A 121516-nucleotide genomic window follows, 5' to 3' on the forward strand; every position below is an offset into this window, starting at 1 on the left:
CTGAGAGGGGATTCGTTGGGTACAATTTCCGCACCAGAAAAAGGAGAGGATGGTAGTAGTGACCGCGGGACCTCTTCGCCGTATGGACTGCACCTCGCTCGGCTCACCCACCCTGTACTCGTCCGGTGGGGCCGGTTGCTCGGTCAAGGAAACCTCCAAAACCTAATTTAGACACACCAGCTGGCAGCAAACATACTCCATACAACTGGTGACAGTGGTACTCACGTGAAAGCGGAGGCGAACTCCGGGCAGAGATCTCCCACTTGCCTAGAAGTTAGTTCCCGGCTCACCTACGTTTTCTCTCCCCGTAGGGCCGCTATAAAGCACCACGCTCACAACCCACTTCAGGTACACCTCATTGCAAACACTAGCAGAGTTGTATGCGGTACTCACGTGCCCAGCTCTTCACAGATACTCTGTAACTCCCTCACTGTTGACTCGATCCGTTCACGTCAATATAATCATCACACTTCGCCCAGTCACCTCTCTTCTCTTTCCTTCCAGTTACACCATCAACGGCTCCCGCTTCCTTTCCTAAGGGAACAGTGTAAAGCACGTACACAGCTCTGCACAGCGGTAACCAAACGCACCAAAAAGCACACTCCGGTGTAGTACTCCTTTAACTTCCACCGCTCCGTCCTTTCGCCTTTCTTGGCTGCCGCACTCTTTCCTTGCGCTATAAGCGCTTCCGTGGATCAACGGCGCCCTCCGGCTCCTCTAAGGACGGAGCGTGTGATCAGGTCTGCCCTAGGCAATAAAGGAGCTCGTGCCCGAAACAACTCTCCCCCTGTGTGTTGCTACAGCTCTATTTATGTTGCCCGTCCTCATTTCCTCTTCCAATCGTGGATCGCCACATTAATCCTGCGCACCTGTTTCTAATAAGCCCCGATTGTGTTGTTAGGGAAACCAGGAAGTACAAATGATTAAAAATCGGGTCCGGGCGGAAACCATACTCAAGCGGAACCCTTCTCCGCCACTTTTGGTTCCGCCCTACCATAGTCACCCGGTGACATCAGCTTGGTGAGACAATGACTTTCCTTCATGGAGGTAAACGTTTCCCCCCTGATGCCAGACGTACGTCTAGCAGTGACAAAAGTATCTGTCTAGTATTACCATGTCAGTGTATTGATTCATTGTCCCTTCATAGTTTGCAAGAGACATTTTATAAATTTATAATAAACATTAAATAAACTAAGAATATTTAATAAACTAAGACGTAGGCTATATAATAAACTAAGCGTATTCATCTGTCAATATGAAACGCGTCTTGGCCATTCAAAGTAATGATCGGAAGAACGCGTCTCGACCACAGTTATAAATGATGCATGTATGTCCATTTAAACTCAATTTTGGTCAAATGTGGATTATATCATTACACTGGCAAGAATATGGTTATATGTAAAGATGCCGTACCAAGTATGACAACGCTACATTCAACTGCTTTTGAAATATGGTGTTTTTTTTCACTTCCTGAAAAGTAACCGTTTTGGACATACGTGAGTTTCATCGGGCAGCGACTAAACAAATATGTGTTGATTTAATAAAAATGCTGCATATTTTTTACAGTGTATGTGAATAAACATACAGGTCATATTTTAATAAAACATGGCAGATGTAGTGCATATGTGTAACGCACTCACACATACTTAATCCACTACATACTTTCACAGTACATGCATGAGTGTTATATAAGGCACAGTGGAAAGTCACACCAAACAATCACATGATCTTTCATCAACAGAGCAGGTGGGTTTACGATGATGTCATGAAATGATAATCCATTACTGCCCCTCACTGTGCCATTTACAAGTTTCAGCCATGCCAGCCTACAGGGCAGCTGTAATTCATTCTGACACTTTGGAGTTCCTCGCCCAGTAGGTGGTTGTTTAGGGCAGCAGGGCAGTGCCCTTTATCTCTTTTTTCCAATCGCATCTCTCACCAAGAGCTTTCCACAACCACTGATTAAATCTTACACATCGGCCAAAGCACTAGGATTTAGGAACGCAGCCTGACTGAAACATTTGTGGCTCTAAACTATTCTAGACACACAGTGTTACTGGCTCACTCTTTAAAATTCAACCACTGTGACACAAGACACTCTTAACACTGGCCTGAATACGGCAGTGTCTATTATAATTGAACAAGTTTAAGCCTAATTGTATTTTATGTTCTATTAAACGTGTAGTGTGTTTTAAATGCAACTCTTTGGCTATTTAACTGCTGTTCCTGCTGGGAAAAAATGAGGCTGTCGAATAAATTAGACATTGAGGAGGGTGTTGTAGCAGGGGAGAAAGGAAAGAAGGGAAAAAGAAAGGACAGACCAAAAGGAGAAAAGGAACGAAAGACAACCGTGTTACGTCTTATTATCACTAAGGTTCATGAAATTGCATTTATTTTGTCTATGTCTTTAAATTTAAAGGCACACTTGGTCTGGCTGTACACTTTTAGCATAGCTTAGCACAATCCATTGAATCTGATTAGACCATTTGCAATGCTCTAATAAATGACCAAAGAGTTTCAATATTTTTCCTATTTAAAACTTGACTCTTAAAAGTTGCGATTTTCTAGATCGATATGGCTAGGAACTATACTCTCATTCTGGCGTAATAATCAAGTACTTTGCTGCCATAACATGGCTTCAGGAGGCGCATTGATATTACGCAGTGGCCGAAAATAGTCCCCTGCTATTGAAAGTTACTAAGGGGACTATATAACTGCTGCGTAATATCATTGCGCCTCCTGAAGCTATGTTACGGCAGCAAAGTCCTTAATTATTACACCAGAATGAGAGTATAGTTCCTAGACATATCTGCCTAGAAAATCATAACGTTTAATTTTCTGTCTGTCTTAGCACACGATGTAACTACAGAAGAGTCAAGTTTTAAATAGGAAAAATATCAAAACTCACGATGCTTATGGTCTAATATGATTCAATGGATTATGCTAAGCTATGCTAAAAGTGGTAGCGCCAGACCCGGAGATTGGCTGAATGGATTGCAAAATGGTAAAAATCAAATGTTTAACTCTAGGGGAGCTGGATAATGAGTTTATTTTCAAAAAAGTGGAGTGTCCCTTTAATATGTAATTCAATGCACACAAATAATAGGTGATTTAAAAAAAGCTTGTATGTAAATGTAGCTCCAAGTAGTTTGGATTAATTTTCCATTACCATCTCTTAATAAAAGAAGCAATAAAGCTATTTTGTTTTAAAAGATAATTCACAGATTAAAAAACAGTTACAAAATCTTTATCCACAAACATGCAAGTATCCATTGTCTTGTTATTAAGGCATAATAACACTTGAGACTTACAGTCCCATAAGGGTGCAATGAAGTTTATTAAAGGTGTCAAAAGGATGACCTAATTTTGAGATATGCCTCATTATGTGAGTACATTATGCAACTACATTTACATTAATCTTGGAACTCTTTGCTTGCATGGATGAGTTTGATCCGAATGGGAAGCCACATTAATAGATCCATTAAGAAATGAAATTGGTCCTGGATTATCCAACATGACGTGATGGAGTTTCACTAGAAAAGGCTTGTGCTTGAACAGCACATATCTACTAGTCACAAAAACTAATGTAACAACACAACTGAGACAGGACAGTCAATGTCAAGTTCTACTGCAGGGGAGATGCACAGCCAAATATCTCCCCTATTCCCAATCACCTGATCACCAGCTCACTTTCACACCTTTCTGTGAGAATATGAGCGTCTACAGAGACACACTGTAGATAAATGCTGTGTATATACAGTATAAAAATGTTTGCTTCTCAGTTGATGTAACGAAAGGTCATTTTACCATCCGAGAGGTGCTGCTGCCGCGTGCGATGTTTGTTTTCATCTTATTTACTTTATTTGAATAAAGATGAGCTGTCTCTCTCTCTCTGCTGTGTGTCATTGCAGTGGGATGTGTAGACAGGCCCGATGGGGCAGAACACGTCCGCTTCCATTTGTCATAGGAAAGCACTGTCAAAGAACAAGGTGTGTGTGTTGAAACAGTTGTATATTGGGATGTGTATTTTAACCCTGGGACGGCCTCGCTGTCTATTTTCTGCTTTCTGGAAAGGTACAACGGTTTGCAGATATACACCAAACGCATTATTCTACATCATGTCAATGCGACGAGCACAACTAGATGTAGAAATGTAACATTTTGTTCAGTCACATATTCATACATGACTCATTTCATGCATATTTCCCATTCTGGATTTATTTGGCTCAGACTCCTTCCTCCCTGACGTGGCCATGCATGTGCACGCACACATACACAAACACACACACAGTCTTGTGTGCTGTAACCACAGTCAAAAAGGGCTGTGAGAGTCGGCTAAGCCCCGCCGGCCAGATCCTCCTTTCCACATGAGTGTGTCCAGTCGCCAGACTCCCCCCACCCCCCTTCTCCTTTCCTCTCCTTTTGGGCCACAGGCTTCAACATGGCTCAAAATGCTTCTGAGACATAAAATCAAAACCTCATCAGAAGCTGTGCATTTTATTACAGTTGTGTAAGTGTGTTGTGCATACCAGATAAAAAGGAGATGTTCCTGTGTTTCAGTATCATGGTTGGGGGTTGCTAGGAACAAAGTAATGTTTTAAATGTACAATTTGAATGCACTGTTAAATAAAAATGTTCTATGTCTGTACTGTACTAGTCTCTAGCAATCTACAAATCGTTGCTTTATTGTCTGGACATGTTGTGAAACAGCTCTGACCTTCACTAAAAATAATACAACTCTGATGGCTAAGTCGATTTTAGATGATGAGGCTCAATCTTATTTTGTCTTCTTGATGTAGGATTCTGTAGCTTAAAGACCCTGAGGTGCTGTCACAAATATCTGATGTAATTTGGAGGCCAGATGTGCAGGGGAACAACAATTGGAGGCTCAGTAGCTCTGCTCCTGCGCTTTCACAGACAATAACACACAACAGTCATTGGTCGATTGTTTTGTTAGATACTGTAGCAATGCAATTTTACGCATATATCAGTACTGTACTCAGATTTAAATAATTTACAAATCTTTTTGTATGTGTTGACCCACATGTGCACAGTGCGCTTTAAGACTCTCGTCTAATAATAGTAGCTTATGTATCATGTTGTACCATAAATACACTGCAAAAAATGACTTTCTTACTTAGTATTTTTGTCTTGTTTTCAGTAGAAATATCTAAAAATTGATGAGCAAAATGACCTAAGAATAAGTCTAGCTTTTGGACAAAAATTATACAATTTAAGCAAATGTGTGCTTAAAACAAGATATAAAAAAATCTGTCAATGGGTTGAGAAAAATAATCTTGAAATAAGTTTTCTTTTTTCCTAAACACTTAATTCAAGCTAAATTTTCTCACACCATTGGCAGATATTTTTGCTTGTTTTAAGCTCAAATTCACTTAAATTGTATATTTTTTGTCTATAAACTAGACTTATTTTCTTAGGTCATTTTGCTCATTAAGAAAATAAATCTTGATTTAAGAACTTTCAGATATTTCTACTTAAAACAAGACAAAAATACTAAGTAAGAAAGTCCTTTTTTGCAGTGTATTCTCTAACTGTAAAACCTGATAAGTTAATACAAATCAAACCTTTAAAGGAAACCGATTGCCTCAAACCATTTAAGTTTTAAAACACATACTGGTGTTTCTCGCGAAATTAGACTTATGAGGTGTCATGAAATATTTTCATAAAAAGTAAATGCCAAGTAAGATAATAAAAATAAGAAGCATAGTTACAAACATCTCTTCATGTACTATTTTGCACATAATTTCAAATGACATCATACATTACAAACCAGTTTTGTTTTTTTTCCACATTTAAGGGGAAAGTTTTTCATTACTGCAACGTTTCCATTACTGGATTTGGGTTCTTTGACGTGGAAATATTTATAATAATAAAAAAAAAGCTTCAGTGTAAGTTATACTATAAACATTTACAGTAAAGAAACATGTGGTATTTGGTGATCACTGGTAAAAGTAGAGACAATAATAAGGATTATAAATGTGTCCAAGACCAATTTTCTCATCCTCCGCAACAATTTTCAATTTCAATCATTGTTCAAGCCCTCAAGGAACAAACATTTTCAAAAAAAAAAAAATTGTTGAAAAGGACATAATTGACTGTGACACTCAAGATGGCTACCAGGTAAACAGTTCTTATTTTTTCTCTCCAGATAAAAGTTAAAATATTGTTTGTCATAGTACCCAGACAACTTTTTAGTTTTCATTACTAAAACATGAGTTTGTAAATGCATATAATTAATAATATCATGTTGCGGTAATGATACTTTTTGAAAATGATAATCTAAAAAATGTAAATAATTCTATAGGAAATATTTTTTTAATCCTCTAAAAATGTTGGTTATAGTAAATTCAGACCTTAATCTTATATATGTAAAAAAAGGGCTTCAAGTTTTTTTTTTTTAAATCTGATGCTGGACCCCTTCTAAATCTGGATTTTGTGAGAATCACCCATACATATGAATACTGTGTACGTAAATATATTGAGTCATATGCACATATGCACTTATATTTAAGTTCACAGTACTCAAATGTATGTGTTATAAAACGGATCTGGTTTAAGGCAATCGGTTTCCTCAAATGGTTTGAGTTAAACTTTTCGGTTTTACAGTTAAAAAATCTTCAGTATAATCAAATATAGACAATACAATCATTTAAGATTGATGTTTAATATTTTGATCAGTGGTAAGTTGTTTTAACTTAAAAATAAGTTGAAATTGCTTAATGTATTTTGATGATATAATATAAACATAAAAAATTGTAAAATGATAAGTTAAAAACATTTTGCATTTTTGTTAGTCTACTTACTGTATAGTATACTTCTTTGTTCGCAATATTTTTGCTCAGTAACAATTAATGTGTCTAAGGCTATAAATGGAAGGTGATTTAGTGACTTACAAGAGTTTGCATCATGGCAGTAACTCACCCAGACATCCGTGAAGCCCCAGCCCAGTGTGATGTGCAACAATGTGGGGTTACATCTGAGGTTATGTATTAACTATACAATGGAGACCATTAAATCAAACAGCTTCGCCATTCCATCATTTCTACAGAAAAGCCTTCACATTTGCCTGTGTATGGAAGAATATTGTGTTATCAACTGTGGATATACCGTACATGCACTTATTGGTGTTTGTACACGGGTTCGAACGTAAGCCCGTACTGAGTGAGTGTCCTGTCACAAGGGACTGCGCCTGATGAAAAAGTGGACTAGCAAACGCGTGACTATAGCTCTACACTTTTCCATGCACTGTTGCATCATCTACCTCCAGGACATCTCATAGCAAATGGGTCTCTCGAACTGAAATCTCTCCACGTGACTGTTCCACACACCTCCAACAACTCACCCTTATTATCATTACTGCTCTTGATATTCACATCTACACACGCTAAGAGGCAAATGTTCGATTATTTTGTGCTACTGTGCTGTTGGTCATTTGCTTGCTGAAATGATGATTGTGAGTAAATGAAGAGCAGTGAAATGAACTGATGCTAAAGCTGTATTTTTTCCATCTGACGCTGATTAATTGTCAATCCGTCATCTTTTCATTTCAAAGCATTTTAGTGGAACACACAGTTACAGTAGATACTGCTAAGACCATCCATGATCCAAAGCCACTGAATCTTTCTATCCAAACATCAATGGAATTAAATATATTTTGATGGAATTAAAAATGGAATTCATACAGTGTCCTTGAACATCTATTTGCTGTATTTTATACAAAATGTGTTTGTTTGATGTTCTGGAAGTCAGAATGTTGGCTTGGTCTTGCTGTTAAAACTTTGTAAAATCCAATGTAGTTGCCGGGAATCTGTGGTGACCAAAGCAATGCAAGGTTGAGGCGAAGACATAACTTCGCCACATTTATCTTATGTTGGGGCATATTATGAATGTCACTGTTCGGATGAGGATGAGGAAAGGCTGGTTTGTGACCAACTCTGTCAGACTCCATTATGTCAAAGAAGCTTATGGTCTCTGTTTGTCGCCTGAATACACCAATGACATCATCTGCATTCAGAGTATGTTAAATGAGTCAGGGGAGCAGCGCTCTTTGAGGTGATCATGCAGAGATTTACAGATGGATGCAGGCTAGAACATCAATTAGTTTGGCTTTTTGTTAATTTAATATTATCATCTCTTTCTTTGTCTCTCTCTCTCTCTATTTCTCCCCCTCTCTCTCTCCCCCCCTCTCAAAACCTTTTTGTTATTCTCTCTCCAGTCCGTGGATGGCATGCTTGTGATGACTCAGTTCTTTAACAGATTGTTTGCTCTGTTAAGTGTGTGTGTTTGTGTGTGTCTGTCTGTCTGTCTGTCCCTAAAGGTAGAAAGAAAAGAAAACAAAGGGTCTATAAAACGCGTGCCATTTATGCTCCTTATATTTGTGTCAAAAATACATGTAACAATGAATTGCTGATGCAAGTTTCCTGTAGATATATAATTAAAAAAATCAACAAGTCAATAACTTATCAAAATATGCACATTTCTTCAAAAAAAAATTTATTTATTTAAATGATCATTTATTATTATAATTATTATAATTATAATAATAATTATTATTGTTATTATTAGTACTATTATTATTGTTGATACTATTGTTATATGAGAATATAATTATCATAGAGATATTGAATATTAAGATGATATGGAAGGGATGATATTTCATTTTGTGTATGGGCAGTTACGATTTAATGAATATTATAACACTAAATAAATAAATAACTACATAATTAAAATACATAAATATAACTAAATCTATAGCCAACATATACCACACTTGATTTTAATGCACCACATGCTAATTTCAATGCATCACATCTTTCTTTTAATGCACCACCTTAACCACATATTTACATATACAATTACTAATATTACCATGAATCAAAGAAAGGGGAAAAAAACATAAGAAAAGAAACACAAAAGTTTGGATTGGTGTGGTATGTGTGGAGTATGTGTTATATTAGTGTTATTATTATTATTGTTATTATTATTGATATTATATCATCATCATTATTATTACAGTTGTTATTATTATTCAGATTACTGTTGATGTCATCATAAAATATTTCTATAATTACCATCTTTCAGTATAATAGCATAGTTGCTGTTATTTGTATTAATATTAAGTTATTATTATGGACATTACTATTGTTATCATCATCATATGTAGCATTACTTATAGCATTTTAATTATTACTGTTGTTGTTATTATTATTGCTGTCATTACAAAACATTCCTGTAATCATAACCATCTTTAGAATTATTATTGTTGTTATTATCATTATTATACATACTATTATTACATAACATACATATTATTATTATGTTATACCTATATTATTATTAGTTTATCATTTTGTTTATCATTGCTTTATAATATAGTTATCATAATTGCTGTTTTTCTATTTTTTGTTTTAATTTTTTTGTTTTATGTTCAGTTTAATCCTATGTAATACATTTTTGTCCTTATCTCTATATCTTTGTATTTAAATTAAACTCCAATTTTCTTTTTTACAAATATTTTACATGGAAATATATATGAGAAGTCATCAGTTTGTGTGTCAACTCAATATTTAATATTTAAGATCTATCATAATAGTTGTACTTAAATCATCAAGGACAATGAAATATGAGCTTTTTCTTATCAATTCATAACATTGAATGTTTAGGACAAAACTAAAAAGTGTATTTGGGCAAAGTCCTTACCTATAGAAAATAAATAACTTGGTACAAAACGCAAAATTTCCTGTCTTAATCTGCATGCAGTCAAATCATATACCGAATGAACTTGTCTGAGTACTGACATTTTAATCCTTATAGATCAGTCCAAATACCCCCCCAAAAGTATTATAACATATATATTTTTTATTATTCTACAGTAAGACCAGTGTGAAGATGCACACTCATAGAGGACCCATGCAATGAAGTGAAGGAAAACCCTTCTGTTCAATGGAGATGTTTAGGAGTCTAGCCTTAACCCTAACTCTTTTATACTCTCCTGGAGAAACAAGCTCTGGGGGGATTTGCACTGGCCCATAATTTTGTTTCCAGTCCACCGAGGGAAGCTGTCTATTTCTGGCATCACATGATAGACTACCACATCATGCCAAAGAAGCAAAACGCGCAAAATGTCCTCCAGACATACATCCAGGTGATATACAGACCCACCTTCATGTGAACCAACATCAGATCTGCAGTCCTCAAATGTATAACTCATTGATTTAGGAAACAACACAGAGAATCCGATGTTATTATTCCACGTCTGTTTCAAGACACCCACAGCAGGCCTCTTTCATGTCATGTGTAGCTGTTTAGGGAGCCCTGCTTAAGAGCCAGACTTTAGAGATGAAAGAATTAAAGATGAGAGAAAGGCACAGAGTTCATTTTGATGAGCTTATAGCTAAGTCTGTGAACCGACACTGAGATTCAACCTGAGATTTAAACAGCATTTCTGTTCTAAACCACTTATCAGCAGAATCTAAGACTGATGGATTCTGAAAGTGACTGCATTCATTCAAATCTGTTTGAGTCAAGAATCACTTTCTTCAATCAAGGGAAAATGAGCCGGAAGATAAAATCAGGTCGCTCTTCTTGGGAAAAGCATGACCATTTTACTTTTTTAAATAAATTATATACATTGACAGAGACTAGCAAAATGGCATATGTTTATGTGATCAAATAAAAGCATACTATACTTATAATAACTCACCTTCTTTATGCTCTAAGGACGGATTGTAATTTTCCTGTAATTGCCTGTGAACGCAAGCTTTATTTCTTGGCGTTTACTGCACACAGAGGCTGACTCAAACAACTTGGAGAAACCAGCTAGGATATGGCAGCTAGGGTAACACTAACCAACTGCCAGGAAACATTTACAAAGTTCCTGCACCTCACTACATTCAAGCAATCTAGCATGCTCTTCAGTCATCGTGCTCTCCTAAACACACACACAACTAGGAAAAGACAGCACATCTGTTCCTTATTAAATCCAGAGAAGGTCCAAGCCAAACTAATTAATTAACATATGTTTAATGATTTACTTGCGTCATTGTAAGGTTACATGTGAAACTGCCCCAAAAATGAACTTGGAAAATGTTTATTTCTGTTCTCAACAAGTGTAAACACTAAAGTACAAAGTAAAAACAAAGTAAATTTCTACATTTAGATTTCTACATTTTACTGTAGGCTAAGGTTAATTTAGTTAGTGAACAAATCGGTAACACTTTACAATAAGATTGTATTAGTAAACATTAGTAAATGCATTAGTTAACATGAACTAACAATGAACAATGTAGTTTATAAGCATTTATTCATCTTAACGTTAGCTATTGTAAATACAATTGTTCATGTTAGTTCATGGTGCATTAACTGATGTTAACAGTTTCAACATTCAATTTTAAAGATGTATTAAATGCTAAAATTAACATGAACTAAGATTAATAAATGCTGTATAAGTATATTGTTCATTGATAGTTCATGTTAGATAATGCATTAACTAATTGTTAACAAATACAACCTTTTTGTAAAGTGTTACTAACCTACCTTATTGTTATAATGTTGTTATAATAGTGTGATATAATATAAATTAAAACTAAAGGGTTGTGGCAATGCCAGTTGTTCTCCAATAAAAAAGTTACACACATATGTGACCCTCTCTATGAAATTCATGTTAAAGTCTCATAAACTTTGACATGGTCTTACACAGTCAATATTAAAGAAATCACAGAATGTTCTTTACATTATACTGTATTAATTATAAACAGAGATAAGACATATATTTTAATGAAAACTAAAATGCACATTAACAGCTTTGCTAAAGAAGAAAATTAAATGACAGGATTTAAAAAAAAAGTGCTGAAAGTGCTTTTTATTTTCATCAGAACAATTGTGGATAAATGTATTCAGCACACTTAGGAGGGCTGTATGAAAACTGCTATGTCATGCCACATATTGGCCGGGTAATGATGACTCATATGTGTGTGTGTGGCTCAGTGAAGAGTGGTTGAAGCGACTCAGTGGCTTTTTACTGTGTTTCACTGGCAGATTACAAAGCCTGTTGCCGCAGAGCGAGAGACAAGAGAAATTAGTAACAGAGATGGGAGGCTGTAAAATAGAAAATGTGCATTGGCTATAACCGAGCTAATTTGCAATGATCCGAATAAACCTACTCTTTAAACAAGATCAAAGTGTTACCCTTTGAAATCTCTGCATTTATTCAATCTCTGCATTTATCCAATGTGACCAACAGAGCCGAGTCATTCCTATCAGAGAAGCAGGGATAAAAAGAGAGGTCTGTGTGGTGGGCGTCTGACTGCTCTTGAGGAGCCAACATTGTAGGAGGGATCCCAAAGAGCTCACACACTTCTCCAACTCCATTTGCAGATTAAAATACATTATGCTGGCTAAATTGTTAGATAAAAAATTAAATAAACCACACTCCTAATTAGTCTTATGCATTTGGGAGATGCATTTAGTCAAAGCAACTTACAATACATTCAAGTTAACAATCCCAGGGCATCAATCAACTTTTGAGCTGCTAACACAATGCTCTCTGTTATACCCAGTATAAGCATAGCCCTTTCTGGCTCTGAACCACTAGAATATAAGCTTAGACATTAATATAACCACACTAAGTACTGCCTAAGGCTTAACCTAACCTGTCACAGACTACTGGGAACTCAACAGAGGAGAAGAGAGATCTGGTCATTTACACAAAGTGTAGTGGACCGGTTAGAGAAAGAGTATTACACTAGAGGTCCATTGTACTACAGAAAACCTTACTCTGGAGATTTGTTTATGGCTTTTATCAACAAATACAAATAACCACGAGAAGATATATTTTTTTAACAAAAGTTGTTTTGTTACCTCAAAATGAAAACTCTTTATCATTTAGTACAAATAATTGCATTGTCTGTGTGTAACACAAGAGTAGATATTCATAATAATATTGATGCTTGTTTTTCCATACAAAAATATGCATACAGTATATTTTATGTGGAGCTCAGACCCCAAAGAGTATAGTCACGTAATTTTTTTGTTATTTTTTGTGATATTAACACGAATTTCCACGTTTTTTCGTGATCGTATAACGAATTTCTGTTTTTGTGTGATTATTGGTTACTCAACTGTTTTGTCCTATTTTCTTACCGTTGTTGCTTCGGTTTAGGGTTAGATTTACATAAAATTACATACTTACCCAATCCCAACTCTAACCCTAACGCCAAGAAACATATAAAAAATAAATCAGAAAAAATTGTATAAACCAATACACAAAGTGACATTCTAATGCAATCACCAAATCTAACCCTAAACCGAAGCGACAATGGTTTAAAAATAGGAAAAAGCAGTTGAGTAACCAATACTTGATAATCACACGAAAACAGAAATGCGTTATATGATCACAAAAAACACGAAAAAAAGAATCAAACATTTACGTGGCTATATCACAAACCATTACAGGTGTAATCCTCTTTGATACAAGTGAAGGTCAGAATACACCTCTGCTTTATGACATTACTTACAGTCAGCCAAAAAAGTTCATCGCCCACAACTAATCCACATCTCACTGATGACTGTGTGGTTATGAAACCGTTGCTGTGGCATTCATGTGCTTTGGCAGGTGGCTGCGGGGAGTTGAGGATTTCTGGCTTTGAAAATCCGTACAAAACAACAAGCCAAAATTTCAGCAATGAAGAACAACAACATGGCAAAAATATTAATGCATCCATTCAAATATTACAGCATCCAACTTGACACGTGAGGTGGCATATTTAAACAGATGCAGATTGCGAAAGGTAGGAGTTCAATTTTAAATCCAAATAGGGTGGCAGAAATGTACAAACATTTACAAAGCAAACCAAAGTCCATAACCCAAGCAATTTAAGCCACAGAACTGAATTAAATAAGAAAAGAGAAGATAAGAGAAGTAGTCCACCAAACCATCACGGCACAGATACTGAATAATAAAACCAAATTCACAAAGAAATGAAAGTAAATAACTGGCTTGTCATAAGTTACATCATGGATGTAAGTTAAATCTAAAAAGCTATCATCTATAGATCTATTCTAGAATGTACAGTTCTCAACTATTTTTGATAAAATTCAGGTTTAATTTAGTGTTCAGGGTCATATATAATAGGTGAAAGGGCAAGATAAATACATGTCACTCACAATACTGACATACTGAAGTAGATTTTTACTTGGATGCTGATTTATATTAGGACTTTGTTTTGGCCTATATTTGGATGTTAATTGAAATGACCAATGGGAATTTAGCACAAAGATCATGAACTGCTTTTTGTAACTGGCAAGCAAGACATGATGTAGAATCTGAACTCTGTATTACATTTGCAAAAAAGCTATTATAAACTGGTTTATTACTGCAGCGGAGAAACAAAATGCCAATGATTTTGTATTACAATGAAGGCAGATCATTCATGTTTGCCAAGCTTTTGATTGAGCCAGGATGGCTAAAGTGAAGCCAACTCATGTAGAGAATTGAAAGCAATATATCTGAATGCCAAGACAGCGGTGTTGTTCGGCATTAAGTCACTCTCTACAGTGTAGTTAGACCTTTATTGACTCTCACATCACAGGTTATGATTCACTGGAGGAAGAGCAGATTAATTTCACCCTGATGTCAGTCAATGACAAGGTTACATTGTATGGAGACACCTGCTTTAGACAATGTGCTAGACTCATAGACACCCTATTTAAACAGAGACATCATGGAGTAGGCGCTGTTTAGACAATAAATTGTTAATTTGGGTTAATGATAAAAATGTGAGAACCGTCTCTAAGGACAAATGTGCCATCTGTTTGCAACATGTGCGAATTTGCCCTTTGCCAACCCAGCGCAAAGTCAGGACACCATTTCGAAACCTCCTAAAACTCTCTGGATTGTACAACTCTGCCTCTTTTCTCTTTATTCTATGAGAAAAAAAATAAAAGTCATTTTTGCTGATAAAAGACTCATTGGTCTTGAAAAATCTGATGTGGAGATCATAAAATAGCTGATTATCCCTCCCCACTTTATCCCAGTAACCGCCTTATTTTGAGACACTGTTGAAAAACAGCTTTAAATACTGTATATGTTTTGTCTATAAAACATTAGAAAGTGCATAGTACAACCCTAAAACTAAAGAGCTATTAATATACATGTGACTTATTTGAAAACAGAATGCACACACCTCTATGTTTTCAGGTGATTATATTTGGGAAACCTCAGTTGCAGTGTCTGTCATAGAGTGATTGGCATCTTTTTGTTTTCCTGGCAGCGTCCTGATGGAAGACCAAATTGTACACGAGGTCTCTTTATCTGCCTCTTGTGCTAAGCTTGCAGAGTCTATCACACTGTCTTGTTTCGCCCTCATGAGTTTACAGTTTTGGTGACTGTTTTGCCACAGTCACACGCTGCTACTGAATCACCAAACCATTCCACATTGAAGACAAATGTGTAAAGCAAGAACGATTGTTCAAGGACACTGAGGCCAGATTGAATGATTATACCCATTTACAGACATGCTGGTTCCTGACCTGTGTCCTGTGAAACACTTAGTCTTAAGAGAGATTGCTGTATCTTCTCAGGTAGGAGATCTTACGTTCTTCATTTTTTATTGAGAAATTAAATTAGAAAGATAAGATAACTATCTTAAAAAAGGTTTTGGGTTTCGTTTATAATGTCATTTAAAAAAAAAAATTATTATGTAAAGAGAGGTCTGAAATGATTTCAAAAAGAGATAATAAGATAAATGCAATGACAGAATTGATAAATACCATTTAGTAAAAATATCCAATGTAGGGGAGAGTGGGGTAAGTTGTCACACTTTTCACACTGTCCAACATTTACTGAGCACCATACATCACTATGATACAAATCTTATAACAAATGAAAGAAGGAAGTCTTGGGCACATATGTTGTATTCATTACATATTTTATGTCATTATGTAGTTGTAGACTATTGAATAGAGAATGTTCACTTGTGACAATTTGCCCCATCAACGAGTATGTTGCCACACTAGATTATCTTAAAAGAAGAACATAACTTAATTGTGATTATTGATTTTAATTTTTAAATTCAAACCAGAACTGGAAATATTACTTCTACTGCATTTCACACTGCGCTTAACCCTGGGTTATCTTCGTTTTAAACCCTGCTTTTAACCATAGGTTAAGGATGATTTCACACTTGTAGCTCTGCTTGTTATCAAAGTGTTCAGGGTTGCTTGATAATTACAGACAGGTGTATGAGCATGGTTTTAGACACCTCAACTAGGGTTTAAAAATGCACTATGTGAAACGTCCGATTATGAATACCCAGGGTTATCTCTATGAACAGTACAAACAGAGTGAAACGTGAAACAGATAACCAAGGATTCCATTAACGCGAGGTTTTAGAATAACCAGGGGTTAATTATTTCCAGTGTGAAAAGAATATTTGCCCCAAAGTCATTGAGACAACTTGCCCCAAACTGACATGTGTGCTAATGTTGGCTAAATTCCAGGGTTAGCTCAGCATAGCACGTCAGCTAAAGTTTCAAAAGACACGTTATTGTCTCCTCTATTTTGTGCAAAATAATAGTTTTTAACATTCATCCTTAACAAAGTTGTACTGCATAGAAATAAAGTGCATATTTTTTACTTTTTATGCCAAAAATTAGAAAATTGTGATTAACGTCAGATTAGAGCGAACTTGACCACATGTCAACTCAAAGTTGACTATAGAAGAACTCCCCACATAAAGTGGCTATTTGATTTTTGAGATAGTGCCTCTAGTGTTGGAGTTATGAACAGTCTGACAACTTACCCTGCTCTCCCCTACTGTATGTATTAGTTTTTTCATCTAATTATGGCCTTTTCATTCTGCTGTTGGTCTGCTTTAAAGGAAAACATTTCGTAGTTATAATCTAAAACTAATCCTTATTGGCTATCCATGCAGCACCCCCATATGTCAGTAGTATACAGTATTTGCTGAATTTATTTTGGTTTTATCTGCTTTTTCCTTCTTGTCAGTTGAACATTGACTTTTGTCCTCTGGAAAAGAAAAACATGATGGAAAAATACTCTTACTATAAAACGATTTAAACCACAGGGAAATAGCAAATGCTATTTCTGAACAAGGTTGTCGTACTTGGAAACTAAAAAGTCTGTTGGGTCAACCCAACCCAGTTGGGTTACATGAACCCAGGAAGTGTTTGTTTTCCCAACCACGGGTTAAAACAACCCAGAATTTTAGGTTAAAACAACAAAGAATATAGGTCAAATTATGATGCAGCAGGCCAAGTTTGTCCCTTTTTAACTCAATACTGGGTTCCGCCTACAGGAGAATGTAGTATGTAGCCCAAGACATGCATTGCATTTTGCCGCAATGTGCATGTGTCAAACATCTGTTTAAATGAGTCAAATAAATTATACTTCGCAAGGCTGTGCTTTCGACCGTGTGCGTACATTCGTGTACACATAAAAAACAGACTATATTCATATTTTACGTAATTTAAATGTAGAGGCGCGACAAGCAAGCTGAAATAGATCCAGGTGCAATATACTTTAACTTTTCAGAATGTCACGTCAGAAAGCGTGCTGGAAAGGAGGAGAAAAGCGTCATGGTCAAAGTTTTTATGCGATTTTAGATGTGAAATGTGACTTGCTCATTTCTGCAGGAGCTCACAAGTATGTTTATATATATATATATATATATATATATATATATATATATACAATTTTTGGTCAATCAGTGTGAGTTTTTGGTGATTTGCAAATTTCACATGCAATAGGTATTATGAATGGGAAGTGAGGGGTTGTGGGTGGAGAATTTATTTAAAGGGCTTTTTAGTAGTCAACAAAGATGTACAGTAGATTACCTGACACAAACCTTTTAGAGCTCTCAGTGAGATCTCATTTGTGGACCTGTTTTTACCCGGCACTTTAAGTTAACATTACAAACACATTAAATGGCAAACATTTCTACAAACGTAATTAACCTGCTGTTGGACAAATAGCACAATGTAAGTCCTGCTAGTTTATGCTATCTAAACACAATTTAATAATTGCAGAGTTAAGATCACACATAAAACTTGAAATATTTCTCAAGTTTGCCCTGCGACGTTATACTTCACACATTGATTGTAATGTTGGGCAACTTTTAGCAAACTTTAATGACTAAAACTTAGTTTTCCTCGGCTATATTGAACTGAAGAGCATCCCTGTGGAAAGTTAAGCGTGCAAAAAACTCAAATGTTGCTTTTTATAAACAATTGCATTATGTTTGTCAGGACATAACAATTAGGCAACATCCGAACTTATGTTCATTTAGTTCAACTTGTATTAAGACTTTGATTTATTTGCTTATACACCACTGTAGTGAGCTCATATATACATTCATCAAGATGTTTGTAAGTACCAGAAGACAGCTTCACACTACTAATGCAGTTTATTCCCCTATGCTTTTTAACGCATTAAAACAGGGCTGCTGTACAATATATGAGCCTACATTTATTATTCCTCTGCATAGGCTCAATTTATCATCAGAAGTCAGCTGTTCCTGAATTTTAGTTACATGTGCCACTACAGGAGATTGCAAATATGACAGAAATCGTGAAGACCACGTTAAGATCAGATATTATGTTCCAGGACGTAATGGCAGCAGAGGCTGAGTTATGTACACACTTCTTGTACACATTCATAAGATAAGTGGACCCCAGGGCAACTCTGGGTGAGTAGCCACAAGATTGATATTTTAGAAGGATTTATAACACTGATGGCCTGTAAACTTTTTTGGGCACGAGGCCAAATAATGATGTACCTGCTGTGAAGAAATGGAGAGATTTTAACACACCTCGAATCACCCGAAAAATCCCTGCTGTCAGAATGTTTCTATTCAGCCATTACCTAGAATTAGGATGTTAGCAAGCTGGTTTACATATCTCAGCAGATGATTTCTTCGCAAAGGCATTAAAGTTCAGGCAGTGTTTCAGTGTGAGCTTGCACCGAATCACTTTCACACCCAAGCACTCCAAAAGGAGAAAAACATGTCTTGCAAAAAAAGCGAATGCAGATCTAAAAGCAGCATGGAAAATCTTATAAATATACATCTTTTTATTTATATCCTGGAATGTTCCACAACCGAGCAGACCCTCTGCAGGTACTTCTGTTCATCACAAAACCAGCATGTGGATGAGAGCTTAGCCAAGTCCAATCCCAGCCCCTTCTCTGCTTGTCACTTAGCTAGCACAGTTTGACACATCCAAAGCTTCTCTACTATTCATTAGCATAGACGCTGTGCAGAATGAAATAAATATCTTCCTCTGCCTCATCAGTTCGAATTTGAAGAAGGAATGGTTACGTAAGTCTGCTAAATTTATCAATGCTCATTTCATGCAAAGCCCAAGCTTACAGGCTGCGCGCTCTGTGCTGTGCACCAACCGGAGGATGCCGTTGCTTTCCCTCCAAGCCATTTCATGCTATTCCTGTCCATGAAAAAGCCAAAAAGACACTAGATAAAAAGGTCAGGATATTTTTAGACAGAGATTCTCCGTTTGGGGGCAAAAATAAGCTCCGTCACAAGAGTTTTCAATCACTTTGTGGATTTGCACAGGGATTTTTACGATTTTGCATGTGGGGCATCTGTGACTCGCCTCAGTGTGGAGGGGTGGGAGGTGGATGAAAAAAGACTCAAAGAGAAAGAACAGAAAACTATATAGTCTATGCCATTAAAATAGCTTTGTACATGAGATACTTTGTGTGTGTAGTTTGAGCCTTTGGTGAATGAATTGGTATTCTAGTGTGAGGCTGAAAGAGAACTGCTCTGCTCCCACAGGAAACTGTTAGTGTCCCTCTTTTTTTTCTCTCTCTCGCTGTAAGGCTGAATGATATGCCCCATGACTGTGAGCTGCTCAGCTGTACGGGTCTGAGTGACAGCTCCCTCAGAGCGGCTTAAGCTTAAACGGCACAGCGTAACACAGTTCAACACAGCTCAACACAGCTCAGCTGAACACTACACTGCATACCACTTACCTGCACAGTCTAAAGTTAGATAGCACACCAAACACTCCAATGTCAACAAGCACTTAAGCATTACAGCTTTAAGTATAATTTAAAATGACACTTAAATTCAGAACTTGGATGCACTAGAATTGCATAACAAGGAATTGTAAAAATGTGCACCACAGCATGGGGGAAATCTGAACAAAGCTCCCTTTCAATAGGAAAGTATGACACTTATTCAGATAATCTTTAAACCTCCCTGCCAATCACACCGCATGCCTGCAAAAACCTTCACGTCGTATTTGAAACCTCTCCAGAAGATGTTCTCTGCATGCTGTCCCTGCTGCTCCATTTCTATTTTACCTAAATGGTCACACACGCTGTTGTCCCCAAATGAAATCAGATCATTCTAGGTCCTTTCAACTTCAGAACCAGAATATTCAGGGCCCTATTTTAACAATCTGAAACGCAAGTGCGAAGCGCAACGCGCAAGTGAGTTTGTGGGCGGATCTTGGGCGCTCTTGCTATTTTCCCGGCGTGAGAAATAACTCTTGCGCCGGGCGCAAATCAATAAGGGGTTGGTCTGAAGTAGGTTCATTATTTATAGGTGTGGTTTGGGCGTAACGTCAAATAAACCAATCGGAACGCTATCCAACATTCCCTTTAAACGCAAGGGCACAAGTTCCACGGCGGGTTGCTATTATTTTGACGGATTTACAAGGCGCACGCCAGGAGCGGTTCACAGCCGAGGAGACCCCCGTTCTTGTAAGAGCAGTCAAAGACAGAGAAGTTGTTTTGTATGGGGATAGGAGAAACCCGCCCAAATCAGCATATGTTAAACATAGTGATAGGTTAAACATTGAAATAGCCACAGTCTCATTAGCTGGCATCCCCAGGACGTTGCGCCAAGCGCTACAATGATGTCAGGAGACGGGGGAATCCCAAGCTTGCCAGCATAAATCGGGCACGCCGTGTAACGGGAGTTGGATCTGCCTCTACACAGACGCCAGCAGAGGACATCGCTGCGTCCACCCTCACCGCTGAAAGGGTTTGGGGGCTTTGAAATCGGACCCAAGAAACGCAAGCAAGGTCCAACCCCAAAGTACTCTTACAAATCAAGTTCATATACATTAAGGTTTCTTATGAAAACATTTTAATTATTATTTACATAAAATAAACGTAATACAGCCACATAACAAACTTATGAAAATATTTTAATCGTTATTTGCATGAGAATTTTTTAACGCAGCCGCACAATAAATAAAAGCTATCACCACAATGCTCACCACTATGATTCCCCTTATCTCGTGTATTAATATTTTTTAGTGTAACAATTTATGATTTGCAAAAATAACTGTTGCATCTGTGTAGATGTAGATGCAAAGTGTATGCGCGTTGTGCACGCTATACATTATGGTCAAGCATGCGCACTTAAAATAGCATAATGAACAACGCGCAACACGCCACTGACTTAAAACTTTTTTTTCTGGTCAGTGGCGCAATTGTTTTTTGAAACTGCAAAATAGCATCAGGGATGGTTTGCGCCGGAACACGCCTCTTTTTTTGCGCTGAACCGCCCAGGGAGCGCAAGTTCATTATAGTTTGCTGACGTGCGTCTGTTGAGGGAACAGCTGTGCGCCGGTGCAAAATACGAATGATACATGCGTCACTGACAAAGTCAATTGCGCTGGGTGCAAGATAAGGCCCTCAGTGTTAAAATCCATGCAGTCCAAACCTGACCCCGCACAAAAATATTTACCCTGCAGCTCTCATAAATGTCAGTTCATTGTATACATGAGGGTAAATTTACAGCTTGTTTGTGTTTGTGCTAGCAACTAATTGTAAAGATGGACATAAAATGTTATGCATGTTGCATTTATGTGTTATGTATGTGAATATAAATTGAAGGTAAGCTTTGAGAAGAATTCAAGGATGCTTTGCATTAATTTACCCACAATGCACGTGCAAAGACAATGACAACAAAATATATATTAAAGGGGTCATGACATGAGCAATCAAACTTTTCGACATATAAGGGATCTTGGTATCATAAATGCATTCTGCAAGTTTCATATCCTACTCATCAATATGGAAAGCATTTATGTAATTGTTCTCCGAAAAAAATGTGTGGATATGTGACTTCACAAGGTAGATTTATTTTCATATGACCTGCCCCTGCAGTGCAAGATACTACCTATTTTTACATTGTTCCATCGTTCAGGCACAGAAAAACGGAAATAGTTTGCGCCTGACAGAACAACACCACAGCAACATCCTCTTTGTTTGAGATTAATCAACTACGACACCACACAACATCTAGCAAGTGGATCCGAATAACCTGTTTACACTCACAATGAAATTGTAATAGCAGTAAAATGTCAGTCAAACGCTGTGCTGTTTCTGGCTGTGGAAAATGGTTCCAAAGAATCCTGACATAAGGAGCAACGATTCAGATTATTTTAACAGATTATCCTAGACACGCTGATCTTGAAATTTGTGTTTGTTCAGCGCATTTAACATTGATTGTTTAAAGACCATGGACAATACGATGCTGGCTTTGCTAGCATTTGGGTCTTCCAAAAGGTGTTTTGAACCCATCCGCAATCCCACGAACTGTAAGTAACATTTTCATTTACTATTACATAACTGCTTTTAACTGGTAATGACAGTAAAAGTTTAAAATAGTAAACTTTACTTTTGTTTACTTGCATATGTTTTCAGAGTCCGCCATGTTTCACCCATAGGTTCTTAAAGTAAAAACTCTCAAATCTGACTTTTTTTAATCACAAGACTAAAATAACAGAGTGGAAAAGGTATAAATTACTTTATTTTGAATATTTATTTGGCATTATTAATATAATTTAGTGTAATTATAATTAACCTCTTCATTACATCATGACCCCTTTAAAAAAAGATACAATTATAGTAAATATTTGCTTTATTACCTGCGTTTTTGTTTTCTATACATTTTTATATATTCAAATTAAACCCAGATTCCCTAATATGCTGTGATTTGCCTTTTGCCAAAAAAATGTATAATACATTAAAATTATTAGTAGCTTAAAAGTAGTGTTTTGTCTTTTTTGTGCCATATAGCTTATATTTTAAAGTTTTAAAGGGATAGTTTACCCGAAAATAAAAATGTGTTGTTTATTTACTCACCCTCAGGCCATCCAATATGTTGGTGACATATTTTCTTTAGTAGAACAATAAAGAAGATATTTTGCAGAAACTCCTGTGCTTTGTGATTCATGTAATGAAAAGTAAAGTCATGTAAATCAATGGTTTCCACCACTTTGAGAGTTATCTTGTGAAGCCAATGGATCTTTTTTTTTCAAGAAATTGAACGTTACTTACAGCAATATTAGCATTAATGGAGAGCCTCTGCCAAACATGAACACAATCTTCTTCATGTGATGTTTGGTAGCAGTTGGCCAACCAGCCTCTCAGTGCCACCTATAGAGCTGGAGGGTAAACCGCACTTCCTGTATTTCCTTCATGTGTATGGCCCTCTCCCAAATGGTGCACTTCATGTGGAATTTCGGTTCCTTGGCCTTAAATTGCGCATGCTCGCTTAGTCTACGAGTCCGTAGGGTGTCCCATCTGTCCCTTTTTACGCTTTGAAGTCTGCTCATCAGTGCCCCCTTTACACCCTTGATGCGGTCTCCAGCAAAGCCCGCACTGCAGCAGGCTTCGCGTACTTTACCAACCCAGAAGTCATTGCGAAAGAGCAATCAGACCAATCGGACGACGGAAGGGAGGAGTTCACACTAACGGGCGAATTCTCTTCCTATTTTCGGCGTGATGCTAGAGTCTGTCCCAAAATACGACTCCGGTCCACCCGCGTGGGCTCGCATCAAGGGTCCCTAAAGTCTGCACTCTATGATGTCATCAAAGTGTGGAGGAGGACCACAAGTCCGGAGTGTGCCATTTGGGACAGGGCCTATGTTTAGAGGGTGTGCATTGACGTCACTTTTCCATGTGACCACGGCAGAGCACATCCTGGTGAGTGGCAAACGTTCAACAAAATGGCTGGTTTTCATAGCGGCTGCTGCGAAAATGCCAGTAAAACTGACTATTATCAGCTTAAATTGAATTTAGTTGGACTTCATAGCAGATGTGGACAATACTTATCTACATTAGTTACATTTTCTGTGTGCTTAAGGTTGTTTGTCTTGGGAAAAATTTTACTTCACTACAGTCTAATGCATAGAATCATACTGTGTATTCTTTAATATTGCATATTAAAATTTATTTAATACCTAATTACATTAAAATTGTGTACTTTAACTTGAATAAAAGTATGTTAATGTACTAAAATATTAAATGTAAAACAAAAACTTGTATTTATGAAATATAATAGAGTAAAATTTATGACAATATGCTTTGGAATGTATGTTTTCCAAAGAAAAACACTGATTAAATACAAATACTTGAAAAAATATTTTTAAGTAGAAAGTAAAATATCTGCTTGATAGTGACCCCTGTCAAAAAAATGATTCAAGCCCTTCTTAGAAATGACACATTAAAATTGTGTTCAATTAATTTAAAATACCTCATTAAGAGCAATAAGAATATATATTAAATTAGTCTAACACAAAATGAATATGTACTATAATTTATTGATTTCTTTTTAATTGTGTTAACACAATTAGTTTGAGTTTGGGTTCTGGAAAAAGAATACAATTTTTTTTTATCTCAACCTTTTATCATGTTCAGTCCACTTAATCATTTTATGTTGGGACAACATGAATGATTTTTGTTGCTATTACTAACTGGGCCATGGATCTGTATTTCCCAGCATGCTTTGCATGCAACTACTTTTGGAGAGTAATTTTTTAATTAAGTGTTATTTTATGCATTTTAAGGGAAAGAGAAAGACTTACTAGTTTTTAATGTTTGTTTATCTTATTGATTTAGAAGCGTTTGTGTTATATTTTTTCAAATTGTTTGGTTACCATCGTGCAGAAGAGTGGCGCTTGTGGTTAAGTTGAGGATGTGACGTATGTCTCTCAATGAGCACTCACTGTGTTAATGCCTGTTTGGAGATCAGTCTCTTCTCACATGCTCATCCAAAGTATCATATGTTATTATTATTAGCATGCTAACATGTGCTCATGCTAATTATTATGATATATAAACGTTTTTATATAAATTAACTGCTTGAGTTTTTCAGACTACACTACGTTGAGTTATTGAAACTACAATAAATTGAGTTATTCAAACTACACTAAACTGAGTTATATAGACCAGTGGTTTTCAATCTTGTCCTAGGGGACCCACTGCCCTGCACATTTTGCATGTCTCCCTTATCTAACACACCTGATTCAGATCCTCAGCTCATTAAGGGACAGATCCATGAACAGAACTGAGTGTGTCAGTTAAGGGAGACATAAGGTGTGTTCGACTTCATGCGGCGCTGCGCAGACCGATCGGCGGCTGACTTGAAGCAGTGCATTCCGGTTAGTAACTTTGTCCGACTTCAGCTGGCGCTGCAGGCACGTGACTGTGTCATATGGTTTTTAAGTACCGCGAGAGCGTTTCGAGAGTAGCCGGCTAGCTCAGCAGGTGCAGCTTCTCCAGAGCGGCTGCACGGAGTTGTGATGACAACACAGTTTTACGTGATTGGTCGCCTCACTGATGACAACGATCACGTGCGTTTCAAGTTTAATCCAACCTTTAGTTCCACTAATAAACATTATAAATTCATGTTTAAAACAGGAAAAAACACTTTAATATGCTAAAATATGTTATATTGTGTTGTGTAATAAAATAAAAATGACAATAACAAACTCTATTGGTATTTTAATAATATAGGCTTGTTTCCCGTTATTTTCGGGTATACAGTATAAGCAGCAATTAAAATATTTGATATAAAATGTTTCTGGTTGCAACTTTTTATTAAAAGGTTTGTTTTATCAAATTCAGCATCTAATTCACTTCATTTGCGATTAAAAACAAGGAAACACGGCGCACACGTCACTACGGCAAACAGCAGGTGTCCGGCTTGTCGGCTCCGTCTTCAGTTCTTCCCTCGACTGCAAGCGGCAAACCTCGCCGATCGGTCTGCGCAGCGCCGGATGATCTCGAACACACCTATACAAAATATGCAGCGCTGTGGGTCCCCTAGGACAGTGGTTCACAAACTTTTTCAGCGTGTGGCCCCCCTTTTGTACGGTGCATTCCTTCGCGGCCCCCCAAAGAAAATTTGTGACAAAAAAACTGTTCTAAAACTAAATTATATAAAAAAGTAGTGTTTTGGTTAGTAGCCTTATTTTTTAGGTTTAATTACACAAAACTCATGATAAATTAATGTATTTCATAAAATGTCATAAAACTGGGGCCACCCTGGCACCATCTCGCGGCCCCCAGTTTTAAAACCACAGCCCTAGGACAAGATTGAAAACCACTGATATAGACTACACTAAATTGAGTTGAGGCAACTACATTTAATTGAGTACTGCCATCTACTTTAAATTGAGTTGGACAAACTCAATATATTTTAATTGTGTAAAGCAGTTTTTTATGAGTTAGGGGTATACATTCATATTGGATGGAAATCCTGCCCACAATTTAATTAATCCAATGAATTATTTTTTTTTGAGTGTAGCAACTTGTCAACCCACCTGTGTGGTCGGTGGACGTTGGCATGAACGATCAATTTACTTCTCCTTTTGGTGTTTTTTGGCAGTCTGTAAAACAATAGCTCCGAATTCTTGTACAGTCTCAACAGGTTTTTCCCATTTAGATGCTTTTCCTCGTGTTTCCCCTGATTTTACACTGTACACAAATTCTGCCACTCTGTCTCTTGTTGCTCAGTGGGCATAACCGCATTTACTTTCGTCGAAGGTAACGTCACGTCGCTTCTATATCTAAGAAGTGCACTTTATCCTTCAGCTCTATATGTGGCACTGAGAGGTTGGTTTGCCAGTCGCCACCAAACACCACAAGAAGAAGATCAGAAATTGTTGACTTTATACATTATATGAATCACAAAGTACTGTGGTTTCTGCAAAATGTCACCAACATATTGGATGGCCTGAGGGTGAGTAAATAAACAGCAAAATTTCATTTTTGGGTGAAATATCCCTTTAATCTAACATGAGTGGGCATTAATGCAAATTAGACATGACTTTTGGCTACTACTGTTTGCTGATCTCACAGCTATTGTCTGTTATGTCCAACAAACTTGCTTTTGGGAATTTTGTGACTTTGTCAGACAGAAACGTGCATAATTATGGAGCCTATATATAGTGTTTTTTTTCCTTTAAAACCTAATTTGATACCTTAATCCCTAGCCTGGCAAATCCCCACACTGCCACCTAGGATGATGAGGGCACAGTCAGGTCAGGGGTGTCAAAGCTGAAAATATCAGACTGACTCCTGCTGCTCAGGTTCAGCCCGGGCCCCGGATGAGTGGCAGAAGCCTTTGAGAGTGTGTGTGTGCATGTGTCTATGATGCGTTTGTGTGTCAGTCAGAGGCCTTTCCAAAAAGATCCAGTGCATTGTGTGCACTAAAAGGGTAAACTAGCGAATGGAAATATCTATTGTGGATGATTGACAGGTCCTGACACCCTTATATATCACTTTGTTGAACACTCATGGAAAATATACAATATGTTCATCCCCCAGGTCTAAACGGTCTACGATTGAACCGCTTAAGGGCAGCGCTTCTGCACGACTGTGTCCGCGCACTATTCGGAGGCATGAATGCCCCGTTCAGTCTCTCGTAATCAGAATAAATGCAACACGACACTCGTTCCACTATGAGAACAACTCCTCTGAATATACAGACTAGATGAATGTCTGCAGTTAGACATGACTAATAGTTCATTTTAACTTCATAAACTGAACAAATCCAATTATTCATGTTTGTAATGCTTTACCTAGAAGCGCTTTCTTTTTAATACAGTAACAGCGTGATTTTTCCAATAAAGCATTTGTATTTGATAGTGAATGAGTTTACCCTAGCCCATGGGTGCTCGCGTTTCTAAAATAAATATGTCTAAATCGACTTTGCATAAGAAGAAAGGGTTTCATGTGAATAGAACTTCTCTCCTCTTTTCTCTCCTCCACTTGTATTTTTGCTCTAGACAATTCACACTGGCAGTTTCCATGACAACAAATAGAAATTTCCCTTCACACCTCATGCGGGTGCATTTCACCGCCAGTGCATCGAAGACAGCGCCCGCCTCTCGCGTCACAAACTGTCTGTGCCATGCTCTTGTGCTCCAATTCTCCTCCTCCCCAGCCCCCTCCAACCCATGTCACTAAGCCTTAGCTCCGAGCCTCAGCCCGCTAGCTTTTTCAAGGCCTCACGCTGACTGCGAGGGCATACGTGTCATATAGAATCACAATCTCTGATATCTCAGAAGCTGCTTTGCTATTACAGGTTGGTTAAGATGTATCCCATGTATGGAGTTATTAGGGTTGAGAATGATGTCTGTAATTGCACAAAGTGACTGAGGATGTACTGTGTGCCCATGGCAGTGCATGCGTGCGTGTTACGGATGGCTGAGTACATGCAGTCTTACGTGTTCTGTGCTCTTACAATTCAATCGTTTCTGCATCAACAGTTCTCTTTCTCTCTGCCGGAGCATTAGGTCCATTCACTCTTTCATGCTCCTATTCTTGTTGATTCATTTTTTGTCTTCTGCACTTTTTCACAATTTTATCTCTTCCTCTCATTCCCATGGAACTGCCCCTTCTGCTCCATCATCCATTGTCCTGCTCATTTATTTTGGTCTCTTTTTTCCACTCTCTGCACCTCTCTCTCGTTCCTCTTATCTTGTTCTCTTTGTTTCGCATAGTCCTGAGGAGCCACCGTGCTGATCTAACATACATTCAGTGCTGCCGAAGGGACCCATTTCAAATGAAAGGCTTCTGTTGCCAAGACAGCAGATTTCCTCTCAGCAAATATTACTGGACGTAGTTATAACACATTTAAGTGTGAAGTGATGTTGTCAGCCCTTATTGTAAAGGAACCCAGGTTGATTCCATTTATAAACACACGTCAACACGTTATTGAACCTTGAGCTTTGACACATAAAAAGGCCATTGTAAAGCCATGACCCCCTGAACTCAACTTTTCATACAGATAGATGGGAATTTTGTGTTAATATTCACTTTGAGATTAGGCTTATTATTCCTTACTTGGAGAACGCGCAAAATATTATAAGAGCTACGGTATATTTTTTTGGATTTTTTTGAAGTTTTGTGTAGTTTTCTAACTTTGTAATTGTAATATAACAATAAACGTTAAATAAATGTTCTTAAAAACAAAGATTAAATCAAAGGATTATTTATTGTCTTCCTGCTATCTGCTTAGGGTCCTAGTTTTAAAGAATGTTTAATGTTTTATTACAGAAAAAACATCCACTGTAAAAATATCGTTGCCACCATACATTTTTTGTTGAGTCAACTCATATTTACAAGTCATGTCAACTTACTATAATTTATCTTAACAAGAGATGAGTTGCTACAACTTATAAAATTAAGTTGACTTTTTTTCAACTATATTTTATAAGTTATAACAACTCATCTGTAGTTATAACTAATCTCTAGTCAAGATAAATAATTGAAAAGAAAAATTTAAGGTAGCAAACTATTTTTTACATTGTAGTAGCTTTGAAAGCGAAATAACCGGTTGATAAAGTCCAAATAAAGCTGTTGTTAATTCTTGGAAACAGTCAGGAAGGCCAAACCCCTGAGGTGGGATAGGCAATATTCTTGGAATCAAAAACTTAACAGTCAACCAGGGCTCTGAACCGGTTCAAGGAACGAAAACGAAAACCGGAAACGAACGAAATTTTAACAGGAACAAAAACGAAAACTAAATCGAAATCAATTTTAATCGTTCTGAACAGAAACGTTTATTTAAAATGACCATTAACCGGTTAATAACGTTATTTTATCGTTTTCTTTAATATTGTACTTATCAGTGACCAATCATGATTTGAACAGTACAACATGTGACTTTGACGCATCAAGCGTGAGTGACTTTGACAGACACATAGCGTGAGTGAAATGCCTGCGCAGCAGTCATCAGCCGTTTCTCAATATGCGTTCTTGTCTGTACTTGTGTTCTTGTGGACTTGTGAAACGTCATCAGTCGCGGCCCAAGTACTGTTCCAATTCAAAGTTCGCATCAAGCCCAAGTTCACATAAAATCCCCGGATGTGTTCTTGATCCGCCCATTTTATCGAGGATGCATCAGAGGAGACTTGTGTGGACTTATGACAGCGAAGTTTCCCAGAATGCATTTCGCGTCAGGAGTTCGTTCTTCCGAGTCTGAACTTGCAAGTTCGAACTACGAAGGACACAAGTCCGAGTTTGGCGTACTTGGTTTTGAGAAACGGCTAGTCTCCGGCCCGATAGCATTTGTCTTAAACAACCACAAAGCTACCCATCAAATGTTCAGAGGTATGTTTAAGTTAAAACTTGCTTGGAAATATGAAGATGCAAACTGTAACTCAAAAAACCCAGGGGACTTATACCACTGTCAATTACTTTTTAGATGGGTTGCCACCAAGAAATTCCTTTTCGTTATTATTCGTTAGTCTTAACAAGTCTGTCTGCAATATTGAAGGATGTGGGGGAGAAGTACAGTAGCCGGGAATCACTGAGGTAACTTACAGAGGCACATTTAACACAAACATCCAGCAGAGTATGCTGCGGTTTCAACCAGTAAAAGACATGGTTGAAAACGGGTCGTTTTTTTCAGCTGTTTATACTTAAAATGAATGCAGGTATTTCTTTTGTGGTTTTAACAATTAATGAAATGTTGAAGTTTAGTTATATCATGTGTTATGTTATTATTTTTGTGTGAAAATTAGTCTGTATGCATGTATTTGTTAAAGTATAGCCTGAATTAAAATAACGTTATTAACCGGTATTTTTTCTAAGTAAACCGTTTTCGGAACGTAAATGTTCAATGAGGAACGTAAAAACGGAAACGTTAAAATATCGATTCTGCTCGGAGTGAAACGATTGATAATTTTTTTCGTTTTTAAGCCCTGCAGTCAACTAGTTATTTTCATTGTTAAATTAGCTGTAAATCATAAAATTAATATGTGACTGGGATCGCCTGAAGAAATTGGGTTCGGCTGGATTAGGACATTTAGAGGTGTGTTAGTTTCATACTTTATATATATAAACCAACCCAGAGTGTTAAAATAACACTGAATCAGTGAAATCTGTTGTATTCTTCTAGACACTGCTGTGTTATGGGGTGCAAAATTAAGTGCAAAAATGAAGAGTGCAAAATTAAGTCTAAAAATGACCAAACACACCTGTAATCTAAGGGCTGCTGTTGGTGATGTGACAATAAAGTCATTTGATTTGATGATAACATCATGGTTATCAGCATCAACAAGCAAACAATATAATTTTGGCTTCCTTGGCTGTAAAAAAAACTAGCTAAAGGAAAAACTAATCACTATTAGGGTGACTATGTTTGTTAACAGCAGGTGTTCATTATTAACATTTGCCCTACAGTATCATATCATGTTATTTGGGTAACATTTTATTTTGAAGGTTCTGTTGAGGAAGACTGCACGGTACATGTCAACAAGCTCTCATTAGAGTATTATTGAACTGTTTGCTTAATATCTGCTAACACTTTATTGTGATGATTCTCCACAGGATATTCTACTTTCAACATTTAAGTAAGTGCCAACTTTTAACCCCTCAGAGTCGAATACTAAACTAAAGTGCGATTTATAGTTCTGTGTAGGACCTACACCTACACTGTAAAAAATGCATAGTATTTTTGTCAAATCATCATATATTTCTTAAATTACTTTAACTTTAAAAATTAAGTTAAACAATTTCAACTTGATTTTAAAAGTCATGTCAACTTTTCACAACCCAAAATTTAAAATAGTACACTTTTAGAACTGATGTGTTAAAAACAACACACTACATGCATTGTCCCATAATCACTGTTACTTTTAACACAACTTGTATTTTATTTTAACACAAAATGACACATAATGTGTTAAAATCATAAAAAATTAACATATCCTATCTTAAAGTGTAGGTTGAATTGACTTGCAAAACCAAGTTGTTTTAAGTTGTTTACCTACATGCAACTCTCCAAAAATGTAACAATTGGTCAGTTCTATGCAGACCGCAAGCACTGTGATTGGTTCACGAGCAATATTTAACTAAAGCTGCAAAAAAGTCACTGTCTACCTCAATCACTGCTGATGCTAATATGCTCCAACAGCGTATAAAAAGCTTTTTCTTCTTTTGCTTTACCTTAATATTGGGTACACTCAAGAAATGTTTGCTAAATAGCACTAAAAGCCCACCCATCATTATAGGGTCACCGTGATTTCACAAAGTAAGATGTGATCATGGATTAACATTTTTTGTTGGTCTTGGATGAATATTTTAATCAAAGAAAACCCAAATTACCCCATTCACTCAAACTCTATCCGATTTTTTACCCCTCAAATTAGTATGAAATAATAGTTTAAAAGATTTTTTTTTAAAAGCCTCTAACCCTTAAGATTACTAAAGATGATAAATAAAGATAACTAAAGATTCTAACCATCAACAAGGTAAAAAATAATTCACACGCAGAGACATGGTTTCTCAATCCAAAGGCTGCAGCCTCCAGAGATCGCATTTGTAGGCTGCATATGTCTTTAATACTTTAAGAATATTAACAATTATAAAGTTGACTATTATTCTTAGTTAATCGTAAATTGCTTATGACTTGCGAATGTAATGCTCAGTTAACTTAAATAAGCCAGACTTGATGACGTATGCAGCCTGCATATACGACCTCCGCATTGACTCGTCTGTTAATCCCTCGAGAAATCAGCGTGAGATGCACTTGAGAGTTTACATTTATTTCAGACAGAAATCTTTTGGATTAGTTTATTGCAAAATTGGGACAAATAATAGACCATATCGCTTTGTGGCAGTGCAGCACAATAATTTTAAATTCATGTAGCATTTTAATTTTGATAAAAACCAGTAAGCCCCTAATTTATATTTTTTGCTTAATAGCGGGTTCCTCAATGCTCATAGGAGGTCCCTGACCACCCCAGCCCCCCTTCAATTTGAACACTGTACGGCAGGGGTCACCAATCCTGGTCCTGGAGGGCCAGTGTCTCTGCAGAGTTTGCCACTTAATTAGCTGCTTCAAGTGTGTTTGATTAGGGTTGGAGCTAAACTCTGCAGAGACACATTTATGGTTCTACAGAGCACAATATGGTTCTACAAAGATAGGTGCTACAGTATATGGCACTCAGAATTGGTTCCCCTACTGTATCTTTACGAGGCAGTGAACCACTTTTAGTGCTATTTAGCATTGTTTGTTTTTAGAGTAAATATACCAGTGGACATTGCCTACTAGGGATCTGCGTGTGTAATTGCATGTCGTCTCAAACAACGACACAGGAGTATAAATGAAAGTCAACGCATTGCCTACGGCATAGAGGGTATGGCCAGGTCTTATGCAGAACAATAATTCACTCTTAATACTTTGAGTTTGTTGACATGGAGGTGCAGCATATTTGTAGTCAACAGAATGGTTAAAGGGGACCATTAAAACACAGTGCACAAACATAAGTTTCATTAAACAATATTAATTAAAAAGTTTCAAAATTTACTGATCACAATAAGAATGTACTGTTGCAAAAATGAATTTCAGCTGTATTTTATAAATGATGTTAAACACAATTGATCCTTCCCTTAATTGCTGTCCACAGGGGAAAATGATTTGCCCAGTCTTTATCAGCATAGGACTTTGAGAAAATCAAAATTTTGATTATCACTTGATTGCTTTAATTGGATATGAATCAAATGGCATCTGGGGAGACCCTGGGAAAAGCTCTGTTAATTATGCTGCAGAATTCTGATGAGGAAAGGGCACAATAGAGAAGCAGGAAAGAGATTGGACATTATCTGAAGATGAGGTGGAGAAACCTAAGAACTACAGGATTAGAATGAAAGTTCAGGGCGCAATGTAGAGAGAGAGAGGTTAAAGGAAACTGTTGGAGCGTAAAATGGGGTCGAATTTCTATGGATAGTAACGGGCCGGGCATTACATTTCCAGCGCTGGGCTGGGGAATGGGATAAGGCTAGCCGTTTATTGCTGCGTTCTCTGATAGTGTGAAGGCTACAGAATGCCCACCATGTGCTTGGCTATTGTTCTGTGTCAGGTTTAATGTTTCAACTTTGAATGATGTGGCCTATTCCTGGAAGAGAGCCACAAGCCCCATCTCAAAACCATCAAGACTGTCTTTCCGCCATTAACGTGTAATAAATATAAAAAAAATGTTTCCTAGTCTTTAACAAAACCCAGCTAAAGTCCTTTTTTTTGTATTCGACTTAAAATCATTCTGCATAATCAGTATATTTAATATTGACTGAGTAAGACCATGCCAAAAATGAAAATGAAATCAATAATTAAAATTACATTTTGATGCTCCTATGGAGTGACCTTGCATATGTACGATGCAAATAGCATCGTGCCACTCATAACACATAACTATCTCACTCTTGTGCCAGTCACCATAAATGAGCGTATGTGCCTTGACTGTTCCACCCAGTGGTAACAAACATGCTTGGACACGGCTAATGCGAATGTGACATTCGGTATGTCGAAAATGTTATGCAAGCGTGATGATGCAGACACGGCGAGCGTTTATGAGTTTGTGCTCACGGGTACGCTTGTTGCCTCAAGTGACTGCTAAGACGGAAACCTCACAGACTGTTTTGGGTCCTTGGGCAAGTTCACCCCATTTTACAGACAGCAATGATGGGCGCTGATCTATAAATATCAGTGCTGATTTATACCCTGTGGCCGGAGCTCGGAGTCCACAAACACTGACCTTCAAGGTGGAATGCAAACACCCAAAGACAAATCTGTCTCTTTCCATGTCAGCTTCTGCAGTTTACAATAAATAAAGAAGCCTAGAGAGAAAGGGGCGATCTATAATTAAAGTAGAAAGGTCACCTACCCTGTTACCTGTTGACTCTTGTCCGCCAGCCACCGGTGACTTCTCTGAAGTCAAACAACGGCAGAACATAAGACTGGGACTAGGTAACACCTCGTGTATTTTGGTGCGCTGGTGTGGACAAGCGAGTTTGTGGAAAAGGACTGCATCAGCATTAGAGTGTTATTGCGAGTGTGAAGGTGTTTACATTGCTGCATGCAAGCGCATGTGTGTGTGTGCGCGCAGTGCAGGGAGCGTAGGGCTATTTTGTGAACGGGGTGTGAGCTCACACACATTGTCTTCAGAGAGAGTTCAGCTCCTGTGTCTGGAGCTTTTCCAAGAGTCTAGTCATTGTTCCATCCAGCTTCCATTTAAAATATTTAAACTGTGCCGTACATGAATGACAGGTGGATCAGGTGTCAAAAATGTTCTGCAACAAATGTCCCATATAAACGCCTTGCCCTTCGGTCTCAGGGTACGGTGAACAACTTGATAGATACCTACATGAGCTTCTCTCACACACATAAATGAGAGCTAATATAATGACAGCTGAGTTTATGGAAAGACATTAGATGGACGATCAGATAACTAAATGATTCATTCAAAAATGCACACAGAGTAGAAAGATAAAAATGGCCTTCTTTGTTTTTATTGAATATATTATATTTTCTGTATTTTTTTATTTTATTTTTTATTTTCAACATTGCACATTTCCATCACATCATATTGCTGCCTACAAAATGATATGCATGTAGAAAAATCCAGAAGGTTGATGAATTAACCCCTTAAAAAAAAATGATACAGGGTCTCCAATATACAAAAGTAATAAATAACACAAACACATATTCAATCAGGATGCAAGTTTTCAAAACTAAAGCATCATGCAGAAGGAAAAGGGCAAGCCCGTCCAAAACTTACATGAATTGAGGAACATCTGGTTATTTATTTACTTCTTTCAAGGGGAGGTTTCTATACACTTTCCTGCCATTCCGATTGTTTATCATAAGAGTACAGACTCACCGAGCCCATCACCCTCTGCCTATTTTTTGGAGTTAAGCCCAACATACACCAACGTACCTCTCATCAACGGAGCAGAATTAAACAATCGACTACAAGAATGATCCAATATTATATTCTCATTTCTGACCTTTCGTCTTAATTGGCAGAAATGGTCAGTAAATGTTGTCTTTGTGTGTAATTGTTTTATTCAGCGACCTGTAAGTGAGAGGATAAAGTGATGTATGACTGACAAAATAAGTAAAGTGATCTGGTAACTGAATGAGATCTTTCTCAGTCATCAATGTTCTCCCGCGGTTTCATTACTGTACGGTGACAAGGGTGAGCAGCCAAGTGTTACACTGGTAACTCTATCCATTACAACACTTTACAAAAGTGAAAAATGCCTAATTATGGTTCTAAAAGATTTATCTATGCTCATTGAAATCCATTAACAATGAGCTGACTGTAGTCACTTCTAACAAAGTACAATATTTTCCATGCTGAAAGTGAAGCCACAATTTTTTGTTTGTTTGTTTAAACAGTACATCAAATATCACACTGGTATACTAAGATTCTTCTCCGGGTACTGTATGATTGCTATATTTCCCATAGATTTGACTGAATGCCATTAGGAAAGTGACCGTTTCCAGTCGGACAGCATCTATCAGAGATTTCGATTTCTTCATTTCATTATGTTTTCCTGTGTAAATTAAACAACATCAGTTTAGCAAACCGAATAGGCCTCCGATATGAAAGCAAATGTGAGAAAGTAATCAATTGATTAAATCAATGAGAGGACGTGCTGATATGTTTATCTCTTTCGCAGGGCAAAGCTTCCTCTTTTCCTCCAACCCCTGACCAGTCGGCACTGGCAGAGCATCTCCATGGTAACAAAGTCTCCTCACGGTTGGCTGATAATTCTTGGCTGTTGACTCGGTGTATAAATGAAAGAGCCATGCTCATCGCATTGTGGATGTTAAGGAATTCTTTTGTTCTTAAATGTAAACCATTCCGATCCACTGTATCAAGCACAGAGCAACGTGTCATTGTGACATCATAATATCACATATTTACATGCGGATCTGCGACATGTGACATGACACGATGCTCTGTGTTTAGATGCCTCATGGTGTCCATCCACCTGATGATCTTGGCTTCAGTACTTAGCAAGTTGTCCTCCGCTACAGAGTCTGATCGACTAACTAACACACGCTAACAAAGAGAGGGAGCTGTGGAGAGTCTGAAACTGGCAGGATCAGCTTTCACAACAATCAGGAATTATAAGAACAAGAGAAAACAGGGCTGGGGAATTGAGAAGGCTAACAGTCAAAAAGTAGATCTGCCTAAAATGATGTGCGACCTGGAGGACACAATAAAATAGACATCTGATTATGTACATATGTTGTGTTTCATGTGCATCTATTTTTACCAGGTCTAAATTTTGTAAGGAAATAAAGAGGTCCGAACACAAAACATAGACTTTCAGGGTTCAACTTTGGTTATATAATATTCAAGGCTAGTTTTAAAAAAATAGATAGTACACTTCCATATAACTTTGCATACAGATTACTTGAATGTATTTCCATGACAACAAAGCAGCTGGTTCATTCTATAAATTGTTCATGTTTATATTCTAGAAGTTCTTATAGACCACAAATCTTTTATCCTTAAATAAAATTCTGACATGTCTATTCAGAGTAGATTCAGACAGATACAAGGACAAGAAAGACATACGGACAGTCAGACAAACCGACAGACAGACAGAAAGAGAGAGAGAGAATAGAATTGTGTGCATAAGCTCAAGTCTGCATGCTTGGTTGCATGTCAGATAGGCAGGGATGAAAATAAAAAGCCAGTGAGTCAGAGAAAAAAAAAAAGAAACAGGAGTGGGAGGTAAAACGAGGGACAGAAGTATTGTGGGGCAGTCATTTTCCGAGGGAGTACATCTTTGTGTTTTTGTCTCACGACACTAAGAGTATTAGTTCACCGGGAATATGAGACGATCTCGTAGATCTGTTTATATGTGGCTTTATTGTCAAGCTGTCGGTGTGGGGCTCTGTAATTTGCAGTCTTCTGTTTGAGGCCACTATTTATAGAGGGGATTGCAAAAGAAGGGAATTGAATTGCACTAACAAAATTCCCAGTTAGCATTGCAATACTCTTTAGAAGTGCATCGGTGCTCTTTGTTATTCGTATTGCACTGAAATGATTAGCAATATTTATCAATCCAACTGTAGATGTTGGTCTAAATGGGACGTTACTGATATATAAAGTGGATGCAGACTCATATGACTGCTTAGAGGAGCAGATTCGCCTCACCATCTGAGCACTGGGCATCAGTCCAGTGATGCACCGACTCACATCAACCAGCTGTCCACCAAACCTGATGGTAGTCACAATTCTCCCCCTCTACTGTGTCATACAGCTGCAACTTGGAGCCACAAAAGCCACCAAGCGTTTTACTCTTCCGGTTTTTAAAAAAATATAGGATTTGGATAACAAGCTACTCTCGTCTAAAAGCAGATGATTGTAAATTATCAAAGAATTGCGGTCCTGCAAAACCAATGAAGGGAATGTGATTTGACCCTGCACTCAAACTGTAAATGTGTGACCCTGGAGGGCGTCCAGACTGACATCATTAAACACTGCCACTGAATTTCTTCATTCCAGCTGGCAGTCTTTTGGTTTAGGAAATGAAAGGAGAGCAAACTAAATGGAAGAGGCTGCCATGGAGAAATGTTCCCTTCACTTATATGTAACACCTTTTACCAGACCTACCCAATAGAAGCAAGTAGCAATATTACACCCAAACAAATATTTCTCTATAATAAGAAAATATTCACATCTGTTCTTGCAAGACACAGATCACTCTTAAAGAAGAAAATGAAAACCTGTCAAGCTATTTAAGAAGTCTCCTGCTGCAGGTTCCTCTACATGGAGATGTAGTGTACTGTGTCTTTAAGGCATTTGTTGGGGCGGGTCTTAAACAGTTTGACACCTGGCTTGATGATGGACTTCCTGTCTTACTGCTCGTTGGAGAGGCTGCAGTGTCTGCTCTCATCTGATGTCCAGCGGTGGCTTCGATGACACCAGTGTCAACACTGTCCACTGACTGGTAGTCATGGCCATTCATCTCTGTAAGCTACTGTAGGAGTCCAAAGGCTGACGGAAAAGTCTCTCGCTGGCAAGACTCGCAACTCTGCAACCAAACAGAGAAGAAAAGAGTAGTTTAGAATGGATCGGGCAGGTTCTAGATTGACAATTGTTTTCATGAAACTCATGTGTTTAGATAGAGATAAATTCACGGTGGATATGCGAGTTTGTAAACAAAGAGCTTAGATGCAAAACTCGCTAAGTGCATCTGACATATTTTTCTTGTAAATTATAATTTTTTATCAAAAAGTTTATCAACTCTTTGTTGGTTTCTGCCCCCCAAAAAAACTGTATTTCTGAATGGGCTGAGGCTGGGATTTAGTGTATTTTAAGTGTAAGTATTTGATGAAGGTATAATGTGTGCCGAGAGCATTTGATTAATATTATTATCTCATTTTTGATAGAGGTGGTATTTAGCGGCCTTTGCATCGGAGCTCCTTAATTCAATACACCTGGAAATGTGCTTTGATGTGGTCAATCATATGATCATTCACATGCTGCTGTGAATATGGGCTAATTCAAATGTTTTCAATTTTATTTATATCAGCTCCATCTCGCTGTATTGGAGCGATGATAAATTATTGTTTCCGTTAATACTTTATATCATTTCAGTTGTGAAGGTGTCAATGTTTAAAATGCATACATAAAAAGCATCTTCACAAATGCAGATTAACGTGTAGCGTGTTACCATACAGTGCTTTTCATTGGGATGTACAGAATGATCTCTGCACTGATTCCCTTTCATAACCTCAGACATTTGGATTTAGATGGCAATTAAATTACCACACGACGTTGTTGTGTCAAAAAAAACAGTAGGTAATTGTGATGGGAATTTTTAAGGTGGTTGGAGAAAAACGTTCCCTTATTGGAAATAGCGTAAAGTTTAGATTGAATGAACATATTATGTAAGGGATAATCCATGGTAGCCATGCATTAAAGGGTTTTAATGCACGACGTAGAGGCGAAGAACCACCCGACGCGTAGCCTCTGCGAAGTGCATTAAAACCCTTTAATGCATGGCTAGCCGTGGATTATCCCGCTTATACCTTGGTTATTTGCCAAGTTAAAGCTGTAATTAATGTTTACAGTGTCATTTTTTAACAGACTGGTAAAAATGACGGTCATTTTCTTAAGTTAAGGCTCGCACTCCGTCCGCTTTAAATAAAGTAGTGCCATTGCATTGCTTGTATTTAAATGAATTATCACATTTATTTAAATTCATTATTAAAAGAGAGAGACCCCAGGGAGAGAGAGAGAGAGAGAGAGAGAGAGAGAGAGAGACAGACAGACAGACAGACGCACTCACGTCTCGCTCGCTCGCTCTCTCTGCAAGTTGAACTGTGTTACTATGGTTACCAATGTTTATAGTAGCGGATTAATTTCTACCTGTAATCAAACTGACTGGAACTACCTGTGCATTAAACGGTTTTAATGCACACCTTCCAGCCAATCAGAATCGAGTATTTAAACAGACCATGGTATAATTCTATTTAATAAACATAAAAAAATGCTATAGAACTTATGAAAAGACAAACCTTTATTATTTTTTTGAACATAAACACACATTGACAGAGAGGTATACAATATTGTTAACATGTCAAGTTTCTGTATAAATTCTGTTTTGTATAATTGTGTATAAATGTTTCATGGATATGTAACTGAGTATTCAAAGTGTTTTTTACGTAATACAGCCAGCATACAGTATCAGTTCTGCCAACTGTTGATAAATACCAGGGTGACGTTTCATTGTGTGCTTAAATAGCCATGTTGTGGGAAAATACGTCATCAGTGTCCCAATGTGTAGTGAACCAGTGTTCTCCCTACCAATGCCTGAACTCATTCACATAATATTTGATTCACCATCTAGGAAATGGGTCGAGACATGAACTTTCTAGAATAAAAGTTTGCTTTTTTACAAAAACTGTGTTCCACCTGAGCAGTAATGTAGTGTGAACATTCGCTGGTGGCAACTACCCAATTGCAATTTTGGGGGGTGTTACCGATTAAAATTTATCCAACTTGTTCACTTTTTACAGTGCATAGATCAAAACAGTTTTCACTGCATTATGTAATGGAGAAAGATAGGGCCACTGGCATGCATAAAGTACCAACATGGGCGCCAGAACCGTTATATGTGGGTGGAACAAAACCCACCAACCTTCTAAGATCAATGATTATGGATCCACTCACTTTTTCTCTAATTTAGCGCACATATGTCTGTTCACTTGTCAGAGCGCCTTGAGTCAAATCCATTCCACTAGAGAAATGCCCTAATAAATTATACTCTGTTACTTGACTTCCAAGCTGCTGCTTCCTCAAATCCATTCTACTTGGCTCATTTAGATTCCTCCAAATTAAACTCCATGTTTTGTTTTCACTACTTTTGCCAACTGTATTCCATTGACCCAACAAGGTAAGCAAAGATGGCATCTACTCCAGTAAACAATTTGGACACACCCACATTTTTTTTGTATCCGACGCCCATGAGTACCAATGTCCTTAGACATTGTTGGAGAGGCTATAGGTGTTTCTCAATGTCAATGATACTTCCTTGGCAGGACTGGTCCTTACAAGTCACTTCCTTCAGAGGCTAGGCGAGGCTCCATTTTATTCATTTGGAAAACACGTAAATGTGCCCATAGGATTGTGGGTGATTTCAGTGTTTCACATGCATCTTTTCCTGTATATGGGATATTTCTCAAACGAATGACTCAGTCTTTGGTTAAAATTCTGAGGATCCTCGACATTGAAACAATCCTTCGACAGATGTCGATGACGTAGCAACGTCAAAATTTTGGCTTCCTTCCTTGACATTGGGAAACACCTACTGTTTAAGCTGTTTAAGGTGCTACACAAAGGTCAGCGCCAACCCCTGTTTGGCCCTTTATTTGTTCAATTCAACTTTATTTGTATAGTGCTTTATTTCACAGTTAACATTGTTACAAAACAGTTTATAAAATAGAATCTACATAAACTCTGCATACATTAAACACAGACAAATTAAACATAAAAAAAAAACTACAAAGAAAATGTTCAAAAAGGAATTCAGGATGGCATTGTATGAAGTCCTTTCATGGACCGATGTCATCTTCCACTGCTTTTGGGTCATCTGACCTCTTTATGTGCCTCATATATGGTCCTTCTATCTATGGTCTTGCATCATCTTCCTCTGCCCTTATGGGAGGCTGGATTCGGACTGGAGCTGGTGTAATCACTGGGTGCCTCAGAATGGGCATCCCAATGTGGAAGTAGAAGAGCAGATAAAAAATAATTAGCGTACTTGAAGCAGTTCGCATATTTAAGGTAAAGGATAGTTTATTGGTGATTTATTAGAATGCAATGCAGGATGTGTATGCTTGGCTAGACAGATGTGTCTTTAGTCTAGATTTAAACTTGGAGAGAGTGTCTGAGCCCTGAACAGTGTCAGGAAGGCTATTCCACCGTTCAAGTGCCAGGTATGACAAGTCTCTACCTCCTTTGGTTGATTTTGCTATCATAGGAATAACCAAAAGACTGGAGTTTACGATCTTAAAGAGTGTGATGGAGTGTATCGCGATAGCAGATCTGTTAAATACACAGAAGCGTAACCGTTTACGGATTTTTAAGTGATATTTTGTAAATGATACAGAATTTAATCAGTAACCAGAAGAATTGGGATTATATGATCAAACTTGCAGGACCTGGTTGGCAGACTCACTCTTGCAGCTGCATTTTGGATCGCAGTTTGTTTAGTGAGGATGCGGGAAAACATCCTAATAGTGATGTTTCAGAGGTCCATTGGCATTAGGCAGACACACAAGATAGCGAAGCACTATGAAATTACTGATGCAAATTTTCAGAGTTATTATTGCTATTATAATCATGGTCATTTTTTATTTCTGCATAATTTAAACTTAATTTCAAAGATTGTTGGGATAATTGGTATAAAGTGTTTTTTTGTTAAATTCCACTAAAATAAAGACTTCACAGTGTGTGCAGAATACATTGTCCTTGACATATTAATTTATTAAAAAAGAGACTTTTTAACACATTTAATATATTTTAATAATTATGCAGTTGAGCAATTCATTAAAAATAGATTTATTTTGGCTCGATTTCCAATTTTGGTCAAGTACAGCCTTTTACTAAGATGTTTAAGTGGCTGGTATGTTGAATTTTGCATTTGCAAAACATGCATTTGTGACCGTGTCTGCTATAGTGTTTATTTAAAGGGAAAACATAAATAAACATAAAATACAACTCTGGCACACACCGTTGGTCTGGCAAACCACCGAATGTGTCTGTTTCTATGCTAAGAAAGTCAAATGTATAAAAACAGCTAAGCATATGGTAAACCACAATATTATGAGATGAATCGTGCTGCTGGAAACAAATGTAAGACTCAGAGCCCCTGACTAACACACACATTTTGTTCCCTTCCTCTCTTCATCACTCTCCCTTCGCTGCTCTCCTCTTTCCTCTCTCTGCGTTACTAAATGACGTTCATATTTTCCTGGCACGGGAGAGGTCAAAACATGACTGAATAAGGAATTCTCCAGTAATTGAGGCCAATTTTCCCTTTTCTGAGACGTTTCATTCCGTAGCTAATTTTAGCCTTCCTGCACGCAGTCGTTTTAGTGTTACAGTGATCCAAAAACAAGCCCGAATCCCATGAACCCTGGTAAAGTTGAAGCAGAACGACTCAGATGCCGTGTACAATAGGAAAGACTTCCAATGTTATCATACCAGCCTAATGATATGGTCTATTTCTATTCCAGCATATTAAGCTAAGCCCTAACTCTCACCTGTTGACATTTTTAGATTTAAAGCATAACATGATTTATCCGGTTTATGAGACTTTTATACTATTTAGGGCCACTTAAAAACGTGTTTTTAGACTTGGTTGTTTAACTGTAGGACATTTTACACATTTGGATTATAGCCAAACCTGTACACTACACAAACACACAAGAAAATACTCTGAGTCACCCTGATAAAGAGCCATGTAGCAGGTGTGGTTTTTGCGACCCAAAATTCTTCATTTTCAACATTCACAACAAGAAGAGCGAGAACGCAGCCGCTCAATAACAAAATGTCCACAGCAAATATCCACATCATTTATCATTGCTGATCTATCCTAAGCAATGAGAAATGTATCTCTCTTTGGCTTGCTCAAATGCCCACATAGCTGCTGTTGTTTCTCTCTCTCTCCTCTCCCTCGTGCCTCTTTCTCTGTCTCTTGGCTGCCCTCCCTGTAGCAGGCAAAGCATGTAGTAAGTATGTGACAGCGTGTGGAGCTGGAAGCATCAGCGTTTTGATTTAGTTGGGGGGGTTTGCACAATGGAGGCACACGTGCTTGATGTGCCTCTGAGTCATCTGACTGTATGACAGGCCGTCAGTGCAAATTAGCGGCATCCTGCTCGCGGGGGCGGAGCTACGAAACATCATTAAAACAAAGACGCCCTTCGCCCCCTCAAAAATAAAAACACAACTACGCACAAACAATGCATATACACAGAAATCCTTATTATGAAGCATTTCTGAACAAGAATGCAACCGAGAGAATTGACAACTGATGGAGTCGGTGGTACGCCAAGGGGTTTCTACAAGAAAATAAAGACAGCAACAAGAGGTGTTACGCTCTGTCAAGCAATTATTGATTTTTAATCAGGGGAAGTTTTGTTGTCTCTATGGACAGCCATGGTTCAGACCGCAGAGTATTTACTAAAACAGACCCATCAAAAACAACTCTAACCTTATACACTGGAATGAAGGATAACAACGGGACAAAATGCCCGAAGGAAAACATTTGACACATGTATGGCTGTTCCTTGATAAACCTCCAATGTATAATATGCAGTGTGACACTAGACTTTGTGTTAAGCTCTTAAAAACATTTCACCAATTTAGCTGCGTACTGAAGCATGACCTTGAATATTAGTGTGCAATATTCAATATTATGCTTCTGACATCTTAAACACATGCTGACTTAACGCTGAAATTGAATGCAGTAAACAAGCAAAGTTATTATTACAAATAATAGGTTAATCATAGTCTCATCATTACCTCTTAAAGTGCACCTATTTCATTGCTAAAAAACAGTTATTTTCGTTATAATACAGTGTGTTCTCGTAGTTTATGGTTAAAAAACATATTATTTTTCACATATTGTACATTTTTGTAGCTCTTGCTGCTTTCCTCAAACGCATTGATTTTATACAAATCTCATCGATCTGAAAAGCGCTGTGTTGGCCAGCTAATCTGTACGTTGCCTAAATACCTCTAATGTCAGCCGGAAATGTGACGCTCCTTACCATGTTTGAAAGATTTGCTGACAATGCAATGCTAACAGGAGTTAACTTACAAGATGTGAGTCCAAAGCGGGAGGAATTTTGATAATAATGTTGGTTTTGTCTACACCACCATTCCCAGGAAGTAAACGGTTGCCTACAATCCGTTTGTTTGTTGTAGTCCAAGTAGAGATTTACGTTGGAGACGATAACTCACATCCAGTGTTGTGCCCTAATAAATTATACTCTGTTACTTGACTTCACATGTAACAAAAGTTCATGAACTCGTTCATATTTTGGGCGAACGTGAACTGAACGTACTGTATTACTGCCTGATGAATGCAAGGTGAACTCGTTCATTCTGGGGCTTGTGAACGGCACGCCCTCTCAGTTTAACGTCGTTCAATAGGGTGCCAGATTTCTATAGAGCCTTTAAGGGAAAAACCCGGCTAAAACACACTGAAAACAGGCCTTACTGTGTAGCGGAAAAAACACCCAATCTGGCAACACCGCCACTAGGCTGCATGCGTCATCAAAACAACACTGACTGGATGTGCTGAAATCCAAATCGCTGCCACATAGTTTAACATTAAATAACATCATATTTGTCCTAAATCGTTAACGATGAACATAGGGTGCTAACACATATTCTGGATCTTTTAATAGACTTTGACTAAGCTCACGCTATTTAACGTGCACGTGTGGTGTGCAATACCACACGTTTTCACACAATTCATTTTTGGATCTGTGAACTAGTTCAAAATATTGAAATATGAACTATGAACTGAACTAGTTCATTTTAAAATTTGTGAACTGTGAACTGAACTAGTTCATGTAGAAAGTGAACTTTCCCAACACTGCTAACATCATCATTTACTTTGGGGTTTTTTACCTTTTGCATATCGTTAAAAATTACTAATACACACTTACACACCAAAGGAAATGTAAAATTGTGAACCGTAGTTGCTCATTTATTTCCAGAATGCTCTTCTACATACTGTGTGAAAACTAAAGCACAAACACACAGCGAGTACATATAACTGCAATTAGAAATGATGTGATATTACACCCTTTGAGCAGCCTTCATCTCAAGAAAACAAAATAACACAATCCCCAAGTGAATGAGCAACCAATTTTTCGACAGTGTATGAAAGTTTGGGCTTGTACAGGGTTATTAAACTCCTTTTTTAGCTGTTGCTTCTGGCAGAGTTAACAAACACGTTCCTGTAGCAGCATGGTGACTAAAAAGGGCAACACTCAGAATGACTTTAAAACAGCCTTGTCAGCGGTGCTGCTCTCAGGCAATGTTTATTAATAGATTTAAATTAGAAGAATAGTAAAAATGGATAAAGTCTAACAGATTTAATTGTACGCTCTCCCTTGAGCACAGAAAGGATAAAATGTACAAACAGATGTGTGGATGAAATTTACATAAACACTCGAGAGTTACATGTCCAAATAAGGACATCACTGTCTAATTCCTCCTTAAATGATGTTTCAATTAAACCATCAAGCTTCAGTTGTTCAGTATTCTCTTTAGGCACTGGATAGTAAATACCTGGATATAACATTTCAAAGCAGATCCAGGCTGTTAGCGTTTAATATACATCAGTGTATGCTGTTACAGTAGGGTTTGTGTATTTGTTGTCTGTTCCATGTCAAAGCATATTTATGCTTAATATACAGTCAACCGGTTGTTATCGCAGAAATAATGCCCATCAGGTCTTGTATTACACTGAAGGGACTTATTTCACAATAACAACCGGATGCATCTACGTTATCCCGTTTATTTATTTACCTCATAAGTAAGGTTAGGTACGGAGCCCCTAAGGGGACATGGAACAACAACAACAAAAAATGTAGTTTCGCTTAGTTTCACGTGCGCAAGTGATAGTTTCATGTAGTGATGCACCGATGTATCGGCCGGCGATATTTATCGGCCGTTTTTTTTATGAATTTGAAACCATCGGCATATCGGCAATAGCGCGAGAAAGGCCGATACCGATTGTTTATTAATTAACTGCATAAAGAAATCCATTATATGTAAAAAATGAGTTAATGTTGTTAATAAAATAAATGCTGAATAGCAAAAACCACCTTTGAAGGTTGTCATGCTGTCTTTTTATATTTGTTTTAGCTTAATTTGTGCCACTCTTATTATGTTGGTCAGTTGAATGTTAATTAGATCAAATCCATGTTCAGTAAAAATAATTTGATGCAGAAATAAACTAGCTAAAAGACCAACTGTATAGTATTGTATACAAGTGTTTAATATCGGTATTGGCATCGGTATCAGCCAGAAGTTGTCTGTTTAAATCGGTCTCGGACAAAAAAAATCGAACGCAAAAGTTTCACGTGAGCACGCAAAACTAAACTTTAAAAAAAACATGAAGGTTTCGCATGAGCACATGAAAGTTTCATGTGAGCTTATGAAACTAAACTTTAGATTTTTTACTCCAATGTCACCTTAGGGGCTCGGTAGTGTAAGGAAACATAAATATTCATGTGAAATATTTTATTTGCTCATTTTTAACGAATGCAGACCTTTTAAACTTTCGGTTTAAAGATAAGACGTGAAAATGTCACAAATTTGGTTTAATCATTAGTAAATACAATGTCATATATGATATTGAAAGACATATTTATATTAAATTTTTGTGTGCAGTAGCTGTCAAAATGATTTGCAGCACCGGGTTACCGTGTGTTATTAGAGCGGTTGCTATCTGAGAATTCAAACCTGAAAATGTCACGACTGGCCAATCAGATTTAAGCATTCCAACGAGCTGTGTAATAAGTAAAATCACATATACCTGTACAAATACAACTTTTAGTCTCGCCCAAACTTCCGTCAATATTACTGCACCTGAGGTCGAAGTGCTGCAAAAAAGTGCTCTTCCGCCATACAATATAGTTCTTATTTTTATTCGCTTAAAAAATCGCCACGTTTTGTGTCACCATATTTAGTCGTGTAACTACTCATGTAACAGTCTTTAAATAGGGAAAACATTGTTTGGTGGCTTCTAAATTCTTCCCTGTTTGGATCCTAAGGAATGAATGGGGCTAGACTAAATGCTTACACATTCACGACACACTTTACAAAGATTAAGTGCACTCATTGAAAAAGGTATTAATTTGTCTAAGTTGAGGTAAGAACAAAGTTGTTTGTTGAAAAATGGTGGGGTTTTCCTTAAGGTTAAACTTACATCTTACCCCATTGTCCCTCACAGACCTCATGTGACTGAAGTCCACCGTATTCAACATCAGGTCTTAGCTGTGAGCTGACATGAGTGTTTGTAGATTTGGCTGTCTGTAGTAACATTGCATATATTTATTGAATGTCTATACAGAAAATCAATGTAAGTGATCAGTTCTTTTTAATGTATGACACTGTGAATCCACAACAAGAAGATCCTTGCAGAGGCATTACTTCATTTGTGAAAATGTCTACATAACCACAGCCATAGTCCTAAATACCAAAACTGTCTGGTTTTGATTAACACCTCTTTCTGTCTGTGATTTAGTCGGATGCCAATACGTTGGATAATTCCAAGCTGCAATGAATTACCAGTGATCTAAAGGAGGGACACAAGCGTGCCAGCTGCCTTGTTGCTTCTCTTCACCTAAAAGAGGATTTATTGTTTGCTTTCAACCTCATCAATCACGCAGACATTTCTGAAACAGAAATGATATCAGCAGTCATCCTGTGCCCATTTTCATCTCTTTTCATACGATGGATTTATGCTGCCAATGACCTTCATCCTTATTAGTTTAAGACAGATCTAATGGCTCAGACGGGCTCTGCCTAATGTCAATTATGTCTCGCTGAACAGCCGTGAAAAAATCATCTGGTCTTCCAGCATGTTGCGGTGCGATGCAATACTAAGAAATACATACGATGTCACGGTCCAATGCTTAATATTTCCTGTACTACAGAAACCTGCACTTCTTGCAAATGTTTTCTTACTAAAGCGACTTAAAAATGCAATGCACAAATGACATTAAATGTCAAGAATCAGTAATACGCAACAGGGAATATGACACTTGCACAATTTTGCCATTCTCTGTGTATTGCGACTCACATAAAGCTATATAAATGGGCTTAATAAAAGTAAAGAAATAAATAGAATTCATTTTTAAAGACTTCATATCAACTTATACATAACAACAAGGAGCAGTATGTACGTCTTTCACTGTATAAATTTTTTTTTTTTTTTTTTTTTTTTTTTGAAGTACAGTACATTACATGAAAATTCTGGAAAGACCCCTGAGCAATGAAACCTGCATCATCAATGAGTGATGATTGCACCACACTGTTTGGGTTTTGTCCACTGGCAAAATGAATTTAACAATAATATTGGATGTTGAGGGCACTTGTCAGCGTAAGATTTCAAGCCATTGCTGCCGCAGATGCTGGTCATTTTGGGTAGACAGTGAAGGTGAGTGGGAGGTCTTGAGGGAGTTTTTATCAGCAACAGGCATCTTCATCACGTTGCTACCTGGCTCCTGCTTCAAACAACCTCTGCATAAACCCTCATCTCTTCACTCGGCCTCTGCATAACACCTGCACGCAACCATTTACTTATTTGTGATTCAACAGCCATGGTTTTTAATTGTAGGATTGAAAATATAGAGATTTGTAATATAAAAAATATAGGAATTGATTACTTTGTCACAAATTGTCACAACCCCCATTTCCATACTGTACCATCTGCATTCCTGTGCTTACTGATAGTGATCACAGACTATTGTCACAGCTGTTTATCCAGTACAGTGGGGGTTAAAGGTGTGGTCTTCTGATTGGTCAGTTTGAATGTATCATGTTAGGTTTGGTCACATGGTCAAGGGATAGAGAATAAAGGTCTTGGTCTTCATGAGCTCTGGGCTTTTGCCTTTTGGCATTTGCCATTTGCTTTCTGCCCTCTGCTTTTCTTCTTTACCTGAGTTCTTGGGTTTAGGCCTTTAAGCCAAGACTCCAGTTCTTAATGGTGATTCTCTTTCTTCTAAACTTTATTTCTTTGTCTGTTCTCTATCTTAGCAGGTAATATCTCACATACATTGGAAACAGTTAATTGTTTGTATTAAGTACCATCTCATGCATTTATAGTGTAACCATTTCAATTGTAACTTTAAGTCAGTACTGTTATTAAACCTTTTCATTTACAAATCTGTTGTTTAGTTTTGATTTTGGTTTATACTTAAACGCTACATATTGCAATTCAATATATTTATATTCTAGCAATGCTCTCCCACATATTTTGCTATTATAACTGCACTTATTTCCGTCATTGGTATAGGTTGCAGAAGGGTGAAAATTGACCAGAAATACACAGTTTTATAATATCTTGCTGTTAACATTTCTCAGTCATTTCGGCGTTCCTACAGACTGAACCACTGTAGTGAATCCACCCTTACAGTTTTGGTGCCGAAACCCGGGATCCCTTGCAGTGAGTTTTCTGAGTTTTACTTTGATTAATCATCTGAATGAGGACTTTATCACAGTTAATCCTGTGAATGGGTTAAAGGCCTTCTGACCACACAGTGGGTAAGTCTGTTTTCATTGTTTCATGGCATGGTTAGTAAAATCTCCATTTGCATGAATTGTATGAAACAGAAATTAGAAGGACCTTAAATAGTCCTATTTTCATTGTACAGTTAGAGATTATTTCAGATTATCTCCTCAGGGATGGAAGGGATTATTTTAAGTAATGATATATTGTTTGCTTTATGGAGCGAGAAAGTTGAACCTACACTTTCTAAATTATATAGAAAGGGTCTGGATTACTACGCTACCACTGATGATATTCTCACATGGTGGCGCATGGTCGGTGTTGAACAAAGAAAATCCAAACATGCTGACACCATTGAGGCTTTAAATTTCATGACGTGCAAGCAGTTACGTAAAAATAATGGAATTTTTGAGTCAATCCTGAATGATAAAGGTGATGAATTGAGAACCAAAAACGCTGAATTAAAAAAGTCAGAGGCAAAGATCCAAAATCTTCAAACTCAGATAGATCAACTATCATCTGAGCAGTTAGCCCTGGCTAAACAGTGTGAGAAGTATAAAGACATTATTGCAGATGTAAGGGCTAAACTAATAGTGCGAGAGACTAAGTCTCCCCAAACGCTTAACAGCGATGGGACTAAAAAAGATGCTACTTGTACTAAAGAGAATGTATGTTCCAGAACCCAGAAAAGTGTTCCTATTTCAGTGATTGGGGTGATGCATCAACATGCTGGAACAGAATCGCATGATGTGAAAGAAGCATTAGAGAGTCACAGACCTCCTAAAGCTCCAGGAGAACCAAGCTACAAACCCGGTGGCAAAATGAACAGGCTTTGTAGTTCCTGTCATAAAATAGGCCATACAGAGGAGAAATGCTGGTCACTGGGCAGGGGCAGACCTCCACCTTATTATTTGAAATGTAGGAAATCACTTTCTAAGGGCAGATGTAAACAATCTGGTTTTGCTGGTAAAACTCTTTCTGAGTTGACTGCATTGTTCATGCAAGGACTCCAGCTGTTAACCTCACTTGCTAGTGGCTTAGCAGCCAGTTAGCATGTGTTTAACATTCTCATTGATTATCCTGTTTGCATTTTCTGATTTGTAATTGCTCGTAATGCATTGTTGTTTCTATAGAACACAAATTCTAGTTGTTTGTTGTACTGTATGTACACATAGGCTAATGAAGTTAATTTCTTAAAACACTTGACTGTTTCCACTGTAAGTGTTTGACAAAACATTTAAGTTAGAGGTTGTTGAAGCTACATGTATTCTAGACCAGTCGTCTTGTGTTAATGGATTAACTTTTGCTCTTGAAATTGTCTACCAGTTTCAAGTTGTATGTGTTTCTATGTTGAAAGATTTGTCTCCTAAGTGGTAAACTCTGCTATTCCCTGTATAGCTGCAGTCAGACCCTAAAGAGGAGCACAAAAATGCCATGTGGCTACATTGTGTTATATAATTGCATTAATGAAAATGTTTTAACTCACAACAGGATCCAGTAGCACTTTTACCATGCTTCATAACTAAAAATACTGATGTGAGAAGATTTATAGAGCCAGATCACAATCTCATACTTATAACATCAAACTGGCTCCCTGTTTTAACAACAAGACCAAATCACATAGCAAACACAATTTGCCTCACTTTAGTCATTTTCAAAATCTGATTTTAGGCATCTGTTTGGTTTCTTTTCAAAAAGTTTGATTAGTTTTATGTCTCAAGTATTGAAATCTTGATAAAGAGTTTTTTATGTTTAATAATTTCATTAATTTTGCTATTATTTTGACATTTAATTTGCTTTTTATGTAAGACATTTAAAACTATCATGTTCTTTGTTTTTATTTTGTTCATTTCATTTATAATGGTTACACTGGAAAATTAAGATCTTTAAATATCATGTGGTTACACTGAATATATTGTTGTTATTGCTTCTTATGACAAAGTGGTTTGTTAAAACTAACATTGGTTAAGTTTAAAAAGAAGCATTTCATTTACATGTTTCTAAAACCAATGCAAGAGCTTTTATTAGTTTTTCTTTTATTCTCACCTTGACCATGTTTTTATGTATTTGACAGGGATTTAAGGCTGAAGACCAATCTGACCATTTAAAAGTTGAGTAACAAATGCCATATGCTTTGCTGTATGTTGTGCCATTTGCTTAAATCACAGGATTCCTGCTGTTTTACATCTTGGGTGTTGCCTCAAAGAGAAGGACAAAAGTGAAACCCCCTTCAGGGCCTGTTCTTGTGAAAGTGTGAAGTATCGATGGAAATCTGCATAACTATGAAAGGTGCAATTCCATTCGATGAAGCCTTTCATGCAGGGCTGTAAGGAGAAGGATGTCTTCAAGACTCATCAGCAACAAGTTTGGACAATATGTCAGAAGATGACAACTGCACACAACTGAAAGCATAATCTTATGAACTATGTCACCATGGGTCTTCTTACGTGTGGCCCACGGTGCCAAGGGCGGATTTGTAGGATTGAAAATATAGAGATTTGTAATATAAAAAATATAGGAATTGATTACTTTGTCACAAATTGTCACAACCCCCATTTCCATACTGTACCATCTGCATTCCTGTGCTTACTGATAGTGATCACAGACTATTGTCACAGCTGTTTATCCAGTACAGTGGGGGTTAAAGGTGTGGTCTTCTGATTGGTCAGTTTGAATGTATCATGTTAGGTTTGGTCACATGGTCAAGGGATAGAGAATAAAGGTCTTGGTCTTCATGAGCTCTGGGCTTTTGCCTTTTGGCATTTGCCATTTGCTTTCTGCCCTCTGCTTTTCTTCTTTACCTGAGTTCTTGGGTTTAGGCCTTTAAGCCAAGACTCCAGTTCTTAATGGTGATTCTCTTTCTTCTAAACTTTATTTCTTTGTCTGTTCTCTATCTTAGCAGGTAATATCTCACATACATTGGAAACAGTTAATTGTTTGTATTAAGTACCATCTCATGCATTTATAGTGTAACCATTTCAATTGTAACTTTAAGTCAGTACTGTTATTAAACCTTTTCATTTACAAATCTGTTGTTTAGTTTTGATTTTGGTTTATACTTAAACGCTACATATTGCAATTCAATATATTTATATTCTAGCAATGCTCTCCCACATATTTTGCTATTATAACTGCACTTATTTCCGTCATTGGTATAGGTTGCAGAAGGGTGAAAATTGACCAGAAATACACAGTTTTATAATATCTTGCTGTTAACATTTCTCAGTCATTTCGGCGTTCCTACAGACTGAACCACTGTAGTGAATCCACCCTTACATAATATTACCTCACAAAGTGAATTTAAAAGCCATTGATTTTTCTCCTTCTGCCCTAGCAGCCTATGATTCAGCTGTCAGCATCTAAGCCGCACAGCAGTTGGGCTTAAAATGCTTTTCTTGCCTCCACCAAAAACAAACACGCATGCGGATGCTCACAAACACATATGTACACAACCTCACACCCGCACGCACACATCAATAATGCTTTACCTGACACTATCTGTTGCAAGAATACTCGGTTCTGTCGAATGCACCGAGGCATAACATGATGCATTTCGTGTTTGGTTATTGCAATTTGTGACAGATGAATAAATACTCTCAGGGCTCGAGATGCCATTTACATTAGCAGTCATACTAATAAAACTAAATAAACTGACATTGGTTGGATCGCATGTGGCTGCATACATTGTGACTATTAGAAGAAAGCAGATAAATTGGATTTCAAGTTTCAGCGCAATTCGAAGAACTAAGCATTCAATAAAAAAACAAAAGTCGCTTTGAAATGTGAAGGTTTTTTTTGAGCAATTTAAGAGGCAAATTTCTGGTATTCTTAGATCAAAGCAACATCATGAATATTAGCATTACCAAAAGCTCTTGAGACTTTATTGCCTCCAATGCCTAGCAATGACGTTAATAATTTTGTCTCCATATGGTTCAATTAAATAAAACAAATAAAAGTAAACTGCAAAATAAATGTGCAGATTACTTGCATACATTCTTTTTTTTTAGGACCATGTCTGAAATGTCTGGTTTTATTTGATTTTGAAAGAATATTTGGGGGATTATTGCAAACATGTCAGTGTGGTGTAACCGGTCTGTGTCAATTGGTGTAACTAGTTTTTAAAATGAAAAGATAAATATTAAATGTGGAATAAAATATAATCATCTAGTTTAGTGTAATATGATTTTTTACATACATTTTTACATAATTTTCAGCATTTGTCAGGACAACAAAAACACATTAAAATTTACATTTAGAAATAACTAGTAAAGTTATATTTGAAATGTATTATTATTATTATTATTTTGATGATTACACTTACATGCCATCAAGGTGGATAAAATATTTCATATTTTTCATTCGTTGGCACAATTGGCGGTTACACCATTTGACATTTTCATGTTCATTCAGTCTTAACTTTCCTAAAAATGGCTGCAAATGTAAATAAAAATTTGCAGAAAATTAACATAAGAATGTGCATTGAAATACACAAGAAGTTTTTTTTAATTTCTTAGAATATCTCACCTTGCCAAACCGTGTTTTTACTGACCCTACAACATTTCTTCCTTCTTTGCTGACTGGAAATCTATTCTGGTCTCATAGACTACATTACATAAAAGCTGCTTCATCTACACTGGTATTTCAAGGACAAGAGTATTTCTGAAGTTAGCCAAATTTCCCTTGCACAAATTCACCATGAGCACAGCAATCCATTTTTCAAGTTGAACTCCAGACAGCTACTGTATATGTGGTGAAAGACACAAGCAAGATGGAAATTGTAATGTCTCCAAAGAGAGAAACTACATCTACTGGAAGTCAAGATTGGAGATTTGTTCTCAATGCCACATTAATCGAGACCAATGCCAGATTGTGTTGAGACCAAGACCAGACCAGGGCCGGGTTTCCCAAAAGCATCGTAAGGCTAAGTTGATCGTAAAAACGATCGTACGAATCATCTTAAAATTACGGGCCGTTTCCCAAAAGCTTCGTAACTTAAGTGTCACTTGAAAATCATCGTAGATCTACGAGTGGTCTGGAGTAATCATTCATTCATAAGTGCATCGTAAGACAACAGAGTTACAAGGTCACCTACAGGACAACCAGCAAATTGCACTCCTGCAATGACGATAATGTAATGTTTTCAATGTAGGCTATATTTATTTATTGGGTCCGTCTTTGTTTATTTTATATTAAATATATAATATAATATATTTAAAATTCAAATGAGAAATCAAATTTAAATGGCTAAACATACATTTATAAAGAAGGAAAAGGTATTTTGTACAAGTTGGTAAAAGTTTTTTTGTATTTTGGTAAAAGTTGGTTTAGCTAATTGATAAATAGTTCATACCGATTGCTGCTATAATTAATCTAAACATTGTTTTGAAGTGAAATGGCATCTGATTAAGGAAACCAAATAAATATGTACGGTACAATGCAATAATCCCTAATAATGAATAAACATAAAAACTAATAATAATAATAATCTAAACTATTACATAAAATGCAGAAGGCATTTCGCAGTGGGACGAGTCCTAACTACATACGGAAAAGAATATTTCATTATGCACAAATTATTAAAACATTTTAATAATTTTAAACAAATAATTGTTTAATGACTATATTTTATAATATTAAGTCATCAAACAATAATGAAAAATATTATAAAAAAACATTAGTGCACATCGCTGAAGATCATTATCCTAAACAAGCTTCTGCTACAAATTCGAGTCATTCTATTGGTGACATTTCAGCACTTGACAAACGGATAGCGACACGTAAGTAGCACTTAAAACCCAGCTGCGAGCGATCGTTTAACGTGCATCTTTGGGAAACGACAACCCAGTCTCCTGAGGTTGCGTATAAATAGCACGAAGTGTAAAACTCGTGCAATACATACGCCAAATTCCACTTTGGCGTGCATATGATACGCAAGTCCTTCCCATTCACTTAAACGGGGCATCTTTTTTTGTCGTTTTATTTATTGGTTTCTCAATTTTTTTCTGTTTTTTAAACCATTTTCGCTTGGGTTTAGGGTTAGATTTTAGATTTGCTTAATGAGGTTATTTAATATACAGGTTTCTCAATGTTTTTGTCCATATTTAAGCCATGGTCGCTTGGAGTTGGGGTTAGAGTTGGGGTTTGGGTTAGGGTGTCATTTTTATATAACAAAAAGTTGTTCTAACCCTAAACCCAAGCGAAAATGGTAAAAAAATAGCAAAAAAATTGAGAAACCAATAAATAAAACGACAAAAAAAGATGCCCCGTTTAAGTGAATGGGAAGGACTTGCGTAACATATGCACGCCAAAGTGGAATTTGGCGTATGTGTTGCACGAGTTTTACACTTCGTGCTATTTATACCCATTTTTAGGAGACTGGAGTAGCTCGTAAAAAGCGCTCTTAAGAGCTAAGTTCAATCGTTATCGGGAAACCCGGCCCAGCTCTCCTCAAACTCATCTTAAAGGTAAGAAAACTCCAACCTTAATAACAGTATGATAAATAATATATAAAATATTACACTGAAACACAACTGGGTGTTGCTGCACAACACTTGCTATACAATATAGATTTGTTTGGAAGTATTTTAATCCCAATCTCAATCAATTCTTGTTTATTAAATGTTTGTATAAAATCATGTTTGCAATCGTGTATTTGTTACAAGCTCTCTTGCGAAATTACTTAATTATATCAGTTGTTGTAATACAAAAACAATATCTTCTTTGCAATCATATCTTGAATTTTGTAGGCATTTGTATTAATTTTGTTGTCATTTTGGACACAATCCCCCATTCATTTCTGACCAAACGAAAAGAAATCAAATTAGAAAAAGTTATTGATTGCATTTGTAGGAGTTTACAGTTTATATGAAGAGTTTAGTTGCAAAAACGAGATAACTCCGTTTTTAACATTTTTGTCAAAACATGTTTATTATTATGTTATCATGTTATTATTTTGTTTTATGGTGCTACTTAACTGTATTTTTTAAGTTATGAAGGTTTAAATCAAAACAAACCAACTGCAGTTGAATTGATATTAATTGGAATGCACAACCAAAAAACGAGATTAACTCTTCATATGTATAAATAAAAATTTTTTTTAACTCTAAAATACTTCGGAATTACAGAAATAAAATAAGTGTATGCATTTCATGTTTTTTCATGTCCATGTGTATTTACCAGCACAATTTTACATACACTGAATGACATTGATGTTTGCTGAGGATGCACAACAAGAGACATTAAGTAATTTGTATCTCATTCTAAAAACATTTAATTCTGACATTTTTTTGTGGCCAAACCCTTTAAATTGAACAATGCCCATAATCATGATCATGAGGTTATGTAATAGTGTAATCGTCATTAGCCTAAGACGGAATATACAGGAAAAAGTGGCAGTCACACACACACACATTGTGTCAGTGTGGTTAATTGTGCTAAGCTGGGGCGAGAGGGTTTGCATTATTTAAGCGACAGGGAGAAACTTGTCAAAATCCATGTGAAAAGAGGGCAGCAGCTGCCGTGATGAGCTGAGTTTGGGGAACAAGCCTTCTCTCTAGCAGTGAGGAGTAGGAAAGCACTTAAGTGCTCCACATGTTGCATGCAGCAAAGCCCGGGGGACCAGCAGAGATATCATGAGCCAAATCGTAGTGTCTGCCACACTGTTATGAATATGGAGGCACCATAAACAATGCTCAGGTAACAAAGCAAAAAGACACAGCAGTATTGAGCCTGATGGAGGGGAAAAATCCCTGCATCCTCCAACACATATTTTCCAGCTAAAACAAAACCTCACAAAAAGAAATCGTTGTTCCAATAAAGCTAGAAGCATTTCCTCTCTCACACACATACATACGGGTTCATTTCACTAAATCAGTAAGGACATCTAGACTGTTTTCACACCAGACTAATGATATTTCTATAACCTAACCCTCAATATTACATCGACGGCAAACATGATTCGTTCGATGAATCAACCTCTTTTTAAAATGTAAAATGTCTTCACAAATCAGTTATATTTTACTATATTTGTGTGGACACTTTAAAAATTGGAAACATGCACTCACACATACACAGTAAACGCACCGACACTTAACTCTGGATAGATTTTAGCTAAGGTTTCCATGGCAACATTAACATTTCCACCCCCAAAGAAGCTAAAACAGTTATACAGATATAGAAAGACTGTTACAGAGAGACAGAGAGAGAGAGAGAGAGAGAGAGAGAGAGAGAGAGAGAGAGAGAGAGAGAGAGAGAGAGAGAATGTAAGGGAATGAAAGACTCTTCCTAAATTCCTGCAGACAGATCTGTAGGGGGAAGTCAATCATCTCACTAGGGCTCATCTGTCGTCTGAATGGGGAAGAAAGAGGTTTTATTTAAAAGAATATGCAACGTCTGCAAACACCTTTTGACAGAGATTGCATTTGATAGTGATATAATGCACCCACATACTAAAACTGTCATTATTAGAATAGCAAATAATTTTTTTAATGTTCTAGGAAAACATTGTATTGTAGCTCTCTCTGTTATTTCACAAAAAGCAAATGCACACTAAACATTTGTTCACAGAACAACGAAATAAAACAAACTAAACGCTCTCACGAGCCAAGATAGATCCTTTAACCCATTGCAACAGAACTATAAATAATAATAATAAAAAACATTAATCCACTTTTATGCCGATAGCAGAGTGGTTATCTCCACAGAGAGACAGGATGTGCTGGTTAATTCCAAATCTTTAAACTGCAGTTTCACAGCCTGATCTCTGGGGGCAGCATGACGAGCTAATTAAAGCACAGGAAACCCACCAAGATAAACATGCAGAGCGGAGGAACTATCACAACAATAAAGATTTCCTTACACACCACCGAGGAGAAATTGAAATGGTTGTAAAGTAGACAGCGCCAAGTAATAACACTTTATACACCAAAATTATTTACTCTGAAGGAATCTGAAGTTGAAAGACTATAATAATGATAATGTATAATAGAAGTCATGCAGGAAACGCAAGGACTTGTTTAAAGTATAAAGAGGCTACATTTGCAGCATGGTACTCCGGTTACAGTTCAGCAGTTTCCGTGCTGTTTCCAAGTGTGTGGATGTCAGAAGGTCACTGACTCCCAGTTGGCTTAGCTGTCTGGTTGTAACACCAAACAGAGCAGGAATTACATTTGGGCATAGCCAGTCCCGTTTGTAATTCCTAACTCCTGATGAGAGTGAGCGTGCTGTGTAGACGTTCTATAATGCAAAGCAAGGCCACAGCACCTTCCCAGGACACTACAGTGTCACATCGTGAAAGATGGCATTTTTAGCAAGGTTAGACAGTGAAATAAGGTGGCAAGAATGGTGAAGAGTAAATTACTGTTCCCAGTGGTTGTTGTATAAGAGTGCATTGGGATAAGTGTCTTTGCACTGAAAATGCACTGCATTGAAACTAATAACAAACATCAAATTTGTTTAAGATGCACTGTTTAAAAATCTTGCAACGGCATTGATTCTGAAATATGTTCTGTTAAAGTAACGTTCAAAGGATTAGTCAATTTTCTTAAAAAAAATCCATATAATTTACTTAACACCATGTCATCCAAAATGTTGATGTCTTTCTTTGTTCAGTCGAGAAGAAATTATGTTTTTTGAAGAAAACATTCCAGGATTTTTCTCATTTTAATGAACCTTAAAGGACCCCAACACTTAACTCAACACTTAACAGTTTTTTAAACGGAGTTTTAAAGGACTCTAAACGATCCCAAACGAGGCATAAGGGTCTTATCTAGTGAAACGATTGTCATTTTTGACAAGTACAATAAAAAATATGCACTTTTAAACCACAACTTCTCGTCTATCTCCGGTCCTGTGATGCGCCAGCGTGACCCCACGCAATACGTCATGATGCCGAGCAGGGGCGCTGCTAAGGATTTTGGGCCCCATGAAAAGAATCTTGACAGGGCCCCCAACACAGCGGAGACTTTTCTCATATTAATTTACATAAAATCATGCACTTTTATGGTATTTTGACTACCAATGGGGTGAGAAAATTTTACTTGAATTCAGTGTTTAAGAAAAAAGAAATATTATTTTAAAAAAAATGTTCACCCCATTGGCAGATCATTTTGCTTGTTTTGAGGACAATTTCACTTAAATTGTATATTCATTTGTCTTAAAACTAGACTTATTTTCTTAGGTCATTTTGCTCATCAAGTAAAAGCATCTCAATTTAAGAATTTGTAGATATTTCTACTTAAAACAAGACAAAAATACTAAGTAAGAAAGTCAATTTTTGCAGTGTTGAACGTTTAACTAAAACTGTGTATTGTTATTTTTTCCAGCGTTTTCTTGACCTAACATGGGGAGAAAATTGAGTTCCCTTATCATGCACTTTTAACACTAGAACGGCCACCAGCAGTCATTTTAACCGTAACATTTAAACTTATGCATTGCAAAAAATTATTTTCAAGAAAAACAATTCTTAGTATTTTTTTTCTTGTTTTCAGTAAAATATCAAAAAATTCTTAAATTAAGATGCTTTTACTTGATGAGCAAAACGACCCAAGAAAATAAGTCTAGTTTTTAGACCAAAAATATTACATTTAAGGGATTTTGTGCATAAAACAAGCAAAAAAATATGCTAATGGGGTAAGCAAATTTTTCTTGAATTTTTCTTGAATTTAGTGTTTCAGAAAAATGTTCAAGATTTTTTTGCTTACCCCATTGGCAGATTTTGGCAGATTACCCCATTGGCTTGTTTTATGCACAAAATCACTTAAATTTAATATTTTTGGTCTAAAAACTAGATACATTTTCTTGGGTCGTTTTGCTCATCATGAAAAAGCATCTTTATTTAAGAAATGTTAGATATTTTTACTGAAAACAAGACAAAACTACTAAGAATTTTTTTCTTGAAAATCATTTTTTGCAGTGTGGTAATTATCTTTAACACTAGAATGAACAAGGCGTCATTTTGACCGTTTTGAAATTTGCATAGTCAATAACTTTGTCTAAATAAATCATAAAGCCTTGCTGCTCCCTGAATTTTCCTAAAACTACATGCATTTTCATTAAAACTAGTTTAAATATTTATTGTGTGAATAAAAACAGAAATATAATCATTTCTATGTATAACGTCCACAGGCATTCATTTTGCGCTGTTTAAATTGAGTTTTGCCAAGTTGATATTTTGCCGGCGCTATAAGTGAAGTCAAGCTGTGTTGCCTGGATTATACAATTTTGGCGGACTGAACCATTTTATGATAATTGAGAGGGGGGAAAGGGGCCCACGGACGTTTGTGTTTCCTAAACAAATACATTTTTTTGATACCAGGAAACAGCAAATAGAATAATTTAAAGTTAATAATTTTTACTATTAAATATTTTTTTAGCACCACAATTTTGGGGGCTTCTCTGGGCCCCCTCTTACTCGTGGGCCCCGAGAATTGTCATTGTTTACCCCCCCTTTACAGCACCCCTGATGCCGAGGTCACACATGACATATGCAAAACTATGCCCCAGTGTATACAAGTGTGGAAAAAGAGGACCGTTCTGACATTGTTGTATGTGGAATAATACTAATTAATATTTTTGCAACCATGCAAGTTCTCATAAATTAAGTGGGCAATAGATTTTTCAGACACCCCACTAATTAAATGCAGCAACAATTTTCTACATAATGATGCTGTAGCTCCAGTTAAAGCTCCACTGTGTAGGATATACTCCCATCTAGCGGTGAAAGTCTATATGACAAGCAACTGAATATTACTTTCTAGCCCCCCCCCATTCGGAACGCGTTTTAACTCGTACGGCGGCCCGGCCGTGTCAAGCCAAGGTTAACATGGCTTCCAGTAGCTACAAAGCAAAAGCAATGGACGCAAACTAATATTATGTCAAAGTACAATGCTTATGTTTTAAGTAAACGTTACATGTCCGTGTATATGTAAGAGCTTTCTCTCATATTGGTGAAAAAAGATCGCGCAACTTTCACACGCTTGTAAAATGAAACGAAAGACGCGCAGATCAGACGCTTTTATCAATGAAAGGCTAAAAATAGGGCTGTCACCGTGTGTTTGTGCTAGAGGTCAGAAAAGATGAAAAACATTTATCTCAGTACCTCAGATTACATAAATGGGCGGAGAGACGGCGTGTGGCTGTTCGAACACATTAAACCACATGCATGTTTACACTAACAAGTGTTATGCATAATCATGCTAAAGTTAGCCAAGGAACTATAAAACTTCAAGTTTACAACATGGACTGTATAGATGTAAACGAATATGCTGAATTACCTGTGGAGAAGATATAAAGTGCAACTTCAGTGTCCCTTGAGCCCCATCTTGGAAAACTAACTCCAATAGTGACTTTGGTCTTGATGTTTTTCCTGTCACGTTGTCGTTTAAAATCCCCGTTTCGCTTCCTTGGCGATTTGTTTTAATGTCCTCGAGAATATGTCTTCAACAGGCTTTCAAATCAAAGCATTAGATCGCAGGTTCATCACGGTGTGCGGCTGTTGTAAAATCCGAAGGATTCAGCTACGCAGGTCACAGGCTGGATACGTCATCAAGCCTGGTTTATTTAAATTAACTGAGCATTACATTCGCAAGTCATACGCATATTACATCAATTTACAATTAACTAAGAATAATTGTCAGCTTTATAATTGTTAATATTTTGAAATAAGACTGTCTTGATGACGTATACCGCCTACACATGCAACCTCCGGAGGCTTCAGCTATCGGCCAGCGTGAGTGTAGAGTGAAAGCGCGAAAGGCGGAGCTTGAATTTCAGGAATGTCCCTCGTCGGCGAATGTATTTCAAAGATGGAGGCACAACATGGATTCAGCCAGAGAGCGCTTCGACGGTATGCATTTTAAATAGCAGATTCTACACTTACGAGAATACTTTGATTAGTGGGTGGGAAGTAATTACACATGAATGAGCACATACTTTTGAAAGAAAACATGGGTTTTTGTTAAGATTAAACTCAATAAAGTACACAGTAGAGCTTTAAAAAAAATGTGCACAATTTTAAAATGTTGAGCTATAAATAACAAAAATAGCTTTATGAGTAGCTTATATATTCTACGGTATACATTTGTTGCTGAACATATTGGGTGTGAAGCAGGTCTACGACTCGAGTGACAGATTGGCAGATAAGGATAAAAAGTGATGGTCATAAAAAAATACATTAACTGACAGAATAGAGCGAGGTAATTTTAAAGTCACCTTTCACAAGTTCGCAAAGAGAAACATTTTCCATGTTTGAAAGTAAACAAGAAACTATGTAAGGAAAAATTGACAACGTGCCATTGAATTATAAGAAAATAATACACACCAAGGTGGTAATGTGATGCGAAGCAGAAAATTATTATTTTCAAATAATTTAAAGGACCGGAGTCAATTATTACCACGGTAACCACAAACATTGCTCTGGTGCCTATTTTTTTGACAAGATAGATGTGCAGTTTACACAAAAATGATAAACACCCATGGAAGATTTCTCAGCCAATCAGAATAAAGCTTTTAAGAGACCCGTGGTATAAAATCAGATAAACAATGCCTGATAATTTACAAAAAAACTATGCATTTGCAGTGTCTGTGTTTATAAACTAAAATACATTCAAATAAATCTTAATTGCTTTAACTCATTTAATCCTTTATGCGTTCTTAATTTTTGTGTCATTGTTTGCATTGACGTGCAATTACATATGCTAATCAATAGTAGGCGATGTTCACGGGCATATATCACAGTATCAAGGCAAAAGCAGCTTGTTGTGTGCGTGTTGGAGAAGCATAAGCAGTGGTAGAAGGGAAATAAATAGTAACTTTGTTGCACCTTGAGTTGTTAAAGGTTTAGTCAATTTTCTTAAAAAAAGAATCTAGATAATTTACTCACGACCATGTCATCCAAAATGTTGATGTTTTTCTTTGTTCAGTCGAGAAGAAATTATGTTTTTTGAGGAAAACATTCCAGGATTTTCCTCATTTTAATGGACTTTAATGGACCCCAACACTTAACACTTAACTCAACACGTAACAGTTTTGTTCAACAGAGTTTCAAAGGACTCTAAACTATTCCAAACGAGGCATAAGGGTCTTATCTAATGGAATGATTGTCATTTTTGACAAGAAAAAAAACATGCACTTTTAAACCACAGCTTCTCGTCTATCTCAATCCTGTGACACGCCAGCACGACCTCACGTAATTGCGTAGTGACGTAGAGAGGTCACGTGTTACATATATAAAACGCACATTTGCGGACCATTGTAAACAATAAACTGACACAAAGACATTAATTAGTATCATTCAACATACAACAACGTCGGAACGGTCCTCTTTCTCCACACTTGTAAACACTGTTGCGTAGTTTCGCATACATCATCCGTGACCTCTTGACGTGATGCCGTATTGCATGAGGTCGCCCAGGCGCATCACAGGACCAGAGATAAATGAGAAGTTGTGGTTTAGAAGCGCATGTTTCTTATTTTTCTTGTCAAACATGACAATCGTTTCGCTAGATAAGACCCTTATGCCTCGTTTGGGATCGTTTAGAGTCCTTTTAAACTCCGTTGAAAAAACTGTTAAGTGTTGAGTTAAGTGTTAAGTGTTGGGGTCCATTAAAGTCCATTAAAATGAGAAAAATCCTGGAATGTTTTCCTCAAAAAACATAATTTCTTCTCGACTGAACAAATAAAGACATCAACATTTTGGATGACATGGTGGTGAGTAAATTATCTGGATTTTTTTTAAGAAAATGGAATAATGTTTTAAATAAGATTTTTTTTGGAGAGTTGCGCATCTGGCTACACCTTTGGGTATGGCATGGGGTATGCATCTATGTGTAGGCTACACTGTCTCTTGTCTGGCACTGTGTGCACTAGGTTACACACATTACTTTTTCTTGCTTTATGTAGTCAAGTGTCTCAATGTAGCATCATGAAGAAACATTGTCTCATTTCACTATGTACTGCACTACTATACATGGTTGAAAGAACAATAAAGCTGCTTCTTGCCTTCTTCTTTCTAAGTACATTTTATACATTTTGCACTCTTTTATGAATTTCAATAAGTCTGTGTGTTGAGGAAATTCAGGCAGTGTTTTTCCTTTGAAGTTACTTCATATTAGTATTCAGGAGACATTAGGGAAAATGTTTTAAGAATCCCAAAACAGCATTTTAAAAAGTTACTGAATCAACCGAACAACCGAATTGAATTGGATAGTTTTTTAAATTACAAATAAATACTTTTGAATTTAATTATAAATTAATAAAGAAATCTAACTGATGTGTTTCAAACCTAGAAATTCACACTCCTAATAATCCCTATATAAATGTATAGCGCTACTAAAATGTTTGGTAACACGTTACTTGAAGGGATGTTCGTAAGACTGACATGACACCTTCATAATCATGACATGACACATGTCATGAACATGAAGGAGATTTTTTATGCACATTTATGACAACTGTAATTAAGTGTCATTAGTTCAATTATGTCATTTTCAATGCAAAGATAACATTGAGATGTCTTTGTTATGACAACTTGACATAAACCAATACATCACAATTTGTCATGACATAACTTGACATTACCAAGAAAACATAACTGACCACTTTTTACAAGTGATACAAATATAATTTGTCATTAAAATGTCATTAAGTGTTAATACTCTGTCAAATTGTTTTATAACAGTTTCATGAATATTCTTTAGTTCATAATGTTTTTTTTTTTGTTTACTCCAGGTGTTTAAGAAACAAAATCAATAATCCAACAATAACAGTAGAATAATGGGTTTATATAGCTCGAAAAATATTAAATTTTTTTAGTTTTTTAACTAACTTCCGCTGTGTGAAGAAGAACTAGTTCTGTTAGTTGTCAGTTTTTTTATTTTTTGCACACATACATAACTTTAATCTTTTGACGTGTTTGTTGCATTTTGTTAAGGTATTTGAAATTATTAACACTTTATAACATTTAAATGACAGTTTAATGTAATTAAGTTAACCCATAAAGTTAGGTTGTTTTTTAAGGTTGATAATTATTCTGCTATGTCTTGTTTATGACAGATTTATGACAAGGTATGATGTATTGGTTTTCTGTCAAGTTGTCCTAACAAAGACATCTTAAACAATGTCATCTTTGCATTAAAAATGACATAATTCAACAAATGACACTTAATGAGAGTTATCATAAACATGCATAAAATCTCCTTAATGTTCATGTGTCACGTCTTGTCATGATTATGAAGGTGTCATGTCAGTCAAATGTTTATATTAAGAAAACTTTGATGGATTTTTTTATTTGATTTTATATTACATATTGCTACTATGTAACACTATTCATCATTGATTGCAATAAACATAAACAAATAAACTTGAAAACTTGTGACTGTAAAATTTTTGCTTAACTTTTTTTAAACATCAAATTCTTGTCATTTCGCCAAGATCTGGCATCTGTGTTGTTCAGCTTTAACTGTTTAGCATATTCAGTAGTCTGTAAGCATCAGTAATTTCACCACAACAAAGAACAAGATTTACTCTGCGCAGAATTAAATTAGAATAAATATTCCTACACTGAATCACTGCCATTCTGAAAAAAATTATCAGCAAAATGAAAGCAAATATGAAAGTAAACTCAGGTAACCATGCACTTGCTCAGGGTAAAACACAATAGTAGGTCAGTTGAAGGGCAAACCTGTTGTAATTCCAATAAAAAAATGCTTGTTATTATTAATTTCCTTTTTTAACACATATGTAATGTGGTCCTTTGTATAAGCAGCGTTTTGGAATTGGCTTTCATGTACTTCATGTTAGATGTGAATGGAAATGACAATCATTACGTGCTGACCTCTGCTGAGGTCGAGAAGTTTGTTAGGTTCCAATTTCTTGCGTCCTGTCTTAGGTCTCTCATCAGAGGGGTCAGTCGTATTTGTCCAGACAATCCTCTCTGACCCTATGGGTGTAAGCCGTCAGATAAGAGAAACACAACCCAACGAGACAGAACTGCTCATCAACACACACATCCTGCCCTACACTGCCCTGCCCTGCGGGAGTATTATTAAACCCTGAAGGGAAATGTTTTTGTCTATGTGTGTGCGTGTGCCCATGACAAGTCAACATCGCAAACAAACGGCGCAGAGGGAGGTGCAATGAGATGCTGACAGCACAGGAGCGACTCTTATGTGTCCTTATGGAATATAAAAAGGAGAAATGTACAGGCGTTTGTTTATAGAGCCCAGCCTTCCACACAAACAGGTACAGAGTCTGCCAAGAACACACTTTATTAAAATAAAGGTGCTAAAAACATTGCCATAGAGAAAATGTCTTTTGCTGAATGGTTCCATTAAGAACATTTAAAAGTTTTTTTGTAAAGAAAAAAGGTTCTTTTGATTATATAATGTATGAAGGAATTGGTTGTTGCACAAAACACATATCCTCCCACCCATACGATTGCTTTGGTCATTTGTCCATTTCACTAAAAACGACCAATAGATGCATTTAGTAAATTAGCGCCTCTACCGGCAGCAGGTGAAACTTAATATATTAAGAGTATAAAATTATATTTTGGGGTATCATTTTGCTATGATGACATGTACTGGAATAAGATTTTCAATCTAAACCGCCAGGATTAATTGTATTCTATTACACATTACACTATTCAGGCATTTAGGGCAAATAACATACCCATTTATTTATTATATAATATAAACACAGCATAAAAAGTCACAACTTTTTAAAAATATACTTAAAATATTCCAAGTGTACCGAGGTCAAACGATCGATTTATTTGAAGAAAAGATGCAAAAGTGATGACAATCCGCTGTAAATATCAGATCCGGTGTGGACTGATTTAAAAACTGCTGCCAGAAGAAGCAATGATACGTCATCTACGATTGTGAAAAGGAATTGGCTCTCGTGTGTCTCGTGACCGATCGCTTCATTACGTCAGCTAAAAATGTGAAGTGCTATTGGCTCTTGTGAGCGACTACGTCATGCTGGTTTATGTTTGAATGAGATCTGACTGTGCGTTCTTCAAATATAAAGTAATCGTATGGCTTCAGTTCGCAAGGTTTGCAATACGAATGGTTTGTAATACTTTTATACTGTTTTATGCAATAAATACCTGACTGTACTTTTACTTGAAGTTGCGTCTTGTGTTTTATATGGTTAAGAAGTGGTAGGGTTTAGGGTAAGGGTGAAGGTGGGGTTAGATGCTCCAAAATATCTTTAAAACCATAAATGTTTATAAAAACTGTTTCTACATTTACAAATTTATAAAATTAAATGTGTCTTATCAGATGTATAATGCAAAAACCTTAAAACGTAACAACAGGTTGTAAAAGCTACTGCCGCTAGAGGACACTGATCCCTTAATATTTCACTTTACGTCTTAATAAGGTGCTTGCACAAACGACCTATGAGGTCGTGATATTATGGAAGACAGTCTAAAAAAATTAGGGCACTGCTGTGAAGAACTTTATAAGCATCTGTTTTATGATGGTTACTGCTGAACTGGGTGCTGGTCTTACTGGTGCATCAATACTGCCACCAGCAAAGCATGCTGGTATTTATGGCGAAGCAGACTAGGAATCTCTTAATGGTAAAGATATATAAAAATCCTGGTGGGGAGCAAACCTACATCCCATGCTGGGAACCAGCAGTATTGAGAACAACATGCACAGGTGACCAGAACTGCTGGTCTTTTAAACAGGGTAGTCATTGTGTGTGTATTCCAGGAAAATATGAGTATATAAAATGTAGCAAACTTGACTTAAGGGTGAAAGACCCGACTGTTAGCAACATTAAATCATTCCATGAATCAGCTCTTACTGAACTTTGTCTAGCCCCAGGACTCTTTGAATTAAACCACTGCTCACTTTCCAAATTAAACTCCCTTCCTGAGCAATAGTCACAAAAGGCCCTGTGATCCTACAGAATCACTTTCTACCCCTCTAAACATGCACATGTATCTCTAAGGCATGTAGATGTTATATATTGCTCTATGCAGAACAAGCTGAGTTAATTATTAGATGCATCACAATACCCATGTTTGCTGCCACACAATAAAACTAACAAAAGCAACACTTTCAGGATTTATACAGTTACACGAGTATAACTAGTACGGACTACAGGCTGTTTTTCTGCCCAACTAATTTTAACACGCGCAGCGCTGTTGCTGATACTATTCAGTTTGAGGGATAAGATGAGGGGATTATGGAGTGAAAAATCTGCCATGACAACTCAGTTTATAATCCGTAGAGATGTTTATTTTTATTATCTGATCATTTCAAAGTGTGGGTATTGAAACAAGCCAATCTCTCTGTAGTAGAGCTACACTTCTGTGTTATGCTCCACACATCACGCACAGCAGCTAATTATTGCTTCGAGTGAAGTGATGCTCATTGCTTCAGCTGGACTAATGCCACATTATTCTGCTTCTCTACACTGCTCAAATGCCAGTCTTGATATTTACAAAGTGTCAGTGTTATGGAAATGGCTATTGGTGTTGCACTGATCTATCAATATTGCAAAATGTCTTTTTTAGTCATGGCTGAGTGATATTAGGAAATCTAGTTTAATATCCATCCACTGAGGCATTGAGATATTTATGACAGCGACATTAGTGAAGGGTTTAATTGATGTACTACCCAGAATTCACACCCTGACAGACACACACACACACACACACATGGACCTGTAGGTGTGGACCTACAGTACACGTTGTGAATAAATAAAAAGCATTGACTGTACAGAACTGTAGAGTCTGCTGATTCCTTTTTCTGTTATGTCTGTCTATGATACACCTGCAGCCTGGAATACTACTTTTACAATGAGTGCAAAGGGCAAGTACTCAAAAGAAAGAAGAGGAAGACACACTGAGAGATCAAAATAATAAATGTGAGAACTGCAATACTGTTTGTGTTGTTTGGTAGCCATTTTACAAATGCAACACCTGCGCTGCAGCTTCATCATCAATAGAAAGCTGTGCCTAAACAAAAACAATGATACAAGGCAGATGTAGCTTTCAGACTGAAAAATAATACAACAACAAGGTTTAGGCCAAATTTGCTTAAAGGAAATACAGCTGGGTAAATTATAGTTCATAAACTACCCTTGAATATCAACCTCCTAATGCCGTGCAACATTACCCCTGTAAACGAGTGCCTAATAACCTGGGTTATTATGCAAATACAAGCAATATTTGTGTGTTGTTCATACTGTATTCATGAATTTTCACATTATGTGAAATCCCATAATGCCTAAAGATTAAGAAAATATCCTCATTATGCTGAATATCTCTTCACATTTTAGTATTTAAGGACAACTTATAAATAAACTAGGAATGGGAGATGCTCACACTTACTAAACAAAGACTGTTGTGTGCAAAGAAAAACAAATATATACCATATCAAAATATGAATGATAGCCTTTCTTACAAAGTGTTGGTATGTTTGTTCATGTATAACATTATTCCCTTTGTTTAGTTAAATAAATACAAATACATACAGATTAGAATGTGACATTTTAGAGTTCATTTGGTTTGGATTTATAATAATCACAATAAACCTCTACTAAACTATAAGCAGATAGAAAGCATCAGCATACTTTTACCTCAAAGGGAGCACATTATTTCAGCAATCTGATGTCATTACCAAAAATTCATCTACAAACTGCTAGACAATCTCTTTACAAATGAGAACACTGTATTTAATCATGTCAGTTTTCACATGAAGCACAAATGTATTGTTTTTTTTTGTGGTTTATACAGCAGAAGTGAGTAGTGACCTAATGTGTGATAATTGTTTATTATTAATCATCAACTATTACCACAATTTAATGACACATTTTTGTTACAAGAGCACATGGCACTTCAAAAACACAAAGCAGGTGATTATGGTAATCCAACATTGAGTGTTGCTATTTAATTTTAGTTTGGGAGGTAAACTGGTTCAGATAGATGAGGCCAAGGGAGACAATAGTTATCTTCCTGTACAGATTGTACTAAAACCACATCCTAATGACAAAATGTCAGTTTACTGGAGATTAAATGATAATTATCTTGCCTACAATAAAACAGCAACAGCAGCTATATATTATAACATCAGAAATTGAAGCTCTGAACACTTAATGAGCTATGAGGATGTTTGCATTCCAGAACGGTTAGTGTTTTCAGTTATAACAGCTCCCATGTTGCTAAACGATTTAAGATATTGTTAATATATTATTGTGAGATGAGATATAGTGTAGGTGTGGATTCAAATTCGAGGTTGTGTAAAGCCAACAATAAGCCAGCAACAAACAACACGTAAAAGCGCATGCGTAAACATTTGGGGAATTGTAAAATTAAGCGTAATAATAATATCATGATTGATGTGTAACTAAGCAAACGCTTACCTTGGCTTGTATACTGAACTGCGCATGCTCAGTGTTCATCGCGCACTCCAGGAGAACATGGATTCGTTGAGGAAAGCAGGTACTGTTGTGCATGAAATCCACTGATCTGTTGGAGTCGAGTTCAAGTTCCATTCATTTCCGTCAGCATTTTTAATAAAGGAATGCACTGTCAATTGGTAAAGGGACGAAGAAATAGTTGCATGAAACATTCCCTTGAAGTATACTCCCATAACAGTAACCTGAAAACTGTGGCCAAACTGATCCTTCAAGCCTGGTGTCGTTGACTTTGTTAGAAGATGTAAAACCGGAATTTACCATATAGTAACGTCTTACTAACGAAGGAAATAATGCAGAGTAATGTTTCACATAAAAAAGCTAAGATGATTGTTTTGTTACCCAATACTCTCAAAGGGACTGATCAAAATGACTCTGCAGCCACCATATGCACAGATAACTACACAGGGGGTTGGCTAAAAAGGTTTGACCAGAGTGTTGTATATACTGAATACTGGCATGCTGACATATTTGCCAAAATTTGATTTATGATAATATTGTATTAAGTTGTCATGCGTGCTGCTCTCCAATTAATTATTAAAATAGTAGCCTACGTTAGAATAATTTATTATTATGGGAAACTACATTGCGCTAAATTGTTTTGTCCTCAACAGTGAAGCATATATCTTTAATATTATTTCGAATCATTAATATATTTTAATTAATGTACTCCCTCTCAGCCTCCACTTCTTTCTTCTGCGTTATACTAGGAGACTATAACATAACTGATAGTGCAAACGATTTAAACGTTATTGCATAATAGCATTAGATAAGAACTCTCTTTTTCCTACAATTACTGACAAATGTAACTCATAAAGTGCCTATGCAAATTCCTTTTTCTTGCCTTCCTTTAATGAACCGGTAGGTGTTCAGTTCTGTCAACAGAACAGGTGGGCAGATAGAGACCTTTCCACGTCACATAAAGCTGGTGATTTTTGCGTTGGCTGTCACTGGATTACAGGGTACGTTTTTCTACAAAAGTAGCCACATTGCAAAAATGTTTCAGCTTAGGTCCATAACGTAATGATTATGTTAGCTTCTCTGTGCGTTTGCGCACGCGCTTATGTCTTCAAGTTGCGAGCGCGCAACCGTGCGTGCATGTGTGCTGTTAACTGATTTATTTGTGCAGTCTTCTTGATGAAAACTTCTCAACAATGTGAATCATACATCTGTCTGTAGGGTTCGTGATTGTGAACTGTTTTTTCCGCTTATGTCAGTACCGTTCCCTCTACTCGGGCTCTGCGTGTCAGCACCGCAAAGGGATTCTGTTACGCCTTCCTCCATCTCCATATACTCAGCAGCCTTGTCACCCAAAGACGACCCCGACGGGGAGCCTTTGAATTTTCTCAGAAAATCCGGAAAGTACGGACAACCCGGTGGAGGTTGTTCAACAACGGGTGTTTGATCCTCGTTATCTGTCTCTCGGTGGTAAAAGTAATTGAAGTTGGACACAATGACGGGGACTGGAAGCGCAATGGTGAGGACACCTGCTATAGCGCACAACGAGCCCACTATTTTGCCCCCGACTGTTATAGGCTTCATGTCCCCGTAACCCACCGTGGTCATGGTCACAACAGCCCACCAAAAAGCGTCCGGGATGCTCGTGAACTGTGACGAGGGTTCATCAGCCTCAGCAAAGTATACAGCGCTAGAGAACAGGATGACACCGATGACAAGGAAGAAAATAAGCAGCGCCAATTCCCGCATGCTTGCGCGTAAAGTGTGTCCGAGAATTTGGAGACCTTTAGAGTGTCGTGACAGCTTGAAGATCCTGAACACCCTGACAAGTCGTATTATTCTCAGGATCGCAAAACTCATTGTATGTTGCCCATTGCCTTGTTGTTGAGCGAGGTCTGTGCCGAGAGTTATGAAGTAAGGCAAAATAGAGACGATGTCTATGGAGTTCATAACGTTTTTGAAAAAATCAGGTTTGCTGGGGCTAGCGAAAAAACGGACAATGATCTCAAACGAGAACCAAATGATGCACACTGTCTCAACGATGAAAAAGGGGTCGTTAAATGGCGTAAATCCATTGTCTGGGTGCGTGGAATTTTTACCTGGGCTACGGAATTCTTTGTCATCCCTGAATTCTGGCAATGTTTCCAAACAAAAAATAACAATGGATATGACGATAACCAACACTGACACGACCGCAATCCCTCTGGCTGGACTTGAACTCTCTGGATACTCGAACAAGAGCCAAATCTGACGTTTGAACTCGTCCTCGGGTAGCGGCTTCTCCTCCTCCTTCACGAAGCCCTCATCCTCGCGGAACTTGAGCATTGCTTCCTCCCCGAGTTCATAAAACTTCACCTCCTCGGAAAAGATGTCAAACGGTACATTTGCGGGTCTCTTTAATCGCCCCCCTGACTGATAAAAGTATAGAATGGCGTCGAAGCTTGGTCTGTTCCTGTCAAAAAAGTACTCGTTACGCAGAGGGTCGAAGTACCTGATTCGTTTCTCAGGGTCCCCAAGCAGAGTGTCCGGGAACTGTGCGAGCGTCTTCAGCTGCGTTTCAAACTTCAAGCCCGAGACGTTGATGACAACTCTTTCGCAGCAGCCGTACTCATTGTAAACATTTTCGTACCCTGACTGAGGACGCCTGTCTGTTAAAGAAACCGTCTCCTCTTCATCATCCATGTTATAGACAAAACTCGATCTCTTGCTCCCCCTGTCCTCCTCTTCCTCCTCGCCCTCTGCCTCGTCCTCCTCTATCATTATGTCCTCCTCGGACCCTAGGAGCGCCAACTCGGACTGGCGTAGATCCCCGCCGAGTGCCGCGCGGTTCCGTCTCCAGCGCGCGACGCCTCTTTCCTTTTTTCGCTCTCTGAGAAGTTGCAGTTGTGGCTCGTGGTGTTGCTGCTGTTGCGGCTGTTGGGAGGAGGAGGAGGGGCGCGAGGCGGTCCCGGCGCTACTGTTGTTGGCATTCGTTGAAGAGGCGGTACGACTCTGATGCTGGTGGTTGTGGGGATGGCTAAAGGACCCACCTCCCTCTCCAACCGATACGGCTTCAGCTGACGCCGCCGCTGCGCGAGACTGTCTTTCCCTCTCGCGCTCTCTCTCTCTGGCACGAGCATGGGCATATCCGTAGGGCAGGTGGGTGTTGCAACCCCCGCTGTCCGCGCCCACCATTGCAAATTCCATCTTTGCAAACTATGAAACGTTTCAAAATGATGGAGCAGCAAAATCGCAGCAACTGGATGAAGAATAAGGCTAAACACGAGAAACTTTCAACACATGAAACTTCATAAATGCACTTGACTGGCACGGTTAGTGGTCCACCGCCTCACAGTATGCAATAAGTGTTCAGGCGTAGTTTGTATGGTCCTTAAATGCACTTTTGCTAGTAATTGGACTTTACAACTATAGTGAAATAACTTGTTTCTGGTGACATCATTAGTGAAATGTGCACAAGAGTCCATATGATTAGCTGGCGCGCATTTCTGTTACGCATATCCATAGGGTAACTGGATACAAGAGGAGAGAGCAGATCTTTCCGTTATGCAAGGTGCTCAGTCGCCGTAGAGACTTTCAGCACCTATGAATTCACCGATTCCCATCTCCGGTATGAGGGAGGGGTGGGGTGTAGGATTGTTCCGTCCTCTGCCCCTTCTCTGGCTATGAATGAATCACTGAACCCGTTTGACACCAGCAACAGCTGAAAAGAAAGACATGAAAATTAAAGGTGTTGTAAGATGCAAACGTTCAACACACTGTTCATCAACATGTCCTCGATGCGCTGACATCTCATCTAATCTGTGATGTTTGTGGATAGGCCTACGTGAGCAAAACAATAATAAAACTCATCAAGAACAAAGAGATAAGTCCATATCCCTGCACTGCTTAATAAATCTAACACTAACAATCAAACGATTACTATTACTAATAATGGTACACACTTATTGTTACAGGCCAGCCGAGCAAGAAGCAGGAAACAGCGCGTGATATTACTGATGCAAATTCCCTTGACAATTAATTATAAACAGTCGTCGCACGCAATTTTTCAGCCCCTCTCATGCACTCCACTTAATATCATTCGAGACACTCACATGAGAAAAAAAAAGGGTATGTCTTCGGTAGCTTCCACCCTTCATGTAAAAAGCTAGAGATGGGTGAGGATGTAAATCCCAGGTTTGTCAAAAAATCCCTCTTGCTTTGAGAATCCACATATTCCTCGACGTACCCATACGCAGAACATGACACCTCTACATTCAGGTGTGATCGCATTCGAAGGATGACAGTTTTGGCCACGGCTCGCCGCTGGGTCTTTATTCAACAGGATCTCTCATCACCTGCCCATCTCCCCTCCCAAAAAAACATGCACCGCTGCATTAAGCCTGGACTCACACTCACCAAAAAGCAGGTGCTGCTGCCGAGAGCATGCTGCGTGGCTCGATAAATCAAACGAGCAGAGTCAAAATCGAGATGTTTTAAAGTTTGAGGATGCCATGTGAAATAGCCTTAGGTAAGTATGCGCAGCGCGCATCTGTCTGCCGCTCAGTCTCGCCCGTTGACCATTGTGCTCGTGTTATTGGGTATCAGCGCTCCGCCGAGTTACGCACGTTTGCGCGGCGCTGAAAGACCTTGATCGTCCCCCAGTGGCCACGGCGGGTCACTGCGACCGCACCGGTGTGCTGCAGTTCCCAAACTTCACCAGCCCCTTTATGCGTCTGTCTGACATCCAATTCATCGCATCTACCCACCCGAGGGACCTTCTGGAGTATAGAATTATGTAGTATTGATTATAGTGAATTGATAAACTGTCAATAAACTATAGTAGGGAAGTTTCAAAAACACTAGAATCTAATCATACACTATATATTATAGTGAATACAGAAGAATACTGCATACTACCAGATGTTCTCATATGGGCACATTTAAACAAAGACAATTTTTATTGTAAAATTGGCTCTAAACTGCAACAATATAATCATTATGTTATTTTATTAATTTAAAATTATGTCATTTTTGTTATATGATTTCAAGATTATTGATGCCCAAATAAAACTGTTAAATGTTTTCCAGGTTTACTTCTATATTACCTGCTCAGCAGCATATTACTTTTATGGAGTGTTTCAAGCCCATAATTCATCAGTAGCACAGTATCTTCTTTTTGTGTTCAACAGAATAAAAGATCTCATACAGGTTTAGACCAACGTGATGTTGAGTAAACATTAAAAGGATTTTCATTTTTGGGCGAACTATCCCTTTTAATAAAACAATGGGTCTTACATACTCGCCTTTTTACAGGAGAACAATTGATCAAAATGCTTAGAGGGTTTCATTCAGGTGGCTGCATTGTGTCTGCTTTTCTTTAAGCAGATTGCACTGACCGACCTCTTTTCTGAAATGAATTTATGATTCAAATTGCCACTTTAAAGACTAAAAGAAAACTGCATTGGCCTGTTTTGAACATAGCACATTTTGTCTGTTTGCTTATGAGCATGCAGTTGGCACAACGGAAAACAGACAGAATTAATAGGGGCAATATTTTTCTTATACCAATAACTATGGGCCAGTAAAACAAGGCTATTTAGAGAGGTGACAACACAGCGAAAATAACTAATCAAATTTCTAGAAGTTCAATCAAGAACATGGCGCCTATGGTAATATTCTTCTAGGAATACATTGCTAGAAGAATCTCACAGAAACTCATGGTTACTGTCAATTTTCCTCAGTTTAATCAAAGTGCATTTTGAAAGGATGCGTATTTTTAAAGGTTGCTTTTCATTTGTAGAAATAAAAGATTGTGGGTGCTGTGGTATGGCCAATGGCTTATAATTGTTTGGCTATATGGCATTGATTGAATAGACCAGGGTCTTAAATAACAATCAAATCATTATAGCACCACTGTTTAGTATATATGGATACCTAAGAAAATGTGAAAATGACTTGAGATGAAACGCAAGGAAGGCATCAGCATTTTTGATGCACTATTGAGATTTTAAAGGGAGATTTGTTTTCTACAGTAAACAGCCATATGTGGATGGAGGAGCAGATGTCGCAGCATGATAAATAAAGGTCACTGGGTCATTTTGGACAACTTCCAAGATTTGTATACATCAGGAGTCAATGACTGCTGACCTTCAAAAGAGATTGAAAGAAACTGGGGGCGGATACATTAAAAGACAGCTCCATCTTGTCAAGGCTGAGCTGATATTTCGAGATGTCAAAGATGCAGGCTGAGATGTGCGAAAGACACTGAAGACAGAATCAAAAAAGCAAGACCACTGTATAACTTTGTGAACAGATTCAGGCAATAATGATTAGGCCTATAGTAATGCAATATGAAATGAATGCTGGACTTGACTGCAGAGACTGATTACAATATTAGGAATAAGTTACAATGTTATATAATTTCTTACACAAATTTTGTTTTTTTAATTGTGGTTAGTTAATATCAAGAAGACATAAAAATATGTTGAACAAGTCATATGGGCTCTTTAAAGGGACACTCCACTTTTTTTTGAAAATAGGCTCATTTTCCAGCTCCCCTAAAGTTAAACATTTGATATTTACCGTTTTGGAGTTCATTCAGCTGATCTCCAGGTCTGGCAGTACCATTTTTAGTATAGCTTGGCATAATTCATTGAATCTGATTAGAACATTAGCATCGCGCTCAAAAATAACCCAAGAGTTTCTATTGTTTACCTACTTAAAATTTGACTCTTCTGTAGTTACATCGTGTACTAAGACCGACGAAAAATTCAAAGTTACGATTTTTATAGACCGATGTGGCTAGAAACTATACTCTCATTCTGGCGTAATAAGGACTTTGCTGCAGCAGGCGGATTGACATTATGCAGCACCTGAAAATAGTCCCTATAGTAAATTTCAATATCAGGAGACTATTTTCGGGCACTGCATCATATTATTGCGCCTCCTGCAGTCATGATATGGCAGCAAAGTCCTTGATTATTACGACGGAATGAGAGATCTGCCTAGAAAATCACAACTTTTAATTTTCCGTCGGTCTTAGTACACGATGTAACTACAGAAGAGTCAAGTTTTAAATAGGAAAAACTTAGTTATTTTTTTCTAGCACAATGCTAATGGTCTAATCAGATTCAATGGATTATGCTAAGCTATGCTAAAAGTGGTACCGCCAGATCCAGAGATCGGCTGAATGGATTCCAAAACGGTAAAACTCAAATATTTAACTCTTTGAGTGCTGGAAAATTAGCATATTTTCAAAAAAGTGGTGTGATCCTTTAAGAGAAGTCATCTGCAATTGTTAATTATCAGATTACTGTTCCGAAACAAGTAATTGTTCCACAAGATTTAAGTGAAACAACAAGAATACTGACCTTGAAAAGCACAACATCACTGGTGGCCTTTACATGGATGACGTTCTGTCTAAGCCTGTCCCAGACTGAATGCCATGGCCGCAAGGCTTTAGGGATTTGTGCCACCTCCACAAAAGCAAATATCGTAGTATGATAAGACATGGCATCTTTCAACCATAGGTGGGTGTCTGGTCTGACGGGGGGTATAAATGTCCACGTCAGTGGAGAGAGCAATTTAGTCTCGGCAAAACTTCCAGCAGGTAGGACTGATGTGAAGTCTCTAATTTATGTTTATTAGGTTGACTTACTACATTTTGTCCAGATTATTGTTTTGTTTTTGATCACACCAAATTTAACAGATTTAGTTGATCTATTTTTACAGTTGAGATCTTAAGTCAGTTTCTTAGGTTTAACAAAGAGTAATTTCTTGATCACAAATTTCTTCAGCAGCAGTGGACAACCTTTGGGCAGCTAATGCCAGCTGAGCTACAGGAACACATATTATTGTTTTATTACATATGATGGTAATACTTTTATCTATTTCAGTAGTCTTTCTTTGATTAGTCACACATATTTTGTAATGCTTCCCAGATGAGGATGCGCGGTGTTGTTATGGTGATGCTGTTGCCGGTGCTAATGAGGGCGGTTTCAGAATGCAGGTCCAGCTGTCGACTTACCAATATCTCCATTACTGTGGAAAGTGAGGAATGTGGCAGCTGTATCACAATTGACACCACTGCTTGTGCTGGACTCTGCAGAACACAGGTACTTAATAATGTGTACTTTACATACAGAAGGTGAAATATTACATTAATAATATTTTTGAATTGGAAATATAATGTAGTTTATTTTTTTGTTTGAGTTTTTTAAAGGGGCCATTACACAAGACTTTTTTAAGATGTCATATAAATATTTGGTGTCCCCAGAGCACATATATGAAGTTTTAGCCCAAAATACCATATAAATAATTTATTATAGCATGTTAAAATTGCCACTTTGTAGGTGTGTGCAAAAATGTGCCGTTTTGGGTGTGTCCTTTAAAATGCAAATGAGCGGATGAAGTGCCATCACTGATAACAATATGGTGGTTTGTTGAAATTGAAACTCAATTGTGCTGTGAATTATTTTCTCTCTCTCTCTCTCTCTCTCTCTCTCTCTGCACTAAATGGCAGTACTGTGGTTGGATAGTGCAGATTAACCAATTTTTTCATTTGCTTGTAGAGAATGGTTTACCAAAACTAAGTTACTGTGTTGATCTTTTTCACATTTTCTAGGTTGATAGAAGCACTGGGGAGCCAATCATGGCACTTAAACATGAAAACAGTCAGATTTTCATGCCATGGCCCCTTTAATTGTGAGACATTCCTTTTTTTGTACCACATATAAAGGAACTTTAATATTTGATATGTTTGCAGGAGAGAGTTTACCGAAGCCCCATGATGCAGCACTACCAGAACACCTGTAACTTTCTAGAATGGACCTATGAGACCTATGAATTCAAAGGCTGTCCTGTTGGGGTTGACTCAGTTTTCACCTACCCTGTGGCCCTTAGTTGTGATTGTAGCAAGTGTAACACTGACATCACAGATTGTGGTGTTCTCAGCCACCAGACAACCACCTGCAATGTACATTAGACATTGAAGCCAAAACCAAATAAAACTGCTAAACCAAAGATTTCGAAGCCTGTGGTAAAATATTTGGATTTTAACAGAATTAATAAATGCATAATGGAATAAAACAAAACCCATATGGAAAATTATTGTAAAATTGTACTGTAAAATTGGCAGATTGTCTTTTTGAACACAAATATGTCCCATAAATGTTCTGAGATGGCTTTGTAAATGGGAACTACGTAACATTCAGGGTTCCCACACCTTAGTTAACTTTAAATTCAAGGACCTTTCAAAGACTTTCCAGGTCCAATACCCTCAAATTCAAGACTACATGTGGGGAGAGCAAGGATACATTGTGATACATTTTAAGATACATTTTTACAGTTCCCTTTCGAGGGAACTCGTGCCACTTTAGGGACGCCTCCAGAGGTAAGTGTGTCTGAATGTGTATATCAAATTCAAGCAATGGTGAGGCTTAACAACAAAGACAGGGTGATGCCGGAGCCAGGAAGTATATCGCTATCTGAAATACTGCCAAAGATGGGGCTACAGGAACGCATGAAGTATTGCAAGGGAGACGCAGCGTCTCGTTTACTTAACCAGAGACGTTTTCATGTGTCAAACACAACTATGCAAAAAAGCATTTTGGTATGAATCAACATTCACATACAAAATATAAGCATTTAAAGCGAACAGTTTAGCACGTGTGCTTAAAAAGTCTAGAATTTTTATGATATTATCAAACACTACACAGATATAAAATATATTTTTTGCATAAAATAGATTCAAGCACTTTCAATGACCTGTATCTATGTAGGCCTATGTATATTTTTAAAAACGTACCAGGGCCTTGAATTCTTTTCCCCAGATTCACAAACTTTCAAGGATTTTAAGGACCCGTGGGAACCCTGAACATAGGCATAACATTTACGGAAAGCGTCAAGTGTGAACCAAGACAGAAGGAGCACGCCGTAGTGAGAACACGCATATCATCTCAACAAGAAGTTATGGTTAACAAGCGATGAGAAATTAATGCAAACTGGACTGAAGCAAAGATCAGGGAACTTGTCAAATATCCACTCTGAAGCAGAGATCATTCACCAGCAGCATACTAGAACAGCATCACTCACACCTTTATGATCTTATCATAAACAAAAATGCACAAGCATAGTTTTTGATAGAAAAATCACGAATAAGCAAACTTAAGACGCTGCTGAGAAAAAGAACGACCAAGTACAAGACTTTAACCCTTAAACAGGCAATGTGCACCACGGGATACGCTCTCTTCAGTGTCTTGTTTGGGGCATAAAAAAGATTTTTCAATCAAATCCTTATATCACTTATCAAACCTTGGTCTGTCTTGAATATGTGGGTAACATTATTTGCTTCAAGTTTTTTTTAATCAATTGGTCAGCCTGACCTAAATCCAACATGGCCACCGGTTTTGCAGGACAGTCAGATTTTGTGGTAAGTAAATGAATATTAATCTTACTTTTTGTCTTTAAAAAAAATATTAATACTGCTAATATTAACTGTGAACATTGTCTTGAGGTGCTAAAGAAGAAAATTTGGTTATATGTTGTTTATTTTGTTATTTAGCGCATTTTGAAATATACGTATCCCCTGAGATACATTGCCTGATTAGGGTATAAAAAAGGGATTAACCACAATATTGCCTATCTTTGTATTTTGAGTTGAAAAATGTAATAAATGATCAAATTTGCAGGTTAAACTGATATTCGTATATTTAGGTGACTGCATCTTAGCATTTTAACTGGAAATTTTCTTTCACGGCTTCACAACAGCTAATTTTATGGTATAAGGAATAATAGGGAATATGAGTTATAGAGCTGATACCAATGAATTCTTCAGATTTTGAGAAAAGTGATGAAGATGAATTTTTTTGTGACAGTGCAGTGGTATATTAGAACCAAGAAATTTTTGTAATTTTCCTCATACCAGGCATGCATTCCTCTAAATTGCAGCCAATAAGAGGCCTCTGATTGAAACACATATAGACACATATAGTTTACATTGAGGGGTAGGTCAGGTAGTATGCAAAATTCATCAATTCTTAAATAATTTACCAAACTATTATTATCTAAAAAAAATATATTTTTGCAGATGGAGCAGAAAAAGCACCAACGAAGCCAATGAAGACATTCAAAAACTGCTCATTCTTAGTTAGGCCTACTTACATTTAGTTGTGTTATTTACATGCATTGTTGCTAGTAAACCTGTTGTTTACACTTTTTAAAATTTATGAAAAAATATGTATGGCATGTTTTAGAGCAAGAGAGGAAGTCAGAATCACATAATTTTTGCTGCAAATAAAAAATAAATTTTGATGACTTAATCCTTTTTTTATACCTTAATAGGGCAATGTATCCTGGGAGATACAACTCATAAAATCCTGAATATATCAAATATTTAAAAAATTCCAATGAATATCTTTTACATAAGTCCAGATGATACAAAAAATGTCATGAAATGATTTTTTGCTCAACGTTTTCCACTCTTGCCTGTTTAAGGGTTAAACACGTCTCTTTACGGCATGTTTGTGAATGCACGTGCAGATTCCAGAAAATCATTGGCAGTGTGAAAGATCCAAAAATCAAAACCCGGGCGCATTTCCTTTATGTCTGTGTGAAAACAGCTTATTTGTAATATGTTAACAAATGTACCATCCTCCAGTAACACATTAAAGCAATTAAATAATGTAGTTGTTTTAATTTAAAACTTTGCCTCTAAGCTCCTAATAAATCATCTGTGAAACCATGTTATGCATTTTAGAAAATTTCTGTGGGTTTTGCTCTCCATCTTTTCATTATGCATAAACTGCACCATAAAAACTGGTTTTACACGGCGTAAGCAGTGCTCATTTCTCTTGATAAACCATTTCTCTTCCCAAGTGCTTACACAGACATTCGTTTTGCATGTGAAATTGTTGTTGTTATAATTGTTCTTCTGAGATCAACCGTACAAATGTCTCTGTGAGGATGCGGAGTCTGATATGCTAAACAAACTCACTAAACCATATTAAATTTACATAATCAAATCAGGAATGAATGAATCAATATGAATATCAAAGAGTTTTTGGAAAATGGGCAATCTTCTACATACAAATAGGGACATGTGTTACAGCAAATCACAGGAAAAATGTAATACTTACAAATTAAAAGGAGTAACAAAAACCTACAATAACCCTGAAGGATTAACCGTCTACAAATGGAAACACGTATGACGTAAAGCTTATTATGAATAAAACATGCATATTTTAAACAAATACAATATTTTAAATATGTGCTATTAAAAGTGCTCTTCACCTTTATATTGATGTTCGGGTTTTACTAAAAGCCTTGAGGAAAAAATGTAGTACATCTTTTCATCCATCCAGGGTTGCATGAGTGCTAGAGCCTATCCCAGCATCTTGTACAAATCCCAGCATAAACCAGAACAAATGGGTTTTTATACAAGTCACACTAAAAATCAAAGTGCATAGTAATCAGTTAAAACCGCATTAATGCTGTGCATCAATTAGTGTTTAAAAATCCTCTGCCAACTACTTATTAAACCGTAATGGATGAATGCTTTACACAGTCTTTGTGTTCCACAGATAAACTGCCTGTCTAGTTCTGAATGTTTTGGAAATTTACCTCATTTAAATTCTCCCACAATACATTATCCCTGCTCTACATCAATTTTTCTGTTGTTGTGCATGCTATTGTTGTACAGCTACAGGGCAAACTGGGCCTATGACAGATTGTTTTTCATCTTGACATTTCTGGCTTCTAGCACTGCGACATGAGGTGAAGTGCACAGAGTCTGTACACCGAGACAAATAGGGCAATTAGAAAGACATCTTAGACAATATCTAATAGATGATATCACCAAATAAATTCTGAAATGCCACACTACAGACACTTTTATTCTGAATTTGTTGTGTAAAGGCACATTTCAAGAGAAAACACAGACATGAATACAACATTAATTAATAACAAACAAATGACTAAAGGATTAAATAGCAAATACAGCTGTTAGCATGGAAACAATTTTCCAAAAATGTCTATCCTCAGATAAACTCTATTAACTGAATACAGAATGTTAAAAAATAAATCTACATACCAATTAAACCCAATACTTCTGCAATGTCCACATTTAAAACCAGTGCCAGTCCTCTTATCTGAGAAACAGAAGCAATGTTTTCCTGGTCTCCGAGCTAATTGGCAAATCTGTTGCGAATAATCTCTCCTCCCTCTACTTCCACCTGTTCGTATAGCCATTTTCGGTCACACCTGCACTCCACACCGCACTTTCGTGAGCCACACTCGGGACACGGATAGAAGCAGCCCATGCATTCTGCATCCAGACAGTCACACAGATCCTTCCCGCATGAGATCAGCAAACCTTTGCTGTCATACACCTTATTCTTCAGAGACAGGGACTGTCTGTAGGGATGGAGAAAAATATTTAATGGATTAAGTTCAATCTTTTTATTTTAAGTTTCCTTACTGTTTAATGGGGAAGTGTGTATTTTCTGTGGGTTCAGCACAGGATCTAACTGGATTAAAAATATATATATATAATTCCTGATAATTAGTTTCTTGAATGCTCTTGACTGCCTCATGCCATTGGTTGAGCTGGTCAGGATAATTAAACAGAACAATGTTTTGTTAGCACTTCAGACCCCAGATGTTTACACGGTTTAGGAGGTCATATCAACTGATTATTTATAGCTCCCACTGTATATTAAATTCATATGGGAGAAATAATTATAATGCATTAACTCCCTGCCTGCCAACATTTTTTGTGATTTTCACAAAATGCCTTTCAGGAAAATGTTCTGAAAAATATATAAACATACAAATATCTCAAATGAAAGAGCAGACCCTCTGCTTTCAAACAAACAATAAACAAACAAAACAGGAAAAAAACATTTCATCCTTATTATATATTTTTTCTCTTCTTATTAACTCTTTTGCAAAAAGATGAAATAATTGAATTTTTGGGGTGAAATTTTGTTAGAGATCAGATTCAGAATGATTATAAAACCTACATAGTTTAAAATTAGTAAATCATTTTTTGCTTCAGTTTTTTATAAATCGGGTAAGTGCATCTAGTGGATAATCACAGTATTATAGATTACCATAAAACCTCATCAGAAACCCCTTTTTTCTTATTCATATGTTTTCTCTTAATTTACGAGATAACTTGTCAATGGCGGGGAAAGAGTTAAATAATAACATACTTCAAGTACAGCTGTTTACAGTCTTCCCTACAGCAAGAACCTCTTAAAATGTAACCGCAATTCACAACAGTCTCTCTAGGAGTTTGTTTTTCTTACAATTTACATTAGTTTCACCGGCTTGAAGTAAATCTGCAACATGCAATTAAACGTTAAAACATTTTAGTTGGTAACACTACACTTCTACTATTAGCAAAAAGTATAAGTATAAGTTTATGGAGAAAAATTTTGTGGCTAATGAGGTTTCAATTTTGAGAAAATTAGCAGAGCTTTTCATTGTTGGGAGAGAGATTGGGCCACATGGGCTTTCCCATGACTTGAATGAGGTGGCAATCATGGGTGTAATAATGTATTGCAGATGGGCAGGTACCTGTCACCTGATGAGAGCTTTGCCCCTGCTCGTCTCCGCTCATTTACGCTTCTGCCCTGTAACAGAGAATAACAAGCTTTTAAAAATCATCACATTTATTTATATGAATCACTGTGCTTATAGCTTTAACACTTATTGTGTCCATGCACTGATTTAAAATAGTCTGTGCCAGAATGGTTAGTCTTTATTGTACAAAGTACAGTGCTTACTGTAAACTTTGCAATATCAAAATAATCACCCTGATATGGGAAAAAACAATAGAATAGTGAAGTAAGAAATCATGATAAGAAGAAGCAAAGAACCCTGGACTATGTAAACAAGGAATAATCTAGTGTTAGTGACTGCATTTCCAGTATTGCCTTCAGACTGGAGTCTCTTACGGGTTGTCTTCTATCTTTTGTCATCTGTTTGGCTCTGTCTTTATCAGAAAGTGAATTAAGCCGACTGGATTCATTGACCTCCTTTCCTACTATTCCTCCTCTGTTTCTTCGTAACTCAATCTGGAAACAAGGACAGAAACACTGATTATAACAACACTACTAAAAGCCTTTTATAAACTCTTTACATGATATACAGCTCTCCTACATATGGTTGAACTGGACATTACAGCTGTTGAGTGCAGGGACTCACCTTGTTACCATCTCCTCCAGAGTTCGTAAAAATTGTAGGCACAGCATCCTCTCGAAGAAACAGTTTTCCATTATAGTCACGGAAGCAGTCAGGCTGAAAATGCTCACTGCACAAACAGGAGTTTTGAGTAGGAACAAAATTCTTTCTCCCGAGGCTTCGTACCCACTGCTCGGCCAGCTGCGGCTTGCTGATTGGAAACCTGAATGAGAGAGAGACAACAACGTCTACAGCCACCTTTTTAGTCACCAATATTTACATTATTGCTAAGGCTGCTGGATTACCGGCAAAATCATAATGATGGTTATAAAAAAAAAATAGTAAATAATACAAGTTTTTCTTTTTAATAGAATTTTTTTACAGCTATAATTACAGCTTTACGCTAATCCATTCATTGAGTATTGCTTAGAGATAGGTTGGTTATAGTAACTCCAGCAAACCGTATATAAATTGAATTCCCTTTGACTGCAGCATACTCTGTCTGATCACTTCAGCGGTTACAAGTAAAATGCTATTGTAATTTGTAAATGCTGTGATATATAATTTAATTATATAATTATATTATAAAATTATATATTGTATTGCATTATGTGACTTTTAGTTGACTAACTTAATCAATACAATCAATATACAAGAAGCACTCACAAAAACGACACGTGAGAATGTGAAAGACTGTACTGTGTCCACAGGAGAAGATGCTAAAGTAGGAGTAAACAACAAGTTGCATGTAAAACCTCAATGTGCCATTGCAGGTGCACTGTTTCATGTACAGTATATGTACACCAGTTGTGCCCATGTACATAAGACCTCGTTTTGCCAAGTGAGAGATCCTGTGACAGCATTCCTATTATTGTGATTTGAGGGACATGTTTGCAGTTAATGTAAAGTGTTAGTTCACAACCACAGTTAACGTTAGGTGCTTTTACGCCACCATTGTTATTCATTTCTCGTTTCTTCTGATTTTTAGGATAGGTAATGGTTAGGGTTTATGGTAGGTTTTTATGTTTAGAAATTATTCGTATCCAGAAACACTTAGGTTGAAGATGTAAATAACGTAGCCACCACGCGTGTCTCTGTAGCAAATAACGTTAGTTGACACACTTCTTTAACGTTCTTACCTGTAAAATCGGATCTCTGATCCCTTGACAAACCGGTTTGAGCAATCAATAGCTGAACAAGTAATCGGCATGATTCAATAGTTTTGCTCAAAACGTTAAATAAACAAGTATGCTATTGTGCCGCGCGCAACAAATTCATTTTAAAGGCATTATCGCGAGCGTTCGCTTCTTCTACTTTGTCTTTGGGGTTTTGCGGAAGCTGGCATCCAATTTGTTGCATTACTGCCACCTCGCGAGCATTTCCAACTGCGCATCACCTTTTACTTGTTCGGCGGCACTGCGGCCGTAAACTTTTAAACGGGTTTCTTTGACATTAAATATAACGTTAAGATTAATGTAGTATTTTGCATATAAACAGAGGAAGTTTGTAATTTTCGAATAAATGCGTACCTCTAAATTCAATACATAAAATATAAACAGAAGAGACTTTTATTTTGAAATACGAGTCGTACCCGGAAATGTATTGAAAGTTTACATTGCTTTATTACCCACACGGATGCTGCATTTTTATAATAGACATATGTAAAGTGAAAAGAGTGAATGGATCACTTCGAGAAGGACTTGATTGATGCGCTTAAAGATGTTGTCAAAGCTGGTAACTGGCAGTGTGTGGGTGACAAATCTCAGTTTAAGTCACCATGCACAAAGTAAGATTCCATCATTCTATAACACACACAGACACAAATAATATTATGATCCCTAACTGTAAGGATAATTGTATTTTACATAGAATATTTACTAATCATATGTAATATTTACAATCATATACAATATACCTCAAGCTGTAGTAAAATGTATTTTAATATTTCTGTTTTGTACAATATTAACCCAATTATTTTGCAATAAAAAATACCCAACATTAATTATATGACTAAAGATATTTCAATTTATATGATAGAATATACATGTGAAAACCGTACATTATTCGGGGCAGTCAGCACAAAATTTGTAATGTTTAATGTCAAGCATTTGTCCTCAGACCCCAAACACCCATCAGTTTAAAGTTGGGTTCTCTCCCGACAGGGTCCACGACAATAAACTTACTAATTGCCCCATGACGAACTTGCCCTTAACGAAAGAACCCTGGACTAAGCAAATAATAAGTAATCTAGTGTTAGTAAATGCATATCCAGTATTGCCTTCAGACTGGAGTCTCTTATGGGTTGTCTTCTATCTTTTGTCATCTGTTTGGCTCTGTCTTTTGGCAGGGTCTTTGACAATCAACTTACTAGTTGCCCCATGACAAACTTGCCCTCAACCTGACATTAATGGTGCAGTTCTCTGCACTGCATGTAAGATGCTCTTTGGAAGAAGTGTCAAACAGAGCCATTTTAATTAGTGGTCAAAGTGTTTTGGACCTTACTCTGTTTTTTTAAGATCTTTGTTGTCCCCAAAGTACGTATGTGAAGTTTTAGCTCAAAATGCCATATAGACAATTTATTATAACATGGTAAAATTGCCACTTTTTAGGTGTGAGCAAAAATGTCCTGTTTTTGGGTGTGTCCTTTTAAATGCAAACAAGCTGATGAAATGCAAACACTAATCACATTGATGATGGTTCGTTGAAATTGAAGCTCAATTGTGCTTTCGATATTTTTTTCTCTCTCTTTCTCTCCGCACCAAATGGCAATGCCGTGGTTGGATAGTGTAGATTAAGGGGTGGTATTATTATAATAAGATCCCCTTTTGACATCACAACTGGAGCCAAATTTCAATTACCTATTTTTTTTTTCAAATGCTTGCATAGAATAGTTTACCAAAACAAAGTTACTGGGTTGTTCTTTTTCACATTTTCTAAGTTAATAGAAGCAGGGGGGACCCAAATATAGCACTTATACATGGGAAAAGTCAGATTTTCATGATATTAAAGAGATGGGTAGATATTTATATTCTATATCTCTCTATTTTCTTTTGAAGGCTCTACTCAGATGATGGAGAGCATGTAGTTCTTGTGCATACAAAGGATGACCAGTTTTGGGCTATGGATTCATCTTGCCCACATGAAGGTTAGTTGTAATTCTTAACAGGTAAAGAACATGGCGAGGCATGTTTATCTCTTTTGTTGTGTGCATATTTGATTTCCCAGATATGTCCTACTATTTTTACAAACTCTGGAGGAGATGGTAGCAAGGTGTGTCTAGGGCTGGGTATCGATTCAGATGTTCCAGATCGATTCAATTTCGATTCACAAGCTATCAAATCGATTCGGTTCCGATTCTCTATTAAATTTTCGATTCCGGTTCTCAGGTAGGTTTTTATACTCAATTCTCGATTCAACTCAATGAATATAGATTTAATACACATACTATATTAATAAAAAAGAACAGTGAACAGCAGTTTACAAGTGGGTAATTAATAAAAAGAAATTAAAAGCCACAACACGTCTTGCTTGCGAAATCAAAATGCTTCCATTCCTCCATTCAATGTTTGCGGAAATAAATGTGAAAAAATCGATTCTGCTCTTTGAGAATCGATTTTAAATCGACCACGTTTTAAAAAACGATTAATCGGAAAATCGTTTTTTTTACCCAGTCCTAGGTGTGTCCATATCCAGTGTTTTCATATTGTTCTTTATCTTTATGCATGATAGATTATTTTATGCATTGCCATTCCTTTAACAATCTAGTGCTATACAAAATCCTTAATGTGGTTGACTGGATTCAATTATTACATATTTCTTTTCTTTTATATTTGCATATTGTTTGTCTCTAACAGAATCAGTTACCTAATATTTAATTCATAAATCTTTTAGGGTAGATTTTCTTAACTATTTAGTGAATATTTGCATTTCAATTCAGCGCTTGATTACTTTATCTATTTATGATTAATTGAAAAGTTTAGATGCAAAAGTCACTTCTCTAGCTTCAAATCCGCTTATTCGGACTCGCCCTCATGTATTTTTCAGTTTCTTCATTTTTACGTTTGTGGAGGTTTATGCCAAAAAAGCTTTTCATTTTATCGGGTTTTACAGCGAAAGCCAAATTGGTTAAGTATCAAAAAAGACCAATTTGTTAAATACCAGTAAAATTACAAAAAAGTAACATTGTAAAAAAATAAGACATTTCAATTATTGACTAATAACATTTTGATTGCCATTAAAGTGAAATTAATGAACCTAAACATAAGAACCTGATAAAAAAATCTAATTTACAAGATTTTGCATCTGAACTCTTTAAATACTTTCTATCATAAAACAATGTTTTTTTTATTAGCACAGAGAAATGTAATTCAGTAAAATGAGAGAATCATTGAAGAGTAGCAAAGCTTTTTCAAGACACAACATATTGTTTAACAGGTGGTCCACTTGAGCAAGGTGACATTGAGGATCTGGGCAATGGGAAACTGGCGTTGATTTGCCCCTGGCATGACTTTGATTTCAGCCTTGAAACAGGCTCCTCCTCCACTGGACTACAGGCAAGTTGCTACAGTAAAATAATCTACTGTATATTAATGTATAAGCATTGAATTGCCAGTATCATAGATGTGTCATCTATATTGTCACCACTAGAACCAAGTGTATGATGTCCATGTACTGGATAGTAAAGTGTACATAAACACTCAGAACACACTGTCGCTCTCTCCTATACCTGTGACAAATATAACCCACCCAGGTGAGCAGTTACAAAACATATACTGTGAATATGAATTTTTTATGAATTTATTTTACACAGTTGTCTTGTATTCCTTGTAGACAGTTTGCCAGTGGAAAAAAATGTACCATCTGAAAACATGCTTTGCATGTGGGCCACCAAAATCCTTCGTACTGCTGACCCACAGGAGAAGGTCAGTGAATATCATCAAATCCTATCATTTATGTATGCGAGTGGCAAACACTTTTATCTTAAGCAATTATATTATTTAGCAGAAGTTTTAAGCAACTTGAGCATTCAGCATTTTGCTCTCATAAAGACTTAACAGTTAGCATAGTATACAAAGCTATGGCTATATGTAGGAATAATAGTGAAGCTAAGGCATAAAAACTTAAATTAAACAGGAGAGTTTTTTTAATAATAATTAGTTTAGAGTTAAGAACTCTTTAAAGGGCTTGTTCACCCAAAACTGGATATTCAGTCATCATTTACTCACCCTCATGTTGTTTCAAACATGTTTACATTTCTTTGTTCGGATAAATGTGAAGTAAGATTTTTTTGTAACCAAAGCTATCAGAGACCCCATTGACTTCCATAGTACTAGGAATAAAGAATACAATGGAAGCCAATGGGGCCTCTTGACAGTTTTGGTTAGAAACAATCCTCAAAATATTTTCCTTTGTGTTCATCAGAATAAAAAATTCATACAGGCGTGTAACAAAATGGGAGCAAATAAATTATGAATTTTCATTTTAGGGTCAACAATCCTTTTAAAGCTTCTTTAATTTTGTTATATGTTCCCTTTTAGTTGTTTCTTAACTATGAGGCAGAACAGTTTTTCTTCTTGTCAGGCAATCTCTGTCTGTGCACATTCAGTCTTCATTAAATAAATACTCATCAGAATCACAAGACCTCTCTTGTTTTATGTGCTGTGTAGGTTTCCTTGACCAAGATGGTGCAAGAGAAGTGGAACAGGGGAGAAATAACCGAGATTGGGCAGGCCAGCCCTCCAGCCCAGCCCAGCAGAAAAGAAAATCTGACTGTTCTGGAGCCGGGGAAAATAAAACGGGGCAAAGGCGGCACACTGGTAAACTCATTAACGTTTCAGCAAAAGTTTTATTGTGGAATAATTCCAATGGTGTTTGCTTTGCTTCTGTTTTATCAGGCAAGTAGGATCGCCTTATTACACTCACTCGCTAATATAGAGCAATGGGCAATAGACCTGTCCTGGGATGTGATAGCAAGATTTTCAACATTTAGACTGAGTACTGGAGAACCACTGCCCCGCCATTTCTTTGATGACTTTGTCAAAGTAGCAGGAGATGAAGCAAAGGTTTGAGCATTTCAAATGAATTTAGCCTAAATGTTAAGCTATGATCATTCAGCAAAGTCTGACCTCACTCTCTCCTGCAGCATTATCAGTTACTAGAGCAAAGGATTGTGGAACTTGGCAGTTCATTTGGTGCTTTACCAGTACACAACGGTCTGTATTTTTATGTGTCTATCTTATTAACTTTTAATATGAATGTACTGTAGGTGATGATGGATCTTCTATATTTGTTTTTCTTTCGTTTTAAAAGGTTTATGGCAGTCAGCAACAGATACTTCTCATGACCTGTTGGCAAGGCTGGCGGTAGTTCACATGGTTCATGAGGCCAGGTAATGTATAGTTTTATTATTGTGAAAAAAATTATTGTTTATGGATGCATGTTGCGTGGTTGTATTATCACTTTGAAAGTAGGTCCATAATCAGTGATAAGCTCTTCATGTTTATTATTTCTGTGATTATTTCTGCTGATAGAGGTTTGGATGTGCATCCTCAGACGTTGTCCCGCTTTGCCGCTCAAGGAGACTTGAGCTCAGTGAAGGTGTTGGAGGTGATTTATGCAGATGAGATCACACATGTTGCTGCAGGGCTGAGATGGTTCACATATATCTGCTCCCAGGAAGGAAGGGTAAGAGAGAAAACCACTAAAAAAATTCTACAATTAAATGCAGATTAAATGGTTGTTGAAACGTCACTGTAAATGAAAGTGTGATTAATGTTATCATAAAACCATGCTGGATTTTTATACAGCAGGTGTATTTTCCGTAGCTTGAGTGTTTTTTTTGCATATGTATTGCAGGATTCCCTGAAAACCTTCCATGATTTGGTGAAATTACATTTCAAGGGCTTTTTAAAGCCTCCATTCAACACAGAGGGAAGGAAAACAGCAGGAATGACAGAAGAGGTACAAATGCTACTGCTGCATTTACTGCAAAACTTTTTATCTTAATAATTTTTAGATGTTGATTATTTAAATTCATTTTGTAATGATCACACTCTTTTACCCTCAGTGGTATGTTCCTCTTGTCAAACCCTCCAACTTACAGAAGACCTCCTGATGGACATTTTTACTCAGCAAAACAATACTCTGACTCTTCCATAAAGATGGTATTCTGCTTGAATGAAGTGTAAAAACAGAGACTCTGGTGGTACTTTTGTATCAAATAGCTTTCAGACTGTTTGATCCACACATAAAAGTAGTGTACCTAAGAAGTAATGGATGAAGATCACAAAATAAAAATCTGCACAAATAAACACTAAAAGGAAGAAATCACAGGATGTGATTGTCAGAAATATGTAAAGTTGCGTACTGGTTACCATTATTTATTGGTTAAATGTACTTCTAGTCTTTTTATGAGAAAAAATATTTTATGGCCTCTTAATTAAACATTAAAAATTGTGTTTTAGCAGTTCCCCAGTCTTGCTGACGGGGGCGCTGTGTAATTTTGCTTTTTTATAAAGAGTTTTAACGGTTATGCTTGACACAAATGGATTGGACAGTCTAATGGTATGCTTTTTATATAAGTTTAAGTATTTAAGATTCTTTAAAAATCCTAAACTTTAGCCAAGACATTAAAATGCCTGTTTCCATTTTTTCAAATGGAAAAAATTAATTGTTGCACATTTTTAAGTTTAAATAACTTGAATTAACAAGTCATTTCAATTTCTTTGGCTGGTGAGGAGTTGGTATAAATTAAAAAGAAATCAACTTCTAACTAGTTAAAAAAAGTCAAATGACTTATTAATTCAAGTTGTTTAAACTTAAACATTTAAGTGCAGCAAGGTATTTTACAGTGCAGAGAGCCATCAGCTTTGGTACATTTACATAGGTTGAAGTTTCTTGTCATATTTTTTATTATTGTTTTAGTAAAGAGTTACTCACAACATTGTTCACTGGACCTTTTCTGTGTTCAGTCAGATTTTCCCCCAGTTCTTTGGATGTGATTTTTCTATGCCACAAGGTTATATTTAAATAATTGCAATGAGTCACAGTTCTGAAAAAAGTACTCTGAAATATGATGCGCCCTATGAACAAATGGCTGATCACTTTGTATAGAGATGGAATGTTTATTTGTCTAGTTTCTATATAGGATTTTTTTTTAGATGGTATATGATTTCAAGAGAAACAGTACAAAAATGAGCAGAGAATGACGGTCTTCCGTCTGCATGTGTGTGCGCTGGCCAGACGTGACAGAGTTTTCCGTGCTGTGTGAGCCTGTGTCATTGGTTTTCACTTCTGCTTTTTGTATTTTTGTGATTTTTTTCCGTCATGGGTGGTGATGAAGTTTGCAACTGTCCCTACTTGAAAATAGTTTTATTATCTACCCATTTTGACCCTGTAACATTCTATCTGCGCTTTTATACAGTATGTACAATATACAGATCCTACATTAAAAGTTGGTCCTGCATCACAAAAGCTGTTAAACATTTTTTTTTAAAGGACTTATCGTTTACTTGATTAATGCGAAGGTGAATAATAAAGAAAGGAATGGAAACTTAGGATTCAAGCTTGATATCCAAATTTGACAAGTTCTCGCAGTCTTTCCCTCCCTCCCTTTCTCTTTCTGTCTCTCACTCTCTCTCTCTCACTCTCTCTCTCTCTCTCTCTCTCTCTTTTACCTTACAAATATGTTTACATGTAAAGCTTCCTTTCTGTGTGGCCTTTCCCAAGAACCTCTCCACTGAACTGGTAGGTAAGTTTTTTCTTGATCTTTTTGACTTCTCCTGTTTTGCCGTAGTTTCTCAGAGCTCTTGCCATCTTCTGGTAGGTCATCTTCTTGCGGTTTCCCTTCTGTACGCCCCAACGGTGTGCTAAAGCTTCTTTGTGCTTTGAGGAGAACTGGAATGTTCCCCTTTCTCTGTCCACCCACCAGATGCTGTCCTTCATGTCACCATTTCGCAGAAGGTCCAGCAGGAACTGATACAAGCGAATTTTCTTCTTCGTACCTTGAAAAATAAATTAATAGAAATGAGATCATTAGAAACACTTAGACCTGACTACAAAATCAAACCATAGCAGGAAGTACAAAATTCACATTTTTCATTGTGGTCAATGTATAGAACATGTTGCTGGATCAACATCCTTGTTAAGCTTAGAACATCATTCCTAACAAACTATCAGATTTTAGGATTTGGGTTGCCTTTGGACCAAATATAGGATTTCCCTCTGATTGGGTTAGAACTATGTTTCTTTGATAAGAATGTTGTTTCAGCATCAAGAAAGATGTTGAAACAGGAAATGTGACCCAATTATGAGAGAAAAATGTCTTCAGTTTGATGGTGTGCCAAAGCATTGGCTTTAATTTGCTACTTTGTATTGCTTTCTCACACTTCCCATGTTCATTTGTGCCCATGTCCATAAAAGGGCTGGTTTTTGCTCACGCTTTTAAAAATAAAGGTGCTTAAATTGTTCTTCACAGCGGTGTCATCGAAATAACATTTTTGGTTCTAAAAAGAACCTTTCTGTCAAAGATACTTTAATTAACAATTTCTTATATTTTTATGAACTAAAAAAAAAAACATTTGTTTACGACAAAGAATCTATTTTGAAACGAAAGTGTATGAGGAGGTATACAGACACATATATTTGACATTTCCTTACCATGTTCTCCCCCTGTTGTTGAAGTAATGTGGTCTCTCATACACTCCTCATCAGACACTTCTAAAGGAGGACTACGACTGCCGGGGTCATCATCATCGGAACTGCGTTGCAGAGGAGAGGGCTGTACACTGTGAGGATAACACACTGACGGCCGCGTCAAATATGGCATCTGTTGAAACACCATCAGTAAGTTCATTATAAGTAAACAACACACATGCAAATAAATCAGTTTAGAATCAAAGATGTTCAATTGAAAATATCATACACACTCCTGAAAATAAAGGTTCCTAAAAAGTTATTTGTCTGGTTTCATAACATCTGCAAAGTCTTTCTGTTTCACAAAAGGTTCTTTGTTGTTTAAAAAAAGGGGGTTCTATGTAATATTGAAAAAGTGGTGAGGAAATTATGAAAAGCACAACCACAAAAAAAAAATTTCTTTTATGTCATCACTGCAAAGAAACCTTTAAGAATCTTTATTTCTAAGAGTGTGCCGTTCATATATATAATATATGTGCTTTATGTATACATAAATAAAAATATGATCAGAAAATCTAAAAAAAACAAATTCTCTCCTTTTTTCAGTTAAACCACTTGCCTCACAGTAAAAAAGCCCTTACAAAAACCCAAAGTGTCAAAGATCATAGCAACTTAGTGCAAGGGTGGCAGTTTCTTGTGACATGAAAGTTGCACATGGGGTCTGATGATTTGTGTACAGAGACGAAAACCTTAAAAACACATGATAGTCATACGGTATTTTGAAATTATGACATTTAAGTTCAAGTTTATTAGGAGTAGTCATGTGTTATTTACAGTAAGTCCTGCACATGATGTGGCTTGTTTGTTTGTTTGGTGTTTATGGATGTTTAAACAAAAGTGCTTATCTTCATGCTGCAGCTGGGATGAAGTTAATAATATTCTTAATATTTAAAATTGATATAGTTCTGTATTTGTTAACACTTCAGCATGATAGCGTGATACTTATCTGCTCAGTCGTAAAGCAGCATATACTGTCCTCTATACAGTTATATTTGTACATGCAAGGTTTAGATGAAAAAACTGTTATCCATGGTGCTGTGGTGTAAACGACTGCAGATTGACTACAGATAAGTGCTGTTGAATTCACACATTAACAGCGGCAAAATGTCCATCTACATTTAAAGGACAACACCCTGCAAAAAAGTGCGTCTGACATGTTTTCTTGTCATTTTGCATTTTTCATCAGACTCTATATTATAATGGATTCTGCCAACAACCCGGTATATCTGAATGACCTGACACTGAGATTAAACAAATTTCAAGCAAAGGTATTTCTAAAAAATGCTCGGTTGTTTTTAACCTAGGGCTGGTTCATTATTGGACAGAACACCAGCAATGTGTTCTGTCCAGTAAAGACCCAGCCCTGGGTTAAAAACAACCCAGCATTTTTGCTCATAGAAAGTGTCAATATTATCTAAATTTTGACAGATGTGACGTTTAGAGGCTTTCTCGTCTTTGCTCCTCAGTTATTCTTGTTATATTAGGATTAGGATGCAGTACTACACGAGCATTGTCTGCATTGTCATGTGATCCATATGTTTGTTCACCTATGACATGCTAACTATATAGCTGCAAAAATAATTTACTCAGTTGTTGCTAAACAAGAACAAGGAAAATTATTGGAATATAACATATCACACATAAAAATAGCCATCCAGTTCATAGTTTTGTGTTTTTATTTAAATACATTTGGTAACTTCTCTATTTGTGGACCGTGGTCTCATGGGATACAAAAGTGTCTATCCAACACAAATTAAAAAATTTGGTGGATTCAAATTGACCACCTGGATATTTCTTACATTTTTTTTGCATACTGACGTTTTGGACATACTACTCAATTCACATGCTGATTTTTAAATACTATATAGCAGTGGTTCTTAAACTGGGGGCCCTTAGATGGTGACACACTGTAAAAAATCTTTGCTGCATTAAATGTTTTTGTTAAATCAACTCAGTCATATTATTTATCTTGACAAAAGAGAGTTTCTACAACTTATAAAATATAAAAAGTCAACTTCACAACAACTCAATTTATAACAACTCATATTTAGTCAAGATAAATAATAGTAAGTTGAAATGACTTGTAAATCTGAGTTGACTCAACAGTTGATCCATTTTGTTTAATTAAACCTTAAACCTTAGAAAAATAAGGCTACTAACCAACAGCACTTCATTGTATAATTCAATATGTTTTGTTTAATTCAAATTTTACGTTTTGGAATGTTTAATGTCATACATTTTCTTTGGAGGGCCATGAAGAGATGCACCGTACACAAGGGGGGGCCGCATGTCGAAAAAGTTTGAAACCCACTGCTATATATGGTAGTTGATTTCGGACACAGGGACTGCCTTGTTCGAAATGTTAAAGAGGTTTGCTTTGAGTACACTCTTCAGAAAAAAAGGTACAAAAAAGTACAAAACTTGACCTTTTCTGTTGCTGGAGTGGTACCCTTAAACGTTCATTTTTGTACTTTAATGGGTATACAACACATTGAAATGTTTTAGCTTTTGGAGTACAATACCCTAAAGACCTATTGTGTAACTTTAGGAACAATTTTGTAGGTAAATTTGAGTCTTTACAAAACTGTACACTCTAAAAATGCCTGGGTTATTTTTGACCCATATTTGGTAAATGTTGTACAGAACACACCACTGGGTTAAATTTGACCAAATGCTGGGTTGTTTTAACCCAACTTTTGGGTTATTACACCCAATGGTTGCATAAGAACAACCCAACATGGGATAATTTTTAACCCATGTGTTCTGTCCAATATTTACCTGGTCAAAAATAACCCAGCCATTTTTAGAGTGTACCTTTAAAGGTACACAATAAGGTACAGTAATGTACCCCAAAATCTACAGCATGGTATTATGTTTTGTATACCTGTAAAGTGACAAAACAGAACCTTAGGGTACCACCTCAGTAACAGAAATGGTACAGTTTTAAACCTTTTATCCTGTTCATTTATAAACTGTCTTAAAACTAATTTTACAATTTAAGCATGAAATAAAATACGGTTTTAGGGACTTTTGAAACAAAGAGGCAAAGTCCACATCGTTAGGGATTTTTTAGTTCAACGCAATTCCACGGTTCAGATGGATTTGATGTTTAGACAGATTTTGGGGGTAAATGCACATGGACACTGGGCCCCCTGTGGATCTCTGTAGGATATATTTCATTTGCACAATCTTCTGATAGTTGCATTACAGTTGAAACAAGAATGACGATCTGTTAGCTTATCAACTTTTGGTTGAGTAATTTCCATGCCTCTTATCTCCCATAATATTTCCCATGTTTATTTTCTCATCTGTTTTTTTTTTTTAATAGGCACTGCCTCTCTTATCTGCTCTAAGAAAATGCAAAAAGTGCAACTCTCAGTTTTTAAGATCTTATATTTATATAAATGTCTGTTTATGTCACAATATAGAGTGGTTTTGTTTGTGAAAGCGGGATGTTCTGTGTAATGGCAGTTGATGAGTGTGCAGACTGCTGTTATGATGACAGTGTTGAGTTTTGGTCAGGATAAGGCTTAGTTGAGCAATAGCTTGGGCACAGATGCATTCAACAACCTTCTTACCAACACATACAGCAACTGGTGTAATGAAACTGCCAGATATTTTATATAGCAAGATTTCAATTTCTAGCATCAAAAGTTTGCATCTCTGTCTAAAATCTTATTTCAGAGCAACAAAAGGAATTCTTCAAAAACATGATATATGTGTTCAAGTTGTTTTAATGCTATTTAAAAAGGTTTTATGATCTCACCTGTGAAGGGGGCAGGGTGAGGTGATGCCCAGTCAAGCTCGGGTCGATAAAATGACCAGACTCAACATCTGTGAAGCGATGCACATTCGATACATGTAGTGGCTGCACACTCTGTAGCTCTGTGAAATGGCTTTCGGGCAGGTTTTCGAAATCCACCGGATGGACATGATGTGCATTATAATCCCAAGAGTGATCTAGACAAGGAGAGTGAGGTTGTAATGTAAGGTCAACAAAAAGCATATTTAACATCCAAAACCCTTATGGCAATATTTCATAGCAGTCTAGTATCAGCAACTGCAAGGTCAGCCATATCTGGTTATTCTGACTGCCAATTCAGTTGGAGGCATTAAATTAGCTTTACTTTCACACTGTAAGCTTTTGGACTATGGGTTTCGCCCTATTTCCTGTTCACACCATCATTTCCTTTGCAGTTTTTGAGTAGCCTTAGTTTAGTGTTGTTTTTGATGTGATAGTATGTAATGGTTAGTATGCTAAGGACGTCTAAATTGAGCAGACCATTTAAAGCGATCTCACACCTGTGTGAATTCAATTTACTTCCCTAACTGGCAATGCAATTTCGTTACAGCTTCATTGTATTTGTAATAGAACTCAGTGTTACATTTAGATGTTTACTCTGCTGTATAATGAAACTTACTATTGTTTTCAGTTTCTCTGTCATTGAACTTCTTCAAAAATGTGCGCATAGGTCAACAAAAGAGAAACATGACTAAATTAAACAAAAGCTGACCATAGAGAGAGATTCATCAAATGATTGTTGCAGTATAATGCAGTAGCAATACAGAAACATCACCATCCTCAACAACTGCCGCTACTGAGTGTTTACCACTACGACAGCTTTAATTTTAGGCGCATACACAGTTTAATAAATTTGTACTAAATTGTGTCATTTTTGATAGAAACCCTTGGGGATATTTGTCGTTCTACGTCTGTAGTTTTCTTGCCTGTCAGAACAAGGCATCTGTTTCCTGCTTTGTGCTAGGTCACTCGCCCGGTTCCACTCGCTCGCTCTCCTAACGTCGCCTTGCAGCTCAGTCCCAGCTGCCCTGGGTGTGATTTTGATCCGTTAGCTTACTATAACAAGATGTTGACTACTTGGGCCTCTCTGGGTATTATAACACTGAACTGTTTCGGCAGGAGATCCGTTTGAAAGAGATTGCACGTGAGAAACCTTTTTTTTGGTTCAAAGAGGCCATAGTTTGAGTCTGGTGCTGAAAATAGGAAAATGAAATAGCTACGTAGAAAAGATGAACCTTTCTGTGATCAATGAAAAGAATAATTGATGAAATAACAACTCACCAGTCTGACCATCATCGATGATGTATTGATATTCCATTGTTGGTCGATACATGTCAGACTCAAACATTTCCTCTGTTTGTTGCTGATAAAAAAGAGATAATTGACAAAGGTGACCAGTTTGAATGACCGGATCCAAAGCCAGAAATAATAAAACACTGTACGATATGGGAAAGCCTCACATCTTTGGTTAAAACTGCCCAGTAATCTTTTTGTACGGATGGTGTTTGTGACATCCAACCAGTCCAGGATACTCTGTCTCTACTCTCTTCTCTCTATGTAGAGATTATGTTTGTTACACATTTTATTAACATCTTATTTTATATTTGCTCTGAGCCATCACAACATACAGTACCTGCCCATATAAGCTACGTTCAAACTAAGACATTGTTAGCTTTCTGGCATTATAGTATCCAGTCGCAAATGAATTAAATAAATACGATTTCTAATGGATCCTCTACAAACAAATGAGATCCTCTACGACAACAGATAAATTCGGTTCAGATCCTCATCAGTTCAACTGAATATCAATAGTTTGTCATTTTGAAGTTGTTGACACAACCATGTATGCGTGCCGACACTAACAACATTGCTAACTTTGTTCAATATTCCTAATAACTACACAAACCTCAACATGCATTAATCCTCAAGATACAATAAACTGACTGATGTCAAAGAAAGTCAAAAAGTAACTAATATTACAAAACCATGTAAAAAGTAAAGAATTTCAGGCAAGCGTTTGGTACGTCCACAGTGATGAGTGGCGGTAATGTCCTCTGACACGATGGCAGCCATAAAACAAAAGCAGCATTGCTCCTTCTTATTCATCTATTAACAACAGCAGCTAATTATTAGCACCATGGAGAGGATAAAAAATACTCACGGGTGGGATGATGTACCCCTCCATTCTGTAAGGATGCAGCATTGATTCTTCACGCCTGACACAAAATCTGCGACACTGATGCTTTCTCAAGGGCTTTTCTAAAACTGTCCCCGTACCATTGCTCAACTCTGCCAAATTTCCTCTTATAACGAAACCAAAGATCTAAGTCCTCACTCCTCATCCAGTGGGGGCCCTCAGATCACCAAAGGCCCACCAAAAAAGACAGCTAGAGACACACCGTAAAGGGCAAGCTCCCTAACTGTGGCCGTAGCAAAGGGACAGAGGTTTCTGTTTGTTACTTCTTTATTTTGGGGTGTGTGGGTAAGTGTATGTGTGTGTGTCTCCGCTGAAGGTTCCTGATTTTAGGGTAATGTCAGGTGGGGATTTTATCTTTTCAGTTAGAATAGGCGTAAAGTGTCACCTCCCCCAATAGCCAATCAGAGACAGTTCATCTGACCGCTATTCTTCCTGTCCACCTCCACAGTGCTCGGCATTCTATAGAAAGTCCTTAATGCAGAAGAAAAATGCAAAAAAGAAATTGGTGCCGGTTTAGGAATTTTTAAGCAAAAATGTCAATTTGTTGTTTCTTTAACACATTTGATCATTTAATGCTTGATCAAATAGGCTTATTAGGCTATTTTGCAGATGAAAGATTTAGTTTATATACATAATATATTAATAATCTATATTGTTAGCTTGGTGATTAAAACTTAAATAAGGATTTAAGGGGAAACTTTTCATAAATAAAAATAACTACAAATAAAGCATTTTTGTCAAAACATTTTTAAATGAATTAATAAATATATGACAAATCAGGTTAAACTAAAGTCGATTTCGTTTTGGAGACTACTGTAGGCTTCATCTCCATCCCGTCGTTAGACAAAGAGCCGACAGATAAGATGTCTGATTCAGTTGCGTCTCCTATCATCCTCCAGCTACATCATTACATGCTGGGACAGAAGATACAGTATCCTGAATGAAAATGAGGAAAGAAACTTTTATCTTTATCAACCGTTCCACCTGTCTCAAACCTTCTGATGATGTTGAAAATGTTGTGGGAATCATTTACTGATGATTAAGTTTAAGTGTATGAGTGGTTGCTTTACTTAGACATACTACCATCTCAAAATTAAAAAATTATTCTTATCTATGATGAGGCCATTTTCTGTCGTTCTATATATAATTAAAAACAAAAGGGCAAGTATATAGATAGTGTTAGGCTATGTTAATTTACAGTATTATGAATTTAATAAAAAAAGCCATTTAGCATATGTCCTCATCTCCTAAACCACATGTCTTATTTATCTCATGGCTAAGCTGCAGCAGAAAGATACAGATAAAGATTTTATAAATATATCACACAAGATAGTCCTTTTTGTGTCTGGGGTGTGATTGCTCATAGCTGTTTACTAGATCAGAAGCTGCAATAAGCAAAAGATCGGCTCAAATTAAAAGCTTTTTATAGTCATTAAAAGACATCCAAATTTATTTTTTAATGTTTACACAAATCACAATACAACTTACAAGGAATTACTCATGTATTTTGAAAAAACGTGGTTCTTTTTACAAGAGAGACACACATTTTTCCAGGCACTATTGTATAAACCTGCGCTTATCAACTTGAATTGGTTTATCTAGACCTAACTGGGGATCATGGCCCCCTGGGGGGTACTGAAATGGTGCCAGGGTGCCGTAGTTTAATACAAAAAACATGAATTTATTATAAATTCTGTGTAATTAAACTTCAGAAAAATGAGACTACTAACCAACATCACTACATTGTATAATTTAATATGTATTGTTTAATTCAAATTTTAAGTTTAGAAATGTTTTATGTCATAAACTCTCTCTGCGGGGGCCCCGACACACCATACACAGGGGGGGGGGGCGTACACCGAAAAGTTTAAGAAGCATTGATCTACTAAACGTTTGCTCTAAAATAATTTGGTTGCAGATTAAACTGTATTACAGGTACATTTTGGCACTGCTTAGGCTTGTTATGTACTAAAGATATAAAGTAAAAGAGTTGATGCCTTTGCTCTTTAGGCAAGAATAAAAAAGAAAAAAAAACAGCTTTTCGTATTATAAGTGACACTTAATGATAGGTGCTTTTAAGATACAAAAATTACAAATGACAAATCTTTTGTTTTGTCTTTTAAAGCATGACCTGATGACTTGGAAACATCACCTCCAGTGTATTAACACATCTTCTAATAAAGGATTTAATTTTTTATGTTTTTGTATTTTCTCCGTTTTACCACGATTCAAGCTGTCCAAACCACAAAACTCACTGTGGCCCTGGTGCAACACACAGCTGCCTGCACACCCGGCTAAAACTGATGACTTTCGCTGTTTTCTTAATGTATTAATACACAATGCATGTGTTACAGCTACCTCAGCAGTCTATTTTCTCTAGCGTTATTTCAAGAGGTGTACAAACTGTAACGATTTCACATGCAAATAAAAAAATCATTGTTTTATTTTTTTCTTGTGTACATTTTTTCAGTTTTAAAGTATATATTACAAACAACGTCTTGCTAAGTAGATTCTGCAAACTGAAATATTAGATGATGTAACCATTGTTTTGGATTATCAACATTTATCACTTTTCTGGTGTCTGTTCCCAAAGCTGGAATTTAAATAATGTGCCTCTTTCTCCAAATTGCTGGTAACTCTTCATTAGAGTTTTAGACATTTGACTATGTTTAGCTCTAGAGTCCCATTCCACCCACATAGCCTTTCCTAATCCGCTCAACGTCAGCTCATTTACCTCTTGCTTCATTCCCCCCTGCCAGTCTAGAATGGTGCAACTGCAGGAAAGCTTTGACTGTGTTGCTTAAACCTGTACTGTACAGTCCTTTTACACTTTATAGTGTAACGGACCCATTACAAGTGTTTTTAGACGGCCTTGAATATTAGTGTAGTCTGTGTATATTTGAAAACACTTTGGCTGTTGGTCCAAAGATTGGTGTTGTACGGCTAAGACATACGGCACGCATTAACAGTGTATTATATCTGCCGAAATGATATAAACATGATTTGACAAGGTCTTATTATATTCCTGCTGGGAAAAAAACACAGGCAGAAAGTGAGACAAATTTCACTTCTCAATTTCAACAATCCAAACACAGAGAATATCTTTAACTCTCTGTAAAGTGGAGACATTTCACAGCCGTGGACGTAGATTATGACCTATTAACATCATAAAATATTTACTGCTGGACAAGTCTTTTGTACAGAAATATACAGGGAAGTCCCTTACTTTTACATACAAAAGAAAAACTCAGATATGATTATTAAAGAACAGGAGAACTGGGGCCTGTGTAAGCAAACAGAGATCTGTGTTATCAGTGGTTTATTATCAGTCTCTTCTTTTGGCTTATAATCTCACAATTTTTTCAGGTCACTTTTAGACTCACTGATCTGTAAAGCATTGCTTGTCTGACTTAAAGCAAACCTGTTGTTTTAAAACAACACCCTCACACAGACCCACACAAATAAAGCAACCTACTCTGGGTATCAGAGTAAAAAGCAGAAGTAGGAAGTTTTTTTCAGATTCAGTTCCTGTTACAGTGTAAGTGAATGGCCTGTGAGGATCTTTAGCTGAGACTTAAAACCTCACGCAGACAGTAACTGGATATATACAGACTTATAGCTGCCTAACACAGTTAAATTATTGTCATGTGTGAATATTCTCCATAAAATATCAATCAAATCCGCAAAAAACAGCCTGAAATACAAAGCAACAGCACCAAGATATTCAATAAATATGCACTGCTTAGATCTTTATAAAGAAAAAGTATTATGTGCCATTTTGCATTTTTTCTTGCTTTTCCTCAGTGGTGCAGTTAATGTTTTTGGGAACTCTAGTATCTTCACCCCAAATGTCACAAACAAAGGTTATATTTAAAGTACAGCTGTGAATCAAATCATTATGTTCAAATTAGAAACTCCACACTTAATATGGCAAAGGCATTTATAAGCAACACTTATAGTCTGAATGACTTTTATAATTAAAAGAAGTAGTAAAGAAGTACAGAAATAATTTAAATATAACTATGATGGGCATACATGTGTAAAAAAATGAATTGAGGCATACATGTAGAAATAAACAAACAGGCAAACAAATCAGCATACAATAACATAAATAAATTTGATCTGTGTGAAACATACTTATGAACATACAAAAATGCACATTTTGTTTTCGTCTTTTGTTGCTAGAAGTGCAGCTACCACAAATGTCATGTGAGCAACACATTGCGGCCCAAAGGGTGCAAATAAATTACACATCCATCTTCTATACTACTGCTATTTAGTACACTTATGCTGTTTAAGCCTGATATCATGAGAATTTGTACGTATTTCACAAGTTGGTTAATTTGTATTAATTCATATGAATGAATCATAGAAAAACATACGATTAAAAAAAATTTGAGAAACCTCACCCCTAACCTCGCCCCTAACCCCAACGTCAGTGGGACAAAGCAAATCATACAAAAAGTGGTTGTAGGAATTAGCCACCTAGTAAAATATGAATTGCCATGACATAGAGTTTGCCATCCGTTTCAAATCCTAAACTGCATGTACACAACTATTCACATGAAAATTAAATCAACTAAACTGTTTTAATGTGACTAAACAACACTTTTATGCTTTTCTTTAACGTTGTTAATGAATCCTCATCTGCTTTAATAGTCAGATAATTATAATTAACAAAAAAACTAAACTTCTATCCCGGTACAACATCACTGGAGATCCTACGGAGATGAAAATGCATCTCACAGACTGGGTGAGTCCATGCAGACATCAGTAAAAAAAATCAAACCCATAGACAGACATTTATTTTCCAAACCACAATCTAAAAATGCTGGGTTATCTATTTTGGGTCAAAAACGGACAAGCCCAGCCTGCTGGGTTGTAATTTAACATATGCTGGGTTGTTTTAACCCGAAATGTGGGGTTGTTTTAACCCATTGTTGGGTCAAATATAAAAATTTTCTGGGTGAATTTCAACTCAGCTGCTGGGCTCGTCCCTTTTTGATCCACTGCTGGACTGAAAATAACCCAGCATATATGTCACACATAAAAAAATTTGTAGTTCAGGCAAATTCTAGGCTTCTAGTGGCAATGCATAGATAGTTTCAGAGAGCTACTATGGCCAAACGCACATCTGTTTATATGTTCTGTGCCTCCATTAATCACCTAGAGGATTGAGGTTTGCCCCAGCTGTGCAAGTATTGTGACAGCTATGCTACTGTGCACTATGCAGTGCTTAAGCCACAGGAAAATACTTCACATCCTATTGGAGGAAGAAGCGAGGAAGGAGAAAGAACAATGGGCTGTTAACCAGACTGCAAAAGTAAAAGTTTTTGCATTAATGCCAAAGTTTATAATCACACAATCACTAACATTTCCTTTGGTTTCCACATCTATCCTCTGGCATCTCTTAGTTTTATTTAAATTGGTGATAAACCATATACACGGTAAAACAAATTACTTTCTTTACATTAAAACAAATAGGAATATGATGTTATCCGCTTTCAACATTTGTTTCTTTGGAGCTAATTTTAAACATCTTGTTTCTTTGCAAAATGTTTGCTAATGAAAAATTAGATGGGTTGAAATATATTAGAATGATTGTATTATTGTCAATTAAGCTGATATTGAGGTCTGTAAATAGGTCTAATTTGATCTACAATGGTGATTAAGCATTTAGCATCATTTAAAAAATCATTATTATTTTCAATACTGCAACAAACTGCATGACCCCATATAGTGTGCTTTCTACCACAGGGCAGGTCATTTCAGCCCTGATCTTTGCTTATGACCACACAGTTTATTAAGAAAAACAGGAAGCCATGTGGTGGATTGCAAAACAAAATGTTGCATCCCTCTTGTTAAATAATAACATGCCTAGGCTAAAGTTTCACCAGAATGGTGTCCACATGCTCATGTGGACATCAAGAACCTATATACAAATCCGTTGTGTGATCATACAGACCACTTAATGTCAAACAAACATCATTACACAAACTCACTGTAAAAAAATGCATTTCAAATTGTTAGTATAATCAACCTGGTTTTACAAGTCATTTCAATTTTTTTATCTTGAATAGTGATGAGTTGCTGTTACTTATAAAACAAACTATTTAGCTTTATTTATGAAGTTACAGCAACATATAGTCAAGATAATCTAAGTTGAAATGACTTGTAAAACCATGTTGATTATAATAAAAAAATTAATTGCAAAAAAAAAAAAACGTTTTTTACAGTGTATGCAGAAAATGTTTTACATTTTTAATAGAATGAGCACAGAATTCAGATATCACTGTGAGAATTAAAGTAGCATAAAACTATAGTGTTGTGTTTAAATAGAATATCATAATTACAGAAATGGAAAATATAAGACAATAACAAAAATCTGTTATGTGGTTGTTGTAGAAAATATTTATAGATAAAAACCTACACTTTTTAAAAATATATATATTTTCAATTACATAATAAATTATTGCATCATTGTTATAACAGGGGACAACCATTCTTTTAAAACTAGGCTAATGCAGAAGTAATGATACTCGTGATGTTAAGTTAGAACCCTTTTAGGTCTTATTTTGTATGATGAAGGATTTTGAATGATAAATTATTTCAAGGACCCTCATTTTGACATTTCAACCCCATAGAAATCTCATAATGTCATCATGTATGTGTTCCTTCAAGCCATAAAAAGATTTAGGTAAATGCTTCCTTTATTTTCTTTATTATTTAGAGTTTTATATTTAACTTTTAAGAACATTTTAAATCAGAATTCTTTGGGGAACTCGAAACTTCCCTTTTTCTTTCATTGCAGTCTAACACCTTAAGGGTTCTGCCCCAGATTTCTCTTTAATCTCTTCCATCTCTTTCCTATTCACTGTAAAAAGTTGGATCAACCCAAAAAAATTACTTTAAATGGTAACACTTAACAAATGTTTTTTTTTTTTTCACTTTAGCTAGTGAGGAAAATAAGTATTTGAACACCCTGCTTTTTTGCAAGTTCTCCCACTTAGAAATCATGGAGGGGTCTGAAATTGTCATAGGTGCATGTCCACTGTGAGAGACATAATCTAAAAAAAATTCAGAAATCACAATGTATGATTTTTTTAACTATTTATTTGTATGATACAGCTGCAAATAAGTATTATTTGGTACAGTAGCCTTTGTTTGCAATTACAGAGGTCAAACGTTTCCTGTAGTTTTTCAGAAAACACGGAGCTTGAGCTCCCTCCAAAGATTCTCTATTGGGTTTAGGTCTGGAGACTGAACCCAAGAACCTTGATATGCTTCTTACAGAGCCACTCCTTGGTTATCCTGGCTGTGTGCTTCGGGTCATTGTCATGTCGGAAGACCCAGCCTCGACCCATCTTCAATGATCTAACTGAGGGAAGGAGGTTGCTCCCCAAAACTTTCAATACATGGCCCGGTCATCCTCTCCTTAATACAGTGCAGGCGCCCTGTCCCATGTGAAGATAAACACTCCCAAAGCATGATGCTACCAACCCCATGCTTCACAGTAGGGATGGTGTTCTTGGGATGGTACTCATCATTCTTTTTCCTCCAAACACATTTAGTGGAATTATGACCAAAAAGTTATATTTTGGTCTCATCTGACCACGATCATTGGCAAACTTAAGACGGGCCTGGACATGTGCTGGTTTAAGCAGGGGAACCTTCCGTGCCATGCATGATTTCAAACCATGACATCTTAGTGGATTACCAACAGTAACCTTGGAAACAGTGGTCCCAGCTCTTTTTAGGTCATTGACCAGCTCCTCCCGTGAAGTTCTGGGCTGATTTCTCACCTTTACTTAGGATCATTGAGACCCCACGACGTGAGATCTTGCATGGAGCCCCAGTCCATGGGATATTGACAGTCATGTTTAGCTTCTTCCATTTTCTAATGATTGCTCCAACAGTGGACCTTTTTTCACCAAGTTGCTTGGCAATTTCCCCATAGCCCTTTCCAGCCTTGTGGAGGTGTAAAATTTTGTCTCTAGTGCAGGGTTCTCCAACCCTGCTCCTTGTGAGCTACCGTCCTGCAGATTTTAGCTGCAACCCCAATCAAACACAGGTGAACTAACAAATCAAGGTGTTCAGGGTTGCTTGATAATTACAGACAGGTGTGTTGGAGTTGGGTTGGACCTGAAGTCTGCAGGATGGTAGCTCACCAGGAGCAGGGTTGGAGACACCTGCTCTAGTGTCTTTAAACAGCTCTTTTGGTCTTGGCCATGTTAGTAGTTGCATTCTTACTGATTGTATGGGGTGGACAGGTGTCTTTATGCAGCTAAAAACCTCAAACAGGAGCTTCTAATTTAGGATAATAAATGGAGTGGAGGTGGACATTTTAAAGGCAGACTAACAGGTCTTTGAGGGTCAGAATTCTACCTGATAGACAGGTGTTCAAATACTTATTTGCGGCTGAATCATACAAATAAATAGTTTTAAAAAATCATACATTGTGATTTCTGGATTTTTTTAGATTATGTCTCTCACAGTGACAATTTCAGACCCCTCCATGATTTCTAAGTGGGAGAACTTGCAAAATAGCAGGGTGCTCAAATACTTATTTTCCTCACTGTATGTCACTTCATTAGGTAAGCGTTACCAATTGAAGTAATTTTTTAAGTTGATCCAACTTTTCACTTTTTACAATGTTGACCCAAAATGAAAGCATTTGTGGATTTTATTTTTTTCAGCTTTATGCTAGGGAGACACCTAACAACTTGCTGAAACATTTTCTAAGATTGTACTCAATACACATAAACAGTGTTTCTTGCATAAATTATTTTTATCTGTGATTGTAAAAAAAAAGACTAGGAATGATCAGTTGTAACATGCAAAAATCATTAGGTGTGTCCCCAGCTTTACCTAACTTAAATCACATGACTACGGGAAGTAAAAAAAATTGCGTATGCCATACAGGGTCACATTTCTATAAAGTACTGTATGCATGGTTTGCCTATGCCTGTGGATGCCTGGAAACATACAAATTTCTCGAAAAGGGAGCACCTGTTGGGAATGTGAAAGATTTCTAACTGCATGGAGTGGACCTGCCACAAAGCGGCCTTTATTTCCTGTCTACATGTGAGGGGAGGTTTTGGTGGCCTCCTCATCTTTCACAATGACACAAACCAGGCCTCAGATTGGGCCAGCAGGGGAACATCCAACCTTCTCACTTCTTATTCCCAATTCCTCATTTTTATATAACTTTTACTGCAGAACAAATGATCTACCAGCAGATTAGGGTCAAACACTATTTATAGATGAACTAAAACACAAGCAGATGAATGGATTCAAAAAAGGTAAAGTCAGACAAAACTATCTGAATTCAAGACACTGTAATTTATTTGTGATTATTTTGTTGGTGTTTTAATGACAAGCAAGCATGATACTGGTGTCTTTAATTGACACTGTGTTCAATCAACTAATTGATTATAATTGACTTAAAGAGATTTGCTGTTTGAGTAAATTGCCAATTCCAAAAATAATAAGCCAGATAAAAACTGTAGATCTATACTTTTACAATCTTAATTGTCCTTTAAGTAATCTCAATATGTCTTCGGCTCGTATCGAAAGGTTTAGAGATGAAAAGTGAACCACGCAGGTTTTCACAAACACTGGATGCACAAAGTCTGTTTGTCTAATCTTTCTGTGACTTTATCGCAGTGGTTTTAGTGTACAAAATTATCCACATCAAACAGTAAGGTGTGTGTGAGCTTGTGTGAGTGCTTTTGTTGGTGTTAAAGCCAGTACTTGTTGTGGAGGGGGCGGTTGACCCAAGGCTGGCTGTATGCTTTTATCTAAACAAAGCAGACTTCCTGTAAGATTCAACACTTCCTTCCAGCGTCCAGCACAAGTGATCACACCTGCATTAACAGACACCTACTGTAGACCCGCACACCAATGACCACTGTAGGGTGTGATAAAATGAGAATGACCACCGAATACATTGTATACATTACACCAACATGCTGAACTTATCAGGAGTACTGTCCTACATTTGTCCAAAGATCTACCTTTCTGGATTAAACTGGAAGAAAAGGTGTAGTTGACTGGCAAACTCTGCTAAAATAAATGAACTACCAATGGAGTTGATTGGGATCGAATAACTGCACAAACTGAATCAAAATGAAGACAAAAAAAGAACTTTATAAAAAAGGGTCCATGAATCATAATGAGACATACATTTATTTTTACTTGAACTATTTTTACTTTTACATGAACTAATGATGAGTTAAGGCATGCACTGATCATAAACTATTAAAAGATTCATCATTTAGTTCAACATGACATGTTTTTAGTTGTTAATGTATTAATTAACAATAAATTAATGTGTTTATGTGTCATAAGTCATGTAGTTAATGATGACTTCATTGGTTTTAGCGCTGGCCTTAACTCAGCATATTTAACCCTTGTGCATTGTTCAAATTTACTACCCTTTCGTGTTGTTAGTGGATGAAAACATCCACTAAATTCAACGGCTATAAAAATGTATCGGATGAATATTTTTTCCAAATTTTTTTACATAAATCTGTTAATCAACCTCAGTACTGATCAAAACTACCAAATCTTCACAAAAATTCAATGATTTTAACTCTTTAATTGCCAAGTTTATAAGTGGTGTCACTGATTTGGGGAAAAAACACACACAAAATGACCGATTTTCAATATAAAATGTGATTGTAAACTGGATTTTTTAAAACCTTTTTCACAGTCTTGGGCATGCCAAAGATTGGTAAAAACATTGGCTTTGAAGCATTTTTAGTTTTTGTGCAGCATCAGTTAAAAAAAATTTCTCCCTCATTTATTGTTATTGGCTGTTTTTGCCCCATTGACTTCCATTATAACCACATTTTTTGATTGCAGAGCTATGACACCTTTTTATCATGCATTTTTGAATGTTGTTGTTTTTTCCTTTTGCTAAGAGTTCAAATTAGTCATTTTTACTGTTGATCACCATGTGGCACTATTAACCCTTTAGTAGCCCTGTGCAAAAACAAAGCTTAATTTCTGGCTTGTACATTGTGTTTTATGGAGTATAACTCCATAATAAAAGCATATGTGTGTGTGTGTGTGTGTGTGTGTGTGTGTGTGTGTGTGTGTGTGTGTGTGTGTGTGTGTGTGTGTGTGTGTGTGTGTGCGTGCGTGTGTGTGTGTGTGTGTGTGTGTGTGTGTGTGTGTGTGTGTGCGCGTATGTGTGCATGTGTGTGTGTGTGTGTGTGTGTGTGTGTGTGTGTGTGTGTGTGTGCGTGCATGCGTATGTGTGCGTATGTGTGTGTATGTGCATGAAAAAAAGATATTCTGTAAAAATCTTCTCTGCATTAGACATTAGATTTATGAACATCATTATTATGAACACATAAGTGTTTAGTCATTCCAACAGGACTTGCAGCATATCACTTGGTGCTCTCTGCAAGTTTGTCTGGAGGGACAGCAACTCATGCACGAGGGAGGTGAAAAGCTGTTTAGGAGAAGTCTTTCCTAGAAGACCTGGGAAAATCTCTGCAGCAATATTGAGGAGAGAGCATCACCCTCGCACACCAGTTGCTACTGCACTGGTGAGAGAGATTCAGTCTCCTGCAGCTGTCTCTCCAGACACAAATCCACAGACACCAGCAGCTCAGGAGTGAAGAGGGGAACATGCAATTGGTGCAAAGAACAAACATGTCAGCACTTGCATCTGTTGTGGTGGACACACTTGCAGAGAGCACCAAGTGATATGCTGCAAGTCCTGCTGGAAATACTGAACACACACACACATACACACTAAAAGTTAGTTTGATTGTTTAGTTCTCCATCCATCCTCTACTCTTGCTTCATTGTTCAATTTATTTGAAGTTGTTTTTGTGTTCATAATAAATGATGTTCATAAATCCGATGCAGAGAAGATTTTTACAGAAAATTTCCCTAACCCCAACCATCACAAAAACCCTTCTTCTACTTCACATTTTCAGGAAACATCATTTTGTTTGATTTATAAACTTGTTTCCTCATGGGGACATCAAAATGTCCCCACAAGGTCACAAAGACACTGGTATTCCTATCTTTGTGGGGACAATTGGTCCCCACAACGTGATAATTACCAGGTACACACACACACACACACACACACACACACACACACACACACACACACACACACGCACGCACACACACACAATAATATGCTTTTATTATGGAGTTACACTTCATATAACTCAATGTACAAGTCAGAAATTAAGCTTTGTTTTTGCACAAAGCTACTAAAGGGTTAATAGTGCCACATGGTGATAAACTGTAAAAATTACAAATTTGACCTCTTAGCAAAAGGAAAAAAATCCAACATTCAAAAATGCATGATAAAAAGGTGTCATAGCTCTGCAATCAAAAAATGTGGTTATAATGGAAGTCAATAGGGCAAAAACAGCCACTAACAATAAATGAGGGAGAAAAAAATTAAAACTGATGCTACACAAAAACTAAAAATGTTTCAAAGCCAATGTTTTTACCAATCTTAGACATCTTCAAGACTCTGAAAAAGGTAAACAAAAATCCAGTTTACAATCACTTTTTATATTGAAAATCTGTCATTTTGTGTGTGTTTTTTCCCCAAATCAGTGACACACCTTATAAACTTGGCAATTAAAGGGTTAAAATCATGGAATTTTTGTGAAGATTTGGTAGTTTTGATCAGTACTGAGGTTGATTAACAGATTTATGAAAAAAAATTTGGAAAAAATATTCATCTGATAAATTTTTACAGCCGTTGAATTTAGTGGATGTTTTCATCCACTAACAACACGAAAGGGTAGTAAATTTGCCCACGGTATATCGTTGAGTTTTTAAAAAATTTCAAAGCATTTTCTTAAAATATATGTAAATATAAGATTTGTCACCAAAAATCATTTAATTTGCTAAAACAGAGAGAAAGTTACGGCCAAATTAAGAGTAAAAAAAACTCTGTAGTGGATGAAAACATCCCCAACAACACATGAGGGTTAAGTAAGAATTTATTAAGGTATTAGTTCATTATGATTCACAGACCCTTTTTATAAAGTGTAACCAAAGTGGTTAACTTTATAGACGTGTACAATCTAACAGCCCCCTAACCAACCAAGATTATACTCTTTTCGCTTATACAAGGATCAGACACATTTGCAACTTGTCCCACCCAAAAAAGCTCTACAATACTGGATACACATTTACTATGGACAACAACTGGAATCTTGCAGTTTATTAATCAAACAAGAAACATCACTCTACAAGATGAGCAACGTCGAAATAGTCTGAAAAAGCTGATTTTAAACTGAGATATGCAATCTCTCCAATCATGGCAGCATACACAATGTAAAGTGATCTTGACGTCTTCCTCTTTTCAGAAAAATCTAAGAAAGCTGACGACTTAGACAGATCTCACTTATTTTAAGCGAAAATTTGCACGCAGAACAACTTAAAACCTGATGAACAAAGCTTGTCTTTGCTTTTAGTTTCACCTGAAACAAAAAAACTACAATGACAGAAATACATTTGCTGGGAACACTTTTATTTTGATTGTAAAGACTGCACTGTCAATTCACATATACAGTTGCATTGGAAACCACTGACTGCACAACTCTGCTTTATATGCAAACAATTGTGCAAGATATGAACATTTAGCTTCTCACTGGGCAGTACAGGAGTTAACTAAAGCAATACTCCATCCTTTGATGGTACTGCCATATTGACAAAATACAATTTTTACACTTTTTTCTGAAAATGTACAGATTCACTATGCCAAAACCTGTTAAAGATGAATCCAAATACTTACCGGTTTAAAGATGAGAAAGCATGTCTTGCAGGGATATATATGTGTTAACGTTATGGATGCTAACAGAACACCAGAACAAAGACTGTCGGTCTAAACCACTTAATTTCTGACTGAGTTGGCCTCAAAAGGGAGAAAATATTTATCATAATATCATAAAGAACATTGTTGGTTTACACATCAACCAATTGACCATATTTGTACTAAGTGAGATAAAATCATGTGTCTTGACTTTTTTTGCATTTTTGTGGATTTTTGGGTCCACTGTCTACACATCTCATCATGTGTTACATCCTTGCATTGAGATAAAATTTCCTGACATTTTCTTTGTGTATTTGGAATGAACAAATAAACAAGCAATCTATTAAAGTAAGTGGGATGATATCAGCCCTGGTTGAGAAGTGGTTTTTTGCATGTAGATGACTAAGAGTCTTATGATTGATGTAGGCACATGTATTTTATTCCAAATTAAAGAAAGAAAGGGATCAGTAAAAATGTAAATATGCAATGAGATAAAATTCAACATGACTTCGGCAATCACGTGTGAATCAAAAAATGGACACGCAGAGGAACACACACACTTTAATGGACACACACATATCCCAGTCATTTTAGTTATGTGGGCCCCATGGCTCCAAAGCTGTTCCTCTTTCTAAATGCATTGCTCAAGTCAAGGCAGGATGACTCATAGACACTGTGTATTCGTTCATCTGGAACATGCAGGATTTTAACCCACTCAATGCCATAGCAAAGTCAAAACACTGTGTGACGGATAGAATCAGGACTTATATAGCAATGGTTCAGTAAGAGATGTGTAAGTAAGACCGAGAAACATTTTACAGTGTAGTGTATGTTAAAACTTTTCATTTGGTTTGCCCAATAATTAAATACTATGAACTGTGAATTGCAAAGTTTTGACAGGGGTGGTTTTATACTATGGGGCAGTTTCCCGGACAGGGATTAGACTAGTCCTAGACTAAAATAAATTAAGAGCCGTCCAAACTGAAAACAACTTGCACTGATATTTCTTAAAATACATCAGTGCCCTTTGTTTTGCCTTAAAATGCACACAAGTAATGTTTTTAGTCAGGCATGTTTGTTAAAATTAGTTATATTTTCTAATTAAACTAAGGTCTAGTTAATCCCTGTCCAGGAAACCACCCCTATATGTTTTTTAAGTGCAAATGCTAAGAATAGTGTTTTTTTTATGGTGTACATGTATGGTGTTTTGATTAATTATCTGACAAACTTGATAAAGTGCATATAAATGTCCATATTTCCAAATCCATTATCCATCATCGAATGAAAAGTAGGATGTGATTAATTTTAGTCCCATCTGGATAAAATGAAATAATGGTGGTAAAGATATTTGGCATAAAGGAATAGTCTACCCTTTTGCCATATTAAACTATGTTATTACCTCAAACTAGATTAATTAATACATACCTATCTTTTTTCAATGCGTCCACTGTACAGCATGTTGTGAATGTGTTAGCATTTAGCCTAGCCCAATTCATTCCTATGGTACCAAACAGGGAAGCCACTAAACACTTCTGTGTTTTCCCTATTTAAAGACTGTTACATGAGGAGTTATACCAGTAAGTATGGTGCCACAAAATAAAACTTTTTTTTGGTACCATAGGAATGAATGGGGCTAGGCAAAATGCTAACACATTCACAACAAGCTGTACAGTGCACGCATTGAAAAAAGATAGGTATGTAATAATTTGTCTAGGTTGAGGTAATAACATAGTTTAATATGGGAAAAGGGTAGACTATTCCTTTAAAGGAATAGTTCACCCAAAAATGAAACTTCTGTCACCATTTACTCACCCTAATGTTGTTACTTACCTGTATACATTTCTTTGTTCTGCGAAACACAGAGGAAGATATTTGTAACATGAACAGGAGAACCGTTGACTTCCATAGTAGGATAAAAAGTTTGATTACAAATCTTCCTTTGTGTTTAGCAAAAGAAAGAAATTAATACAGGTTTGTAACAACATGAGGGTAAGTAAATGATGACAGAATTTTTCTGGGTACCATCTGGGTTCCAGACGAAACACTTCAGTCAACTGCGCCATCTTGTGGTTATGACTGGCGTATTTTTTATTACATGCAGCACTGCTACTTGAACGTGTTTTGATGGACAAACACCATTTTAAACACACACACATACACACACACACACACACACACACACACACACACACACACACACACACACACACACACACACACGCATTCTGGTTTCCATGTTTTGTGGGAACATTCCATAGACGTAATGCATTTTATACCATACAAACTGTATATTCTATTCCCCTTACCTGCCCCATTCCCTAACCCCAACCATCACAAAAACCTTTCTTGTACCTTAGATTTTCAATAAACATCATCTTGTTTGATTTAATAAGCTTGTTTCCTCATGGGGACATCAAAATGTCCCCACAAGGTCACAAAAACACTGGTATTCCTATCTTTGTGGGGACAATTGCTCCCCACAACGTGATAATTACCAGGTACACACACACACACACACACACACACACACACACACACACTGCTGTTCTTTATGTTTATTCATTGAAGTGGACAATTGTCATAACTTCTATTTATTTATTTGCCTCAAACTTACCCAAGTATGTTGAAAATTGTAACCTATTTAATTATTAAGATCTACATAATCACAACTTTTGACAGACATATGGGTCTCCCTTTTAGTAAACAGAGTATACAAATTTTTACAAATATTTATTTAAGATATGGTTTTATCCCAAGTGACTTTGAAAATTGGGAATACTTAATCAAGTATATGGGTTATATAAGGGGTTAGCAACATAAGAAATTCTGTTAAACCAAGTCTCAGGATCACTTAGATGAGTGCAGGCAAAATAGAGCTGAATAACAAAAGATACCGAGTTAAATTGCATGAAGTAAATATAGTGCATATAGCATGAAAAAGATGTCATATAGACATATTGAAGACGTCTGCAAGACGTTTTTGATTTAGAATGCATGTAAAGCAGCTCTTTATGAGACCTTTATTAGATGTTTTTACACACCAGATTTCCAGATCTCCAGATCTTTACCAGACATCTTAAACCTGAACGCCCAGAAGATTACAGACGTACTATCTGGGTGTTCAGGTTTATTATTATTATTATTATCATTAAAGTCACTTCTTTTTTTGTGTGTGTTAGGGAGGTTCCTTCTGTGAGGAATAATGAAAGTGAAGCTTTGGGAAAGTGATTTTGTGCTTTTATGTGATTGTACCATTAGTTGCCACTTACTCACTGATCACAGGACTCTAAATGCGTTGTAGAATTGTAAAAACAAGCAGAGGTAAGGCAGTGGACAGAAAGATAAACTAGAAACATTTTTAGGACAAATATTAAATGTTAATTTAAAATGTTTAAAATGTTAGAATGTTAAGACATGTCGTTTGAATACAGTACAACAAGGGCTACAGGTTCTCAACTCCAGTCCTTGGGACCCACTGCTCTGCATATTGTGCATGTCTCCCTTATTTAACACACCTGATTCAGATCATCAGCTCGTTAGGATAGATTACATGAACTGAACTGAGTGTGTCAGATATGAGAGACATCCAAAATGTGCAGAGCAGTGGGTCCCGAGGACTGGAGTTGAGAACCACAGGGATACAGTATAGTGTCTCTCTGGGTGTACAGCTCTTTTAATTTTATGTTCTCTTTTAAAACGTCAATTTTAATTTTAAATTGACAATCAATTTTATTACATCCTAGACACCCGACTGTCTCACTGCAAAATTATCTCATACAATAACAAGATTCAAGATTTTTGTTGTCATGGTGGGCAGTGGTTCTCAAACTGGGGGCCGGGGCCGCGAGATGGTGCCAGGGGGCCCCAGTTTTATGACATTTTATAAAATACATTAATTTATCATGAATTCTTTGTAATCAAACCTAAAAAAAAAAAAGGCTACTAACCAACAGCACTACTTTTTATAACTTAATATGTTTTGTTTAATAAAAATGCCACATTTTAGAACAGTTTTTTGTCATACATTTTCTTTAGGGGGGGGCCGCGAAGGAATGCACCGTACACAAGGAGGGCAGCACACAGAAAAAGTTTGAGAACCACTGATGTAGGGTCATATGTTTTTATTGTAACATGTGGATCAAACATAGAATATAGAGGTAAAGTAGCTGTTTAACAATGTTACAAATGTGACTAATAAGAATCTTTGAAAAATCTAATTTTGAAACAAACAACCAGTTATTGATTTTCAGTTTTTTAAATGTGATGTAAAGGTCCACTGTGTAAATTTTAGCGGCATCTAGCGGTGAGACTGTGAATTGCAACCACACACAGTCCACAGCTTACCTCTTCCTTTCGAAACCCATAGGGCCAAGTTCACAGCGGGGTTTAGAAAATCCAGGACTAGGCCTTAGTTATATTAGGACATTTAAGTCGATTTTACAAACAAACCTTACAAAAGACATTACTGGTGTGCATCTTGGGACAAACAATAGCACTGCCACTGATATGATGTAATTAAAATGTTTTTAAATTAAGGAACCTCAAACATGCATTTTAGTCTGGTAGATAAGCCCTGTTTGGGAAACCAGC

At 36.7% G+C, this 121516-nt stretch overlaps 5 protein-coding genes across 7 annotated transcripts; 2 read left to right on the plus strand and 3 right to left on the minus strand.

Annotated features, from left to right (window-relative positions):
• Positions 1–35589: 35589 nt before the first annotated feature.
• kcna4 (potassium voltage-gated channel, shaker-related subfamily, member 4) lies at positions 35590–75973 on the minus strand. The gene is made up of 2 exons (XM_065267709.1): positions 72257–75973; positions 35590–39148 (listed from the first exon to the last, which is right to left on the minus strand). The coding sequence occupies exon 1, from the start codon at positions 75452–75454 to the stop codon at positions 73472–73474; it is 1983 nt and encodes a 660-aa protein (XP_065123781.1). The 5' UTR covers positions 75455–75973; the 3' UTR covers positions 35590–39148; positions 72257–73471.
• Positions 75974–79766: 3793 nt separating this feature from the next.
• fshb (follicle stimulating hormone subunit beta) lies at positions 79767–81230 on the plus strand. The gene is made up of 3 exons (XM_065267683.2): positions 79767–79856; positions 80188–80361; positions 81012–81230. The coding sequence occupies exons 2-3, from the start codon at positions 80188–80190 to the stop codon at positions 81228–81230; spliced, it is 393 nt and encodes a 130-aa protein (XP_065123755.1). The 5' UTR covers positions 79767–79856.
• A 3889-nt stretch (positions 81231–85119) lies between these two features.
• On the minus strand, positions 85120–88760 carry arl14ep (ADP-ribosylation factor-like 14 effector protein). 2 transcript variants are annotated; one of them, XM_065267912.2, is made up of 5 exons: positions 88570–88760; positions 87455–87653; positions 87205–87324; positions 86825–86880; positions 85120–85657 (listed from the first exon to the last, which is right to left on the minus strand). In XM_065267912.2, exons 1-5 carry the CDS (start codon positions 88638–88640, stop codon positions 85429–85431), a joined length of 675 nt encoding a protein of 224 aa, XP_065123984.1. In that variant the 5' UTR covers positions 88641–88760; the 3' UTR covers positions 85120–85428. The 2 variants fall into 2 exon arrangements, with proteins under 2 accessions (XP_065123984.1, XP_065123983.1); XM_065267911.2 differs by having other exon boundaries at positions 87184–87324.
• Positions 88761–89000: 240 nt separating this feature from the next.
• On the plus strand, positions 89001–95902 carry LOC135749336 (uncharacterized). The gene is made up of 12 exons (XM_065267913.2): positions 89001–89216; positions 90487–90575; positions 91865–91983; positions 92078–92180; positions 92261–92352; positions 93097–93246; positions 93325–93492; positions 93573–93642; positions 93740–93818; positions 93961–94114; positions 94286–94390; positions 94497–95902. The coding sequence occupies exons 1-12, from the start codon at positions 89110–89112 to the stop codon at positions 94542–94544; spliced, it is 1284 nt and encodes a 427-aa protein (XP_065123985.1). The 5' UTR covers positions 89001–89109; the 3' UTR covers positions 94545–95902.
• spi1b (Spi-1 proto-oncogene b) lies at positions 95786–103452 on the minus strand. 2 transcript variants are annotated; one of them, XM_065267908.1, is made up of 6 exons: positions 103087–103452; positions 102386–102478; positions 102207–102288; positions 100890–101083; positions 97088–97256; positions 95786–96432 (listed from the first exon to the last, which is right to left on the minus strand). In XM_065267908.1, the coding sequence occupies exons 1-6, from the start codon at positions 103126–103128 to the stop codon at positions 96119–96121; spliced, it is 894 nt and encodes a 297-aa protein (XP_065123980.1). In that variant the 5' UTR covers positions 103129–103452; the 3' UTR covers positions 95786–96118. The 2 variants fall into 2 exon arrangements, with proteins under 2 accessions (XP_065123980.1, XP_065123981.1); XM_065267909.1 differs by lacking the exon at positions 102386–102478 and having other exon boundaries at positions 103087–103451.
• Between the last annotated feature and the right edge of the window lie 18064 nt (positions 103453–121516).

The sequence above is a fragment of the Paramisgurnus dabryanus genome, chromosome 2 (assembly GCF_030506205.2).
Source record: "Paramisgurnus dabryanus chromosome 2, PD_genome_1.1, whole genome shotgun sequence".
Taxonomy (NCBI): domain Eukaryota; kingdom Metazoa; phylum Chordata; class Actinopteri; order Cypriniformes; family Cobitidae; genus Paramisgurnus; species Paramisgurnus dabryanus.

What these genes read in the sequence shown, in the direction of transcription:
- kcna4 (XM_065267709.1), bottom strand. Translation starts at nt 75,454, where the DNA reads ATGGAATTTGCAATGGTGGGCGCGGACAGCGGGGGTTGCAACACCCAC.
- LOC135749336 (XM_065267913.2), top strand. Translation starts at nt 89,110, where the DNA reads ATGGATCACTTCGAGAAGGACTTGATTGATGCGCTTAAAGATGTTGTC. An exon ending in GGGGCAAAGGCGGCACACTG is followed by an intron (nt 93,247 to 93,324) that starts GTAAACTCATTA and finishes CTGTTTTATCAG; the next exon opens with GCAAGTAGGATCGCCTTATT. An exon ending in CAGCAGGAATGACAGAAGAG is followed by an intron (nt 94,391 to 94,496) that starts GTACAAATGCTA and finishes TTTTACCCTCAG; the next exon opens with TGGTATGTTCCTCTTGTCAA.
- arl14ep (XM_065267911.2), bottom strand. Translation starts at nt 88,640, where the DNA reads ATGCCGATTACTTGTTCAGCTATTGATTGCTCAAACCGGTTTGTCAAG. An exon ending in CTGGAGGAGATGGTAACAAG is followed by an intron (nt 87,325 to 87,454) that starts GTGAGTCCCTGC and finishes CCTTGTTTCCAG; the next exon opens with ATTGAGTTACGAAGAAACAG. An exon ending in TAAGAGACTCCAGTCTGAAG is followed by an intron (nt 86,881 to 87,183) that starts GCAATACTGGAA and finishes TCTCTGTTACAG; the next exon opens with GGCAGAAGCGTAAATGAGCG.
- spi1b (XM_065267908.1), bottom strand. Translation starts at nt 103,128, where the DNA reads ATGCTGCATCCTTACAGAATGGAGGGGTACATCATCCCACCC. An exon ending in GGGCAGTTTTAACCAAAGAT is followed by an intron (nt 102,289 to 102,385) that starts GTGAGGCTTTCC and finishes CTTTTTTATCAG; the next exon opens with CAACAAACAGAGGAAATGTT. An exon ending in TCACCCTGCCCCCTTCACAG is followed by an intron (nt 97,257 to 100,889) that starts GTGAGATCATAA and finishes GTGTTTCAACAG; the next exon opens with ATGCCATATTTGACGCGGCC.
- fshb (XM_065267683.2), top strand. Translation starts at nt 80,188, where the DNA reads ATGAGGATGCGCGGTGTTGTTATGGTGATGCTGTTGCCGGTGCTAATG. An exon ending in CTGGACTCTGCAGAACACAG is followed by an intron (nt 80,362 to 81,011) that starts GTACTTAATAAT and finishes ATATGTTTGCAG; the next exon opens with GAGAGAGTTTACCGAAGCCC.